We start from the raw sequence: 144,179 nt of genomic DNA, 5'->3' as shown, positions 1-144,179 counted from the left end.
ATGCAATCCATGTAAGAGAGTTCAGGGCAATGCTTGTGAAGATTATCAGAGAACTTGGGAGGGGAATGGATGCACAGAGTAAGAAGTTGGAAGTTTTTAGCAAAGAGATAGAAAGTATAAAGAACAACCAAATAGAGTTAAAAAGCACAATAGCTGAAATGAATAATACACTAGAAGGAACCAAGAGTAGACTAAAAAAGGCAGAAGAAAGGATCAATGAGCTAGAAGACAGAGTAGTGGAAATCACTACCACAGAACAGAAAAAAGAAAAAAAATGAAAAGAAATGAGAATAGTTTGAGAACTCTGGGACAACATGAAGCACACTAATATTTGTATTATAGTGGGTCCCAGAAAGAGAAGAGAGAGAAAGGACCTGAGGGAAAAAAAAAAAAAAAAAACTCCCTTTATAACCCCAACAATCATTTTATCCCTCATGCTGTTTTTCCCAGGAAGAATGACCTGAGCTTCCCCAGGCTCTGTATTTAGCCTATATTCAGGTTCTTATACCTTGCTGAAGTAATATTATAAATTTCAGTCATGATGCTACTTTCATCAAAGATTAAAATGGACCAAGCTAACTCCAACATAGCTCTTCTTTAACCACAGAAGGATTCCTCATTCCTTTTATAACTTTATAGTACTTATTTTGAAGGTATGCCATAGTTTATTTAACAAGTGTTTTACAATTACAAAGAATAGTTTTATGCAAATGTCTTTTTATATTTTTGCCAGTTTATCTGACATGTGGAAATCTAGAAATTAGATTCACTGGGCAAAAGGTAAATAAATATATAATGTTGTTCTATTGGCAAATTTTCCTCCAAACTGCTTGCACCATTTTACACTTCTACTAGCAATTTATGAGGGTTTTTTGTTTCCCCACAACCACATCAGTAATATTTGTCATCAATCATTTGGAATTTTGCTTACATAATAGGTTAAAAATCATAGTTAAATTTTATTTGAGTGAAATAAAATTTGAAGATTATGGAAAAAATGGGTTAGTAAATCAAAGAAAAGGCGTGCATTAGACTTCTGAGTTCATAGTTCAGATGATTAACATTTGGTGGTTTCTTGGGATCCTATTTTCTCTGCTTAAAATGTTCTTTTGACCTTCATCTTAACCAAATCCATCTCATCTTTCATAGTCCCACTCCAATCCCTCAGGCAGTATAAATTACTCTCTCCTACATGCATCTATTCCAAGTTTGTCAACAGATAAGTTAAATTCTGTATATACTATATTGTACTTATTTTTACATGTTTGCCTTTCCCCAATGTACCTGTAACTCTGAAAATGAGACTGGCGCAAGTGTTTCTGTCTTAATAGAACACAGGCATTCCTGAAAACCTCACGTTTTGCAAAATTCACACTAAAAATACTGTGGGGAAGTAGGGTTAGGGAAGACCACTCAAAATATATGCAACTTTGAAGGCGGAACATTAGCTGAAACAATAGTTGGTACGTAGAGAGACAATACAGACTGTCCAGGCACACAGCTCAGTGAGGCTGGAGATTGCCGCGGTAGACAGTCAACATGCATGGTAACAGTAGAATGAAATTGCCAACAACAGTTTATTTAGAAGAAGGATATTGGGTGCTGAGACTGTGCATATGGATGTGATGCTCTGAACCAGTGGGACAGCCCTTAAATGGCTATGGGAGTCAGTACCACTCTTCAGGAGCCTCACACTGCACAAAGTTAAGGGGTGCCCCTTTCTGCAGATGGAGCCTAAGGTACAAGCACACTTTTAAATTTTTCTTAAAAGCAGCTAGGAGAGCTCCTGATGCCAAGGCCTCAGGACATTTACTTCAATGTTGAACGTTATCACTTTACTCCATTTATTCTGATTTGCTTTGCCCAACAAAAATGTTACATTACAATGAAATCATCCTCTAATTTTTCTATAGTATATGAAAAATAAATAAATGAATGGGTAATCTAGCTGAGAAATGATGGTGACTGGGAGTAGAGTGGTATTAGTAGAAATTACTTCCAAGTATTTTTTATAGGAAGAATTGATAGGACTACATGGTAGCTTGCACATGGAGAGATACACTACTGGAGGCAGAAGGGTTGCATCTAGAGCAAGACCAGTTCCTATAACAGAGTACAAGTGTTCTGAAAATCTGGAAAAGATCCCCCCCAAAAAAAAAGTATAGAAGAGTTTTTTTCCCCAGAGAAGTCAGGCTTAGAGTATTTTCCTTTATATCCCTCTTAAAAATCCTCTTTCACCTTTTAGGAACATCCACCCAAACATGCAGTAACTGATCTTGCCTTGGGACCAAATACTTTCATCATAGGACAAGTTATCCCAGAATTAGACATGGAGCCAAGGAGTCAAGTGCAAGCAAGTTATTAAGGAGAAACCATAAAATGAATGGGAAAGTAGAGTGGGAATGGAGGAGCAGCTAAGCAAAACACAATTCCAGGTGACACCCTAGTTCCCTGCTGGATCACCAGAGCATAAATAAATCTCAGAATTTGTTCTGCTTCAGGTCATAGAAAGTAGGATTTTTGTACTTCCACTTGTAGGGAAGAAGAATTAAAACTCTCAGGCAGTTCTGTCTCCTGGAGAGCTTCCCCAGTGCCCAGAGGCATTCTTCTGACGGTCTCAGGCACCAGCTATTAGAAGTAAAGCTTGCAGAAGCTGACAAAGGGTGCACGGAGCTGGGCAGAATGACTCAAGAGGATTAAGGAGGAACTCCAATAGAGTCCATTACAGCCTGCCCTTCAGAAGTGCTTTCCGTCATCTGAGTGTTTGAGTCAACAAAAAACTCCAAGACTAATCAGAACATTAAAAATGACCATTAAACACTTGACCACTGAAACCCCAAATCTAGAACTCAACTCAATGTATGGTGACCTCTCCAAGTTCAACATCGACCCACCAGTGTGAGTTCTGATACATCTGTTTTTGTCCAGATAAGTAATTTGAATCAAGCACACAAATTCAAACTCATCTCCTAAGGATATGCATTAATTATCAGAAACATATAGTCAAACACATAAATACAAAATAATTTTAAAATTCATCAGTTTCAAAGTATCTTTTTTTTCCACAGTGGACTTCTAACCACACATCATTATATACAGTGATGATAGTTTTTTTTCTTCATCTCCCACTTTTACAGGGAATCCCTTTGAGATGAATGGGACTGAGAAAGTAGCTCATGAAGATTATTTTACCTTTTAAAGGCTTTTCTCTTAGCCATCCAAAGACATGGCTAAAGGTGTGCTGCTCACAACTTTATTAAATTATAATCCAAGTCCCTCATAGCCATAGTTACATCCTGGGCAATGGGAAGTGGCGGCGCTCTTTTTGCAGCTGTATCACTTTCTTCTAGTTACATATTCATCACAGTTGTGAATTCACGTTTTTATATGATTTTTTGATGTTAGTCTTCCCCTCTAAACTGTATGTTCCACAAGGCCGAGGACAATGTCTGTAAAACTTACTACTGAAAACCACAATGCCTGGTTCATGTTAGGAAATCAATAAATATTTGCTGGATGAATGAAAAAACATACAAGTTGGATCTTGTGCATGTGTTCGTTGGTCATTGGAGCCTGAAATACAATTGCTCCTCCTCCAAATGCTAGTAAGGAGGACTGAAGAGAGAGAGGATGAGAGGAAGAATGGCAGAGAGAAGTCATGAAGCCATTTCTACTCTCTCACCACCTTTGGTTGTATCCCAAGTGCACACGGGGGCTAACAGAGATTTATATTGTATGTTGGACAGTGAGACGGGCTCTCAGGGGGAACAATAAGCAGTTATCCTTTTTCATCCACTGAGTCACCTCTGTTCTCACTTTTGTTGGAAATCACTTCCCTAGAGCAAACTTCAAGATGAACATGCCATCCTACTCAATCAAAATGGAAAATCTCGTTATATGGGTGGAGGAAGAGGCAGAATGCGAGTGTTTTAAGTATGCCTTGTGGAAAAAGTAAAGATCGTATGTGCAGGCACTGTGCCAGGTACTAAGCAAATAATAATGAGCAAGTCAGATATGGTTACTGCTTTCAGTAAGAAACAAAATACCTATTTCAGAAGCACTGTAAGAAATGCTCAAAAATGCATGAGAGTCTTTGGATGAAGCCCTAACTGGCTGGAGGAAACTTTATATCAAAGCATGGACACCATCTTACTCTCTCAACTTCAATTGCTATTCCAGAGGAGTTAGGATTTTGAGATTGTTAGTCAGACTTTTTTCATCTTAACCAGGAGTTAAGAGCCTCCCCATTGGAAAGAATCATCAACCAACTGAATATGGTTTTCATTAAAATTCTCTACTTGGCTTAGATAATAATTATTGAGTTGTCCTTTTCCTTCCTAAAAAAACCTCTCCTGAGTCCAGGTCAGAAACAGTCCTAAGAACCAATCCAATGAGAATCAGAAGTGAAGGGAGATGTAAAAGGCTACTGGCACGAGAAATGAAATCACTCTCCTGAAGATACCTGCACCCCCATATTCACTGTAGCATTTTTCACAATAGCCAAGGCATGGAAACCACCTAAGTGTCCATCAGCGATGCATGGGTAAAGAAGATGTGACATACACACACGTGTATACAATGCAACATTAATCAGCCATAAGAAAGAAGGAAATCCTGCCACTTGCAGCAACAAGGATGGAGCCTGAGGGCATTATACTGAGTGAGATAAGTCAGACAGAGAAGGACAAATACTGTATTGATCTCACTTATATATGGAATCTGAAAAAAAACAAACTCAAAGAAACAGGTGGTTGCCAGGGCCTGCGGTGGGTTGATGTTAGTCAAAGGGTACAAACTGAGTTTTAAATAAATATGTTCTGGGAATCAAATGTACAGCATGATGATAATATCCTTGAAAGTTGATAAGAGAGTAGATCTTAAATGTTTTCACCTCAAACACACACAAAAGCTAATTATGTGAGGTGATGGACATGTTGGCGAACCCTACTGTGGTGTTCATTTCACAGTACATGCAGGAATCAAATCATCATGTTGTACATAAACTTATGCAATGTTACATGTCAATTATATCTCAACAAAGCTGGAAAAAAAAATAAAGAATAGTGGCACACTCCTCTAATTTCTCTCTGCTGAAAGCCTTGGAGAATAGAGAGGCCACTGAGGTTTCTCCTTTTGCTCTTGTAGCCTCACAAGTGCAGGAAACATTGGAGCTGCAGTCAAGGTCTTCCTCCAGTTATGGGACTACAACATCTTCATGAATTTTTGCATTCCTGGGAATCCCTCAAAACTCACACCTGTCAGAAGAAGAACCTATGACTTCACTTGAGGGAGAGGAAGCAATGGAGGAAATCACTTCCCTACAGTAAACAGCAGGGACCAAAAGAGTCCTGAGACCCAGCCTGGAATCCTCCAGGGTGGCTGACACAGGCCAAGCCCAGAGCTTCTCTGGAGTGACTAATGCAGCACAGCTCCGAGCTCCCTCACAGGGACTGGCCCTGCCATAGCAGCCTAGGGTTGACCTGGGGTGCCTGACACAGCCCCAGACAAAGCTTCTTTAAGAATGTGACAAGGCACAACCCCAGAGTTCACCAGCAACGTGGACCAAGACAAGCACAGCCGAGTGTCTTTGGAATGACTGGCACAGACGCCATCCAGGACTTTCCTGAAATGTCTGGCACAGACATAGCCATAATTGAGGACTCCCCTGGAGTCACTCATTCAGACATGGTTTAAAGCTACTCTAGAGCAGCTGACGCCAACCAGGGCTTGTCTGGAACGTGACAGAGACAGGTCTCACACACGAGGTAAGTGAAGGGGGAGAGGGCAGGGCACAGACTTGAAATCTCTCGTGAAGAGGATGATGGCTCACCACCTAAAAAAAAGTATGTCTTCGTCGACACATTTCTGGGAGATAAGAAAGGAGATCAGAGTTCTCAAGTTTAAAAAAATGGAGTTTTATAGGACTTCTCAAATTAGGGAACTTGGGAAAGGATAGAAAACAATGATCCTATATGTATTGTCTTTCAGAATGTTCAGTGTTTGCACGTATATTATCTCATTTCACACCTTCCAGGTGAGTGAGGCTTTCATAAAAACCATCATTTTACAGTTGAGAAAATCATTACTCAGGAAATGTCACATCCGTAGCTCTATGTCTCACAGCTAAAACAAATAACCAGAACTTTAACTGCAAATTTATGACTTCAGAGCCCTTTGCCATTATGACCGTGTGATCTCAAACCATCATTTATGTGGCTTCACAATGTTCTCTTCAGTATGTTACCTGGTCTTCTTTGTTGAAACAAAGCAGAGAATGTCCGAGATGTCATCCCTGAAAGGAGACCCTCCAGGTAGAGACGGAGCTGCCCAGGCGACCTCAGCCAAGTGTCCGCATAACTTCTCCTCCCCTCTAGCGTTCTCTTTTCCTCTCCACCACCCCCGCTATGTCGCAGGGGAAAACAGAAAATTAAAAACAGAAAAGAAAGGTAAAAGATCTGAATAAGAAAGAGAGGGAAGGCCAGATCAAAAGAAAGTATTAGAGAGAGATGGCGCTAGACAAATGAAGGAAAATATAGAATTACAGCTACAGGAGAGGGGCCAACTGTCACTTTGTGTTCTGTGCAGCCGTAGGGCCTTAAGAAGATGCCCAAGGGGTCACTTCATGGGACAGGAGGAAAGTGAAAGCCAAGTGGGGCTCTGAGCCCCTGTCCCTGCCCTTGTTCATCCTCATTGCACTGAAGTATTGAGAGTTCCTGAAAGATTTGGTTCGAAAGAAACAGGAAGGGGCACCTCTGCTTTAAAAGTCAGAAAAACTACTGTTATGTGGATGCAAGTTCCCTCAGCTGCATTAACTGGATATTCAGAGATTCTCTTTGATAACTTCTCAGCTGGGGACTTGAGAACCTTTTCTTTCCTAACCTTTTGTCACCACATACTGTCTAGTGTGTAAGTAGTGTCATCTGGTTGTGTGTCAGTAGGAAATTCTCCAACTATGTTTGCTGTAGTTTTCCTCTGGTTTCAGCTGTCACAGGTCTCGGCGACACTTCATTGGACTGCTTTCTCTGTGCCCAACACTGCTTTACCGAAAGATTGGATTCAGAGGCTTCTTGAAACTACGGAAACTATAATATATATTTATATATAATCATATTTATGAATTATACATATTATATAATATCAAGAACAATTATAGTGACAGGAAGAATTCAAATGCATGTCATGTTTTATAATTCTACATTTATTTTCATATCTCTCACCAGACAATAATTTTAAAACATTGGTAAAAGGATTTTTACAAATACTGAAAAAATAATAGTGATTATGTTAATCCATCATGGAAATCCTAAGAGTTTCATGACAAAGAACTTCATTAACTTTTTAAGATATTAGTATGTTAAGCCAATTAACTGATGACAGTAAGGCAAATGTTAATTAGTGGTTGAACAAACATTTATTGTTACTTTGTGGGTACCAGGCAATGTAGTGTGGATACAGAGATGGATACCATTTAGTTTGTGGCTTCAAAAAGTGCTCCATTTGCAGGAGAGGACACATATAAAGTCACTATGACATAAAATCATTGTTATAATAAGGGCATTTTGAATTCCTGGAGGAACACAAAGGAGAGAGTAGTTAGCTATACCCAGGTGGGGAATGGGGATAGTCAGAAGGGGTTTTATAAGCTGACATTAGCTCTTGGATTAGAAAATAAGTATCAATGTGGTTTATCTGCATGTCACTAAGGCATTTGATGAGCTCTTTCATGAGATCTTTGTTACTACATTAAAGGGATCTATTCCAGGTGACAGTACATATAACTGTGTTTATTTATACCCAACCCATGTCTGAAATGATTTAACATCGCTGATAGAAAAAAAAAGAGATATCTTTGCTATTTGCCCAAAGAGTAGAGATTAAAAATTGGTGTCAAGCCACTTGGGGATATGGCATAAGTGATACACCCCAGAGTCTTGGCTCTGTCCTAGAAATATTTTAAACATTTGAGGGAAGTGGCCATTCATGGAATACCGAGTGATGCAAAGCTGGTGTGATAGAGCAAAGCTTTAAAAATATCTTCTCAGCCCATAGTAGACAAATTAAACAAAATAATCTTGGAAGATAAAACCTAACGTACCACCTGTGAAACACACACACATGCACATACACACCCACAGGTCTGTTGGCTCAGCTGGAGATCCAATTGTGTTATCAGACTGCTTTGAAAATAGTTCAACTACATTGATTACTAAGCACTTGGAGTTAAGTACTCTGCTAAGTGCAAAAGATACAATGATGAATGAATGCGTTTGTACTCATGGCATTAGTAATTATTTAAGATAAATAGATTCCCACATACACAATTATAAAAATACTCTAATAGACGTTTACACAAAGTGTGATAAGAAAGTAAAAGAATTATTCCTTGATTAGTCAAGGGAAGACAGGGATACTTCCCAAAGAAAATGTTTCAGTGGAGACTTTCAAGATGAGCAAAAGTTATACATAATTCCAGGAGGGGTTTCCAAGAGTAGAGAGCCACATGCACACATGCAGGGAGTGGGGAGAGAGCAGGATGTTTGCACAGAACAGGAAGTATTTTGGTGTTGATCAGAGCATCAGCTATGTAGAGGATTTCAAACTGGAAAAATAAGCAGTTATTAGAGAACAAGATTTTCTTAAAGAGTTTGAGTTATCCCAGGGACAGTAGAGAGTGATTGATGGTGAGCAGGTAATCCGATCAGAGTTGCTTTCAGATCACACACAACTCAAGGATGGTTTGAAGAGAATGAGCTGGAATTGGGCTCCTACAATATTCCAGGTCAGGGAAAATAAGAACCAGAACCTAAAGGCAGTAGTGATGGCGATGGAGACGGTGACACTGTATCAGTGTTAGGGAAGAAAAATAACCAAGTTTGGGGGATGAATTAAAGGACTTCTTCCCCCAGTTCCTGGGTTATACAGTCAGGCAGTATCATTTCCTGAAATAAGGTAGATAAAAGGAGGGGAATTGGGGTGGAGGAAGATGATGAGTGTAATTTATAACTCTTACCACTCTTTGAATCTAAGGCTGTATTGTTGATGTATGTAGACTTTTGTGTCTAAATTTCTTATGAATGAGACTTACTGTGCCTACACACTGTCTATACAGATATTTTCCTGATTATTTTCCATATCTTCATTCTTCATTCATCATTAAGTAACAATTTATTGGGCATCTACCTTGCAAGGCATTGGGATACAAAGCTGAATAACACAAGTTCTCTCAAGGAGTGTACCACCGAGATTATGTGGTGGAGACATAAATCAACGATTATTCTAAGATGAGGACTATGAAATCGGTATTTCCAATCTCCAGTGGTGCTAACACCTTGAAACAGTCTGCCCCTCTAGAAATTGTCTTGCTTGTTTCTCCCTGGCTACCTTCCTATGCCAGACACAACACCTGTGAGCTCGGGCTCACCCCCGTCCTCAGGGAGTGGGTGAAAGTACCGCCTGATGGGCACACCCGGGACTTGCAGTCAGACCACCCAGGGTGCATATCCTGATGCCAAAGCTTGCCTGATGCCTGACTTTGGGGAGGTTACTCAACTTGTCTGTGCCTCAGATTCCTTGGCTGTAAAGTGAAGCTAATAATAGTTCCTGTATCTCCAGGTTGTTGTGAGACATAGTGTAACATGCAAAACACTTATTGTCTAAACTTACTTGGTGCTCAATAAATTTTATTTCTCACTATGAAAATAAATAAGGTATCAAAAAGTTGTTACTAGGAAAATAAAAAAAGGTATCAAAAAAGTTTCATAAAGGAAATGATGCCCAGCTTGATTTTTTTAATGAATCAGCAAAAAATTTAAATAAATCTTTCTCACTGATTTTGCTTTTTTCCTCCCTCTTTCCTTCATCATCCTTCACGTCTTGCACCTGCTCAGGACTTTACTTAAATATCATCTAAGTGAAACTGTCTTTGACATTCCCCACACCCTAAATCCTATCTTCTCCCCTGCTTTCTTCTTCTTCCTTATTCTTATCACCATGTAACATACTATACATTTTACTTACATAATTTGTTTGTGATGTATTTTCCCTACTAGAAGGTGAGTTCTATGAGGGCAGAGATTTTGTTTGTTTTATTTACTGATATATCATCTTTAGTACCTAGAACAGTGTCTGGCACACAAAAGACAATATGTATTGAATAAATTATTTTTTTTCCTTGGGATTGAAAAGCAAGGGCTACAGTAAGTCTGGGCGATGGGTGAGAAAAGTGGATTTTAGAAGGCAGATCTAGGATTAGGTCATAATAATTCTATCGGTTAGCATTTATTGAGCACGTATTATATACCAGCCACCATGCTAAGTTATTTAGGTTTTCTTCTTCAGTTTATCGTCATCAGAAGGACTCTCAGCGTCCAATTTTGAAGCTTTGTTGTTGATGCAATGATGAAAACTTCTCAATCTTTTTCACAGGATTTAATATTATTAGTCACATGCTTGCATACCAGAGTCGTTCTTTGCTGATGCGTAAAATCTGAGTTTTGTATTTCTTGAGAGTCGAGACACAAGTCAAACAGTTGGAGCTGATGAAAGGGTTTACACAAGAGACATCTAGATTCTCCCTTTGATCTGACTCTGTCTTGAGTCCACGGTCCCTTTGTCTGGCCACATACAGCCACATGGAGAATATTTAGCCCAGAGATCAAGGTAAACCACAGTTTCTACATTATGTGTCTTCTTGTTTAAACTGCAGTCGTCTGAGTTTAGAAATGAAGATTTCTCCAATATACTGACATCTTCCCAAGTATGCACTGCTCCAGACCGGGGGACACATTCATGTCTCCTCTTTGGGGATCCTGGGTAATCGTTGGTTCAGTTTCTTTGACGTTTTCCTTCCCACCCTTTCATTTTGCAGAAAGCATGCCCTGGCCCACCTCATCATCCTCCTTTTGTGTTAAGACCCCTCTCTTCAGAAATGCTGGCCTGACTTCGTTTTTAGCACCACTGAGAGAGACAGGATAGAAGCCCACAAATGAAGCCGTGGCTCTGACTATCCTTTTAGAGCAGAGGAAAGTCAGGACACGTATAGACATATGCAGTGCGCCTCAGTTCAGTCTGAAAAAAAATTTAGCATTCTTCAAAAAATGGGAATCCCATTGTCAGATTGGTTTTTTACATTTTGGAAAGTATAGCTGCTTGGTCTTGACAACTGTAAGAAGCAAGGTGGAGAGTGAGGCCCCGGGGAGCTCCCCTAGCGAAGGGTGTAACAGAAGTCTACGTAACATATGGGGCTTCTGCCCTCCCGCAGCGTGAGTGCCCAGTGAAATCCTGGGCAGAAGAAGGATGTGGGGAAACTGGACAATTGTCAGCGAGTTCATTCTTGTGAGCTTCTCAGCCCTGTCCTCTGACCTACGAGTTCTGTTGTTTCTCCTTTTTCTGGCCATTTACCTGGTTACCCTAATGGGCAATGTCCTCATCATCCTGGTCGCTACAGCTGACTCTGCCCTACAAAGCCCCATGTACTTCTTCCTCAGGAACTTGTCTCTCCTGGAGATAGGTTTCAACTTGGTCATTGTGCCCAAGATGCTGGAGACCCTGATCGCCCAGGACATGACCATCTCCTTCCTCGGCTGTGCTGCTCAGATGTATTTCTTCTTCTTCTTCGGGGCTGCGGAGTGCTGCCTCCTGGCCACCATGGCCTATGACCGCTATGTGGCCATCTGTGACCCTCTGCGCTACCCAGTCATCATGGGTCGCCGGGCCTGTGGCCAGCTGGCAGCTGCCTCTTGGTTCTCAGGGTTGCCGGTGGCCATTGTGCAAACCACATGGATTTTTAGCTTCCCCTTTTGTGGCCCCAACAGGGTGAACCACTTCTTCTGTGACAGCCCCCCTGTCATCGCACTGGTGTGTGCTGATACCTCGCTGTTTGAACTGGAGGCTCTGACAGCCACCGTCCTGTTCATCCTCTTCCCTTTCTTGTTGATCCTGGGGTCCTATGTCCGCATCCTCTCCACTATCTTCAGGATGCCCTCAGCCGAGGGGAAGCACAAGGCCTTCTCCACCTGTTCCTCCCACCTCTTGGTCGTCTCCCTCTTCTACAGCACTGCCATCCTCACGTACTTCCGGCCCCGGTCCAGCACCTCTCCTGAAAGCAAGAAGCTGTTGTCTCTCTCCTACACGGTGGTGACCCCCATGTTGAACCCCATCATCTACAGCTTAAGGAACAGTGAAGTCAAGGCTGCCCTGAGGCGGGTCGTCCGCCGGACCCTGGGCCCTCAGAAAGGATGACTGACTTCGGTGGAAACTGAAGGGGTAGAATGCAAGGACAAAGGGAAAAAAGCAAGTTCCTCAAATAAGTCTTTGGTCTCTACTCTTGCCAGGAGCCACAGTGCACCCACTGGGACTTTGGACTTTCCATTAGGATGCATTTATGAATGAAAGAATGTGAGTGATGGAAGAAAGAACTTCCATGGCTCCAGTGTTCTCCAGGATCCCAGTGGTACCAATGTCTCTGAGGATGCCACTAGGATGCCACACAGATTAGCAGCCTGTCTGAAAGCTGACAACTTCACTACAATTTTTCACTTCTTATTTGTTTAAACTTTTCTTAAACTTTTTCATCCATGTATTTACCTTCTCCTACTTGTCCAAAAGTTCTACCTGGGACTTTGAAAGTCCTTTTTGTTCACAAGATAAGTAATGATAATAAATAGTAAAGTTTGTTTCATTCTTTCAGTCTTTTTTTTCAACAAATGTTGAGTTTTAGCTCAAACTTTCAAATTTTCAAAACTTTCAAAACTTTCAAAACTCAAATTCAAAATTTCAACAAATTTTTATTCAGCATTCAGTGTGTGTCATATTATTAAGAACCTGAAGACACATTAGTGAATAAAACAAATTTCTTGCCTCATAGAATTTATATTATGGTGAGAAAGAGATGAAATAAAGAGATACTTTTTATTGAAGTATAATCAGTTTACAGTGCTGCATTAATTTCTGTACAGCATAGCAATTCAGTTATACACACATATATATTCCTTTTCATATTCTTTATCACTATAGGTTGTTACAAGATATTGAATATAGTTCCCTGTGCTATACGGTAGGAGCTTGTTGTTTATCTATTTTATACAAAGTAGTTAGTATCTGCAAATTCTGAACTTCCAATTCATCCTTTCATCCCCCTCTTTCCCCCCCACCAGTAACCTTAAGTCTGCTTTCTATGTCTGTGAGTCTGTTTCTGTAATAAAAAGATAGTTTAAATTTTCCGCTGGCTTGGAAAGTACACATGTTTAGAGGGCTATCAGTTGGGGACTTCCTCTGCTACCATAATTGGTCTGTGCCTCACAGGGAGAAAGAGTACTGCACACTGACGACTGCCTCAATTGCAAATTATCCACCTTGGATATGGAAGTTGCTCGGCAGAAAGAGTGTAGAGGCATTCCAGGTTAAGGAGAAGTGGGCAAATTGTGGGAAACTGCTGTGAATAGCCCAAAGATCGTTTTCTAGATTTTTCTGGTAATGTTACTGTGTTTGGGTGAAATCAGCTGTCCTTTTCAGCTTGCATATCCTTCAACCAATTTAGCAGTCCCTCTCCAGGATTCTGTCAGTGATAGTCCAACCCCTGATTCTTGGTGAAGAGCAGACTTGGGACAAGGGCATCATACTTTGTGTAAATTATTGATGACAGTTTATTGATAATTAACAGAGTAAACTAGCACTTACTGCATGGGCACATCCTTTCCTCAGACTCTATAAGCAGCTCTAGCTCTGGGTGCCGGGGAGGTACCAGGACAGGTTCAATCTCCCACTCAGAGTATCCTCCAGCTCTCCTGCAGCAAGGGTTCGGGAAGGGCAGCACATTCTGAAGTATCGCCATAAGACTTTACAAGTGAAAAGGCAGATCATGGGTTTCTATTTGCATGATGGCAATCACACAACTAAACAGATTGGCACTATTATAAAAATTTTTAGCAAGCTTTAATGGCTCTTCCACTTTTATCTTACTTGGCCTTGGGATGGTAGGCAGAATAATGGTCCCCCCCAGAAGTTCACATCCTAGTCCCCAGGATCTGTTAAGTATGTTGCCTTACATGGTAAAAAGGACTTTGTAGGTGTGATTGAATTAAGAATCTTCAGATGGGGAGATTATCCTGTTTGTTTGTTTTTTTAATACAGTAACAGGAAATCAGAAGGTAGGTAGAAAATGAGCTTGAAATATTTATTCCCGTGGCCTCCTCACCTTCATACACCTACACCCACAGCACTGGTAACAGCTTCTCACGCTCCCCAGGATGTCACTATATCTTCTTGGTTTCCAAAGCCCTGTGTTTACCTTTATAAAAGTGTGTCCCGATAGAAACTCACATCTTTAATAACAGCATGAGTAGAAGGACAACAGAGATCATATGTTCTGCTTCTTCCTTCCTACCTGTGCTCGTCACTCTCTACCTCAAACACACATGAAGGTGCGTGTACACACACACATACATGTAGCACCTAGCTTGTAGGAAGTGATTAAGTACTGTTTGTCAATTCATGATTATTTGATGATGCAAAGAGATTCAGAAATATCAAAAGATAAAGGATTTGGGGTGGGATCTGGGATAGATAATAATATACAGTATGATTTTAAAAGATAGATTTTACAGGTTCCAGGGTTTATAAAATGTGTGTGTTCCTCAGGATTTTCTAAAATCCCCTGGTGCTAAAAGACTAACCAGAAGAAAGCAGACCCTCTGTGCTAATGCTCCATGAATTATTGTCCTCTTCTTCTACAAAGGAAGTGCTGGATGAAGGATGGAGAATGGGTCCACAAGCAAGTCCCAGGGGTGAAAGTTGTAGCATATTCCGGTCTTTCAGAGGGACCTACTCAGCATTTCTTACTAGTAGGCAGCCAGGAGGGTCTCACTGTCAGTGGAAAATTCCAAGCCTGCATGGGAAGTTCCTGGGGGCCACTTTCCTCAGAGCTCCCCTCACATCCTTGTTTCTCAGACTGTAGATGACAGGATTAAGCATGGGGGTCACCATCGCGTAGAACACAGATACCAGCTCTTTCTGTTCTTTGGAAGACTTTGGTGTCATGTAAGTGACAATTGCTGACCCATAAAAAATGATGACTACAATGAGGTGGGAGCCACAGGTTGAGAATGCCTTGAGCCTTCCTGCAGCTGACTTCATCCTGACCACAGTTACGATGATGCGGCCATAGGAGACCAGAATTAAGGAAACAGGGATGAGGAGAATCACAACTCCCATGAAGAAAATGGCTAATTCTGAAGTGCGGGTGTCTGTGGAGGCCAGGATCAGCAGTGCGGGGGCCTCACAGAAGAAATGAGCAATGTGACTGCTGCCTCGGTAGGGTAGCCTCAGTGTGAAGGTGGCGTCCACCACAGATACCAGAATGCCGCTGGTCCACGATCCTGTGGCCAGCTGAATGCACACCCTCCAAGTCATGATGCTGGGGTAATGCAAAGGGTTGCAGATAGCCACGTACCGATCATAGGACATCACTGCCAAAAGGGCACACTGTGTGCACCCAAAAATGAGGACGAGCAGAAGCTGTATTGCACAGCGTGTGAATGAAATGACTTTCTTCCTAGAGAACAGGTGGACTAGGGCCTGAGGAATGATGTTGGTAGAGAAAAAGAGGTCAGCCAGAGATAAATTGTAGAGGAAAAAATACATAGGTGTGTGAAGCTGGAAGTCAACATGAACAAGGAATATGAGAAGCAGATTTCCAAGTACAGTGACCAGGTAGACACCCAGGAATAAGATAAAGAGCAGTTGCTGGGTGTGTTGGTCATCAGAGAGTCCCAGAAGGAGGAACTCTGTCACCCGTGTCTGATTCGTCTGTCTCATAGTTTGTCTCTTTTTTCAGTACGAAGTCACTACACACTGAACATAGGTGTATATAGCCTGTAAATTGTACAGTTCAGAGTTGGAGGGCTTAGGAATTTCCCTCCATCACTACCAGTTGTTTCAAGAATCCCCTTATGAGGTTTTTAGAAGATGATTGTGTGGCTTTAGTTGGAATGTTTTCAATGTTGCAAAACTAGCATCGTCGACAAGTATACAGTAGATCAAAAGAATCATCTTCTTTATCTTAATATCATGCTTCTAAGAATAAAACAGTAGACTGAAATCTCCTGTACAGGCATGCCATTTAATTTCACTTTATTATCAACAAAACCCTCGAGTCTTATGCAGCCTTGGCCACACATGCCCCATCTCACGATGCTGTAGATTTTTAAAAAATTCATTGGACGTACACTTACTGTTGTTTCTTCCCTGAAAAAAATAGCCATTGAGGTATAAGAAATTAAAAAGAGCCAAAATACCTTGCAGAACTGACTTTTTTTCTTGGACGACAAGACCTATCTTGAAAGGGCTAGGAAACGTAGGGATGGTGCCTCTGGATGGTGTGCCTGGACCTCTTGGACAGTCCTGTCCCCAGCTTCACCTGGAGCTCCGAATAGAAGTCTCAACCATGGGTGAACTTCCAAAATAGCAGACACACCATTACAACATAGTTTCCATTTTAAGCCAGCACCTTGTCTGGTTTTGTTTAGGATGAAGTAGCACTAATCCATCACTTCCAGCCCATCATACCTCACTGTCTTGAGTTATCTGTCTACTCCTCCTAGAGACTAAAAATCGTTTAAAATTGTGTCTATGTCTTTTTTCATTTTTGTGTTCTTTATTAGACATAGCATAGAACTTTCTTCATGGGGGGAGGGTACAGCTCAAGTGGTAGAGCACGTGCTTAGCATGCACGAGGTCCTGGTTCAATCCCCAGTACCTCCTCTAAAAATAAGTATATAAATTAAATAGATTACCTCCCCTGACAAAGAAAAACAAAACTTTCTTCAATAAATTATCAGTAGTAAAGAAAAATAATTTGATCACATAGTTTTCAGTAGAGTTGTTTAAAAAGCCTGCCAGTATCCTTAGAGCGATTTGAAAGAATGTGGGAGCAATAATAAAATTCTGTGGAGCTGATATAGCCAATATTTTATAATAACTCTAAGTGGAGTATAATCTTTAAAAATTTGTGAATCACTACTTTCACACCTGTAACATACAATATTGTACATCATCAACTGTATTTCAATTTTTTAAATATGATATTGTAAAATAAATGCATAAATAAATTTTTAAAACATTTCATGGGGCCATTCCAAAAAAAAAAAAAGAAGAAAGAAATTACTTTAAAATCTGAAGTTTAAGACCCAATGCAAATTTTGGACTACAATCCTTTATCTGTCTGGTAAAGGTGCTTGAAAATACTTTTTACAATACATCAAATTAAAAATAAATTAATAAGTACATACATCATACAGAGTATACAGGATTACCAAGGAAACCATTTATTTAAATACACTTCCCAAAATAGTTTTAAAAAACAGATATGTGCTATAATAATACATGTGCTTCTTAAAGACATTAAAATTTTTAATGTCTCAAGTCTAATAACCACCTTAATTTCAAAATGATGAGCTTAAATTATATTTTGAGATCTCTTCAACAACTACAATGTTATTTTAAAATACCTCTGATTTCTGTTGGTGATGAAGTCATAGATGCTACTAGAGATGGTTTGGGTACTTACCTTCAAAGAAGAAAGAAATTTTGAATTTCAGTTACAGTAGACAGAAAGAAGTAGCATTTACATCTATATTGAAAAACCCCCTGAATTTCAAGTTAAGAATTCCTGGGCTAAAGGAATTCCCAGGAGTTTTCTCAAAAAGGCATACTTACACTCTATGCGTCTGATAATGGAGTCTTAGGCATCTGGATGGGTCTGTGAGTCAAAATGGTGAAAGATTTCAGTTCATCATTGAAATAATAAGTGAATAGTTATAATAAGCATTAATTAACGTGAACAATCACATTCCTGCTTATGATTATTTACGGCTTCTTTATCTGACCACAGATCACCTTTCCAGCCGTTTTCCCTGCCACACACCAAGGACAAAATGCATTTTTATATTTCACTGCTTTTTGCTCAGCATACCCTCTCTATTCTGAAGTAAGCCCACTACATAGAGCTCTCACCGACCCTGGGAGCGCAGCATTAGAAGGCTACAGCCTGACCTTTCCTGGTCTGTTTTTAAAAGCGTTTTATTTTCCCATGTAAGTGTAGAGGAGAAAATGCTCCCCCAGGTGACCGTGAATCTGCCCCCAGTGTCAGGAAGCTTCTGTAAGAAAGCCATGTTTATTGTCAGTCTTTCTCTTCTGTTGTAGGAGAAGGATACTGAGGAAATCCGTAGGAACCAAGAGAAAATACTAAATTTCTATTCTGAGTCTGAGACCTTTTGTGCTTGAAATCACCCATCCTCTACTCCCCATACCCATGTACTGTCTTCCAAGACCAGCTCAACAGAGGCGTGAGGATCGCCTCCCCCACCCAAGGGATCAACACTGGCCCATGGAAGTTCTACTTATGTCTCCATCAGGGGGAACCACAATTCTTCTTCACAAAGAATTTGATGTCAGAATTGTAGTTTGTTAAGGTAGATCCACAGTGGGGAAAAAAACCCTTGGCTAGACCTATGACAGAAGATTTAGTAATAAGAATCAGATTGGACAAAATTAGTTGACTTTTAAAAATCAAAAATATGCAGAGATTGAAACCATATCACTCCCAGTATATGCCAGGTTATCCCCTTTGTTCAAAGCATGACTTCTCTTTTCCTCCCTCTAATGATCTTACCAGCATTTTCTCATCTGGTGGAGAAAAAAGATCACATTAGCATGGTAAAGCCAGTAAGACACCTCAGTGCTGAGGGGGAAACTGCTGCTGGTGTGCTGGCTGCAGAATGAGGAGAGGGATGCTGAGGTATCTTGTCCTCAAGTCAGATTGCTCAGTGAAGTCTCCAAAGTCAAGACCAAGGACAAGGCAGGAAGGGGCACCCCCGCAACTCCTGTGTCCTCCCGCTCCATCCAAAGGTCTTATGGACTTTGGGCTATATCGTGCAACAACAGGTCCGTTTAAACGAGGTAAATGCAGGGATACCGGGAGCAGTCTCTAGAGCGCTGAAGGGCTCAGGAGAATTCTGAATCATTAGGGGGGAGCCCGAGTGGCATTTCCCCTCAGAAGGTTCCCACATGGTAATGAGGAAGACAGAAAATAACATGTAATAAGCACTCACAGCGCCATTTATGAGCCCCATCACCAGATTTCACATGTCTTCTCTTTGGAGATGTGCTATATTTTTGCAATTAAGTATTTGTTTTCCAGAGGAGAAGGTACTAAGTTGCAACCTAGGTCTATAACATACATACTCTATGTATGATTTTGAGGAATTTTATAATTTATAGAATGCAAATATTGTGTGCCTCAAATAATAATTAGATCCTGTAATTGTTAACATTTGACCACATTTTCTTTATTATTTGTCTTTACTTACAGAGATATTGTTATTTTAATAACTTAATGGTGAGCTGCAGACATGCTGCCCAGAATGTATAAGGAACTCCCACAAATCTCTAATTAATTAATTAGAAAAGCCAGAAAATTCCAGTTTTTAAAATGGGCAAAAGACTTGAACATGCCCTTACAATATGGAAAATACAAATAGATAATAAGAGCATGAAAAGTTGTACAGCATAATTAGCCACCAGAGTATGTAAATTTAAACCACAGTGAATACTACTAACCTTAATAAAAATGGATAAAATTATTTTGGATGTGGGGTAGTTGACATGGGAGCAAAATTTTATAAAAAATTTATAGAATGAATTTTAAAAGTCCATTTGGAAGTGTCTGAAACTTACCTAAACATATGCCTTCCCTCCTACAACTCAGTAGTTGTTTTCTGAATATATGCCATAGAGATGAGCGTTTAGATCCAGCACAATATATGTACAAGGATGTTACAACAGCTTTATTCATAATAACCAAAGGTGGAAGCAGTATACATTTCTATGGGCAACAGAGAGGATAAATTGTGGTATGATCAAGCAATGGTATACTATTAAATAATTTTAAAAGAATGAGCTATTGCCACATAAAAACACATAGACAAAACTCATAGAACAATGTTTCGTGAAAGAAGCCAGATACCCAAAGAGGTATACAATGTGTGATTTCATTAATTTGAAGCACAAGAACAGGCAAAACTAATTTATTTAAAATTCCAAGTCATGGTTACCTTTTAGGGAGTGTTAACTTGCAACTGAGTAGATGCCTTTTGATGTGCTGTGAATGTTCCACATTCTGATCTATATAATGGCTACATAAGTGTACACATATGTAAAAACTTCTTGTTCATTGTGGTACATCTTGGTTTTAATGTGGTTCATTGTGGTTTTAATATCTAAAGATTGGAAATAACCCCAATGTCCGTTAATATGAATACGGTGAAATAAATCATGGTACGTTTATACCACAGAAAATAATCCGTTTATTTTTAATGCGTTACATTTATATGTTCTGTGAAACCTCAGGTAAATGACAAATATGCCAAACCACAAAGCCAGTAACACTATAGAATTCAAATTAATAGCATTTCCTTAATGTGATAGACGATGTTTTACTGAACCTAAACTTGAAATATGATTGGAGGGCTAACAGCTTCAGGGCATTTCCTTGAATCTTTTTTTTTTTTTTTTGTATCTGTCTGTTTGACTATCTAACTGTCTACCTATCTACCTATCTATCTATAGATATAATTGAAGTATAGTCAGTTTACAGTGTTGTGTCAATTTCTGGTGCACAGCAGTCATACGTGAAATACATACATTCGTTTTCTTGAGCTGTACCTAAGATTGGTGCATATTACTGTGTGTAACAAGCCCTTCAACCAAACTGCATTACTCAGTAAGAAAGTTGGTATCTGCAAAATCCAATAACTGCTCATTTTCATTTCTATTTAATTGTATAAGTGAAAACAAAAGTTTCAATGATTTGTGACCCTCTGAGAATATACCTGCTGATGTCATCTGAGTGACTTTGGTATAAGGTTTGAAAGAGAGGTGAGTATGATTTGGAGGCTTTAGTCTATGATTTCATTTTTTGAGGGGGTAATTAGGGTTTGTTTGTTCAGTGGAGGTGCTGAGGATCAAACCCAGGAACTTGTGTATGCTAGGTACGCACTCTACCACTAAGCTATACCCTCCCCCTCAGTCTGTGATCTCAAATAAAACACAAAGTGCCCGAGGGTGTCTCAGAGGATGGAAAGGTACCAAAGTTGAGGGCTTTCAGAGCTCTAGGGAATGCCCTGTTTACATCACTCTCAGAGCCTCTCTTTTAAATATTCCCTGGAAGGAAAGTCCTGTTTAGATCTGGGCCCTAGGAGAACTGGAGTTTGCACCTCAATTCAGCTATGGCAGAAAGGCTTGAGATGGAGTCAAACTCTTAGGATGACTCTAGTGCAGGTCTGGGGAGGCACTGCTCAGAAGCCACAACTGGTGACGTCCTTCAGGAGTGGATCTGCAGGCTACAGAAATCCAGCCCTTGCTCCTCGATTCCTTCACCAGTGACTCCTCAGTCCTTTTTCAGCTTTATGTCTGCCCTCAGGTGAGAGTGGGAAATCTCCGTCTGTAGGATTCTGCAAAACTGGTTGGGGATTGGGAGGTGAGCACAGTGTTGGGAAAGATGAGCTTTGTCATTCACTCTCTTACCCATCAATTTTGTCTTTGTTAGATTCCCAGAGACAACGATCCCATTCCCACTCTTCTCCAAATCCCAGCTCCCAAATCCTCTTCCAGACTTTTTCCCTTAGGGATGAGGCTGTTTCCAGAGAGGTCACATGACTTTCCTCTAGCTGTTGAAAAGCAACTCTGCCTGGGTCTCCCCACCCTCTGCTGTCAGCCGGTCAGTCTTCACTGTGTCCCCAGCTTGAATCTGTTCCACCATCTCCCAGTGAACAGGCAGGGAGCTAGAACAATACTAGAAATCTTGCTTTGAGGAACCTCATCTGGAGCTTCTTGCTGGTGATTATACTTTGGGTCTAGGAGATGTGAAGCCACCCGGAGTGTGTGGTACACTGTTCGAGAATGCTGACACTGCCCCTCCAATCTCCTTGGTGGGTTGGAGCAGATGGAGGAGAGAGGGTCCAGTTACAGTTAGTGCTGTCTTTCTAGTCCAGAGGAGGATACTAGCCCCACTGCTGGTGTCATCACAGGAATACCCCATTCTCTGACATCCTTCCCATATAAGTCAGATGTGGAGGCGTCCCCTATGACCCAGCCTTGGTCAGTACCCAGCAGGCTCAGTACCTCCTCTGTGACTCCTTCTTTATGGTAAAAATGTGGAGGCCATGAGAGTTATATACTTAAGTACATGAAATAGTCACGTGAGTATATCTGCAACGTGTGTGTGTCTGTGTGAGATACAGCTTGTAAAGCTGAGTAGGTATATGCAGCCTGTGTAGTGTGTGAATGACCAGGAATAATTCCCATGTATACAGTTGGGTGCATGTGAGACAAAGTCATTAAGAGAAGATATCTGCAAAGGCCCTATTGCTTACAATGTTCTTAGGGCCTCAGAGGGATAAAAGATTCATTGTCTGCCCTTTTAGTTTGGGGAAAAAACCAGGTCCTGTAGCCACTTCCTTCTCTGCTTTTCTCCACATCTCTGGAGCCCAGTCCGTTATGCTCAGTTTCTCCTCCCCACTTTCTTCTAGCTTTTATTCTCATTATTTTGTTTTTCCCACCCATTTTTTCTTCCTCATTTTCTCTCTGTATTAAAGGGACATTGTTGCTGAATTAATTAGTAAGGTTGACAAAGTTATATGAAATCTTTAGAGTGGAAAGAATGCTTATCCCTGGCCTTCCTCTGAGTATAAATGATACTATATTTCATCTCATTTGGCTCCTTTTTCACTCACTTACCATTCTCCTTTCCTGTGTAGAGATTAAACCACATTCTTCCCCAGGCCACATTTAAACACACATGTTCATTAAACGTGCAAGTCCTACCTTTGACAGACAGAGCAATAACCGTTCTTTATATGGACTGTATAGTTTCTACCTGGATTCTTAGTTTTGTTGTTTATCAGTTCTTAGTTTATCAGTGTGGTAAGCGTATTATTTAAAGGAATCATTGAGAGAGACACTCACACGCATATACACACAGAAACACCTCACATGTTATTTTGCAACCCCCTTTTAAAACTCAGCAGTGTGTCAGACATCTTTCTGTAGGAAATATAGATCTACTCACGTTTTAATGGCCCAGGGTTATGGCATCATCCTCATCATCACCATCACCATAGCAGGCATTTCTTTAATGTAGTTGCCAGACGTTGAGCAAACTGTTTTCCATTAAGTTCTTAATTCAGTCTTTCCATTCGTACAATGAAGTTGTGGTGTTAGATCCATTTTACATTAAGAGACTGAGGCATGCAGGAGCTGAATAATTTGTCCAGGGTCACAGAGCTAAGAAATGGGGGAAGATGGATCCAATCCATGTCTGTGTGACTCAGACATCATCACTCTTACCCAGTTCTCTCTGCTCTATAACTTACGTTATGCAGGAAATCTATAATTTATTTCACATATCATCTATTGTTAGACTTTAACGGTTTTTTTTTTTTTTTGGAAAAAAAATCTCTATGTGAAACAAAGCTTTTTGCATATCTGTAATTAATTCCAAAATATAAAGTCCTGAAAGTAGCATTATTCAAGAAAAAAAAGATAAGCTCATTTTGGAATTTTGTAATATTTTCAGACTACTTTCCAAAGAGATTTTGTAAATGCACATGCCTACATATTTCATATCTGCTTGCCCCACTCTCCAATATACAGCAGGTGATTTCAGTTGATTTTCACTTTGGCTAATCTCCTTATAGAGGACTATGTTTTGAGCTGGCCGTTGTCCAATGTCTGAAAATGACTGTTGTCTATTTTGTTTTATATTTGCCTCTGGCAAGATGGCTAGTCTTGTTCCACTTACTTTATCAAGGCTGAAAGTAGAAGCAATCAAGTGACTTTAGTTTAGAGCATCCTCCAGGAAATACCCTTGAGATTTTCCTATTTTTATATTTTTCCTATACTGGAAATATATGGCCTTTAAAACAACAACTTTAAAGCACCAAAAACATTAGAAAAGAAGAAAAATAAGCTTCTGTAATTCCAGTACCCAGAATAAACCACTCTCAACATTTTAGGAATTTTTTTGTTCAGGATTTTCTGTACATTTTGAAAATATATATTACCATTGGTCCCTAAGGCAGTAGTGAAACCACTTTTGGTGAGCACCAATGGAAGATTATTGTCATTATTATTATTACTGCTATTAATAATCATTATTTGTAGGGTACAGAGGAAACAGTAGTGCTCAGATAACACCTAGACAGCAAGAGAAGGGAAAAAAGAAAATGACAGGTGTTACTTCGAAGCTGACAGTGCTGAGAACAGGTTAAGTTATTCCCTGTGGAATTTCAGAAATAATTATGGCAGAGGAGATGGTTCTGTGAATAACTACAGGACTATGCTGTACAGCACATCTCTGGGACTTACTCATCTTGTGCAACTGAAACCTAGCGCCTTTGACTAATAGCCCCTCATTTCCTCCTCCCGACAGCCCCTGGCAACCACCACGCCACTCTCTGCTTCTATGAGTGTGACTGTTTTAGATTCCTCACAGAAGTGATACCATGTAGTACTTGTGCTTCTGTATCTGGCTTATTTCACTTAGTATAATATCCTCCAACTTCACCCATGTTGTGATAAATAGCATTAAGGGTGAATAATGTTTCACTGTATGTGTATTCAACGTGTTCTTTATTCACTTTTTATTGAAGTATAGTTGATTTACAACATTATATTAGTTTCAGGTGTACAACATAGTGATTCAGTATTTTTATAGATTATAGTCTATTTAAATTTACTATAAAACATTGGCTATATTTCATGTGCTGTACAATATATCCTTGTTGCTTATTTATTTTATACAAAAGTAGTTGATACCTCTTAATCTTCTACCCCTGTCTTGCCCCTTCCCTCTCTCCCCTTTGGTAACCACTAGTTTGTTCTCTATATCTGTGAGTCTGTTTCTGTTTTATTATATCCATTAATTTATTTTATTTTTAGATTCCACAAATAGGTGATATCATACAGTGTTTGCCTTTCTCTGTCGGACTTATTTCACTAAGCATAATACAATCTAGGTCCATGTATGTTGTTGTAAATGGCAGAATGTTGTTCTTTTTTATGGCCAAGTAATATTCCTTTGTGTATATATCACATCTTCTGTCAGACCAATCCCGGGAAGAGGAGAAGAAATAGAAAGCACAGGAACCCTACCCAGTAGTAAACATGGACCAATCAACATCCTAGAATGTTACAAATCAGATTTTACTCCTTATGAGGAAGAAAACACTAGTGAAAAAGGAAAATTTTCCCTTCCCCATACTATTGAAAACTGGATCAAAGCATATGAATATTTGAGTCATTTAATGTATTTGACAAAATTGTTTTCCAGAAATATTGTACTAACTTTTCTATTCACTTGCCTTGTACAAAAAATGTCTTATTCTCTACACTGTCTTTATATATTATACAGCTAATGAATTCTGCCATTTATTAATTGTGTGATTTAACTTCTCTGTGCCTCAGTTTTCTCATGTGCAAAATAAGTTAACTAGTGTCTACCTTGTAATGTTATCAGGACAATATAATCATATAAAACTCTTAAAGTAATGCCTGACATGTGTTAAACCCAAGAAAAGTTTGTTGTTTTTTAAGAGGTCAAATTAAATTTGATGCCTGAAAACTGTTTCACATTTTTCAAGCATCTGTTATAGTTAAATATGTAGTATTTTGAACAGTTAGTGGTGCAGTTTCATGCAAGGTGATAGTCCTAACAGTATACATGGTCACTTCCTAACAACAATGTGTATAGCCACTTAGTCCAATCCACATGAACTCTAAAATCCTCATATCAGAACTTGCCAAGAAGGCTTTAACGTCATATTCTGTCTGTAAATAAGTGGCACTATGAGAGAAGATTTGGAAAAAAATTAAGTGGAGTTAAACTACAACCAACTAATAAGAATAAATATATTCTATTTAGTATCCATTGGAACAAGTTGTGTTGCAAAAAGCTAGAAATATCCAACTGGGCTTTAAAATGAAGCTTTAAATGAACCTCTTCTACAGGGCTTGCTGTCATAAACCCAAAGTTTGTTCCTTTTGTTTGTGCCAGAAGGTTAACGAGCATAAATGTCAATGGGAGAAGAAAACCACACCTTTGTGGCTGAGTTTATCTTCCTCGGCCTTTCACAGGACTTGCAGACCCAGATCCTGCTGTTCATTCTTTTCCTCATCATTTATCTGTTGACGGTGCTTGGAAACCTGTTCATCATCATTCTCATCTTCATGGATTCTCGACTTCACACCCCCATGTACTTTTTTCTTAGAAACCTATCTTTCACAGATCTCTGTTTCTCTACTAGCATTGTCCCGCAAGTGTTGGTCCACTTCCTGGTAAAGAGGAAAACTATCTCTTTTTTGGGGTGTATGACACAGATAATTGTCTTTCTTCTGGTTGGGTGTACTGAGTGTGCCCTGCTGGCAGTGATGTCCTATGACCGGTATGTGGCCATCTGCAAGCCCCTGCACTACTACACCATCATGACCCAACAGGTATATCTTCAGTTGGCCCTAGGGTCCTGGGCCAGTGGCGCACTAGTGTCTCTGGTAGATACCACCGTTACTTTCCAACTTCCCTATCAAGGACAGAACATTATCAATCACTACTTTTGTGAACTCCCTGCCCTCCTGAAGCTGGCTTCTGCAGATACTCACAGGACAGAAATGGCCATCTTTGCAATGGGTGTGGTCATCCTCTTAGCTCCTGTCTCCCTGATTCTTGTCTCCTACTGGAATATCATCTCTACTGTGATCCGGATGCAGTCTGGGGAGGGGAGGCTCAAGGCTTTCTCTACCTGTGGCTCCCATTTCACTGTTGTTGTCCTCTTTTATGGGTCAGGAATATTCACCTACATGCGGCCAAACTCCAAGACCACAAAAGTGCAGGATAAGGTGATATCTGTGTTCTATACAGTAGTGACTCCAATGTTGAACCCCATAATTTATAGCCTGAGAAACAAGGATGTCAAAGGAGCTCTCAGGAGGCTAACTGGAAGAAAGTCCTTTTCTCTGGGGTGGTGACCTTGGGTCTGACTTTTAGAGCAATGGTGACATCCTTCAAAGAGAAACAGGATTTCAGTAGGTGGTTATGAATTAGGTCATTTCAGGAAGAAGCATAAAAGTAAGGGACATGTTCCAGAAACTGTGACTACACATACTAAACATAGAGGAGAAGTAAAAGGATGAAACATGTGGTTATTTCTAGATTATGAAAAGCATTAAGTACTATTTTGAAGGAGTTTTTGGTTAATTCAGCTAAAGTGGACATGTTTTAAGCACAATCACTCTTGAATCTAAGTGGCTTAAAGTAGATTATCCTGAGATAACATCTAATGTGAATTGCAGGCATGATTCTAACATCACAGACATTTCAAGTTTGGATGTCCCAGTCCTACAAACCCAGGAATAGCCTCTGATTAAAGCAATCAACATAGTTGGCAGAGTCTTTAATACTAGGATCGTTCACGGTCCAGAGCATTTCAGCTTGTAAAAAGGTACCAGAGGCAACACTACTTCCTAGCTCATGATGTTCTCTCCTGAAAGCTCCAGAAAATGAGTTTTTTTTATATCTTCAAAGTCCATATAAGCACAGACTATCAGAGTAAAAAGGGAATTCAACAGTCATCTAATCCAAACATACGTCTGAGGCTTAAACCCCTTCACAATATTTCTATTGAGTAATTGTCCAGCATTTGCCTAAACAAGAACAGTATAGCTAGCTCCCTATGCTCTAGGGCCATTTCCTTTTGTATATAGATTTTTTTTTCACTATTAGAAAGATCTTCCTTATGATAAATCAAAATCAATTTTCCTATGTCTTCAACCCACCTTTCCCACAACCCAATTCTCACAGCTAACCACCTGCTTGTTCCTTTAAAATTCCTTTATCTAACATGCTTTGGTGTCCAATAGTCATTCTCGTCATCCTCCTCCGAATGAGTCCAGTTCACCCAATGACTATCTCTTCTGGAAGCACAATAGAAATTAGAATTTTAGAAAGTGGAGTTTACCAATCCTAGGCTGACCCCTCCTTAGGCTTAGATGCCTCTAACCACATCTCAGTGTGGCTCAACTTCTCTAGAATGGTCAATTCTGCAGTCCATTGCAGGTTCCTACAAACTCTTAGTTCAAATAAACTGACTGACAGCCACTTGGCTTTTTTACCCAAACTTTAACCAATCACACATTTACAAGGGATTCTATGGTAACCATTCTATAGTTACCATGAAGACAGGCCCAGGAACAGCAGATCTCAAATTGACTTTACAGTAGAAAACCTCCCCGGTGAAGAGACACCTAGTAGCTAAACCTCCTATTTCTTTCCTGTGTGCGTTTGTGCATCAATGAAATCATTTAAAAACCATTGTTTAAGCTCTTACTTCGTTTTACCTTATCCAGCTCTGGGTGGATCCAACGCACCCACAGCAATGACTGATACATCATGTATTTTTACACATGTTTTGCATGTTTCTGTCCTTTTAAAATTACTGCAAGTGCACTACAATAGACAAACTGTAATTCTGGGATGTGAAAATCAGAGAAAAATCCTCATTCAAACAACAGGTGCTAGTTGAAGTGATATAGACAAGGAAAAAAATTTATAGTTGAAATCGGTGACTTGGCTGCCAGTGATGATCTAGGTGAGAGCTACTTCAGTAACAGCAGAAAAAATAAGAAAATGTAAGCAGAAAGTACAGAAACTAATTTGGAGAAGTTTCACCATCAGGAAGAAGGGAGAAATAGAGTACAGCTGGGAAAGTGGGACTGCGGTCTTTAAATTTTTTTTTAATTTTATTTTAGATTTCTAGGTCTCTCCCCCCTTTTCCTAAAGACTTTAACCCCTGGTTCACTGCCACATTCCCCAACACACTGCTTCTGTTATGAATAATGGCTATTTTTAATTTCACATAGAATGAAATATTCAAATATTTTGCATTCTCAGAATTTCTTGATCTTCATTCTGTAATAGGGAAGAACAAATCTGACTCCATATTAGGTATGTTCCTTTAGCTCTAACCCTGTGCTGTTTCCTGTGCTGAGTCATGCTGTTCTGCACCTTTTGTAAAAGAATATTGCCTACAGCCTAAAATATACAGGAAAGCCCATTCTCAAGGCTCTGATCTTTAAGGCTATAAAACTTTTCCATTCATATAGACATAAAAAGTTGCAGAACAGAGGATAACATTTGTCTTGTTGGAGGTTTACAGGAACATCATGACCTGACCTACTTGGACAGCTGCAAGAACAAAGGATTCTGACACCAAGAAGTTTGCAACAACAAAACATACCCCCTCCCCTTTTTAGTATAAAAGGATCCTAAATTCTGACTTCGGTAAGATGATTCTTAGGACATTAGTCTGCCATCTTCTAGGTCTGCCAGCTTTCTGAATAAAGTCATTCTTCCTTGCCCCAACACCTCGTCTCCCAATTTATTGCCCTGTTGCGCAGTGAGCAGAATGAATTTGGAGTCAGTAACACTTCCTCCAATGACCTTAACCATTCATTCCCATGGTTGTATCTTAAATATCGCCTTTACCAATAGTTGCCATCCTCATCTTCCAAATTCTGAACCCACAAAATTATAAGCAAAATAAAACGATTGCTGTTTTAAGGCACTAAGTTTTGAGATGGTTTGTTATGCAGCAATGGGTAAGTGAAAAGCTGAGAGAATCATGTTCCATCTCATTCAAATAGATGCCTATGGGGTGTTTTCACGTTACCAATAAAAACTACTACCTCTCCTGCTATGGAGGTAGAGGGGAAATAAAGGGCCAAAAAGCTTCTAAAGAAAAAATTTAGTACATAAATTAATAATAAGGTATCAGTCCTATTAAATGTGTCATAATAATGTAAGATGTCAATAGTAAGGAAAAGTCAGGGGGGGCGTTTATGGGAACTTGTTGAACTGTATCTTCTCAGTTTTTCTGTAACTCTAAAACTGACCTAAATAGTCTATTTTAAAAAAAAATAAAAGGAAAGAAACTGTTTGGTGTCCTTGCTTTTTCATATCACTAGATCTTAATGCAAAGTCTACACTGGCTGTGTTTAATTGATCAAGGCCAAGTTACAGGCTGTGCCCTAGCTGCAGTGAAGACAAAAAAAGTGAATACAGGTGTATTCAGTTTCTATGAAGGGAGACATTCTAACTCCCCACCAGACTCACAGAAGACTATAATTATAGAAAGAGTATTGAAATGATCAGAAGTCAAAAATTGACAAATGTTTATAATACATGGCCCATGAAGCCAAATCACCCCTACTCCTATCTGGACTATCTACAAATCCCAAACTGACCATTCAATTCACAATCTGCACAACACAGTATTCTGAGGATGTGTAGAACACAGAATGTTGGCTGAAGAAATACAGTAGCTTAGCATATGGAATGCTTCTGTTAGTCCTTATGACAGTCTTCATTTGATTGTATTTACTAATATATTTTCAATTGCTAGTGCAGTATTTGCCACAAATTAAATTCTTAACAAAAATTTGCTGAATGAATATATAAGTGGTCAGGGGAAGTGTTGGCCTAAATTCAGATCAAGTTTCTCTATATTTTTTCTTAAATATGGAGATGAGGTTTTCATGATGACAGAAGGGAGTGGAGTTCTTAGCAAATAATTCTTTGCATCTTAAGGAACTAGTTCAGAAGACAGGTTCTCATTTAGATGATCTATATTTCATGATCATAGAAAGAAATATGTAACAAACAATTCGAAGCAGCTTAAGGATCTAGGGCCTTCCTTACACTAGATGGCTTTATAATGAAAGTCATATATTGAGAGAAACCTTATAAAGTTATAACATTAAAAAAATAGCTGGATCTTTACTTGAGGTGACTGCAAACTGAAAATGACCCTTGTTCAGTTAAAGAGCACCGTCCATGCGGATCTTTGAAGACACATGGTCAGAAACCTCCTATCTATAAGAGGTATGACAGGAAGGCTGGTCATTCTAACCCTTACTTGTCACCTTTTCCATTTTTCTGCACTCTTTTTTTTAAAATCCAAGTATAGTCATTTACAATGTTGCATGTTTCTGGTGTACGCCATAGTGATTCAGTAATACATATATATTCATATAATCTTTTTCATTATAGGTTATTACAAGATAGTGAATGTAGTTCCCTGTGCTATACATTAGGACCTTGCTGTTTATTTATTTTATAAACAGTTGTTCGTATCTGCTAATCCCAGATTCCTAATTTATTCCTCCCCACTTCACCTTTGGTTTGTTTTTTATATCTGTGAGTCTTCTGTTTTGTAAATAAATTCATGTATATCATTTTTCTTTATATTCCACATGCACTCTTTTTTTTGAGTTATAGTCGGTTTACAATGCTGTGTCAATTTCTGGTGTACAGCACAATTTTTCAGTCACATATGAATATACGTATATTCATACATGCACTCTCAATTGAAGTCTATGATTGAGCCTGTTTACTGGCAATACTTACACGTCAAAATTTTTATTTTGCCTATCTGGTTAAATATGACATTATAAAGGTCAATCCCATCACAAACAATTCATGGCACACACCATACCCCTAATCTTGGAAAATATCATTCCATACTTTGGTCATATCTTACTAATGGCCCTCTAGATCTTGAAGCATTGAGGGAATATGTATGAAGTGATGTGAGCTTGAAGCTCAGCTTTGCTATCTTTTAGTTTCTATAAATTTGGGGCTGATAATGCCTTCCTAGTGTTGTGGTGATAAGTGAGATGATATTTAAAATTCGCTTGTGATAGTAATGAGTACAGAGGAGGTTGGCCAACACACACACACACACACACACACACACACACACACACACACACAGAGTTCTGGTTCCTGTCTTGTTTTACATTGGTTAACTCATGGCCTAGATTTAAAGCTTCCTCCCTGGGAGACTTTCCCTGATTTACTAGTTTGAATTCTTCCTCTGGGGCTCAATCCTAGACTCCGTCCTTCTACTGTTTTCTCTCTTTCTGAAGTCTCATCCCTCCCCTCCCCATCCCCATAGTATTGACTACCAACTACCCAGAATTGACACAAATTTTACATCTGGTCCCAGACACCTCTAAACTCCAGATACTTGGATATTCAATTGCCTATTTTAAATGATTCTTGGATGTCACCAAGTATCTCTCAGGCAATAAGCCAAAAATGAACTCAATGATCTTCTGCAACATTATTCACCGCGATACAAAACTGAGTGAATGTGTGCATCAATGAGCGAATCAGTAAACCAGAAAAAAAAAAAGTTAAACCATGTTATACACAAGACGATATCATTTCTAAATTATTTCTAAATTATTTCACTGTTTTTTTATTCCAGGAAAATGGTGGAGGCGGGTGGGTGGCGGGGAGAAGGTAAGAAAGATTTGGGCCAGTTTTCCTAGATGGGGATGGAGGAAGCGCCAGAAGCTTGGCAGCCCGCCTCCCACCTAACCTAAGCACAGCCGGCCCTTCTCGGCCCTAGCGTCGGACGCTGGACTATGAGGTGGGCGGGGCCTGGGAAGGGGCGGGGCCGGGAGCCCCCGCCCCCGGGTCTACTTTACAAACTTGGGCCGCGGGGGCTTCTGGGGGCTCCGTCTAAGGCTGGTACGCGTGCGCGGGAGTGCGCCGGCGTGCGCCTTGGCATTTAGAAGACGTACAGCGAGTCTGTGTGTGTAGGGGCCGAGGGTAGCGCCAAGTTCTAGGTTCTGGCGTGATTTCCGACGCAAGCTCCTTTCTTCGGCAGGGTCCGCGACTTCGGCGCCTCCTCTGAACCGGCTCCTGGGTGTGACAGAACCGAGCCCTGGGAGCCAAGCTTGCAGGTATCACGCTGGACCGCGGGCGGCGAGGACGCGGATGCGTGGAACTGCAAGTCCCGCTTGAGGGCGTCCACCCCGACCGCGCAGGTCTCCTCCGCGTGTTCGCAGTTCCCTGGATCCCGGCTCTGCGCTCCGCAGGCTCTGCGCTCCGCAGGCTCCGCGGGAGAACCTGGAGAAGGGCGCGGGCTGTGTAGCGGTGGAAATGTAGGCTGGGGAAAGAAGTGAGTGTATGAGAGAGGAGAGATACGGAGGATTAGGCATGGGAAACCGGACGGCTGTGTTCTAGATCCAGTTCTGCCGTCCTCTCGTCCATTCTGTCGTGGGGGCAATCTCCAGGAGCTTAACTTGGTGAGTGTATCTTGCTCAGCTGGTTTGGGAAGGACTGGTGTGGATTCCATACCAGAGGTGACTGGAACAACTGGAAAAGGGAATGGAGAAAAGGTCATTCCAACTTGCCTTCGTCTCCCGGTCATTCCTGGCCACTCCCCAGACATTAAAACTTCCAGGCACCTCTTTTTCAGTCACACATTTGCACACTGCTTTCTGTTCCTCCGTACCCGAGCTAATCTGAAAAGGTGAAGGATTCTCCCTACCTCAAGCTGCTGCTTTGCCTATTACCTATTCGATTAAAAACAACCCTCTTCACAGACAGATGCTACCCTTTCCCTATAATTATCACCTGTTCAAGTTCCTTGACGCTGTAAAATCCTATGAACTTGTGTCAGCTGGTTCTTTTAACTCTCCAGATTGCTGTCTATTGAGCCCTCCCTCCCTCCCAGTGGTTCTGGCTCAGTGTCTTTTAAGTCTTCATCCTGAGTCTCACCATCTTCCTCAAAGGGGTCTAGTCAGTACTTGAGAGTTTAAACCTTAATGGTTCTTGACTTTATTCCAGTAGTTGTCACTTACAGACTACTTAAGCTTCTTGCAGTCACGGCCATACCTTGGACATTCTGTCATCCAGACTGTTGCTCCTTTGAAACTGTAAATGTGAGCATGTCATCCTGAACATCTCTAATCTGTCCTCCTGGCTTTATAATTACTTATACTGAGTGATTTATTAATTTTTTAACCTTTAACCCCCTAGTATATTTTGTTGCTTTTTCTCACTTTGAGTTGAATGTTTAATTCATCTCATTCTCCTTGAATTATACATGTATGGGTTTGCCATTGCCTAACAGTAGAGTTTGGGCTGTGCTCTATAGATTTGAAATGCAGTGTTTGGAGTGTTTTTAATTTGAGTTGTTTTTAGAAGCAAAAGTTAAATTTCAAAGTAGTTGAAATTGTTTTTTTCTATTTGGTGTTAAACTTTAGTGTTCATTCTGGTAATAAATGTGGTTTGCACCGCTTGTGTTTACTTCTTTATTGAGGAGTTCTTTGGTAGCTTAATAAATAGCAGATTTTATAAGCATTTTCACAAGTGTTTGAATTGAAACTGCATTCTGTCTGGTTTTATGTGTTGGACTAAGCATGTTATTCGTGTCGGCTCTGCTATTAATTTTAGCTTAATTAGTTAAGGACTGAGAGAGTTGCCGTAGTCTCCTGTTTCTGTTGTGTTACTGTTGATTGCATCTCTTGTTTTCTGAAAGTTTTGCTGTAAATCTGTTTCAGTTGTGTTATTTGGTTCACTTAATAACAGTCATAGATCATTGAATTGGACCTTCAGTCATTGAAAGTTTCCTCTTTGTCTAATTTTATTCACTGGCGCTGTTAATTCAATACATCCTGTGTATTTTGTTGTTGTTTACATTTGCTTGTTATTTTTTTAATCATCCCTTTACCTTCAGCTTTGGATTTTTTTTAGTTTTGGATGTCTATTGTGTTTTTACAAAGTGGAGTTGAAGTTTTTACTCAGTACATTTATTGTTACAATGGATATTGTTGTTGTTAAACCTGCTTTTTTTTCACACTTACTTGGTTTTTCATTTTATTTTTAACATGTGATGTGAACCTTTTTTTCTTTCTTCCTGTATGTTAATTCTTAAAGTATCTGGGCCCATAGTTCATTCTTTGCTGAGACTCAGTGATACCTCTTCAGCACTTTGGAAAACCTCTTTTTTTTTTTTTTTTAATGAAACTGTACTTTCCTTAAGCTTTGGAGAAGTTTTGTATCGTGATCTATTTACTTATTATTCATTTCTAGCATATGTCTATAGCAGTATCAGAATTATTGACCTCTACCTTCGTGTAAATTACCTATCAGCTGGATCACTTTTTCTTTTTTTTCCTTTAGTCTTACGGATTCTGCTCATTTCCAAACTTCTTTTTTTTTCCTTGCCCTAACTCTTTAGCATTGTGCATTTTTTCTTCTACCACAGTGCCTTTTCAGAGGTCTTTATATATCCTTCCTCCGCTCTGCTTACTAATCCTTATTTGAATGTTGAATGATCTGTTTGGGTGGACATTGCCAATAGATGAGGTCAGGAAATACTTTTGTGCACAAACTTTTGGCCAGTTTGTAAGACACATACAAGCGGTCACACCTGTGTGTATGTAATAATCTGTTGAGTGCTTATTGTCTGCCAAGAAGTGAGATGAGTGTTCTTTTAATCGCTGTATTTCAATCAGGTAGGTATTGTTATATTCATTTTAAAGTTGAGAAAACTCAAGCTTTTGTTAAATAATTTGCTCAAGTTCGTACATGTAGTAACTAATACAGCTGGGATTTAAACTCACGTTAGTACAACTCCAAAGGATATACTCTTAGCCACTATGTACTGACTACAGCAGAGTTTCTTAACCTCAGAATTATGGACATTTGGGACTGGATAATTATTTGTTATAAAGGAGTGTCCTGTGCACTGCAGGACATTTAGCAGCATCCCTGGCCTCTACCCACTAGATGCCAGTAATGTCCCGAGTTGTGACAACCAAAGCTGCCTCCAGGCATTGCCAAATTTTCCATGTTGGCAAAATTGCCCCTGAGAACCACTGGCCTTGAGGGTTATAATGAAAACGGCTCCTGAATGATAAATTGCATCTGGGCTGGAAGAACTGTAAGTCAGACAGAAAGCTGTATCTCAGTGTACTTCCCTGAATGTCGTGACTCTTACATAATCAGTCACGCTCTCCGGGGAACCCTGAGAGCTGCACTTGGAGTTGTTAGGTACCGGCTCCTGTGGAAGGCTTTTCAGTCAGGACGCCTTCTGCCCGACCTACATGGGCCACCTCTCCTTTCACTGGAGCTGTACTCTGTGAGAATGCCTACTGAAGAGTGTGTTGGTTACTCCTGTGCTCACGAGCAAGCTGTGCTTTCTGCCCAGGAGCCTTCACAGCAGCCTGGCGGGTGCCGGGTTGACCTATGGTAGTCTCGAGAGTCTGAAGTGTTTAGTTGAGCCTAAGCCCGCCCTGGTGGGCATTGCAGACTGGCTCACAGTGAATCCTAACAAATGGAAACTTTTAATTATTATAGTCTGGGAATGTACTTTTTGACTTATCCATGTTCATTATCTGTAGGTCATATTTGTATCTTTTTTTTCCCTGTTCTGTCAGGTACCTGAAGATTGGCTCTGAAGCCTCTAGAACTTTCCTTTTACTGAGATATAACTTAGTTCAAATCACACTGCATATATATAGTACATAAGTGCTTAGCTCAAGCCTGAGAATTATTGGAATCCTCTGGCAAGACAAATTTGAACAGCACTGGGAGTTCTATCTGGGAAGATGCAGCCTCTGAACAAGTTGATGGCTATCCCAAAACCTCAGAGCCTGGCTCCTCATGAACAAAGTGAGGTCCTGAGAGCCGATGTGTCTTGGCAGCAGGAAACCATCCCAGGCGTGGGGACAGATGACTGTGAGGCCTCTCGTCAGAAGTTCAGGCGTTTCCAATATATGGAAGTGTCTGGGCCCCATGAAGCCCTGAGCCAACTGTGGGAGCTCTGTCTTCAGTGGCTGAGACCAGAGATTCATACAAAGAAGCAGATCGTAGAGCTGTTGGTGCTGGAACAGTTCCTGACAGTTCTCCCTGAAGAAGTCAGGACTTGGGTGAATTTACAGCATCCAAAGAACAGCAAAGAAGTGGTGAGCCTCATAGAAGATGTGTTTGATATGCTTAAAGATGAAGGTGAGAATATAGACAATTGGAGGTTGAATAGTTGACCTTTCTTATATGAAGAAAAATTATCTTTAAAAAAAAGTTTTTGTTGACAGATAGTTGATGTACAATATTATGTAAGTTACAGATATATAATATAGTGATTCACAATTTTTAAAGGTTATACTATATTCATAGTTATAAAATATTGGCAATGTGCCCTGTGTTGTACTGTATCCTTGTAGCTTATTTTATATATAATAGTTTGCACTTCCTAGTCTCCTGCCCCTATATTGCCCTTCCCCCACTTCCCTCTTCCCACTGGTAACCACTTTGTTCTCTATATTTGTCTTTCTGTTTTGTTATATTTACTAGTTTGTTTTATTTTTTTAGATTCCACATGTAGGTGATACCATACTGTATTTGTCTTTGTCTGACTTATTACACTTAGCATAATAACTTTTTCTGAAGCTGGAGGGTGTCAGGGGCAGATCATGAAGAACTTTACCGTGTTAGGAGGGCTGACCTGAAATTTCAGAGACTGAGGAGGGCAGTATAACAATTTTATTTAACTTTCAAAAATACCGTGTTGGTTTCAGCCTAGAGCAGGGGCCAGCAAACTATGACCACAGGTCAAATAATTTTGGAAATAAAGTTTTATTGGAACCACAGCCACACCCAGTCCTGTAAGTTTTGTCTATAGCTGCTTTCATAGTATGACTAGAGTTGATTAGTTGCAGCAGAGATGGTACTCCCTACGAAGCCTAAATAAAATGTTTACAATCTGGATCTTTACAGAAAAAAACTTATCAACTTCTGGTGTAAAGGATAGCACTGAGGGCCCTGAAAATAGTAAACCCAGTTAGGAACTATTGTAAAAATCAGGTGTTAGAGAATGAGGAAGCATTGGGAAACCAGAGGAATTTGAACCTAAAGGATTTATTGACTACATGTTAGGTGTGAATGGGATAAATGTTCTGGCTTACGTGAATGAAGCATAGGTAACAGATTTTGTTGGAGGCGAGATTAATGTATTAATTATGTGGCATGTTGAATTTGAAGTCTTTGTGGGACAGCCACAATGAAAAATTAATATATAGTTAACAGTAGGGCTTTAGTGTTGAGAAGTATAGCAGTTTCTGTTGCTGCTGTAACCATAAACTTGGTTGTAACCATAAACTTGGTTGCTTCAAACAGTGTGAATGTTTAGTCCTACAGGTCTGTAGATCAGCGAGTCTCTGGGCTAAAATCAAGAAAGAAAAATGTAGAAAATCATAGATATAAACAGAAGTAGGAGAAATACAAATCCTTAGGGAGAAGCTAACTACCAGTTATAGAAAATGTGTAGGCTAGAGGGACGTGTTAAACCATACCCTGGGAATGCCATTAGTAAAACCCAACCTGTGGGAAACGAGACAATTCAGTTTCTAAAACAAAATAATTCTAAGGGAGCAGGGAGGGATATGGAGGGAGGGATTTAGAGATTAAAAGAAACATGGATGTGTAATGATCATGTGAATGTGTGGACCTTTTAAGACATGAGGCAACTGACTGGATATTTGATGAGGCATTACTGATTAGAGACAGTGATGATATTGGTATTGGGGTTATATTTAGTCCTTGTCTAAAAAATAAATGAAAAACTGAGCAAAATAAGAAAACTCAGGTAAGCAGGCTAGAAAGAAGTAATCCAGGAAGTCAAAGAGCCAGGATAGATTGGGGAGTGTTCAACAGTGTTGCAATAAAAAGGTCCTGTTAAGACATATATTGAAAATAATTTATTGAAATTGTTGATTAGGTCATTGGTCCAACATGGGTCTCCCAGGGCTAAAATCAAGGCATCAGTAGGACTGCATTCCTTTTTGGGCCTCGTAATCCCTTTCCCCCATCTTCAAAGCTGGTAACAGTGAGCTAAGTCCTTTTCACACTGCCATCTCTGACTCTTCTTTCTGTTTTCACCGTGTGGGCGCTGGCACACCTGCACACACTCACACCCTTTAGCATGTGCTCGCTCTGTCTCTGTCTCTCTCTCTCCCTCCCCCTCTCTCTCTCACTGCCCACAGCTGGGAAAGGTTCTCTGCTTTTCAGGACTCATATATGATTAGTTCGGGACCATCCAAACTAGATAGTCCAGGATGATTTTTTTCATCTCAAGTTTTGCCATGTATCAAAGTAATCCATGGACATCTCAGGGGGGCTATAATTCTGTCTATCCCATGGGTCAAAAAAATGTGAAGTATGAGGTGGGAATGTAATAATGATTTTATTTATTTATTTATTTATTTATTTATTTATTTATTTATTTATAATGATTTTAGACAATTTTTGAGATGTTTAGTTGGGAAGGAAATGAGAGGTTGCAGGGTAATCCAGGACTGAGAAAGGCTTTTGGTTTCTTATAACGTGCCATGTCTCCCTGAAGAACCATCTTAAAAGATTTGCCCTTATTTTACCTAACTCAAAACTCACAGGGCTGAGGTGACTACCTGGGTAGTATTTGTTGAAAACATTTAATGAAAAATGTATTAGCCAGTGCCACTTGGGACAGCAAACTAACATTTGGAACAAACAGACTAAGCAAAAAATTGAGAGGAAAGGTGCTTCAGGGAGTGAGGGATTTAAAAAGCTCTTACACATTCCTAGAGATCTAGAAGGCTGGATACCTGTTCAGAAAGACCTGAGTCACCTGGTTCTCACCTCTGGCCAGCCCTGAGGCCCTGCTGAAGCAGGAAGCGATGACTAAGGTAGAAGAGAAAACTGTCTGGCTAAGTGTGGAAGGCATTCCTTAACTCAGAAAGCCCATCTGCAAAGGCTAGGAAATGGTTTTTGTTTTTGCTTTTCTGGTTTTAAGGACATCCATGGAATCACTAGCTAACTATTAAGTGGGCACGCACGACAAAGAATATTGACTTCGTAAATTCAAAAAAGAGGTTGAAAAGACCAACAACACAGATAAAAGTTTTGCTACAATGTCCAGGAAAAAAGAGAAGACTAAAATTACTGAAATCAGGAATAAAGGTAGGAACATTACTACTGATCTTCCATAAATCGAAAGGATTATAAGAGATACTATGAACAGTTATATGCCAACAAATTAGATAACTTAGATGAAATAGAACAATTCCAAAAACTACCAAAACTCTCTGAACTCATAACAACTAAAGAGATTGAATCAGTAATTTTTAAAATTTCAACAAAGTAAACCCAAGGACAAGATGGCTTCACTGGTGAATTCTCCCAAACATTAAAAGAAGAATTAACAGCAAATTTTCTCAAACTCTTCTAAAAAAAAATAGAGGAGGAGGGAATACTTCTTGACTTAGGCCATTTTTCCTCTCTTGGATCAGCCTGCTCCCAATTCTTGGGAGTGTACTATCTTTCATGACCTTTTTACTTCACTAATAAAAATCTTGCTTACAAAAAAGAAAAACAAAAACAAAATTTCTTATCTTATTCTATGATGGGAGTTTTAACCTGATGCCAAAGCTAGAGACACACATCACAGGAAAAGAAAACTGGTGAACTAAACCCCGCAGCATATTAAGAGGATTATACACCATGACGACGTAGAATGAAGGGGAAAATCACATGATCAATTGATGCAGAAAAAGCATTTGACAGAATTCAGTGCCCTTTCATGATAAAAACACTCAGCAGAGTAGAAATTAAAAGGGAATTTGTTGAACCTGAAAAAGGGTATCTGTAAAAACCTCCAGCAAACATCATACTTGACTGTGCAATACGGAAAGCTTTGCCTTTAGGATTAAGAACAAGACAAGCATGCCCCCTTGTGCCACTTCTAGTCAGCACTATACTACAGGCCAGCCAAGAAAAAGATATAAAAGTCATCCTGATTGGGAAGGAGGAAGTAAAACTCTCCTGGCAGATGACTTATATAGAGCACATTCTAAAGAGTCCAGTAAAAACTATTAGACCTGAGAAACAAATTGAACAAAATTTCAAGATACAACTTTAACATACAAAAATCAGTTGTCTTCCTACACACTAGCAATGATCAGTCATAACTTGAAATTAAAATAAGTTCATTTATAATAGCATCAAAAAGAATAAAATACTTAACTATAAATTTAACCAAGGAGGCATAAGATTGAGCCACTGGAAACCACAAAACGTTGTTGAAAGAAGACCTGAATAAGTGGAAAGACATCCTGTGTTCATAGATTGGATGATTTGATATTGTTACAACAATACTCCCCAAAGCAATCTGTATACATTCAAATGCAATTCACAATTCACATCAAAATTCCAGCTACCTTTTTGAAGAAATGGACAAGCTGATCCTAAAATTTACATGGAATTACAAAGGACCCAAATAGCCAAAACAGCCTTGATAAAGAAGAACAAAGTTTGAGGATACGCACTTCCCAATTTCAAAATTTAAGTCAAAGCTACAGTAATTAAAGCCATGAGGTACTGGAATAGGTTAGACATCTAGATCAGTGGAATAGAACTGAGTTCAGAAATAAACTCATGTATCTGTGGTCGACTGATTTTCAGCAAGGGTGCTAAGACCATTAAATAGGAAAACAGTTCTTCAGCAAGTGGTGCTGGAACAACTTGATATTCAGAGGCAAAAGATTTAAGTAAGACTTGATACAATATGCAAAAATTAACTGAAAATGGGTCAACAAATCTAAATATAAGAGCTAAAACTATAAAACTCATACAAGAAAACAAATAACTATCACTTGAATTTGGTAATTGATGCTTAGATACGGCACCAAAAATACAAGCAACAAAAGAAAAATTGGGCTTCATCAAAACGAAAAACTTCTGTGCATCAAAAGATACTATCAAGAAAGTGAAAAGGAAACCTGCAGAATGAGAGAAAGTATTTGAAAATCATATCTGGTATAAGCCTAGTATTGGAAAAATGTAAAGAACTTTTATAACTCAACAACAAATAGACAAGCAACACAATTTTAAAAATGGTAAAAGACTTGAATAGATATTTCTCCTACAAAGATATACAAATGGTTGATAAGCATAGGAATAATTGTTCCTGATTATTAAGGAATTTTATATCAAACTTAGTGAGATACCACTTGACATCCACTAGGATGGCTACACTAATTAAAAAAAAATAATAAGTGTTGGTGAGGATGTGGAGAGATTGGAACCTTCATATTTTGCCTTTAGGAATGTAAAATGGTACAGTCACTGTGGAAGACAGTTTGGTAGTTTCTTAGAAAGTTGAATACAGAATTATTATATACACAAGAGAGTTGAAAACATGTATTTACACACAAGTTGGTACATGAGTGTTCATAGCATTATTCATAATAGCCAAAAAACCAATCCAAAAGTTCATCAGCTGATAAAAGACTAAATATTTATATTCATCGAATGGAATATTACTCAGCCATTAAAAGGAATGAAGTACTGAAACATGCTGCGACATGAATGAACCTTCAAAATATTACGCTAATTTAAAGAAGTGAGATGCAGAAGATCACGTACCATATAACTGAATTTATATGAAATGCCCAGAATAGGCAAATCCAAAGAGACAGCATGGGAGGGAGGGGGAAAAGGAAGTGACTCCTTAATGGCTATGGGGTTACTTTGGGGGGTAATGAAAATGTTCTGGAATTATATAGTTGTGATGGTTGCACAGCATTGTGAATATACTAAAAACCATGAATTGTGTACTTTAAAATGGTTAATGTAGTGAATTTTGTGTTATGTGAATTTTACCTCAATTTTTTAAAAGGTAAGGTAAAAGATTATTGGATCAAGCTAAGATTGGATGTTAGATGTAAAACATCAATGTTCCAGGAATCTGAAGTCTGAAAAGAGTAAATCTGGAAGTGGTTTACCATGAAGTTTAAGCTGCATAGAAAAGAAAGTGACTTCACAGGAGGGGTGATAGCTTGGGAGAAAATTAAAGAAGCAATGTACAATGGTGGAACCTTGATGAAAGCTGGAGACTACACCAGGTAGGACAAGAAAGTGAAAATTGAAAGGATAGGAAAATGTCATTAGGATCATTTAAGTTTGTTCTTGGAGCAGAACAGTTCTAAGTATATAAGGACCCAAGTGTGAACAAGGAAGTTGCTTGATTGCTGATGGTTATTAGAAATAAGGTTGTCAAGGGTCTTCAGGCTGGGTTGTGGAAAAGGTTACCTATGCGATTGTTGAAATAAGCTATCATAAGAATGCAGGGTTTGAGGTGGAAAGCGACAATGTGAGCTAAGTAACTGAAGTTTTTTATTGACCTCGTACAATTACTTATTTGATGTCTGTCGTTCACAACAGACTGTAGGCTCTCTGAGGGCGGGCATTTGTGTGCCTCCTGCGTAGGAACTTCTTGGTGAATATGGGCTGAGTAAGTGAATTTGCAATAGCTTACTGTATTGCAACATCAAGAAGGCTGCAGCTAAATGGCATGAACCCCTAAGAAAACATTATTCTATGAGAGCAGAAAAATCTTTGTGAGAAAGTGGGAGTGGAGAAATATGAATATATCAAGACAACTTCCAAGACCGCAGCTGTGGAGGATGAGAAGAGGAGGCTTTGATGATGGCCAAGATCCATTTTAGATTAGCAGGAAGAATGCTTTGTAAAGAGCTTTAGAATGTATATGAATTTTTCTTTGAATGACAGGAGAGTTTTGGAGAACACAATTCTGAAGGTTCAAGGAGGAGGTCAGCAGGGGAGGAGAATGAAGGGAATGAAACAATATTCCATGAGAGCAGTAAAAGGGATGGCTGATTGAAGTTTTATGCATCTTCTCAAGATGTCTTGCACATTTGCAAGAGTGACAAGAATAAGAAACAATGTGGTATTTACTGTCCTAAGGATTACAGGACCAAGCCAACTGAAGTTTCACAGTTATATGTCTGAATAAGGTTAACAGACTGTCATCTTGTGGCAGCATTCAAGTGGCACGTTGCTGAGAAATTTAGGGGGTTTTTTTCTTCAAATTTGACTTTCTTTACAAAATGGTCTCAAATATCTCCTACATTGTTTCTATTTTTTCTTATTTCACCCTGAATCAGTGAAAACTTCTTCACAGACCAGTATTAGCCCATAGTCTGGCCTTTGAGGATTAGTGGTGTAATTTAAAGAATCTTGGAGAAACATTAGGAAGTGGTCCTTGGGTATTACTTCTCACCAAAGGGCTGAAGAAAATTTGTTGCTGCTCAGATTTTTATGTCCTGAAAGAGTCAGTAGTTCACGGTGACCAGACTGCCTAAGTCTGTGTGTGGTATACACAGAGCAAGGTAGAGGGAAGGAACCCTCGAGTAGAGTAATCCCTAGTGTCTTTGAAGAAGGGTTTGGTTGGGTAAAATATTCTTAGCTCCCAGTGGAATTGCAGCCTGTGGTGGCTAAGCCTTAGTTAGGCTTCCGTTTTGACAAGATTAAAGTTATTTTTTTGGATCTGCTGTAACTACAGATGAGGCCTCAAAATGCTATTTTGGCTCTCTTCTCTGTGATCCAGTAATTCTTGACCCCCGGTAGAACATCAGAATCACTTTGAGCTTTTTAAAAATAAAAGATCAGGACCCCACTGTTGGAGAACTCTGATTGCTGATGGAGCCCGACGTCATTTTTTCAAAGTTCTGAAGATGATTCCTATGAGTAGCATGTTTGAAACTACTAACTACTATATATAAATATAAAATAGATAAACAACAAGTTTCTACTGTACAGCACAGGGAACTGTATTCAATATCTTGTAATTACCTATAATGAAAAAGAATATGAAAAAGAATAATGTATGTATATGTGTGACAAACATGCTGTACACCAGAAATTGACACATTGTAAACCGACTATACTTCAATAAAAAAAATAAATAATGGGAAGAAAAATCCACTACTATAATCATTAAAAGTTTCCCCGGGGCAAAACTTGTCTCCCTAATGTTTTTCTTCATCCTCCTCAGCTATGACCTGCAAGGATTCTGCCCTCCTCCAGAAGTGGGGCGTCAGGAAGGAGAACATGGACACTCACTCACTAACAGGCACATCCCAGGTAAACTAGGGTTCCACTCTTGATGGAAATGTTCTGCCTTTGTCCTTCGAACTTTTCCCAAACATAGTTCCATCTAAGGACATGACTGTTAGTCTGCCACAGGATGCTGGACCTGTTTCAGTTGACGACACACTTTTTGGAAAATATTTAATCTTTGTATGTTCTCTGTGCATCTGTTCTCTCAAGACTGTAGATGATAATTGGAGCTATCAAAATAGGGTTGGCCCAGGGAATGTTTAGAAGTGAAGGGAGCCAAGGGCAGAATCCTGACTAGTGTCATCTAATAGTCAGGAGCAGAAGAAACTTCAAGGGATACTGAAATGAAAGGACCATGGTAGTAGAGGTTAACCAGGAAAATACCATATCACCTTGAGGCAAAGGATGAGCATATTTCTAGGGGAACTCAAACATTCAGAAAAACACAGCCTAAGTAGTGTCTGTTCACTTAACATCATGGAGATACAAGCATGCATGGGAATAGAAGCCAGATTGCAGAGGACTGAGGAAGAAGGGAAAGGTGAGGACGTAGGCAAAACAAAGGCAGCTTACAAAGCCTGGCTCTGAGGTGTTGGAAGGATTTGTTTATTTCGGTGTGATTGAAGGTGCCAGTAAGGACCAGGTTGAGGATGCTGGAGAGAGAGGTGCAATAACCGATGGGCTGAGGGCTCCTGAAACAAGTATTTATGCAGTGCCAACGTGCCAGAGAGCCTGCCAAGGGCTGGGAATCTAAGGAAACAGAACAAAATGCCTGCCTTTACGGAGATTACATTCTAGTAGAAGTAGACAGGAAAACTCACGCAAATAAGATAATTGCAGATAATAATTGTTACAGAGAAAATAAACATAATGCAGTAGACTGATTAGGAGGATGGCTACTTTGTTGGGTAATCAGGAAAGACCGATGTGACAGAACAACACTGGGCTCTGAGACCTGAAGGATTAGGCATGAGAAAGAGATGCTACCTCTTCTGCTAGCAGAGCCTACGTCTTCATACAGATTTCCTTCAAGTCTACTTAATAAACTCTTCCTGATCTAAACTCCTTTCATGTGAATTACTTGTACTCTATAGTATTTTTTACAGTTTCATAGTTATTCCAACTGTTTTTTTTCCTCCTTAATTAAAATGTAAGCTAATCTAGAGTTAGGATGGCCCTTCATTTTCCTTTTGGCAGCCCTCATGGAGTACCAAGAGGATAGGCCCCTAATGTAACTTGATTTTTATCACTTAGAACCCCAAACATTGTCCTATCAATTTCTTGTATATTCTGGCCACCTACCCTGTTCTTTCCAAATTCATTTCTCCTCTGTAATATTTTTGGGACCTTTGATTAAAAAGGAACTTAATGTTTTAGGAACCAGTGACATTCAAAGATGTGGTTGTGGAATTCAGCGAGGAAGAGTGGGGGCAGCTGGACCCTGCTGTAAAGAACCTGTACAGGGATGTGATGCTGGACAACTATAGGAACCTGAATTCGTTGCATAAAGGTGGCATCTGCGTACTTACCTCATCTGCCTCTAGTAGTCTCCTCACCTCCTGTTGAGAACTACAGGACTGCTGCAGTGGTTAAGGGCATCTGGGTTTAGCTTCAGGTTTCTTAATAACTTTTGGGCACAGTAGCAGATTTTCCTGCCGTGTGGGTTTGAAAGTCCTTTCTGATGCAATGCTAGAAATACACAGGTCCATGGTGATCTCTGGCCTTATCTTTTAGCAGCTCTTAGACTACTGCATTGGGGTGGAATTCTCTTCCCTGTAAAAATGCCTGAAATGTCATGTTTGTTTGTTTCTTTTTATTTTCCCCATGAACAGAGCATCTGCTTTCCAAACCAGCTGAGATCGCCAAGTTGGAGAGTAAGGAAAAAAGTTGGATAATGGAACAAGAAATCCCGAGAGCAACTGTTTTGGGTAAGAATGGGGCAGATCTAAGTCATTAGTAAGAAGCTTCTGTTTGGTAAATACACAGACAGATAAAACCCAGGCTTTGAGTTCATAGCTGAGAGGTGACAACAAACCAGCTAAACCTTGAAGAAAAAAGTCATTGCTTTTCATTCACAGATTCTTTTTTTTCATGTGGACAGGCTGTGTGGGTTAGGAACACAGACTCTAACACAGGCAGAGTGGCCTGGGGTGAGCTTGCTGCTAGTTTCCTCATCTGTAACATAGACTTAGTAACAGTGTTTCCCTCCACCTTACTGTGAGGATTAAATGAGATGATACGTGTAGCACACTTAGAATAGCACCTGGTAAGTGCTTTATAAACATTAGCCAACCTAACATTGAATCATATTCTTCCTTTTAAAGAGAAGCAAAGAACTGCTTTATACTAGAGCGACTTCAGTAGTCTTCCATGTTTCTCCCTTTTACTGTAGGACTCCTTAACTTGGGCCTTAACTCCCTACCTTCCTCATAATCTCCTTATTCTTAACATTTTCTTTGTAAGAGATTAGAAATTACTGTGTGCTTGATATAAATTTTAATGAGTATAGAAAAGTATGAAGAGGAGTATAACTCACTCCATCACCCCAGGGCTTTGCAGAATTAACATTGTGGTTTGTTTTTCTTAAGCCGTTTTCTTTGTTGGGGATGATATGCACCTGTATCTTGTAAAGATTTCTTTTTTCCAAAATCAGGATCATCAGTAATATGTCATTATATTTTCTGCTCTTCTCCCCTCATATGATATCATGAGCAAGCACCTATTAAATAGTCTATGAAAATGTGTTTTCTAACTCACATATGACAGTCCATCACATACATGTATAACAGTGTATTTAACCATTCCCCACCCCAGCTGTTGGGCATTTCATTTGTTGTCAGTTTTTCAGGCTTATCTGATGCCTTCCGCAGGATGCCTGCTTAGAAGAGGAACTTCAGCATCAAAGGGTGTAAATATATTGACTGTCTTGCTGCATTAGGCTGTATTGTCTACAGAAAGGTTATACCAACCCATACTCTTATAATATTAGTATTATTGTCACTCTGTTTACTGTCTCTGTTATCACCCTGGAAAACACTGAGTGTTGTTTACCTGAAATCTTTGTTCATTTGTTAGGCAGTTTCCTCCATTTCTTCCTTTGTAAGATAGATCCTCTCCCAAATTATCCTCTGGACCCCATTTCGTCCTGCCTTTTTTAACTTAAATTTTCAGCATTTCTGCCTCATCCTTCCATTAACTTTTTAACACTTCCAGTTCATTATTAATTTTTAAATTTTTTTCTCTCAACTGTATATCCTCTTCTGTTACTCTGTTTCTCACCTCTTTGTAGCCAGACTTGCCTGGGTTTTTTATACTTGGCTTTTCTCATTTCCTCACCTTTTATTCCTCCACCCATTCCTCTTTAGTTCTTACTCCAAATATTAATCTGAAACAGTTCTTGCTAAGGTCGTTAATGACCTTATAGTAGCTAACTCCAGTGGACATTTTATCTTCCCTTATCTCACTTGACTTCTCAACAGTAGGTGACACTGCTAACTGCTCCTCCTTCTTAAAACACTCCTAGGTTCTTGTGACACTTCTGATTTTCCTCTTCTGTTTCTGTCTATTCTGTCTCTGTCTATTGCAGACTTGTCCTTCTATACCTGTCTAATAAATTTCAGTTTTTCAGCATTTGATCTCATTTTGTCTGCTCTTCTTACTCTGTGTTTTCTTCCCTAGGTTATCACATCTGTAGCTACACTTCAGTTAGCACACATTTATAGTGGCTTCCAGATTTGTATCCCCAGTTCAGGCTTATTCTCTGAACTGATAATTCATATACATATGACATTTCTCTTGAATATCTCAAAGATGCCTTAATTCCATAAGTCTCTTTCTGCCCTACCTTTGCATCTCCAGTCCTTTGTACCTACATAGGAACCAAAGGGAAAAAAATAGATAGATGGATAGATACTGGATTAGGAGAAAGGTAAAAATTGTTTTGGTCATTTGTGATTCAATAAATGGTTGTTTTATGTCCTTTATCTATTAAAACTATCAGAGGTTTTTAATTAATATATTAAGAACTTATGTAAGATTCTCACTATTGACCATATTTGTGGCAAATGAGATATATCTGAAGAAATTTTTATTATTTTATTCATGATGTCTGCCAGACTTTTTTTATGTTATCAGATATCTTCCCCCCCTTGTTTTATACCTGTTAATTTTATATGTAAGAATTTTTCCATCTCAAAGCTAAGAAACATAGTTTTTCATTTTATTCTAACTTCATCTATTTCATCATTTAAATATATACCTTAATCAGTCTGGAATTTACTTTAGTAAATGTAATTTATTTTCCCAAACAGTTAATGGATTTTGGTGGGTTAAAGATGTCACACACTGTCACTCCCTCCATCAAGGCGTAGATGTTGTCTCCCCTCCCCTTGAATGTGAGCTGGCACTAACTGTTTAGTCAGTAAAATGTAGCATAAGTGGAACGGTATCAATTCCAGCCTGTAACAGGACCTGCAGTTTCCACTCTTTCTCTTAGAAATCGACTCCTCTGACATCACTGTGCTCCTGAGAAGCCTGGTCTAGGCACATGGAATGTGTGCACACAGACACACGTATAACTGTAAGGCTCACCAAATGATTCAGATGCACATCTAGATTTAAGAGCCAATGATCCAAGTGTATTAGAGACACTATAAGGTAAATTTGGATAGAGAATATAAAGCCAAATTTTATATGGAGAGCTTAATTAACTAGTTGAAACCTATGGATTTTCATCTATAAGAACACATAAGCCACTGGAGTGATCGAGACGTTGTGGAAAATTGTCGGGTAGGTCAAAGAAAGGCAAAGGTGGTTTGGCATGGGCTGGCCTCCAGCAGGGATGTAGACAGAGGCCTAGAATTAAGATTATAGGCCAAGGTTTAAAGTGTTTATTTTTGTTTTAGGTTAGAGACAGGAACAAAGTCTTAAAGATAAAGCACAGTTTATGAGTTTGGAATTTGTGGTCAGACATAAGCCAGTGATTTGAAATCTACTTAGTTAGAGCAAAAAGAGAACAAATCATGGGTTAATATCACATGTAAAGGCAAACAATGGTGTTACCACCAAAATCAACAGATAAGAATGCCTATTACCATAATTAACATTTACCTGAAAGACTTAACTAATGAAAGAAAAATAAATGAAACAAAGGAGAAATTTAATTAATAGAAAAGAGAAAAGGCTGTTTGTGTATGATAACTTTCTACTTAGAAAATGTAAGAGACTTAGTATCAAAATTATTATATCTGTTAAGAATTTTGTAAGGCGGCCAGACAAAATTAAAATATTAGTAGCTTTTCTACATATTAGAACTAAGTGACTTGAAGATAGTAAAAAAACATGAAAGAGATTTTTAAAATAGGAGTAAGGAAGTTGCATGAAAAATGAGCTGTACAAATATGAGGGGAACAAAGATTTATTTAGGGAAATACAACTAGGAATTCTGCTGTTCGATAAATACTGCTAGAACAATTATGGTTTTGGTCATCAATTACTTCCAACAAATTACCCTAAAACTTAGTGACTTAAAACAGTTATTTTATTAATTCTCACAATTTTGTGAGGTGAATTAGGGATTCTTACACTCCATATGATGTTGGCTGAGGATGCAGTGTTCCAGGAGCTTGACTGGGATGGCATGGCCAGGATGACTCATCCCATAGCTGGAAGATGATGCTGGCTGTCCCTGGGAACATAGCTGGTCCTGTGGACCAGAACACCTACTCATGACCTCTCCTGGAGGCATGGACTTCTCACTGCATGGCAACCAGCTTCTGAGAGGGAACATCCTGAGAGAAATTGGAAGCTGTCAGTCTTTTAAAGGCTAGGAGTAAAACAGGCAACAAGCAAAACCTGGTAATACCAAAAAATAAAGAAAGAAAGGCTAGACCCAGAAGCAGCATAGCATCACTTGTACCACATTCTGTGGGCTAAGCAGACACAAGATCAGCCCAGATTTAAGGGGAAGAAAAGCAAACTCCACTTCTCTACGGGGAGAGTGTCAAAGCATGTCCCACTATTTTGACCTGCTATAGTCTGTCCTCTGGCCACAAATTAACTTCATTTTACCCCCTTGTTAAATACTTTTCTCCTAAGACAGCTCATTATGGCATCAAGCTTGAAGTCCAGGAATTTATCGTCTAAATTAAGTCCAGGTTTGGAAGAGGTTACCCTCTCCCTGGAGACCTATATGAGTTAAAGGGGCAGGTTGTCTGCCCCACACACCCAGTACACACTGGGGAGGAAAACTGCCATCGATATTCCCATTATGTTCCTGGGCTCCACCTCAGGAGATTCTGACTTAATAGTCTAGTTTCCAGCTTGAGTATTGTAGAGACAAATGATGATTTGTCCTAGAAATTAGACTAACGAAGGCTGAATTGCTATCTACTTGACAAAGCTGTGTGTATCAGTGGGAGCTGCTTTGAGGTAAAAATCATTTCATTAAATAAAATAATAGTACCTAAGGACAGATGAGGTATGAGAGATAGAACTTGAATGACCACTGTTCTTTGTGAACTCTCATGAAAGTGTTAGAAGAGCAATGTCCTCAAAAATGACATCGAGGGAAGTTCTTTCATGTGGAAGATGATAGTCTCTCATTTGTTGAGGTGGAGGAGAGTGGGGACAGTTGTGTGAAGATGTCCTAGAGACTGGGAGAAGTGGGTCATTATATATATGTGAATCTGCAAAGCTGAAGATTAATTTGGCTACAATAAAGTGTGGAAGGTAAAATCATTAGACATACCTCAGGTTATGTGGAAAAAGAGAGAAGTCAGTTCAATTTAATTTTTAAAATTTGTTGGAAGATACAGTATACTGGGTGTATTTATACAGAAACTAAGTAAAAAAAAAGGAATTTTGAGAAGGGAAGTGAAACTTTAAAGGAATAGAGAAGCTGAACACAGGTGAAAAGAACCCAGCCTTGATCAGAACAGGTAAGGTTTTGAGTTCTAGGAAATACACAGAAAAGTGTCCTAGCACTTTTAGAATCAGGAGTGATTTTGAGGCCAGAAAAATGATGGTTTCCCTGCTGTCATGTATTACAGTTCTCTCTGCCTTTGTTAAATACAGGAAATAATGGCTGCTTTACAGAAAATAGGGGCACTGTGATTGCAAGTTTGCTTTTAACCAGTTAAGGTATCGGACCTGTAAATGTAGACACATTTCTAAAGATATGATTAAACTGGTGTTTTGGAAGGGCTTATTATTTAGAACAGCTTGGGTTAAAAGAGACAAGATGCCACAGAAAGGAAGATTAGGTGTAACTTTGACAGACTAGTCGGGAACGAGTGACGGCTTGAGCTGTGGTATGCCGCCGCATCCCAGGTCACATGCTGATATTCTACCCGGGTTCCGTGTATTCTTCTAGTATTCCTGAATAGCTCTCCTCAGATTTTATGATCTCTTGAACCTGCTTTTAAATATTTTTATCCATTTATTTCTTCTGTAATCCTCATTTTCTAACCTCACCTCACATTTCCTTTCTGTATTTAAAAACCCAGAAAATATGCAAACACCCTTATGTGGTGTAGCATCCCTTTCCTAATTAAGCAATTTCCCTTCTTCTAGTTCATGGAATTTTTAATTCATTTTTAGACAGTAAGATAATTTCAGAAAAGGAGGATCCAGTTCCAGAGCAGAGAGTCTCTGGAGAGGAACTGTCTCATGGAGTGATTATGGCAGGGCTGACCGACAGTGGACATCCTCCTGCAGATGCCTGGAAATATGATGATTGGTTGTATAGGAACCAGGAACACTGGGACATAAATTTGCCACAAGAAGGTTTCATCCGTAAGACAGTCTGCACTGAGGAGGGAGACTTTGAATATGGTGAAAATAAGGACTGCTTAGATGTTAAGTCAGTTAACTCAATTTTTGATACACCACAGAGCATTCCTATGAAGAAGGAATCCCCAAAGTGTGATCAGCTTAAAACTAATTTTGAATTTAATTTAGACTCAGTAGGTAAGCAGCATTCAGAATATGATGAATGTGGGAAAGCCCTGAGCCTGCGTACAGACACTCAGCACCTGAAAAGTCATACCACAGTGAATTCCTATGAGTGTTTTCAATGTGGGAAGGCCTTCAGCCGCAGTTCATCCCTTGTTCGACATCAGATCATTCACACAGGAGAGAAACCCTATAAGTGCAGTGAATGTGGAAGATTCTTCAACCGACGTACAAACCTTACTAAGCATCAGAAAATTCACACTGAAGCAAAGGCCTGCGAAGGCAATAAATATGGAAAAGCCTTCAGTATGCTTGAAGACAGTAATAAAAATCGAGGACTCCGTTCTGCAGATAATTCCTATGAATGTGTTAACTGTGGACAATCCTTCACCCGTAGCTCCTCACTTATTCGACATCAAGTGATTCATACAGGAGAGAAACCATTCAAATGTAGGGAATGTAAGAAAACCTTCAACAGGAGTTCAAATCTTATTAAACACCAAAAACGTCATACTTGACAGAAGTCCGGTCAAAGGAAGAATGCAGAATTACCTTAATTCTTCTTAATTACGTTCTGCACCAGAGTGCAGAACTCATTCAACATCCATGAATTTATCCTGGAAGGAATCCTGTGAATATAGTAAATGAAAGAAAATGTTTGTCCGATTATTCTTTAATTGATAACGACTGAATTAAAATTGGAGACAAATCTGTTATTGGATAGAAATCTGAAGGGGCTTTTCCAGACTCCAAATGAAACCATAAGGGTTTAGAGATAAACACATCACCATACAAGTGTTTGTCTTTTTCCAATATCCATGACCATCGTTTTTCCCTAGTTCATAAATGGAACCTGTGGCATACCTATGTTCACCTGATCTATTGATGAAGTAGATATTAGGGAGGAGCCGAGCAGTACTCTTGGAGTTGATATTTAATAAAATTTTCAGTCCTTCTAAGAAGGTCACAAGAAACCAGGAGCTCATGAGAATGCAGAAGGACTCTTCTAAGGACTGACTCTGAATCGATGGCGAAGACCACAGTGAAGCTAATTACTCCACCCCTGTTACTATCTGTGGCTGTCCTGGTGCTGAGTGGGGACTGGAATTGGAAGAGGGTTATCATCTTCGATGGGAGGTAGATGTGTCGTTGCTAATCTACATATTCTCAATATCTGTATTTTTTAAAGTATTCTTTAAAGAAAAACATTCCAAACTTAAGAAATTCTTGATGTATATAGTTCAGTCATTCAGAGCAATTGCATGTTTAATAAAATGGATTATGACATTCTCATCTTAGGCATTCTGACCTAATAGTTCACCGTTTTATAAGCTGTGGTTTTCTTTTGGGTGGTTGAAATATAAGAGTGCTATTTTAATTTATTATGTATTTTCTCAACAGCTAGCTATTTGGGTGTAAGTAAAATGCTTATTTTTTTTCTCCTAAATCCATGCTTTCTAAAAAATAAAAGATCTGTATACTATTTATTAATTAAACATTCTTAGGTTCAAAGAATACCTCTTTTTTTTTTCAAATAATACCTCTTCAGAGTACACTTGCCATTTAATTTTTGCAGAACTAACAGCCAGTTAACATCTTACAGCCTTTTAAAAATAAACTTGCTTACTTAATAGATATTTGGATTTTACTGCATGCATTCAAAGGCAGGTATCTAAGCCGAAATGAAGAGCGAGCAGAAATTAGACTGCATGTGGTGGAGGGTGGGAATATTAGAAGAGATGATAAAGGAAAAACATGGAGTACAAAGCTACAGAGGGATGAAGGTGTGACATCAGGAAACAGATGTTCACTGACCGGAATAGGGCACTGGAAAGGAATGGAGCAGGAGGACATAGAAGTGAAGGTAGAGAGATACTCAAAGGCCAGATTGTGAAAGACTTTGTAAGCCACCTTTGAAGTTTGGACTTTATCCTAAGGGTAATGGCAAAAAGTAAAATTCTGGCTATAATTATTCAGCACTCTGAAAGTACTACTTGACATAATGAGAGAAGGAAAATAAGTGAAAGTTGGAAAGGAGAAAGCATTTGCTGGTAATATGGCAGACCATTAGGACAACCTAAAAAAAATCAATCGGAAACTTAAATTTAGTAAGTGAATTCAGCTATATCACATACACCCTTCAAAAAATACTTTGAATAAATGGAAAGTGTTTCTGAATGAGATTATTGTAGAGATGTTGAATCTCCCCACGTTAAACTATTTTAAAAATATAATCAAATATTTCGTTGGGAAGAGTATTTCACAAAGTTGATTATAGTTTATTTTGTAGAAGTAAGTTAAAATAGCTATAAGCCTTTTTATTAAAGGAGGGTAATAATAGGAATCTTACTATACCAGTAACATAGTGTGGTACTAACCTTGGAATTGACATCTCTGGGACAGAATTGATTGTAACTAGAGCTAGATGTTTATAAGAAGTTAGCATATCATAAATTATCACTTCAAATTGGTGTGGAAAAAAGAATAGTTAATATTACATTTATAAGCAGATATATTAGGTGAATATACGTGAATATATAATATAGGTTGATATTTATTAAAAGCAAGAATTAATAGTTGAACAGCAATGAAGATTTGTCTAAAAATTAACACAGTTCATGAAAAAAGGATAACTAATAAGCATGGGGGAGAATACTGTTTTCACTCAATAAAAACAACATTTGGTGCTAATAACATGTGAAAGGAATAATAAAGCTCAGTTTAGCAGGACTGTCAAGAAATGGCAACTCATAGCCACTAAAGGGAGTGTAAATGATTACTACCTTTCTGGAGAGTCAGTTTGACAGCATGTATGAAGAACCTTTAAAAAGTCAATACTCAGAAGGGAGTTAAGGATTCAAAAACCTCAAGAGTGCATGAGCACCCCCAGAGGGCAGTATGGGATGCAGGGTCTACTATAGGAAAGTGCAAAGAGAGTTGCCAAAGGAGCCAGGCATCCAACCTGCAAAGAGGGAGGGAGTCACTGCAGAGCTCAACCCGAGGGAGCAAAAAAGAACAAAGATGATTCAAGAACAAGCAGACTCAGCAGCAGCAGCAGCAGCAGCAGCAGCCACAAGAACAGTCACCGAGGGACCAGGTCGGGGTGAGGAGCTGGAGGCAGAGCAAGCGCATCACCCAGGCTCCCTTACATCTGCTTGAATATGTCCGTAAGCACTTACATGGGTTGTCCATCCGTTTCATGTCTAGGGAGCTGTGATCAAGTTGTCATTGGCAGATTCCTCTGGATCAAAGCACTGATAACGACTACACTTCTGTAACTTAGCAGTGATTATAACCATTTATCTCTAACACATGCTAACCACCTGGCCTCCGCCACTTGTGAATTATATGATTACCATTAAGATCAGAAACCCATTTCCATTGCAGCAGTTTTCACCATCATCTCCAGCCTACACAAAACAGACACAGCAGAGCTGTTCAAGATCATCTCTGCTCCTCTTTCAAAACATCTGTCAACTCTGAAGAAGAGAGTAATAGTGAATCCATTCCAATATTCCATCACCCTGCACCTCTGAATACTGTTCTCTATGGTATTCGAGAAGTTATGTTATTAGAAGTTGGCCAAGTTTGATTCCAGGTTTTAATTAGTTTAACAGAATAGGTTGTTCTTTCTAGTGTTTAAAGCAACGCATTAAACTATAGGTCCCAGATGTTTGCACCCATGACAATAAATTCAACCCAAACGTAACTTATATTTGGTCCATCTTAGAATCTACTTCCACATTTGCTCTCCATCATTAGTAACTGGTAACACAATTACTGAGGTCTTGTAATTCTTACAGTTAATAGGTATCTCCTCTAGGAGCAGGGAGTGCTTGCATTTTTTTTTTTTTTTCTGTCAGGGCTCAGTTGGGATCTAAGTCTCATTATGGGCCAGGAGCCAGTGACCGTGGTGGGGATGAGTACTGAAGAGATTTGGTACCAGCTTGTGAGGCAGATGCTCCGGGTGGAGTCAAGAGTAAGCTTGAATGGAGAAGAGGTCTGACACCCTCAAATAAGTAGACATGGGATACTGTTTTCACTGACGAGAGGTTCAGAGGAATGGGGTGGCTGTGTTCTTAGCATCTTTGATGTCCACCCAAATGCCTGTCCATTGTTCTTCGCCAGTTCTCTTACCATCTCTCTCACCAGGTTGTGAATTTAATTGGTGCTCAAATTCTGCAGCCATTTCAGAGTGAGGCTTGGTCCTCAGCTGTATTTGCCTTGTAGCCATTGAAAATGAGAAACGACTTCAAAACTGCCATAGGGGCCTTCTCGTGATCCTCTTCTGGTTCTTGTATGTGCACAGCTCTGGGCTGCTCTTGTTCTCTGTGTTCATTCTCTAAGGGGACAGAGAATCCAGATGGCTCCAGATCTGTAAAATCATTATTTTCACCATAGCAACTGAATGCCATAGCCACTTGATTTCTCAACACCTGGCCCTCTACTTGCACTTTTATTGAGTTCTACCACTAGTGATGATTTGAGAAATCTCAATGCCCTCAGATTCTTTTTCCTCCTAGCAATGAAGTTATTTCTGCTCCTCCCAGCAACCCAATCCTGAAACCCATTTAGAGAGTCTATTTTCTAGGACCACTTTGGTCCCAATAAGTATTTCAGTCTGGGTCCCAGCAGGAAACATTTCATACCTAATTTTAGAATAATTTGACAATGGCTTAATAATACAAGACTACTTAAAGAGGTGTAGGCAGAGTTTAGGGAAACCACAAGAAATAGGGAAGTACTCCAGTGGTAGTAACAAGGGGATGTTTTACCCCTGGGCCTGAAGGGTCAAGAGAAAGGAGCCATCTCCAGAAACTAGAAGGAGAAAGTCATATAAAGAAGGCAGTTTGGTAAGAGCTGTGACTTCAGATCTAAAAAAGCAGCCAGTCAAAATCAACCCTCAAGTTCTGCCAGGGCTACCCATTGGCAAAATCTAGTCAAAGCCAAAGGGCTAGGGAGCTATTGATATAATCCATTTGGGTAAGTCTCCCAGTGTTGGAGAAGGATGGAGAGTGGATCTACAAAGGCAAATGGAAGATACCTGATACAGGATCCAAAATAATCTGATGAGGGACTTTAAGGGAATCTCAGTCTTCCTGGATATATCTATGATTCACATCCTTGGGAGTCCAACTCTCCTTGGACTGGTTTCTATACCTTAACAGATTATGTATATAGCACAAGTAGAAGTGGTTTTTTGTTTGTTTTTGATTGACATATAACATTAGCTTCAGATGTGTAACATAATTCAATATTTGTATATACTTGTAAAATGATCACCACATTGTCTAACATCTGTCGCCAGAGTTAACAAATATTTTTTTCTTATGAGAACTTTTAAAATTTACTCTCAGCAATTTTGAAATATACAATACAGTATTATTAACTGTAGTCACCAGACTGTACATTACATCTCCAGGACTTACTTATGTTAAACTGGAAGTTTGTACCTTTTAACCACATTCATCCATTTCACCCCTCTCCCCTTTTGACAACCACCAGTCTATTCTCTATGAGTTTAGGGGATTTTTGTTTTTGTTTTTGTTTTTAAGATTCCACATATAAGTGAGATGATAACAGTATTTGACCTGGAGAAGAAATGCCTACTGACCTGAGCCCTGGGCTGTGAAGGGCCGCATCGCTTCTTTTCCGTGCTCTCCTCCTAGGGAAGGGCAGAATGGTGAGAAGGCGGCGGGAGGAGGAGTGTGGGGACAGTCCCTTTTGTAGAGATCAGCTTCTCCAGGATAGAGCACTATACACCGGCCCGAGTCCCCACCCCCAAGAAATCAGACGGATCAAACCATTTCCCCCAGCATAAAACCGGCCCAGCTCAGCCCGGGGTGGTCTGAGCGCACAAGCGGTAGGGGTTCCGTCTGAGCGCCATGGGATCCTCACTAAGTGCGTTTACAGTTGGTAGCGTCAGCAAAAAAAAAACCAAGAAATCAGGTCTGAACCTCTGCTCGCCCTGAGGAGCCCCTCCAGTCTGAGAGCTGGGCAGGTCTGACGGCTCCAACCGCCTGCCGAGACAGTAACCGTAGTGGAGTCCTTGCCTAAGAACAGCCCAGAGCTGTAGCCTCGGGGGCGTGGCCCGGCCTGGAGGCCCCGCCCTCTGGGGCGGGGCGGCCGGAAGTGGAGCCGGCTTGTCTGCAGCTGCGTTCCTCCTCCTGCTCTGATGTGGTGGGGTTATCCTGGCTGGTCGACTAGTGAATTGCACGCTCCTGTCTGTCCGTTCTGCGGATCCCGGAATCCACAAAATTTCCCAGGAAAACTGGGTAACCGTTGTGTCTTTTGGCCTTATCAGTTGCTATTGGAAGTGTATGATGACGTCTAGTCCCCAGTTCTATGAAACGGGCCGCGAAGACTTCGTGAGATTTCCCGCTGGGCCTCTCCACTGGGTTTCTTCGGGCTAATCGTGAAACTTTCCGAGTCACGATTTTTCTTAACTATAGAGTGCACTTAGCAGGACCTTCCTTGAAGTGTTTGTGAAATCTAAATGACATTAAGCTTTTCAGAAGACTTCCCAGAATCGGTGTACCATGAAAATCTGTACTTTATGTGGTATGCACTATTATAGACATTAGGTAGAAATATACCTCTGGAAAGCCTCCCCTGACTCTTTCCCAAGATTGGGTTTGACTATCCCTGTGGCACAATCTGAGCTTTATATTATCCAGATGAAAAAACCCTAGACCTTTAGGAATAGCTCAACCCCCAGCATGAAATCATTAATCTGGATAGACTGATTTCACTGTCCCTAGAACATTGTGTACTCAACTACAAGTTTTTGTAAGCAATTCCTCCTGTCAACTGTTTCAGCCGTTTTACCTATTGAAATAGCATCTGAAGTTTAGTTTTAAAACCACCTTCTGATATATTCATTATACTCAAAGTATATCCATAATGTGATTATTTCTCTCGCCTCCACTGTTAACATTATGATAACACTTTATCTTTCTTAGGCATTTCTGCAGTACCTTCTAATTGGAATCCCTGTTTGGCTCTAGCTGCTACCTTCAGTTAATTCTTAACACAGCATTCAGAGTGAGCCAGTTAGACCATGTCTCTTAAAATCTTCTAATGGCTTTTCATACTACCTTTAACCTCAATTTTTTAGTGAATATGTTTTCCATATTTACTCTAATGAACTCTTTAATGAAGGGAAAAATAAATCCAATGATTAAAAAAGGAAACTGCCTCCTACTGTCCAAACTCATTGACACCACCTAGTTGTCTACTCTGTGGTCCTGTGACCTCCATTCTTGCTCATACTTGTTGCTATTAATGGATCAATGACCATGTCAAATTCATATTTTGTCCTTTACAAGTCTTATAGTCTCACTCTACAACATGTCCAGTCTCCATACTGTTGTTAAAGTCATCTTTTCAAAATGACATTGTTGTTCCTTCATTCAAGATTCTTTAATGCTTCTCCATGACCAGTAGAAACTTTTTAGCTTGGCACAGTAAGACCTTCATGATCTGACCATTTTCTAACCTCACCTTTCTGCTCTAACAATGTGAGGCTCCTTGCAGCTGGTTATATACATTGTAATTTCATTATTCCATTTCTTTGCACAGCTTGTACCTTCTGCCTCCTATCTTTTAACCCAATAATTGAATATAGAAAATTGTAAAAATTACCTAAAATAGAAAACTTCATACATGATCACATTTATGGCAGTTTAATTCATAATATAAAAATTAAAAGTCTAAGTCCCTGATAACATAGAGATAATTAAGTATTATGGTACAGCCACACAATGGAATATCATGTACCATTAACATTTTTAAAAAGTTGTATATAAAAAAGTGATTTTTATTTTTTATGAAAAGACACCAGTAAAAATAGAAAACAATACAGAAAAGTATGAAGTACATAAAGATAACTACAATCCATCCTATCAAAGAAACCCACTAATAACATTTTTGTATATATTCAATAGTTTCCCCATGGAAATACCTGTATAAATATATAAATAGAATTTTACCCCATATAGAGTTCTATATCTTGTACTTTTCTCTTAACACCGTAAGTATAGTCTTATCGTTACAACGTTCTTGGAAAATATAAGTTTTAGTGACTGCATAACATAAAATCATATAGGTGCATCATAATTTATTTGACCTTTCCCCTATTTTAGGGGAAGGCAGCATAAAAATACTTCAATAAATATCTCAAACATTTATCTATGTATGTGTTCTAATGTAGTTCAGAATACTTGGTCCAGACCCACCACTTTCTAGAGAAATTTATTTGAACATCAGCCCTAACAACCATGTTACATGCCTGTCATCCCATCCCTGGGCATGTCTGAAAACACCAGAGTGAACATCTGATACGAAGCTAACCAGTCTGAAGCTTACTAGTAGCCTATGGTTTGGACTGGCCTAAAAGAGTTGTCTAGAGGTAGTAATTATAAACTGAGCCAATCATTTTCCCTCATTCAGAAATCTGAATCTCAGACTCAGAAAGAAGTTACATGTTAGTGGTGGGCAATAAAATCAAAAAAACTTAATCAGGGATGTGGTGGTAATTTGATAAGCATGCGCAGAGTGAGTAAACAGGAGGTCAGTCTGTAGAAAGAAAAGAGGATAACCAAAGAAACAAAAATAAGTTCTTGAAAAAGTAGTCTCATTGTCTAATGGCTTTCTGGAGCAAGTTCTCCTGTTGAAGCTTCTGTCCTTGGATTTGTGTGTGTGTGTGATTTTAAAACATAATTTTATATAACTTTATTTAAATGAGGTAAGTTAAGTGGATCTCTGTTCTTTGCAAACAGAAGTTCCCTAATAGAGTGCAACTCTATTTCCACAGGATATATGCCTAGATAGGAAATCAAGGAAAGAGTAGTAACAATTTTGAGGGTCACGATTGGCCAAATTGTTTTCCCAAAAAGTCTATTTACCTTCAACATAAGTAGTAAGTATCCATCTGTACTCTCACTGAAAATAGCTATTATAATTTTTGTTAATAAAAGTTGTATTTCATTGCTTTAATCTGTTGATGTCCTTTGCCATTTTAACTAGGTGTCCATCTTATTAATTTATAAAAGTTCCTATCATAATCATGGAAAATATTTTCCCTATTGTTGTCTTGACTTCCATATGTTCTTAACCTACAGTTTAAAATTTTTTACTGTGGTCCAATTCTTAGGCATTTTTTCTGAGTTCTTCCAGTTCATCAAACTCTCAAAAAATGCACACGTGTGTTATGTTTTCAACTATATAAAAACCATACATAACTATATGTAAAATTGGGTAAATGTTTAAAATTTTATGTTTCAGAGAGTAGCACCTCCTCTTAAAAAATATCTTGTGCTAATCTTGAATGTGAATCACTTAAAAAATGGGGTTAGCTTGTGTTTTTTTTATTTTTGATGACAGCTTTCATGAAAACATATAGGGGTTTGTGGAACACAGGCTGAAAATTTGTGCTTTAATCAATATATATTAGTAGGTCAAAATATATAAGATGTCAGTCATGAGATGAAAGTCTAATTTTATTTTTCACCAAAGAGTTAAATAATTTTCTCAGCACAATTTCCTGAATAATCCTTCTATTCATAAGTCTTTGTCATATGTATTTAAGCATATTTACTTAATGTTATATATACATATGTAATCCATACACTGATTTATTTCTGAGTTATTCAGTAACTGAGCATTCTGAACATTTTTTAAAATGTATGATCAAGTTCTCAACATTTTAATTTCAATATATCATTTATTATATATGAGGGTAATATCATTAATCTTTCTTATAATTATCTCTGCTCTTTTCCAATGTTTCTTTTTCTTAAAAGACTTTATAATATTTTTTAATTTCAGATCTCATTGGGATTTTGATCAGATTTGAAATAAATCTATAAATTAAGGAACTTTCCCTCTGAAAAAATTATAGGACTTCTCTATTCAAGTCCTCTTTTATTTACAATTAAATGTTTTGCTTTTCATTATTTTCATTCTACATTTTTGCTATTTGTTCCTATTTAAGAAATTTTAGTATTAAAAACTCTTTTTTGCACCCACTGTATTCTGATTATTGCAAGTATTTAGGATACTATTGGTTTTTATATTTTTATCCACCTTAATGGGTTTAATTAGTTTATTTTTAAATTAACTTTTAAAAACATATTTTGGGATACCTTTATGTTTGCCAAATATTTGTGTATTCTTTTAAATCAATAAAATTAATAGCTCAGTATTGAGCAACTGATCAGTTGAAAATTGATCAGTATTTTGCTTTAATCTTTTCTGTTGTAGAGCATATAGGTAAAATTCTAACTCAATCTAGGGTTTTCAGACTTTTTAAGGGGAGATTTAACTTATTTTGATAAATTTGATTTGCTTTCATCTTGATCCATATTCTCTAATTTTTTAGATCATCTTGTTCTTTCTGTCTTTTGCTATAGGGACTGAATATTCTTTATTTTTATCTTCTGTTTTGAAAGAAATATGTGCTTTTGTTAGTAGTTAGTTGTAATTTCTAACTTTGTAAAAAAAAAAAATTAAGACCTTTATTTCTAGAACTGTTAAAGTCAGGAACAAAATGTAGTGAATCCACGCTATTTAAGATCAGAAATGTAGCACACTTTCTTTTGCTGTCCTTCCCTCATTTAGTTGCCGGATTTAACAAATAAAAACACAAAATGCTATTAAATTCAAAGTTCATATAAACAAACAATTTCTTAGTATAAGTTCCATGCAATATTTGGGACATACTTAATACTAAAAAATTATCATTGTATATCTGAAATTCAAATTTAACTGAGTGTCTGAAAACTCTATTTTCCTACCCAGACTTTAACATATAATCTGTTTTTATACTCAGCATTTGTATATTATTTTCTTGCACAACTATTTAAAATTTTTAAAGCTTTGTAAACAAATTAATTATTCCAGACTTAACTGCATGTTTAACTGATTTTAGTGTTTGTCACCAGTTCTTTTATACTGTGACTTCCACATTCTTGAGCTCTCTTTAAGAAAGGTACACATATGATATATTTTGTTTTCTTATCTAATTTGTCACCTACACATGTAAAGGACAATTCAGCTGATTAAAAAAAAAAACTATAGGCGATAAAAGAGATTTTCAATCTCACAATTCTGAAGATGTTATTCTGTTGTCTTTTGACATTTACTGTTGCAGAGGTCTTTATCCATTCTCCCTCTTTGGTTTTGAGAATAACCAGAATTTTCACACACCTACGAAGAGAAACTAAATCATACTTCTTGTTACTTGGTGTCTGAACCTATGAATAAATGTGGAAAACTGGGGAGGGGAATGGGTGAGTGTATTATGGTAACCTCAGAGTGCAGCACTTCTGTGACAAAAGGACAGTTCTTGAGTTTTCTGGTTGGCAGAAATAACATCTCTAAGATAATCCTATCTTGGATAACGGGTCATACAACGTTTTCCTGTCTTTTGTCATAAGCAACTGAAATCTACTGGCCCTGTAATTCACTTCTTCCGCAGTTGAGCAACAGGTTGTCTACCAGTTAGAATTTCAAGTTTTGTGTTTTCATTTTTTTCTGTAGCTTCCTAGGGACTTTACAGGGGAGTCAAGATGCTGTTTCATTGGTAGCTAACCAATTTCAATTCAAACCAAAATATAGTAAATGTTATGAAGTCAGTGGAAATACAAAGTTGAACATACAGTATAATTGCATACACATAAAAAAGACCAAAATGAAATAGGATGAAAAGTTTTCTTCTTGACTTACATTTTTTTTTAGTGACTATGTATAATATTTATAATAGAAAAAATACTTTAATTTAAAATATTAGGCCCTCCTCTTGAAGCAAATGATTCCTAGTATGAATTAGGGCAAATATAAATATTGCTTGAGATTATTTGGGTTATTTATAGAATTTCCTTCCCATCAGCATTTACTGGGCTTAAGGTGAAGCTTTGATTAAAGCTGTTAACTAAATGAACAGAATTATAAGGTTTCTCTTCTGCAATTACTGTGAAGATGTGAATTCTGATCAAATCCCTTATAATACTCATGGCATTTATGAGTTTTCTCTCCTGTGTGGACTCTTTGATGAATTCGAAGAGCTGAGCTATGGCTGAAACCCTTACCACACTTAGCACATTGGTAAGGCTTCTCCCCGGTGTGGACCCTCTGATGAATGTGAAGGTTAGAGCTGTGACTAAAGCCTTTTCCACAGTCATCACATGTATAGGGTTTTTCTCCTGTATGGACTCTCTGATGAATGAGGAGATGTGAACGCTGACTGAATCCCTTACCACACTGTTCACATTTATAGGGTTTCTCTCCAGTATGTACTCTCTGATGAGTGTGGAGTTTGGAACTCTTGCTGAAGCCCTTCCCACACTCATGACACGTATAGGGTTTCTCCCCAGTATGGACCCTCTGGTGAATGCGAAGATCTGAGCTGTGACTGAAGTCCTTCCCACAGTGCTCACATTTATAAGGCTTCTCTCCTGTATGCACTCTCTGATGAATTTGAAGATTTGAGCGCTGGGTAAAGCCCTTCCCACAGTCGTCACATTTATAGGACTTTTCTCCGGTGTGGACTAACTGATGAATTCGAAGATTTGAGCTCTGACTGAAGCCCTTACCACACTCATCACACTTATATGGCTTCTCTCCGGTGTGGACTCTCTGATGAACATGAAGTACTGAACTCCGACTAAAACTCTTACCACACTGACCACACTTAAAAGGCTTCTCTCCAATGTGAAGTCTCTGGTGAATGTGAAACAATGAGTTTCTACTGAGGTCCTTGTCACATTGCAGTCTATAGCATTTCTCTTCAGCGTGGACTCTTTGATGATGGTGAAGACTAGGGAACTGACTGAAGCTCTTACCACGCACATTATATATATAAGGCACCTCCCCTGGGTAGACTCTCTGATGAAAGCGAACACCTAAGCTCTGGCTAAGGTTACTGGCAGCTTCTTCACATCTGTACAGCTTGCTACCCATGTGGATTCTTGGATGTCTGTATAGGTCTGACCTCTGGGGGAAGCACGCTGTGCTGATGGAGCATTGATAGAACTTTCCTCCAAGTTGGTTTCTCTTGTGGAGAACACATGGTGAGTTCCAAAAATACATTTCTTTACATTTATCACATCCACAGTATTTCTCTTCTATAGAGCCATTTAGCAGGTCATTTTGGCATATCTCCCCAGCATACTCTGGAAGGTCTTCCACTATTGGAAGGTAAGAATGCTGACCTATGAACTTCTGTTCTTTTTCCATACAGAGATTTTTCCTGGATATGTCAACATGGCATCTACTTTGAAGACCACGTGAATCACACACATAGATTCCTCTACCATCGTCTTCAGTGTGTTTTGTTTCTAAGGACTGACCAGGTATAAACTTTGTATATTTTAAGTTCCTGGGACCTTTGCCTTCAGAAGTCAGTTCATGGTTGCCATACTCTGGTACTTGTGTGGAGAGTAGTGACCATTCCTGATAGTGGGAAAGGTGTTGCTGCTTTAGGTCTTTGGAATCTCTACCTTGAACACTTTCCTCATAGTTTCGATTCTCATATATCTGAGTGCTGGCATTCCTCCAGCCATGCCAGCAAGAAAGATTGTCATGTGTTAAATATCTGAATCTTTTTTCTTGGGGTTTGTACCTCTCTCTCCAGTTTCCTAGAAAAATAAGCAGATAATCCAGTGGTAAAATGAAAGCTGTGTTTAAAAAATCTGCAACAACCTTTAGAATCACAGGAATATATATGTGTGTGCAAGAGGGGAAGAAGGTTGTGACTTAGGCTGCTCCATATTTGGGTGTGAAATCCATTTGTTTGTATATTCACTCATTCATTCAAAAAACATATCTTGAGCATTTATTACCACGTACTGTTAGAAATAAAAGAGAAAGCTTTCAGGGAAATAGTCTTAAAGACTAAGATTTAATTAGATTATTCTATTCGGGGCATTATTATGAGAAAAAATATGGTTTCTGTTTTTTTGTTCTAGAATAGTGTGGTAGGTTGTACAAACAACTCTTTACTTTTTCTACATCTTTGGGTGTTTTCTTTCCACACTGACTCTACGCTTGGTTATGTAAAATGCTTTTGTCACCGAGACAAAAGTGATACAAGGAGAGACTTGAAAAGTGCTTATGCATTGGGGCTTGGCCTTTCTTGATGGTTTTGAGAGTCCTGTGACCACCACCCTGTAAATGAGCCTGGACTAGCCTCCCTGAAGAGAGACATATGGTCAACATATGCCTGTTATAACACTGATACTGACCAACTGCCAGACATGTGAGTCAGGCTGTCCAGCCTTATCTTAGACCATCCAGCCCCAGTCAAGTCACTCCATGATAGGAGATCCATCTAACCAACCAGAATCATGAAAAATAATAAGGTTTATTTTAAGTCACTAAGTTAGGGGTAGTTTGTATATTATACAGAAAGAGCTAACTTGCACAAATAGTACATGGAGAAAAAATTTAATACTAAACAAAATTATGTGTGAAAATCTGTGCTTTAAGTGTAATCTGGAAAATAATTAATAATAATAATCACAAATACCTATTAATTACATAGCTTGTTTGGAAGATATATCTTTGTCATCTATTTGTCATGTGATTTAAGACCCATTTTTTAGAATAATTTCTTCCACCTCAATATAACACCCAGATAAATAACCAGAATATTCAATGAAACTGGTCCCTGAAGAGACTAACCCTATTTCCTAATAGCTGGGTAACTTTACCTACTGACATGACATTTGTGTAGTTCTCCCACATGACCTCTCTGTAGAGCTTTTTTTGAGAAGAATCCAGGAATCTCCATTCCTCCCAAGTAAAAATAACAGTCACATCTTCAAATGTTACTGCCATCTGTTCAAAGATCAGGCTTTCCAGAAAGAAGAAATCTAAGTGGGAAGATGGACAAAGAAAAAGACATCAGCAAGTAACAGAAGTGGCAAACCAAAAAGAGAAAGAACTCCAATAATGAAGAAAATCAAGAAACGCAAGAGGAGACACAATAATATAGATCAAGTCGTGAAATAATGTATCCAAATCATTGAACACCATCACCACCATCATAAGAGACATTTATATAAGCATTTGTCTGCTAACTACTGGGCTAAGTACTTCATGTACATTGCACATAATCCTCACCGCAATCCTAAATTGTAGATACTACTATCCCCATTTTACAGCTAGAGCCACTTTGTTTTTTTCCAAAGTCTACATACATTGGACCAAAACTGTTTCCCAACTGTACCAATATAGCTTCATGTTGCTTATATTATTGCTTCATGATTGATCATCTTAGATATTATCTATTTACTTCCTACTATGAAATGAGGAATCAGATGCGACCACCCATACCTCCACTCCTCATCCTCATGTAGCATTATCACTAATTTTCTGGTTAAATCAATAAGTAGTGCTTATATGATTTTGAATATGATTATATACTGTTTGGGAGAATTACTTGTTTAATTTTTACTTAATAAATTTACTGTCCTCAAAGTCTTATTACTTTGAAAGGCTCTATATAATCTATTTTATGTAGTGTCTCATCCCCTCACCCACTCCTTTTATCTTGGAAATGTCCATCTTCCTGCTCAAGTTAGGGCTGGCTACTCTTTAGTGCTCCATTTTCAAGATCATATGACTCTTCCTCTTTTGTGATTCACTCCATTAACTGGGAGGCACATAACCAAGTGAGTTCAGTCAGGCCTATGAATGCTAAGCCTGTGGCCACTGAAAAAAGCAAAGGTGAGAAACAGGTGACGTTTTCTTTAAAGGAGAATCTCCAAGCATGTGTACTAGGAAGAATTCCCAAGAATCATATGAATCACTCAAATCATATGAATCACTCTATGCCTGAAGTCTTTATTACTATCCTTCACAAATGGCTGGGTATAGAATTCTAGAGTGAAAAGAATTTTTCTCAGAACTGCTTCACTGTTTATAAGCTTTCAGTGTTGCTAAGAGTGATTAAAAAAAAAAACTGTAATTCCTTTGTAGGCAACTTTTTCTTTCCCCTTGGGAAATATTTTAGGATCTTCTTTTTTGTCTGGCCCTCTGCCCCAGATGGTATGGATGTGAGCCTCTCTGAAGTTCACAGGGCTCATCAGTTCCTTTCTTGTCTGTACTGCCCTAGGGAGTATTCTGGGATGTAATGTCTTTAGCCCTATGTGGCTCTTACCACTCCTCCTCTTGTTGCCTTCCAAGTTTGTGTTGCAATTTCTCATTTGCTGATGGCTCTTCAACTTCACCACTGTAAGTTCATAAATTTCTTAGTTTTTTATTATTATGCAGTTTTAGAGAAAAAGAAGAGATAAATGCATGTATTCTAACTACCTAAAAACAATTCTTTTAGTGGAAATAACATCATAAGTTGGTTAGGTGACAAATTCATTTTATTTCTTTGATGACACATTCTCAACTGTAAAGTTCAATTTATAATGCTCAGTAAATACCAAGAATAAAATAAATAGATACTTTTAAGGAATTTACAATAAAATGTAAGGAAACTAGACTGTCATCATCATCATCATCATCATATCATTATAATCATCGCAGCAGCTAAATACTATCTAGCAGTTATATGAAGAAGGTTATGTTATCTCATTTATCATTACAACAATCCAGTAAGGTATCATTATCAACATTCCTCTTCATTGAAGGAATGAGGAAATTAACATTTAGCAAGATTAAGTACAAGGTCATGTAGTTACAAAGTGGTGGTTTTTAAACCCAGGCATACCTACTAAGCGAAAGTGAGAGAAGTTTTAAAAACAACTTGGGAAGGTTTGTAAATCAGTATTTCCAAGTACAGCCATATTGTGTTAACGTAGAAAGGCAAAAGGAAGATATACTGAAATATTCAAGGATTTAAAATATACCACCCAAGTACTATTTTCCAAATAAACTAAATGATAATCCATGCCTAAAAAAATGAAACATTAATCACAAATCAGAATTCAAGAATGAGAAAATTCAGTGCTGTTTATTTTTAAATGTTTATAAAATAAATGTTAAAAAATTTTAAAGGCAGTAAGTCTACTTTAACACAAACAAATGAGTATATAAATAAGAAACCTGGGATCCTCAGAAGATGAAAATTTGGTGTCATTGTGATAAATGAATTCACTGGTCCTACATTCTGTAAAATGTACAGTAAACAAAACCCAGTCTGTTGTTATTGGCTTTGTTATTTTAACAAAGATTTAAGAATTTATTTAAAAAATATACTAGAGGGGAGGGTACAGCTCAACTGGTAGAGTGCATGCTTAGCATGCACGAGGTCCTGGATTTGATCCCAGGTATGTCCTCTGAAAAATAAATAAATAAGTAAACCTAGTTACCTACCCCGCCCCCAAAATAAATTAAAAATATACTAGAGATTAAGAGTCTATTTTCTTTTACTGAAAATAAGTTCATAAAAATTATAACAATGCTGAAGTAATACAAATTAAAATTGAAAGCCAACCCTCCCCAAATAACTTAAAAATAACAACTAGAGTTTTCACTGTATCCTTTCTGACGCTTTTCATACATACATAGCCTGCTAATGTTTTTCTGTAACAAAGACATGATCATTCTGCAGTTTGCTTTTTTCATATAACATGTAGTGTACAACTTCCCATTACAGTACATATAGACCTATCTTATTTGTGGTGATTTTAAAATATGCCCACAAATTATTTGGTACCCTTCCCTTCAAAAAGTGGAGCCTAATTCCCCACCCCTTGAACGTGAGCCGATGATGAATAGAAGAAAAAGCAAAAGGGGAAGCAATGGTGTGCAACTTTCGAGACTAGCTCATAAAAGATTCCTCCTTGCTCTTTTTGTCGGATCAGTCACTCTGGGAGAAGCTACCTCTCATGTTGTGAGAATACTTAGGCAGTCCTGTGGAGAGGCCCACGTGGTGAGGAACTGAGGCTATCTGTCCTCAATGAGAAATGAGGCATCTGCCAATAGTCATGTGAGTGACTTAGCATCTTAGCAGTGGATCCTCCAGCCCCAGTGAAGCCTTCCAGTGACAAAGGCCTGCTGACAGCTTGACTGCAACCTCATGAGAAGCCCTGAGCCAGAACCCCACTGCTATGTTGCTCCAGATTCCTGACCCTTAGAAACTGAGTGAGATAACAAATGTTTGTTAATTTAAGCTGCTAAGTATAATTTATTATGCAGCAATAGATGACTAAGATATTGTACATGTTGCATGGCATTTCACTTTATGATGTTCCAGGATTTAACTGTTCCCAAACTGATGCACACTATTTCTAGTTTCCTGGCTATCTCAATAGAGCAGTGATCAACTCTCTCAAATGTATCATTGAACAACACTCACTTGTAATAACATATCTAGATGATACATTTCCAGAATTAGAACCTTTAGGCATGTGCATTTCAGTTTACTAAAAAACACTATAAAACTTCCCTTGAAAATATTTTTTAAAATATGTTGCAAATGATTTCCCCCACTAGAAAAGTTAAAAGCAGGACACCTACATTCAAAATTAGTAGGTACAAAATCTAGGGATGGAAAAAGAAGGAAGTTACATAAAGAATAAATTAAGATGGCAACTAAATTTATTAATAGACAAAAGGATATTAAAACAGTTTTAAAGTATAGAGGCATACTGCTTAGAAGAGACACACTGAACTACTGAATTCTAAAAGATTAAAATTAAGATAGGCTAATCTATAACAAAAATGTGGACAAAAATGAAGTCGCTTTTGCATTATTAATATTACATAAGGTAAAATGAAAGGAAACAGTATTACACTAGATTAGCAGTGATTTTATGAGAAATGAAATTATAGCCCTTTGTGTACCACCAACCAGAACTGATTAAGCTTCTGTCATAATTGCTACAAGACTTTGCATCATCGACAGAGTATGGAAAATTTCAAACATTCACAAGAGTAATAAAGAGGACAATATAGTGAGGTCCCATATAACAACTCAATAATTATCATTTATATATATAAATATATCAATATATATTATATTATTTTGTCAAATTTATTTCAATCCTCTGCTTCCCCTATTATTAATATTATTGTTATTATTATTTGCTGGAGTATTTGAAAGCAAATCCCAAGCCTAAATCATTTCACATATAATTATTTCAGAAATAGTTCAATATATATCTTTCACTAACTAATAGGGACTTTAAAAAACCTAACTGCCTAACAAAATTAATAGTACTTAATATCTAACATTCACTTCAAATTAATACTTGTTACAGCTGAATTGTCTGAATCAGGATCCAAAAAAGATCTACAACTTATATTTGGTTACTGTATATTTCTTAAATCTCTCTTGTCTGTAACAGTATCCTTCTACCTTTTAATTTTTTTAATTTATCATGCCATTGATTTGTTAAAGAAACCCAGACATTTATTGTGTAGAAAACTGGTTCTCAAAATTCATTAAGTATCAGAATCACCTGGAGAACTTGTTAAAGCACAGTTTCCTGGGCCCCATCTCCAGAGACTCTGATTCATTAGGTCCTAGGTAGGACCCAAGATTCATTTATAATAAGCTCTCATGTGATGCTAATGCTGCTGGACCAGGGACTGGACTTTGAATAGCACTTTTACAGAACATCCCTCATCAATTATTTGGCTAACTGTTTCCTTGTGGTGTTTTTACTTGTTCTTTATTCCATTCCTGTTACTTGGTCCTTTTATTCCCGAAGCCTCTGAAGACTAAAGTTCATTTTTTTTTCTGACAAGAATACCTGCTATATACTTCCTGTTATGGTACTTTAGGGTTGCTAAATTTACTAAGCGGTGGGTTCAAGCGCTGTCAGTGCAGTCCTTCGATTCTAATGTTTCCCATAAATCTTTCACTCAAAGTTTTAGCAGTAAATGATGACTATTTCTTAGATCTGTTATTTCATTAAGAATTGCAATTTGGTTTTCTAATTCTGCTATTCCTTGTGCATATATGAGCTGTAATCCTATAATGAAGAACTCCCCATCACAAATTTTCTGGTTACCCTGAAATGTTGTCCAATCAAAAAAGGATAAATGCTTGATTACTTCCCAAAGTACCCCATTTAAAAAATCAATTTGCAGAGTAATGAGATGGGACAAAGTAACCACCAACTACAACTCATACGATTTGTATTATTTTGCTTTTCAGCATTTTTATGAATTCATTGATTTTTACATATTTGATGTGTTTTGATCAAATTGCAGTACTTTTTCTTTTAGATGTTCAACACCCCCCCCCCTTATCTTAGATTAGTGGGATTTCTTTCAGGCTGGCTCTGGGCTCTTGTGACATGATCCCTTTCAGTGTTTGAGAACATCCTTACTTTACCACAACAAATGTCATAGGTTCAGTTTTGTTGCCTTTTCTATACTGACCAAGATTCACCATTTCTCCAGGGAGCTTGATAATTTCCCACTCTCTTCTCTTTCTATATAAATAAACCTCCCCCAGAACATTATGTAAACTTGACATCCCTCTTGTCTTCCTATCCATAAACACAGTTATCTTTCCAACTATTAAAGTCTTATTTAAAAAGTCCTTTTCAAGAAAGGTCTGTTAAAATAATTCTTTATGTATTTGAAATTTTGATTCATTCTTATTATTTTGTCAGGTTTTGCTATATACAAATTTGAAACTCATTCTTAACTATATATTAGTTCATGATTAATAAATCTAATTTTTGTGGCATTATTTTAGGTAGGTCTCTTGCAAATAGCATAGAGCAAGACTTTGTTTTTCATCAAATCTGTATGGCTAATTTTTTTATAGGTAAGTTTTATCCATGTTCATTTACTGTGATTGCTAATATATTTGGACTTATTTCTAAAATCTTACTTATTATTTTTAAAAATTCTTCCTCCATCTTTTCCTGTCTTCTCTTTGAGTTTTATTTTTTATTGCCTCCTATTTTTTCCTCTATGATTTTGATTTCATACATAAAACTTCTGTTTTTTAATAGTTAACCTATATATGCTTTAAACATATACACTTACCTCTCTATATTTTTAACAAATCATTTAAGAAGAGAAACAAATCCAAGAAAGGCTGCATAAGATATAATAAGGAAAGGTGATCAAGTACCTTAATAAAGTGTATTGTGATCATAAAACAAATGAAAACAAATGAAATCAGATAAACAAAACCTGGAACAAAAAAAGAAAAGAAAAAGAGAGAGCATATCTACACCTACCCTGAACTACGGCTGTTGACAATACAAACAGCTGATAAGGGAGGGATGGAGAAAAGGGACATGAGCATAGGCTAAAGTACTTGTCTTTGTAGAAAAACTTCTTAGATATTAATAAGTTTGAGAAGTCAGTGGGCATAAATCAAAATTAACATGGGTTTCAAGTTAAGGGCAACCACCATAAGAACCAAAGTAGGATCTATAAAGAACAAAACAAAATAAAAACAGAAGACATCCTGTTTCAAAGAAAGAAAGTATATGATGGCAAAAATAGCAGTAATTATAATAAATGTAAAAATACATATTTTTTTCATGAACCCACAGTACTGTTACAGGATTGGCCATGTATTGGTCTATAATGCAGAATACATTCTCTAGCTACAATGTAATAAACTTAGGAACTATCAACAATGGAATTAAAAAACCTACACTTCTGGAATCCAAGTAACATATTAAATATCCCTTGGATTTAAAGGACAATATAATGATAATAAAGAAAAATTTGAATTGAATAATAATAATTACACATCAAAAATTTCAAGACTCAAATAAATAAATACTTAAAGGAAATAAGAATGGCTAGAGATAAAAAACCTAAGCATTCAACTCAGAAACTTAGAAAAGAGAAATCCTCACCCCCCTCAAAAAGGAGCAGACTTCAAAAAAGAAGGATAAAGCTGAAAGTCAAAGATGTAACAAACAGATGATTGAGAAAACGCATAAAGCCAAAAGATGCTCTTAAAAATTTAATAAGTCAGATCTCTGCAAGTCTGATTTTTTAAAAGTATGATTATAAACAAAACACAGGGATATACTTTTTCTCTAAAATTTATAAGTAGGGAAAAGAAGTCCACAAAGACTTAGTTGGAATGCAGTTTGGTGCAGCCATTGTGCAAAACAGTATGGAGATTCACAAAAAAACTAAAAATAGATTTGCCACATGATCCAGCCATCCCACTCCTGGGCATGTATCCAGAGGGACACCTGCACCCCAATGTTCATAGCAGCACTATTTACAATAGCCAAGACTTGGAAACAACCTAAATGTCCATCAACAGATGACTGGATAAAGAAGTTGTGGTATATTTATACAATGGAATACTACTCAGCCATAAAAAGTAATAAAATAATGCCATTTTCAGCAACATGGATGGCCTTGGAGAATGTCATTCTAAGTGAAGTAAGCCAGAAAGAGAAAGAAAAATACCATATGATATCATTTATAAGTGGAATCTAAAAAAAAAAAAAGACAAATGAACTTATATATAATGCAGAAACAGACTCACAAACATAGAAAACAAACTTATGGTTACCAGAGGGGGAGGGGGTGGGAAGGGATAAACTGGAAGTTCGAGATTTGCAGATACTGACTGATATAATATAAAGTAGGTAAACAAGTTTATACTGTATAGCATAGGGAACTATATTTGATATCTAGTAGTAGCTTATGGTGAAAAAGAATATGAAAACAAATATATGTATACTCATGTATGATTGAAACATTGTGCTATACATGAGAAACTGACACAACATTGTAAACTGACTATACTTCAAAAAAAAAAAAACTTAGTTCAACCAAGCAGGAAGACTTGTCCTACCAGATAGTGACATATCACCAAACTACAGTAGTAAAATCAGAACAGCCCAGTGGAACAGAACTGAGGACTCAACGACTAAGCAATATTCTTGTTCATATATGAAAACCTATTAACAAGAAAGATGGCATTAAAAATCAAAGAGGAAAGAATGAATTATTTATACTAGATGGTGTTGTGAAACTGATTAAGTATATGAGAAAAAATAAAACTGGGCTCCAACATATCATATACATGGGAATACTAGATGGATTAAAAACTTGAATGTTAAAGGGAAAGTTACAGAGTTAGTGAAATAAAATGTTGGAATTGAAAAACATTTACCATTGCTAAATGAATCCAAAAGCCAGTTCTTCAGGGGGAAAATATTAACAATAAAATAGATTAATCCCCAACAAGCTACCAAAGGAGACAAAAAGGGATGAGCACAAATAGAAAAAAGTTAAAAATGAGATTAGGGAAATAGCAAAGATTAGTTGAATCTTGGGTAGGCACTTTCCACATTCTTTACAACATAAATCTGAAAATCTGAATGGGAAATATATTTTTTCCTAGAAAACCACTCAGTATGGCCCTGAGAAGAAGGAAAACAAACCTGAGCAGATCAGATATTGTGAAAGAAATTAGTCAAGTTATCAAAGAAATATGAAATATTATCTTCACACAACCCAAAAGTTTCCTCAGATGAAGTCTTTCAAATTTTCAAAGAACAGATTATTTGATTATATTAAATTATTCCAAGGTATACAATAATTGTCAAAAATTTTAAGAAATTTAGGAAAACACTAAGACAGCAAATGTTAGAAAACTATAGCTCTATATTAGTAATGAATCTTGATAGAAACTTCAGAAATAAAGTAAAATATAAGGTTGATAAACTGCAGCAACACCTGTATTTATAATCTACTGATGCATAACTAGTTATTTCAAAACTTAGTGGCTTAAAACAATAATTATTATCTTTCACGGTTTCTCTGGGTCAGAAATTCAGGGGTGGCTTGGCTGGGCAGTTCTGACTTGGATTTCTCATGGGATTGTTGTTGAGTTGCCATCTAAAAGCTTGACTGGGTTGGAGGATTCACTTCTAGGGTGGCTCACTCACATGGCTGGCAGGTTGACTGTGATTGTTGATGGAAGGTCTCAGTTTCTTTTTAATTGGTCCTTTCATGTGGCCTGGGATGCCCCTCAACATGGTGACAAGTTTCTTGAGAAAGAAAGGCAAGCAAAACCTGCATCCTTTTTAATGAATTAGCCTGGGAAGTCACATATCATCACTTCCGCTGTGCTCCACTGGCTGAGGCAAACACATGCCCCAGCCAAATTTGACAGGAGGGGACACAATCCCACCTATTGGTGGAAAGAATGAAAGTCACATTGTAAGAAGAGCGTGAAGGATAGGGTAAATTATAGTTATGGCCATCTTTGGAAAATGCAATCTACAGGGGGTAGGGTATAGCTCAGTAGTAGAGCACCTGCTTAGCATGCATGAGGTCCTGGGTTCAATCCCCAGTAATTCCATTTTAATTAAATAAATAAATAAACCTAATTCTCCGCACCCAAAGAATTAAATTAATCTGCTACAATACCAAAGTATATTATAGCATGATGAACTAGTAGCTTATTCCAAAAGGTAAAGGAAGGTTCAAAGGGGAACTCTATTAACTATAAGCCATCATAATAATGTCAAATAAGAAAAGCCATATAATTATTTTAATCAATGCCAAAAGTTATCTCTTAAAATTCACCACTGATCCTTTCTTTAAAACTACAAACAAAGCAAGTTAGCTACAGAAAAATAAAGAAATGCAAATATATCTCAAATCCAAAGGTAAATCATTAAAAGCATTCTCATTAAAATTGGAAACAAGGATACCACAAATTCACTATTTTAAAATCATTAATATGAAAGCACTTGCCAAAGCAAGCAGACAAAATTATCGTAGAGGGTCTGATTGTTTTTCTGGGAAAACCAACTGAAAATTATTAGCAATTATAAGGGAATTCAGTGTCCCAGAAATTCCAGGACTAGGTTTGTACCATAGAGAAACTTACACATTTATACCAGAAGATATGTACAAGCGCATTTAGAGTATCACTGCTCACCAGCAAAAAACTAGAAATAATCCAAAAAGCCCAACAACACCAAGTTGGATATATAAGCTGTTTTTCATACTGTGAAATAGTACACAGCAGTGAAAATAAACTGCATCTACATCAACATGGCTGCATTGTAAAAATCTAACACTATGTTAAAGTAGCCATTCACAGAAGAATATATGCAGTGATTCCATTTATATAATGTTCAAAAATAGGCAAAACTACACAGTTTTGTTTAGAAATGTAGACATAGGTAGTTAAAACTCAGAAAAAAAAAAGGTAGGGAATACAAAATGCAATATTGAAGATAATAGTTTAATAGTTGTCTCTCTAGCAGAAGGAGGAATGAAGATGTGGGCTTATCAGGGGGCTTTTAAAACTATTTGCTGGTCTACATGGTGGCTATCCATGTTGTTATTGTATTTTAAATTGTACATATATGTTTTCATATATTTTTGCATGTATGTAGTATATCCCAATAAATGTTCAAATTAACATATAAAATCCAATTACATAGCTTAGAGTTCAGACATAGAAATAATAATTAAGTTATTTTTAAATGACATTTATAATAGCAATTAAAAAATACAAATTCCTGAAAATAAGTTTAACAAAACTACTTGGAACCTTTATAAAGACAATTTTAGAATTCTGAGGGATTGAAAAAAATAGGAAGATATTCTTCAATCTTAGGTGGGAGAAATAAATATAACTTTGTTCTTATTAAACTTATCAAAATTTTCAGTGGGCTCCCAATCAAAATACTAACAACTTGGGGGTGGGGGGCATGAACTGATTTTCAAGTGCTTTTGTGAGATAAAAGAAAATTAGGAAAAAGGAATAATGAGGGGAGACTAACCCAATGGCATATTAAAACTTTAATAAGGCCTCTATAATTTTAACACTGTGTGGTAGACACAGGAAAAAAGATGATTAATGGAAAAGACTAGAAATCTGGAAATGGACCCAACTATTGTAGTGAATTCTAAACATGACAAAGGTGACATTAAACTTGTGGGGAAAAGATGGCTTATTTAATTAATGATACTGGGACAGCTGACTCACTATTTGGAAAAAAAATTTAAGCTAGATTCCATGCCTCAGTTCTTTTGTCTTAGTGACTAGAAAGAGTTATACCAGATACGCATTATAGCTTAAATATTAACTAATATAATAGCAACCAATTATTAGTTCTATTTGTCAATCACTTACATGTATGACTTTATTTAATCTTTGCAATAACCCTATATAGTAGGTTTTATTTCTCCACTTCATAGATGTGAATCTGGTTAAGTAACTCTGATTTATAGAACCAGAAAGTGGTAGAGACATGAAACAAGCTTAGGTAGTGGGTCCAGGGCTTGTATTTTGATATGCTATAGTAATAAAACATACTAACAGGCTAATATATCCAATATCTAAAAGTTACCATATGTAACTTTTACTTCCTTTTCTCCAAAATGAAAATCATCATAATATTATTCTGTGGAATGTTCCCAATATATGAGCTATTTCCTTCCTTTTCCTTATCCTCATTGAGTGAAAATGAAAGGGGAAATTCCTCTTCATTGCCGATTAAATGCACTACATATAAAGGAATAAAATTAAATACATTCTTCTACCTGTCTAAGAAGTGAGAAATGGACCCATGAAACAGGACAGCCCCAAAAGTGATCTGGGTGCATGAGGGCATGTGTGTGTTAATAATATAGTAATTTAGTATATGAAAAGTTAGCACCACAGTCAGTGGAGAAAGCAGATGTTACTAGGAAAGTAAGTGGGAAAAACACAGAATGTTTTATGTTCTCCCATCATTTCTCACACCAAAATAAATACCTGATAGGTTTAAGAGTTAAACTTTTAAAATACGTGAAGCTATAAAAAATAATTGAGGAAAATAAAAGTAATTACATATTAGATTTGGGAATGGAGAAGAGCTTTCAAAGCATAAAACTATACATAAAAAGAAAAAGAAAAAGAAAAAAGATTTCACTTGATGTAAATTCAAGTTATATCAACAAAGAAGTCCTTAAAAGTAAAAGGGAAATGATAAACTAGGAGAAATACTTACAGCATATAACAAATAGTTTATATATTTTATATACAAAGAGTACATTTTATCAAATGGAAACAAAAACTCAGTAGGAAAAAAAGTAATGTATGTTGAGTCAATTTATCAGAGAAGGAATGAAATGACCAATACGTATATGTTTAAAATAGTCGCTCTTAATAAAGACTGAAAGGGTGCAATTCAAGGCTAAATTTTAAAAGTAATATTCAGTGCTGGTAAAGGTTCAACAACACAGGAACTTTCATCAAAAGGTTGTAGTAGTTAGTTCATGCAGTATTTCTACAAAAGAGCTTAAGTTTTCAAAAGCCTAAAACATGTTTATATCCTTTGAATCTGTTATCCTATTTCCCAGAGCATATCTTGAGGAAATAGAGATACACTTAATAAGTTATGTATAAGAATATTTATTATTAGTTGTTTACAATAGTAAAATATTGGGAAAAACTTAAGTTTTTTAAAAGGAAATTTAAATAACGCATGGCACATACCTGGAATGAAAAACTATATAATCTTTAAAACTCATGCTACCAAAACATACTTGGATAAAAGTTCACTGCATATGTTAAATGAAAAGAATTACACATATAACAGCCATTCATACATTCAACAAATATTAATTGAGTGCTTACTATCTGCTAGGCAGAGTTCTATATACCGGGAACATTCCCTACCCTAATGGAGCCTATTTGTCATGATTCAAATTTTTTTATATATACTAATTTCTCTATATTCATGTATCTTAAATTATGTTTGTATGTTTGTGTATGGATACATATGCACACATACTAGTATTTGTACCGATTAGTGATTATGTATGTATATTAAGTACTGGATAAAAGACTGTAAATAAATACATCCAAATGTCAATAATGGCAGTGGACTCTGAGTGGTGCACAAGGATGAGTAATCGATTAAACATTACCAGCCCTCCACAATATGCCCTCACCTTATACATTCACACTTACACTCTACTGCAACTAGACCAGTTTCCTTATTTGTCCCCTCATATTCTGCCTGAGACTGACAATCTTCATGTCTGGAATGATACCTTCCAATTTATAACAATTATTTAAATTTGAGTCCCTGTTCCTGTCTTTTGCTTAGAAGTGCTACTCATTGCAGCATTATTTACTGTGTGATAACTTTAGAAATTCTTATTAACCTCAGGTGCCTTATTTCCCCAAGGTTAAGGAAAGACATTCTTTATCTCAGGCTATCAAAACCAGTTTGAATTATATAGTAGACTTGAATGACTGGCTGAATAAATGAGTAAATGTTGGGAAAAGAAACTGGGTGGGAGGCAGGGACTTGCTGCATAGGAGGCTTGAAAGCTTCCCAGCCCAGTGAGGAACATTTTCTATTTAGTCTGGCCCATCCATTCCCTTAGCTACTTCCACTACTCCCACTATCCATGGAGAATTCAGGGGCATTTTATAAGAGGAGAGACAATCCCACTCACCTGGGATCAGACTGTGAGGAAAATAATGAACATTCCTTCCTCCTCTATATTCCTTTTTTGGGGAAGGATGGAGTGTTGAAAAGGCTGAGCTGAGGGAAAAAGAAGGAGACATGAAAGACAGCATGATGTAAAATTCCCAGACTCACCACAATCCCCACATACTAACTGTACGTGATCCCTCAAGTCTCCTAGAAAGAGGTCAGAAGGAACCCAAGAACATTTCTGTTCCTTTTCAAGGGAGGAGAGCTATAAGAATTGGCACCCAAGATCTTATTTCTAACCGTTTAAAAAACGTACAATTCTAGTTTGGGCATGAAAACCCAGAATCTGATTGCACAGTTTAGTCTCTCCAGGGATGCAGATATTTTCTATATAATTTAACCTCTCTGAGCCTCAAGGATTTCCTAGTTCATTATGAATAGCAAGAACAATAAAAAATAATCGGAATAATAGCAGCACACTTAGTTTCCTCCTAAAAGTATTTTTCTTATTTTGTTCAATCAGTTAAGTAAAAAGATAATCCCACCACCCTCCCCTACTTCTTACAACATAAATAAAAGTACAGAGCCTTAGCGAAGGATCCCAGATTTAGACTCCCAGGATCTGATCATAGTCTCAACTCTATAACCAACAACTTGTAGAACTTGGAAAAAGACCAGACTCCTAGACCTCCCAGTGCCTCACTTTCCTCACCTGTAAAACGGGGGCATGAGCCTCTGCCGTCCCGGTCCTCCCTTGCTGATCACGGGTACCTGGGGAAAATGATAAACAGTTAAGAGCCTTCTTTCTCTAGAGAGAAAAATGATTCATGGTGTCCCAGGAGCAGGACAGATTTGGGCTCCTCCTATGCAGCAAGGGCCTCCAGAATTCTTACATCTCAAGCCCGGGATTCAGACGTACAAACGGTTCTCACGGAGCGGGACCCGCGCGGCCTCTGCTCCTGCAGCAAAGACACGCCCGGCTTCCGCTGCGCATCCAGACGCCCGGCCCGAACTCCGCCCCAACACCTCCCGGCACCTAGCACTCCGGCCCCAGGGCGCAAGCCGCCTGTGCCTCTCCGTTCCCGTCCCTCACTCCGTTTTAACGTGGGGAGGGCGGCTGTGTAGGACCCCCCCTACGCTGGTATCTCCTAGATTTCTAAGGCGGAGCGGCCTCTCGGCCTCCTGGCTGTCCTTCTGCCACTCAATCTTCAGTCACAGCTCTCCCCGCCCATGTTCGCTTCTAGCTTGATGCTCCCGGGAGTCTGCCTCACTTCCAGAGCCTCTGGGGAGGGACGGGGACCAGCCAAAATTCTCCGTCTAGACAAACAATGGCCGCAGCCCGCTAGTCAGAAACCGAAGCCCCAGGCCTTGGAGTAGACACTCGGGGCGTTCCCATGGAGACAGGAGGGGCGGGGCGGGAAAGAAGAGCGACGGAGGACGTGGCTCCTGATTGGCCAGAAGGATCGGGGCGCAGCCCAGACTTAAACCACCCGCGTTCCTGGAAGGAGGGTGGTGGATCACTGCACTCTACCGAGGAGGTGCTGAGCCACCCAAGATACTAACGTTAATGGGACGATTATAGGTGTTTTTAGGGCCCCTGGAAGGGAGGCAGGGCTGGAGACTCAGGGAAACAGCTACCTTTGGGGGCGAGGGGTGGTTGCGCACATTGTCCCGCGCCCTCGGCGGAATAGGCACCCCACTAGTTCTGGTCGTTGAGTCGTCCCTACATTCGAAGTTGGAGCCACACATCCGCGAAGAGAGCTTTTCAAATTTCGTATTATCATTGCGGAGGACCCGCTTCTCCTGCTAAGGCTCTGGTCGTGTCGGGCTTTCCTCCCGCCTCTCTTCCTGACAAGTCCTGGGCTTCTCTGCTACCATCAGTTTCTCTCACCTGGATTATTATAATAGGCTCTTAATTGGTCCCTTGCTTTTGCTATTGCCACTCCACTTCTCTTCATGAGGATCCTGGATGATTCTTTCAAAGCATAATTGTGACTATACGCTTTGCTCAAAACCCTCCGTTGGCTCTGTAGTTTATTCCTAGTGAAAGCCAAAGTTCTTACAGTGATCTCTATGGCTCTATATGATGTTTCTCTCCTTACCTTTTCATCTTTCCTACCTCTCCGACTCCATATTTCATTATTCTGTTCCCTCTCCCCCTATTAGCCATTCTGGCTTAATTGTTTTTCCTTCAACTTGTCATGTTTGTTTCCACTTTAGTCCCTTTTTACATCCATAAGGTGTTGTGTTGATTGACTCATTCACTGTTGTAGGTGCTGGGGATGCAACGGTAAACTAAGTGGATAAAAATCTTTATCCATTATGGAGCCATTCTATTTGGTGGGACAGAGTGCGATGGGGAAGGGCATCAATAGTCAATGAACAAAATTGTTTGTTGGGTGAGGAATTTAAGATGCAAAAAAGCCAGGATAATGTAATTCCAACTTTGTAACTCAGTGTGTGTGTTTGGTATGTTATTGTGAGTATAATTATACAAGCATGGAGAAAAAAATACAAAATGATACATTCCAGTTAGTTGATGTACTTAATGTGGTTTATTTATTGGGAAAGATTGATGTGAGTTAAGAGAGGGAGAAAATTGAGGGCCTATAAGTCTCTCAAACTCTTAGTAAAAAGCAAATTCTACGACTTTTATTTTACCTCTGTGCTTGTGGGAAATAAGGAAAATGACTAGTTTTCTTATTTGAGAAATCTCCTTGCATTACCTTTTAGTAACACAGAGATGTCATTTATGATATTATTATCAGATGAGCAAGGACTACAATCACTCAGCATTCATACCTTTTAGATGTTAAAGATATTTTCACAGGGCATTACAATAGTTTCAAAAGTCCAAGTATCTTATAAGAGTACTCTGTACAAATAACACTTTCAAATATAAACATAAATAGAACAAGGTGGTAGGTTTATGAATATTTATGCAGGTCTCCTTATTGGACAGCAAAATAAGATGGATATTTTATTACTGTTTTCCACTTTGCACCATATTAGATTAGTTTTATGAAGAAGAATGGCATCTCTCCTTCCAGCCGCAGGGGCTTGTGGAAATACCTATAAAAATTTTCAGAGATGCCTTTTTGCTGGTAGTTATTAATTAGAAGACTTACGTTTTAATTTTATTATTCAGCCTTTTAAGAAAAGACATGGGAGAGGGATAAATTAGGGGTTAGGGATTAACAGACACACAACACTATGTATAAAATAAACAACAAGGACCTACTGTATAGTACAAGGAACTAGATTCAGTTTCTTGTAATAACAAATAATGGGAAAAAATCTGAAAAGAAAAAATATATATCTATGCATATGTATAACTGAAACACCTTACTGTACACCTGAAACTAACAATGCAAATCAACTACACTTGAATAAAAAATTTTTTAAAAGAAAAGAAGTTATGGAAAATTAAATTTTACCAAAAGTAATAGAGAAAAGACAGAACAGAATAATAATGCAATTAAAGGCAAGCATATTCTTCCCAGGGGTTCCTTTTAGAGGAAGAGCTAAATCAAAAGGGAAAAGAAACAAAAAAAGATTACACTAAAATACATGATATTATAAATCTTAAGCATTTACATAAAATGAAACGTGGTCAGGTATATATAAATTAAATAAAAATGAAAAATGTCTAATTCATTTTTACTAAGGTACAGTCCTGGGACACTTGGTTTCTAAAACTTTGTTTAACAGATTCCTCAGTTTTTAATTTTTCCATGAAATAAATGTGTTCTATTTCATGGTGTTATGAGCATCTTAGAAATGGTTTCAGAACCAAAACCCCTAACATTCATAGCTTCTCTTAAGATGTATGTACTTGTGAATATAACATTTAGCATGATACTCAAATGACTATTATATTCATATAGTAGGCTGGAGCCAAACCAAGAGAGTTTATCCTGTTTTCTCTCATTCTCACACCATTCATTGTCATTGTCCTTTTGAGTTTGTATAAATCTTTATGATCTAGGGCTCTGATTTCTGATAGTGATTAAGATTGTTGGATCCATGTTGCCAACTAGCCTGCCTGAGCCCTTAGTATCAGTTGCCCAGAGAGTACATTTGCTTAAAGCCAATGAATACTGGCTCCTACTTTGCCAATAAGATTTAAAGATCTCCCTGAAGATTCCAGCTAGAGAAATGCTACTTTAAATGAGGTTACAGGCAACTCTAGAATCTCCCAAGTCTTGCTGTTATGTCAATAGGAAAAGGTTTTCAGGATGGGTAATTGGGACAAAAAGGAAGCCATTCTAAGGGGACACACCTTTTGCCTATTTGATCCGAATTCTCTCATCAGAGAGTTAGATGATTCTAATTCCTGAAGATGCTAGAGTTATTAGGGTCTGAGCCAATTTTGAAAGCCCTGTCTTCAGGGGCCAAGACCATAAATTCACAGAAGAGAGTTCTAATCCTGTGGGATTTGGATGAAATTGCATTATCCATATATCAACCCAGAGTCATGGTGACCATGATGCTTGATTTGACTCCAATGTTCCTCAATCTATCAGGCAGGCTCTTGCCTGAGGGCCTCTGCATTTGCTATTTCCTCCCCCTGGAATGCTCCATTTCCAGGATATCTGCATGGCTCATGCCCTCACTTTCTGCAAATGTCACCTTAGCAGTGTCTTCCCTTTCCACCCAGAGAGAAATAGGACCCACTCCCTGGTCCTTACCCTCCAGCACTAGGCCATTACCCAACTCTGTTTTTCTCCTTAGCAGTGATCACTATCTGATATACTACAGTTCATTATCTGTACTCCTTCAGTAGAATGTAAGCTCCATGGGAGGCGTGGAGGTCGGGGATGAGTAGCCAAATGTTGGGTGTTTCCTTCCCTGCTAGAGAAGGCCGAGAAAATTGTCAGGCATGAAGTAGGTGCTCAACAATTATAGAGATTATGGGAGGGATGAATAAAGGCTTGCTGCTTATTAGGAGTCAGCCCGTCTAGGAAAGGTCATCAGAAGCCAGGGTCCAACTCCCAGGCTCCCTCTTCTCCACGTTACTGGTTATCAGAAAAGGAAGGAGATTGTGTGCCCCCAGATGTGCTGCACATGGAGGATCCTGTATAGAACAATGTATCTTCTCCCAGGAGCAGTGCGTGGTAAAGAGGATCCGAGACCCAGGCGGGGAGCGGGAGCGTGGGAGCAGCCCCTTGCCGGGCGAGCCAATGGGAAGAGAGACTGGGCCGGGCGGCGAGGGTCGAACGGCTCCTGGCGGCCTAAGCAGCCCTCCGCGCGCTTGCTCGGCTCCCAGCGGAGGCGGGAGATTTGGCGTAAAGGGTCAGAGTTCCCACTTCGCATCAGACAACAGGTACCTGTTGAGCCCTTCCTTTCCCTTTTCCTCCTTGGCTCGTGGCTTTCAGCGCTGGAATTGCACCTTCCCCACGAATGCCTACTGTGTGACCCGAGGTATGGAATGGGCCTCTTCTGTGCATGTGTTTTGCCGGCTCTGAAGTACAGAGTTAGAGTCCGTAAGTCTTTCCAGCGCCCTCATTCTGGTGGAAGACCAGGAAGGGCAAGCAGACCCCAGCTTGAAGCCCAAGAGGAGAGCTGCCAGGATCCCCCTGGGTGGAGAAGGCAGCAGCCTGGAGGGCGCAGGCCATGACCTCGGGCAGGAGAGGTCACTTTCCACGTTAAAGTCCGCGGTCACGTGGGGGAGGCGGAGAGCTCAAGACGCGGGTGCGCACGTGGGCAAGGAGTCCAGTTTGGGTGGACCTAGAGTGGCCTTTAACTCGGGTGCAATGCTCCGTTTCTTAACTCTCCTGATGTCAGGTGGTAAGATTATCCCCACTTTGATGAATTCAGGCAGGTCTCTCTCTTCTCTGCCCTGGAGCAGGTGTTTAACCTTCACTCCGAGAATCTTCCCTCCACCTGTGCTCCGCGGTGATTTCTCCAGCCTGTGCCGCCTCCAAGCCCCTCTCCAGACCGAAGACAAAACCGCCAGCCTTAAACTTTGTAGTTTCTGTGCTCCCTGATACCAGTTTTCCTCTCTCCCCTTCTTCCTAGCAAAGTTCTAGAAAGAGTATCGCATGTTTGCTCCCTCCACCCATAATAGCGAGGCTTTATCACTCCTACACCCTCCTCCCCAGCAGTGACCTAAAATTGCTCTCTTCACAGAGGTTACCAGTGAGGTCCCACGCGCCAAATTCAAGTACAGTGGGCGGGGCATTCATTTCTTTATCTCTTTGAGATTTGACAAATTGATAATACCTCTGTCACCTTTTTATTTTCCCGCTTATTTAAGTAATATATTCTGATTAAAGAAAGTTGCCACGCGTTGTCCTAAACCCAAAACACAACTGTGGTTAATACTTCAATATATTTTGTCTCGTCTTTAATGCAGAGGTTTTAATTCCTTGGTTATCCTTATATTCCTACCATATGCTTTTAACCATACACATGTTGCATATCGCTGTATGAAGAAATCATTTTAATGACTGAAAAATCAAGTGTGGGCTGTATCTTTGCATTTATTTCATTAATCATAATTAAATTTTAATTTGTTGACAATTATTTACTATTATGCACAAAACTTTCTTTCCTGTATTTGGGAAACTTTCCGTTGCATAATTTCCCAGAGAGAGTTTAATAATTGAAAAGTCATGCATGTTTTACTCCATAGTTGTGGACATGCAGCTTTCCAAGAGTGTAGCAATTAATATTTACGCTAACAAAATCTGCACCATTCCATTCTCATCATCATATAGTATTCTTTAAAGCTCATTTTTGCAGTTTTAATAAGTGTGGAGTGATATCACCTGGTTTGTATTAGTTTTGGTATCTGCTTAAGTTTGAACATTTTCTGAAATACTTGTTAGCAATTTTCCTCCCTCTATGAAAAGGTTATTTACAATAGTTTGCTTTTGGTGCGTTTCTAATATATTCGTATTATGTCTTTCTGGTGATATTAACCTTTTTAAAACCATATTTTAGCATGGACTATAACTCACGTAGAAAATTGCATTAAACTTAGGTGTGCATCTTAGTCAACGATTACCCAGTGATCATTCATGTAAACCATCACCATTTCAAGGAATAGAGTGTTACTAATACTATTTGCATTACTTCAGAGTGCCCCAGAGCCCCGGGAAACTTCCTGACTACAAATTCCTCCCTCCCTGCAGATGTGACCCTAAACTGACTTTTATGGTAGTGACTTCCTTACCCCTACCCCATTTAAAGAATACGACTTTAGAGGGAAGGGTATATAGCTCAGTGGTAGAGTATGCACTTAGTATGCACAAGGCCCTGGGTTCAACCCCTGATATCTCCATTAAAATAAATAAACTTAATTACCCCCTCAAAAAAAAAAAAGAAAGAATATGGCTCTAACACTTATGCCTGCAACCATAAACAGTATACTAGTTCAGTTTTCTACTTTTTTAGCTTTGATTTTTTATAAATGGAATTATATGGTATATGATCTTTTGGGGTTTGGCTTTCACGGATTATCTTTGTGTGATTCATGCTAGGGGCATGTATCTGCAGATCATGTTTTTTCATGGCTGTGTAGGATTTCATTCTATGAATTAATCACAGTTTATTTATTGGTTCTACTACAGGTTTATTCTTGGATCTTTTCCAGTGCTTAGGAATTATAAACAATGCTGCTATGGCTATTTCTGTTATGTCTCTTGGTATATACCTGCACATTTATTTCTGTTAGGTATATTCTAAGGACTGTAACTGCTAGGCCATAGGGTATGCATAATCCAATTTTTAAAAACCATTTTATTTCAGAATAGTTTTCATTTTACAGAAAATTCTTGTGTACCCATCACCCAGTTTCCCCTGTTTTAACATCGTGTATTCCTGTAGCATATTTGTAACAACTAAGGCAATAAATTAAGACTATTTATTCATACTTAGTTCAGATTTCACTTTTTTTTCCTAGTACTCTTTTCTACTCTTGGATCCTTTCCAGGATACCATATTAAAATTAGTGATCTTGTCTTCTTAGTTGCCTCTGGTCCGTGACAGTTTCTCAGTCTTTCCTTGTTTTTGATGACCTTGACAGTTTTGAGAAGTACTGGTCAGGTATTTTGTAGCATTTCATTTTGGGTTTGTCTGATATTTTCCTCATAGTTAGACTGGGATTATGGATTTGGGGGAAGAATATCATAGTGTTTATGTGTCATCTCATCAGATCACATCAGTGGTACATCATGTCAACAATGGCTTATGATTGATGATATTAACCTTGATCGCCAGGCTAGGGTGGTGTTTGTCAGGTTTCTCTGCTTAGTAAACCACTAAGCACTGTCCACACTCCTGGGTGGGGGTGGGCTGGGGTTAAGATCCACCTCCTGGAGGAGAGAATATCTATGTAAAGTATCTGGAATTCTTCTCTAAGTAAAATTTGTCTCTCTCCCCCTGTTAATTTTTGCATTCAGTTGTTTGTCTGCATCAGTATCGACCTATGGACATTTGCTTTATACTTTAGATTATAATCCAATACTACATTATTTAATTTGGCCATTGGGAGCTGTTTTGGGTTGGTTTTTTTGCCATACTTCATCCTTTTATTTTCCTTACTTTCTGGCACAACAAGAAGGTCTAGGCTCAGTTTGTATACTCCTAGCCCAGCCCCTGAATCAGCAGTGTCTCCAAGGAGCCCTCGTTGCTCCTGTTGGAGAAGGGTGTTAGAAACCGGCATCTGGGTCTGGGAGCATAGCTCCTGTTTTAGTAGTTAATGCCTACAGTTCTAAAGTGGTTTTACCAATTTACACTTCAACTCTTTACTTGTCAGATTTCCTGTAAACATTTGCTGGTTTTGGCTTCCCTTTTGTGTTTGAATTCTTCTGGACAGGAGGTTTTAATTTCAACATAGTTAACGATGTATCTTCTAACATTCATACTGTTCTTGATCATTTCCTTTATTGTGCCCAAGCTTTTAAGTTCTTCCTCTGGTAAGGTGTGATGAATATGTTCTGCTTTTTCACCCCTCTGGTTTGAAGTATTAACAATTTGCTTATTTGTTATATCTGAAATTTATTCTGTGAGGATCCTAATTTTTGTCTGAATGGTTTACCAGTTGTCCTAATAATCTACACTGAATGTTTCTCTTCCCAATTATGACATTTTTTCTATCATACATTAAAATCTCATGGGAGTGCCTTTTCCTGAGCTATCTACTCTTGTTTCTTTGATTTGTTACAGTTATATCACCGAGAAGGGGTGATGAGTTGTATACACAGAAGGCTTTGGAATTGGTTTCAACCAGGGCAGTTTGCTGCCCAGGGGACATGTGACATTTTGTTTGTCACAACTGTGGGAGATTGAGGGTTCTAATGGCATGTACTGGATAGAGGCCAGGAATGCTGCTAAACATCATATAGTGTACTTACAGTGTCCCCCAAATAAAGAATTACCTGAAAAAAAATGTTAATAGTGGTGAGGTTGACAAACTGCTATAGGAGATCCCATTTGGTGCAAGAAAGGAAACCAGGCAGGGATGTATGAAAAGGGGAGAATAGCCTGTTTCCTAGATAAAATGTAACTTCTTCAAGACCTCGTCATCTCTACCCTCTTTGGAAAAGAACCCCTCCTTCCTTCGTGTTCTCCTGGAACTAGAAGATTGCCATTCTCTTCCCCTAGCACAAGGGCAGCTATCAGAGCATAGCCACACAGATTTCATATCACTCTGAATTCCCAGTGCCTGGGAAGATCAAGTGAAATGAAAAGGCAGGTGGCACCTGGTAGAAAGAAAATGAACTTTGCAGTCTGATAAGCTACCTGTCAACTCTGTAACCTGGGCAAGCTTCTTAATTTCTGAGTCCCAGTGTCTATAAAATTGTAGTTAAAACCAAACTTTTGGGACTAGAGAAAATTCTCATAAAGAACCTATCACAGTAGATCCTCAACAAATGTGGTGATTATTAAAACAGCTGGTATCTCACTAATTACTGTAGGATAAAATCCTGATTTACTATGTAATTTTGAGATAATTCACTTTTTGTTTAAGAAGTAAAATCTCCTTTCTGAACATTTTAATATTATTATTGAGGTATAGTCAGTTTACAGTGTGTCCATTTCTGGTGAATAGTATGTTTCAGTCATATATGTATATATAAATTTGTTCCTTTTCATATTCTTTCTCATTATAGGTTACTACAATGTATTGAATATAGTTGCCTCCCTTCTGTACATTTTAATTTCTCCATTCCATCTTCTCCAATCCCATTGGCAAGAGTAGGGGATGGCGTTTTGAAAGACTGGAAAGGAGAGGGGGCTTAGAGAAAGATCTAGGTCGAGTTCCAGCTGTACTACTTACTATCCCTGTCTCTTTAGGCAAATCACCGAAGAGGGGGTGAGTAACTTGAAGATACAACTTAAATTATGAACTGGAGTGCCCGTGCTAAATAAGAAATTCAATAAGGCTTTTAAGACAGGTGATAAATAAGAGGAAAACACAGGGCTCAAAGGACTAGGATTTGATAACATTTGAAGAACTGTCACCATGGGAGTGAGGACATGAAACTGCTCAATTAACTGGAAGGTATTAATTTAAGAGTTTAATTAATTTAAGGGACTTGGCAGTTTAACAGTTCGTGTGGTCATTGCTGATAAATTCTGAGCGAGAACATCAGAGTGAAATGCTGGAGTGGAACAAGGTCATGGGAGTTGAGGTCAGGGATGGGAGAGAATGCTGTCTGGGATGGGTTTTAACTTTGCACTCACCCAGAATAATTGTGGTGTTGGGAAACAGATGTGAAAGGAGCTTGTGAACTAGGAACACAGACCTTCAGGGACTTGGTATGGATTTGTGACCAGAGATGACATGACAAGAAGACATGAAAGGTGACATATGCCAATTGCATGTGCTTCAAGAGTAATGATGGGGGCACAATAACATTTTATAGGCTGAGATATATGTTGGGTGTTGGTGGGGGAGAGAGGGAATGAGGAAACTTGCCAGTACTTAGGAGGAGTCTGTTCTGAGCCAGGCGACACGTGAACTCTACCTCCTTTAATCCATACTGTAGTCCTCTGAGATTGGCTCTGATATCCTCGCTTGGCAGAAGAGTAATGAAAGATGAATTGCTGTTTTTTTCTTTCTTACAGCTCATAAGTATGGGACTGGGAGTAACTCTTGGAAAGGTGGAAGAAAGGTGAAGTGGTTTGTATCAGAGGAATATTTTTATGATAGAACATGTATTACAGCGGACACTAGGTCAATCCTGAACCCTCATACAGTGGACTTCAACACACGTTTGTTGAATTAATCTAGGTTTTTAGAGGTATTTCATTTTCTAATCTTACTTTTCCATAGGTCCTGTTTATTCCATCTTTTGATTATTTTTCCACACTGAAGCTTGAATATTGATTCATGGACAAGATGACAGATGTGTCTTCTTCCTCCTACTTTTCTGATTTTGGGCTGCTCCTATATTTGGAGGAGCTAAACAAAGAGGAATTAAATATATTCAAGTCATTCCTGAAGAACGAGACCGTGGGACCTGGGTCCCGCAGGATACCCTGGTCTGACGTGAAGAAGGCCAAGCGGGAGGATCTGGCTAACTTGATGAGCCAGTATTACCCGGGAGGGCAGGCCTGGGATGTGGCTCTCAAAATCTTTGGCAAGATGAACCTGAAGGGCCTGTGCCAGAGAGCAAAAGCAGAGATCAGCTGTGAGTGATGCTGGAGACACATCCCGGGGTGGGGAGGAGGAAGTGCTTCCTGGAGCCCATTGATTCTATGAAAGGGACATGGGTGTTAAACTATTCTGTGGATACACACTCCATGATGCTCAAGTACAGTGGGAGCTTGTTGGGTCATTTGAGGAACACCAAAGAGGCCATAGGGTTTTGAGTACTGTTACTCAGCCTGGCTCCTTCACTGGGAGAGATCCATCCATCTTGTACCAGTTAGAATGATTAAAGGAATGGAGTGATAAGAATTGTCCCATCTAATGTTCCTTGGCCTAAACTACAAATAAAGTGACAGGTTAGGCTAAATTTTAAGGACTCACAAATATGATTTTAAATCTTTGCTGAAGGATAAGAAGTGGGCAAAAAATTATTAAGGGACGTAAGCCAAAATGATATTTTTAGTCATTCCCAGCTGTGAAATCCTGTAGTCATCTAAGTTCCTTACACATATACAAGGCTTTATAGCTGCAAAATGTGTATACATTGATGTTGTGTATCTTCTGAGCCTCCCCTTCTCTCTGTGAGGTCAGTATAGACGAGGAAGCTTAGGCTTAGACGAGCCCACTTGCCTTAGAGTTACAGGGTGGGAGGCATGGCAAGAGGTGTCCTGCTTCAGTGCTGTTCACACCACTTCACATCTCCCTCAGCTAAGCTGGTCCAGTCTGAGGCTCTGTTGGCTCTAGTTTTCTTAAACCCAAATGATCAGAGAATTGGACCACTGAGGAAAATTGTGTTCTGGTCATCACCAAATTCTCCTTATTTTTGGTAAATCTCATGATCCTGTTGGAATCTGTTGCAGGGATAGCCAAGACGGTGAGACCAGAGGACACCGGGGCCAGAGAGGTACAAGGTCATCAAGAAGCTGTGCTGGGTAAGTTTGAGTCAGCTTTGGGAGGTTGGAGCTTCTGAAGCATGATGAAGGAGGGCTATCTCCCAGGGGACCTTTGTGCAACACTTGTTGACTTCTGGTAATATCCTACCTGTTCAGTGGTTATCTTTGAAAAAGCCATAAAAAAAGAATAACATAATGCCATTTGCAGCAACAGGGATGGACCTGGAGACCGTCATTCTAAGTGAAGTAAGCCAGAAAGAGAAAGAACAATACTATGTGACATCACTTATATGTGGAATCTTTTTTAAAAAATGAGACAAATGAACTTACTTATAAAACAGAAACAGACTCACAGACATAGAAAACAAACTTGTGGTTACCAGAGTGGGAGAAAGGGGGTGGAGGGATAAATTGGGAGTTTGAGATTTGCAGATACTAAGTACTATATATAAAATAGGTAAACAACAAGGTCCTACTGTATAGCACAGGGAACTATATTCACTTCCTTGTAATAGCCTATAATGAAAGAGAATATGAAAAGGAATATATATATTGTATAACTGAGTCACTGTGCCATACACCAGAAATTAACACAACATGGTAAACTGACTATACTTCAATTTAAAAAAAATGAGTTGGCAAAACTGGCTCTCTGGACAAAGTCAGAAACAGGGCTCTGTTAATTCAGAGCCTCAAGAGAGCTGTATTTGGAAATGGCCAGTCAAAAGTTGACAGTCTGAAGAGCAAAGGTATGTTGATCTTGTTTTATGGACTGAAGAGTCCCTGAGTTGGTGGGGACTGTTTGGCTTATTGAATCTCTTTACTTCCATTAGAAATAATGCTGTAATTGAGTTCTGGGACAGTGACCAGCTAGTCTATGTAAAATGTAGTTTCTAGGTCTTCTCAGTCTTAGTTCAGTACCATTTCCATTTCCCCTACTTTGTTTTGAATTCTGTACAACTGAATTCCAGTTTATATAAATGGAATTACATTACAAAGAAAACTCAACCAAGTGAGAAACCTTCATTCTTAACTCAGCTATGCTGCATTCTAACGGGCCACCTAATTTCATTCAAGAAATAACTGAGAACCTACTTCATTCCGAGCACTAGTAAATAGAACTTTCTTACTGTATTAAATGATTTTGAAGATAACTTCCTGCTTGGACTTTAATTTCTAATACAATATAAGCAAGTTTATTTTTGTGGCGTAACTGGCCATAAATTTAGGAAACCAAGGTTCCATCTCCATAGAAATTTACTCTGGAAAATTCGGTAGATAAATGTATAATGAAGAAACTAAAAATCATCCTTATAATCTCAATTTTTAAAAATACAGCACTTCACTAGGTATTATACCATTCAAAGACAGAGTCCCTGCCTTCTAATACCATCCCTTCCACTGGGGGAGAACAAAGCATAATTTAGTGGGAAATGAACTATGTTAGATGTTTGTACCGAATGCCTCAGAGCGGGTGAGACTTGGTGTGTGCCCTTTAAGAGCAGTCTGTTTCCCACAGCCCCCCAGCTCACCTGCAAGTGAGCCCTGCTGCCTTCAAAGTCAAACGTTCTGGGGGCTCAGCCCATCTTCCCAGGGCAGGACCCCAGGGCTGGGAAGCTTGATGTGGGACTCAGCCCTCTCGCTCCTCAGGGAGGATCCTGTAACTGTTCATTTCCGTTAATGTTTTATCTGTATAAAGTGGATTCTTTTGATCTGTAGATTCAGGTCCTCTCTGGCAATTATTGTTAATTGTTGCCTAGGTCCTCTTTTTATCTGGATGATGGCTCTGTTCCCCACACATGCCATCCTTTTTCTCTGTAGAGTAGAAGTACAAAGGAGATAAAAAATATTTCTAGAACGAATCTAATTTTTTTTTCCACCCTAAATGTCCGCATTATCAGTTCTATTTTTACACAGCTTCTAATGTAGGTTTTAAATCTGCAGGAATGTTTTTGTTTTATTTCCATTCTTTTCTCATGTAAACTGCTGTAGGTTGATTTCAGCCTGTATCTTGTTCCTGCTCTAAGTCCTCCAGTATTCTTAACATTGCAAACCATAGAGTTTATTTTAATCTTGTGTATCTTTTCCCCCCATCTCCTTTCTAACTGACTTAGGTGATGGAACAAAATACAGAATTCAAATAGAGGAAAAATTTCGCATCATGTCGAATAAGAACTGTTTGCTTGGAGAATCTGGAAATTTCTGTCATGAAATCACTCAGGAGAGCCGAGAACTGTTGGAACGTTTGTTTGGTGAGGATGTCAGAACCGGTGTGCAGCCACAGACAGTGGTCCTTCAGGGGCCTGCTGGAGTCGGGAAGACAACCTTGGTGAGAAAGATGATGTTAGACTGGGCACAGGGCAATCTCTACCAGCAGAAATTTGCCTATGTTTTTTATCTCAATGCAAGAGAAATTAACCCATTGAGAGAGAAAAGCTTTGCTGAAATGCTGTCAGATGACTGGCCCAGCACAGAAGGGCCCATCGAAAGAATTATGTCCCAGCCGAGTAGTCTCCTTTTTATTATTGATAGTTTTGATGAACTGCACTTCGCCTTTGAGGAACCCGAGTTTGTACTGTGTGGCGACTGGACCCAGGTACACCCTGTGTCCTTCCTCGTGAGTAGTTTGCTGAGAAAAGTGATGCTCCCCCAGTCGTCCTTATTGGTGACGACAAAACTCACAGCTTTTAAGAAACTAAAGCCTTTATTGAAGAGTCCGCGTTCTATACAGCTACTAGGTATGTCTGAGAATGCAAGAGAGGAGTATATTTGCCAGTTTTTTGAAGATGAGAGGTGGGCCCTGCAAGTGTCCAGTTCCCTAAGAAACAATGAGATGCTTTTCAGCATGTGCAAAGTCCCCCTGGTGTGCTGGGTCATTTGTAATTGTCTGGAGCAGCAGATGGAGAAGGGTGGTGATATCACGTTGACCTGCAGGACAACCACAGCTCTGTTTACCTGCTGTATCTCTAGCTTGTTCACACGTGTAGATGGAAGCTTTCCTAGTCTACCCAGCGAAACCCAACTGAGGAGCCTGTGTCACTTGGCTGCCAGAGGAGTATGGACTATGACTTATGTGTTTTACAAGGAGAATCTCAGAAAGCATGGGTTAGTTAAATCTGATGTCTCAATTTTCCTGGACATGAATATTCTTCAAAGGGATGCAGAGTATGAAAACTGCTATGTGTTCCCCCACCTCCACATTCAGGAGTTTTTTGCAGCTATGTTTTATATGTTGCAAGACAGTTGGGACACCGGGGACAGTTCCTTCCAGTCTTTTGAAGACCCAGAGCTGTTACTTGAAAGCAGCAGTTGTAATGACCCCCACTTGCTGCAGATGAAATGCTTTCTGTTTGGCCTTTTGAATGAAGATCTAGTAAAACAACTGGAGGAAACTTTCAACTGTAGAATGTCCCTGGAGATGAAATGGAAGACACTTCAGTGGATGGAAACACTAGGAAACAGTGACCCTTTTCCATCACACCTGGTTTTTCTGGAGTTGTTTCACATTCTATATGAAACTCAAGATGAAGCCTTTATAAACCAGGCAATGAGATACTTCCCAAAGGTTGTCATTAATATTTGTGAGGAAATCCATTTGCTCGTGTCTTCATTCTGCCTGAAGCATTGCCAGTACTTACGGACCATTAAACTGTCTGTAACCGTGGTATTTGACAAGAAGGAGTTAAACTCCAGCCCCCAAGCTGAAACTTGGTAAGTGTGTCAGGTCAGTTCCCTGGAAGTGCCCTGCGAGGGAGTGAAGGGAATAGATTTTGTCCGAGGGCAGGGAGGAGTTGTTCGAGGTCCCAGAGCCAGGATAACCTTTCACAGTTGTCCCACCCTGATGCAAGGAGGCCAGGCACTGAAACCCCTTATTGACCAGGCACGGCTCCTGGTGAGGAATGGGCGGAACCCTCCCTGAGGAATGGGCGGAAGCTCTCTTGGCCTGGGGGCTATCCCAAGGGAGGGAGGGGGCTGAGAGCGGTCAGCTGTCAACACCCCCAACAACTGGGGAATGAATGCTTCAGTCCTCAAGGCGGGATGCGGCACGGGGCTACCTTCCATCCACTGCAACACAGTGTTTAACTTTTACGATGATGTCCTCCTGAAGAACAGGGACGAGGAATTTCTCACTGAACCTAGTGTACACGGGTCCTCTCTCTGGGCTGTTTCACTGTACTCGCCTTCCCTGTCACCTAGACAGAGCTAGGGCTTGTATGAAAGGTCTCAGCCCTCTAACAGCTAAATGGAGAGAGTCAGATGTGGGGCAAGAGATAGTAGGTTTTGAAGTGTTTTGAAAGCATAAATGAAGCTTCAGCATTTTAGGCATATTATTTTACCCTCTGCCTTTCCTCAAGTTGCCTTTTTTGACTCTACCCATCTGAGTCTGGGGGAGGAATTGAACTCATAAGTTCCAGATTTAATTCATTGAGGGCTTACTATGTGGTATACAGTTACATAATACAGGGGCTATTTAGCATGTTACCCAGCTTAACGCTGGTCAAAACCATATTTCAGTTTATTTTTAAGATTATAAAAGTGAGATTCAGAGAAATAAGTGTATAATGATTAATTCAAGCACACACCAAATAATAGCTAACATTTGCTTAACACATACCTGACAGTCTTCTAAGTCCCAGCTCAGTCTCCCAACAATCCTAGGTACATACTGTTATTTCCATTTTACTTATTTAAAAAACCGAGGTACCAAGAAGATACATAACTTGACGGATGTCACACGTCTGATTATAAGTCCTTGGTTGTCCCATTTTGCCCAAGCTCTCATTGCCATTACATACAATTGTATTCGTCTTATAAGAACATGTATTTCATTCTTCTCTGAACTGTGGGAGTAGGAGTTTTAGGCTGGGATGTTATGACCTTTATTGTCCTTGAGGAGTTGTGATTAGTCACCTTCAGTGAATTTTCTTAATTCTGACTTCATAGTTCTATTTACAGAAGATGTGAGTGAACCCAGGACATTGGAATGTATTTTATGCTTAATAATAAGTGTTAGGAAGGCTTTCTGGCCACTGTCTTGCTAGTCTTTGCGTTACCTTTCCCTCACCTGTGTAATCCTAGAGTTGGCATTGTTGCGAAAATAAAAGAGGATGAGAACTCAGTGTTTTAAAAGGGACATTATCGGTGACCTCAGTCTTTTTCTACAACATAAGTATACTGTAAACGTCATCAGAGCAGGATCTCTGTCTTGTTCACTGTTCTATCTGTAGTATCCGTACATAGTGAGCACTTGAATGTTTGCCTAGTTTTCTCAAATTTAAGACCCCCAGTGATGTAGAGACCACCATTCTGCAGTGTCATTCATTTCACTTTAAGTAAGTCATGGGAGAACCAGTATTTATTGAGTAGTAGAGAGGATCAGTACACGCCACTTCAAAATATACAGCTTTTACTGAAGAATTATCTTACACTGAAGGCATTTAATTTCCTGAAATCCCTTGTCTGCCTAAAAGCAGTCCTCCCAAAAGAACTCAGTTGTCATAAATCCCCTCCCCAGAGCAGTTCTAATCTTGTCTTCTTGGAGACAGAAGTTGGCACCACACCCCGATAGACATTGTCAACAATGACCATACCTCCCATCTATTCTCCTAGGGGCCCGTTTATCTTCCTAAAAAGTCATTTGTTTCTCTATAAGTGCCCTTTCTCCCCATGCCTTTCCCATAGTAATTTAGGCCTATGGACCCCAAACTCTAACCACTCGTTTGAGTTACTCAGAACTGAGTTTCTCCCACGTGAAGCTGCAGTGCACATGCTAATACAATTTGTACGCTTTTCTCTTACGATATCTTTTGTCAGTCTCATTTACAGGGCCCCATTCACAGAACCCAGGGGAACAGAGGGGAAAAGATACTTTTCCTCCCCTACAGTAGCTATAATATATAAGGCAGCATGCTAGACTTTTATGTGTTTTAATATAAATAATAGGAGCTCTCAAATTGTTAGGATTTATAACATTTATAACATGAAACATTCACTAAACATTCTCTATAGATTGTCTTACTTATTCTTTACAGTAATCCTAAGAAATGGAGGCTATTACCTTTATTTTTTAAGATGAAGATAGGTTAGTAATATGGCCAAAATCACCCAGTTTAGTGAACGGTGGAGCTGGGATTCTGGACTGTCCCATTCTAGAGCTTATGCTTAAAATCACTAGGCTATCTTCTATTTTATTCCTTATTACTCTTTAACTGTTTAAATGAGCCTATTGATGATAAGCCCAGGAATTAAATTGGACACCACTTCAAAATTTACACAGTGCTTTTGTGTACCCACTGAAATTGACTATTAAACCCTTACAGCCCAGTGAAGGGAGATGGCATTTGCATTTTGTAGATGAAGAAAATGTGGAGCTCAGAGAACTGATGGAACTTGCTTAAAGTGACACAGCTAGTAAGTGGCAGAACTGGAGCTCACAGCCGGTGCTTCTTAATCTACGCCAGTCTCCTAATGTCTACCCGCTTTTTCTAATCTTACTCCTTGTGCTTATATATTATTTTTCTTCTTGATACTGGCTCTTCAGGTATTTGGAGAGTTCTCTCTTGTCCTTCTTGAATCTCTTCTTTTAATGTGAATTCACCCTAGTTTTTAATTCTGTGTGTGTTGCAGGGATGGCGGGAGCGTTCTATTGGGCCAATAAAACCCCTGGAGTGCCAAGAGGAAGACTTCCTGGGGATGGTGTTCAAGCCAGAGCTGCACTGGGTGGTCTTACCACTTCCAAATACACTTACTTTCATCCTATACCATCTTCGGAGAGCTGCCTAGGCTGAAATAGATTTGTTGGTCTCTTTTTCCAATCATTTAGGCAAAGGGATGGTGGTCGCATTACTCGTTGGTGGCAAGATCTCTGTTCTGTGCTTCATACAAATGAACATTTGAGAGAACTGGACCTGTGTCATAGCAACCTTGATAAATTAGCAATGAAGACTTTTAATCAAGAACTAAGGCATCCAGACTGTAAACTACAAAAACTACTGTAAGTCTGACATGAGAAAACATAATGGAGCCATTGTACTTTCTTTCTTTATCCCACCTCCCAGTCCTATTAAAGGGAACCAACAGTAAACAGATAATTAAAGTCTACTGGGTAAAATACTCTAAGAACATGAATTGCGGAAAGCTCTGGGGACGGGGGAGCATAGCTAACTTGTTCTGAGAAAGATTACACAGAACATAGTAGCAGTTGACCTGGGTCTTTGAGGCTTGGTTAGGAATTTTCTACATGGAGAGGAGCACAGAGCTAAGGCATTCTAGGGAAGTCAACAAGGCATTGTCTAAACAAATTCTGGAATATACTATTTTTTTTTCCATTCAATACAGTGCACAGATATGAAGTGTCCAGTTCATTGAGTTTTGACAGTTGCATACACCTGTGTAACCAGTACCCCAAACAAGCAAGAAAGTAATTACATCTACTCGTGAAGTTTCCCTGTAGTCCTTTCTGTATTCACTCCTCTCACCCTGCCCAGTCCCAAAGGCAACCACTTGCTAACCTCTATCACTTTAGATTAGTTTTGTCTGTTCTTGGAAATCTTTTAAATGGATTCATACAGTATATATATTTTTCTGTCCATTTTTTTTGCTCAACAAAATATTTTTAAAAATTTATTCATGTCACTGCTATTTCAATTGTTTCTTTCTTCTCATTCTGATTAGCATTCCATAGTATGCTATACTACAGCTTGCTTATTCATTCTCTTGTTAATGGCCCCTGGGTTGTTTCCAGTTTGGGGCAATTATGAATAAGGCTTCCTTGAATATTCTTGTACAAATCTATTGTGTGTGATAGATGTTTTCATCTCTTGGTCTAATACTTAGGAATGGAATTGTTAGCTCATAGATGTATGTTTAACTGTTTAAGAAATTGCCAACCAATTCTTCAAAGTGATTTTACCATTGTATAGTCCCACCAGCAGTATATGACAGTTCCAGCTGCTCCTCATCCTCGCCAACATTTGCTATGTCCTTTTAAAAATTTTTATTATATCTTAATTTGATTCTAGATACCCTACTACCTTCTTACACTTGGTCATTTACAGGTCTCCCTCTCTTTGTCTATTGGCTCTGCTAAGAGCTGGAACTGATCCTATTCTCTTTTGTGTTCTGTGCTCATCGACGTGCTCAGGGCTCAGCAGTATGTACCAAATGCTGAACAATCGATAAGATACTTGTTTCCATTAGCACTGTTGATTAATGTTATTTTATGGGGAACAGGCTTCCCCCTAAATACTGCCCATAAAATCTCAGTGTTTTTCGTGAGATCTGACCTTAGATTTTAAGCGACTAGATTAGGTCAGGTCTTGCATGTAGGTATGGGAGGCAGTTACACACACGTTACAATGAAGGCGTTCCTGGAATCCTTTTCACTCACCCCCCATTCATCTCCCGCACAGTGTCCCTTCACTGAATGCCCCCAACCCAGATCCTAACAGTAGCTAGTGCTTCTTTCGGGTTAAATGGCTTCCTCTTTTAGAATGCAAGGGTCTCTCGGGGGACGGCTCCATGAGGGCAGCTCTCAGTCTTTCCCACCTTAGTCTGGCCTGCCTTACTCAAATCACTCTTCCTTAACAAGTGACACTGTACTTTCAACTTAGGTTTAGTGAGTGCATTGGGAACTTTTACTAGAGATGATGGTGAGCACTCTAAATGGGTAAAAGCTTTATTTTCTTGATGTGCTTGGCTGGATGGAGGGTGAGGGCAAAGGGTGAGTGATCTTCAGAAGTGAGGGGAGGTGAGATCACAAAGGGAAGTTTTTGAAAAGTTAGCAGTAGGAACACACTGGGCATCTGGAGCCAGCAGAGGCACTATAGAAGAATCAGATATAGCTAACAATGACTAAGAGATGGAAAACAGGAAGAAAAATTGGCAGATTTAACTTCCTTCATATTTTGCTTTGGGTTGTCTCTACACCTAACAAAGTCCACGAGATGACAGGGAATATTTTGCAATAATGTATTTTGCTAATGATGCACATCAAATAGTTGATATTAACTGTGAACTCATGTTGGGTTATTTAAAGGATTAATATATGGATTAATGTTGTGATTGCAGTATTAGGAATGGCCTCGATAATTTTCGGTCCTCATTCCTGGGACTAAGAGTTCAAAAACTTCTCTTCTGCTTTTCCTGATGCCACACTTTCTTTGCCTTTAGAGTCAAAAGAAAAAAAAAAGTTGAGAGTATCAGTTGTCAGGATATAATGGACATTTAAGTTGTAACCCATTTTTTTCCTAAGCAACATCCTGAAGCTTGAATTTACGACCTTGACCTGAAACAGGAGTAACCCAGTGTAAGATAAGAGATGGCAGGAATATTTAGATAGTATCTTGGAGCTGTGCTGGAAAGGAAAGGGATGTTGGAACCAGGGACAGAGATGATTTTGTAATCCCTCTTGTGTGTTTTCCTTCTGAAGGTTGAGATTTATTTCTTTCCCTGACGCTTGTCAGGATATCTCTAGTTCTTTGACTCACAACCAGAACCTGATGCATCTTGACCTGAAAGGGAGCGATATAGGGGATAATGGAGTAAAGTCACTATGTGATGCCTTGAAACACCCGGAGTGTAAACTACAGAACCTGAGGTAAGTCATGAGTTTGTGCGTGTGTGTGCGTGTGTTTATAATTGAGACTTTCGTCTGCCAAATAGATTCTTACAGCCTGGACTTGCCGTTCACAGGGCTAGCTTAGATCTACTTTCTTGGTATGAAAGAGTGGGGATTCGTAGATTCAGGCTTATTTCCTCCTGATAGGACTTCTAACTCCCCCCGCCCCCCACTGAAGGCCCCTCATTGTATAGTTCTCTGTGTCTCCATCTCCTAAATCTGGGGGGAAAAAAAGGGAGAGGAGACCCAGAATTTATAAATTTTTCATATTTTTTCATATTTAGATGCTGGAACAGCTATAGTCATTATATCTTTGAACTCTCACAGAAAAGGCTGCACAAGCAGTAGCTGAGGGCAGTGCTGAGGCAGGCTCAGTTTTACTTGATTTTTGACACTGAATCTCCCTCACCCATCACTGCAACTCAGTGAGCAGCACAGAAAGTTGAGGAAGAACAGTGTGGCAACTGTCCAGGTGCCTGCTCCCTACCACACACTAGTGATGGGCCTGATTTCCTTTCTCTACGAAAGTGAAAAGATTAGCAATCATGCTTGGTCTCCACATCGTGTGACAGGTTTCGAGAAAAATCTTATTTTCCAATGAAAGACATTTAAATCAGTTTCTGACAAAATAAAACCAACCCAAAAAAAGCAAAACAAAAAAAAAATCATTATAGTAAGTTTTACCTTAGAAATTTTGGAATCCCTAGATCCAGTTCAGGGGGCACAAGACTGAACCTTGATGCAGGAAGGACCAAAGTAGGTCTGTATTTGTGGGAAGCAAATTATAATGTATGTGTAGAAAAAGATGCCAAGAAAAATCTGAACCAAGACCTTCTTTTTGACAATAGGCAGATGAATTCTGTTACCATTGGGGAATTTTTTTTTTTAAGAGTTTCACTAGTTTTTACAGGATGCAACTCACAGTGTGCCTGGAAAGGTGCTGGGTAATTCTTGACCATGTGTTCAGTTGTCAGCAAGCCAGGTTGGGGTGTGGGTTTTACCAACTATGAAGCAGGTTTAGGACATTTTGAGAGATTTTCTGTAACCTGCAGCCTCTGGTCTGGAACCCCAGTGAGAAGTAGGTCATGGGTTCCTCTGTCTAATCATAAACATGTTAGCAGCAAAGATGTGTTAAACAGAGGGAAAGATGTTCTCCTCCAGTGAGAGCCACGGATCCAAGACAGAATGCCGTGGCACTTGCCAGATAGGCAGGACTTGCTATTATCCCTTTCATCAGCTGGGACTTGAACAATGTATTCCAGTGATGACCCTTCATGTAGACCCAGTTACCAGGCTTTCAGATAGGAAACCATCTCTCCGAGCCAACTAGTAGGGCTCTTGCACCAGTGAATAGAATGTTTTGGTGGCAGAAGTCATGAGAGATTTGTAATAATCTAACACTGCGTTATGTAGGACTAGATGTTTTCCCAGTGTGGGTGGTCACTGGGGCGCAATCAATAATCTCATAAGGTCTAGGTATCTTATAAGATTCCCTTGTTATGATAAAACAATAAAAGAAAGCAAAACTATTTTAAAAAATATTTTCTGACTTGTGATACCATCTCTGCTTTTCTTTGCAGTTGCAAAGGAAAGAGGGAATATTTTCTTTTTATGGGGCTCAGATTCCATTTGTCAGACATTAGGAGGTCCATAGCTGAAATTCTATTAATTGGCACTAAGAAAAGGAGAGAGTTCGAGAAACTCAAATTTATAATACAGAAAGGATAAGAGCAAAACAGATTATTGAACAAAAGGACTCTAGGACATCTACTATTTATATCTCCAGTTAGAAGCATTTTTTAATGTTTTCAGTGCCATTTTCTATTTTTTGCTTCACAGATGAGCTACGTTTTGTTTCATTTTTGGTTTGTGTCCAGCTATGTCCAGAAATTTGCAGGTTATATTGCCTGATTTTAATTTAATTGGTGATTATTAGTTACCGCCCTTCAGGGTTTTCTTCCCCAAATAAATACTTGATCAAATTCAAAAGGATCACAACATTTAAAATACCCTTATGTAAGGCAAAACATTTAGTATACCTCTGTGGTACAATTTCCGGTAAGTTAATTTAATCTAGGATTACAAGGGCTAGACATTTTACACTTTGAACTCTTCCAAAACTTCTGACTTTTTATCATGGCAATGCACCTGAATACAACAGTTACTTAGATTAATTCTATGCACATAGTTTTAAATCAATGTATACTGCTAGCTTTTTGGTTTTGTTTTCTTAAATTCACCTTTCCCACTGTACAAACTCTTAATTTTGATTCAGTGCATCATTGGCTGATACAGTTTTAAATTAACATTTTCATGCAGCATGTGAAGGATGCATTTTATGACTTTCTTTACACCCTTTGATCCCCTTTGTAGATGAATGACAACGTGTCTGGGTCTCAGGCCTCCACTTTGTTCTTAACACTGACTTTGCTACGGTAATTTCCAGCATTTAGTGTTCTAGAGAGAAGTCTGAGGATAACCTGACACTTCAACCCCTTAACTCCCTCCCACCTTCCCAACTGTAGTGTTTACTTTCTCATTTGTGTCCTCAGGATTTTTTAAATTACTTTCACATTTTATTACTTTTGATCTGCTCATAAGGTTTTTTTTCCCCCCTTCTCAGAAATAATTTCTTTAAATGGGAGTTTTAAAATGGTTTCAGGGCTCACTCTCTTGCACATGCTGTCACCATTTCTGTTTCTCTGTTTTTCAAGAGCATTTAATCGTCATTAGTTGTAGCTCTTTTCGTATATAACTCTTTTTTTTTTGTCCTCATCTTTTTCTCCCTTCCTTCTTGCAGAGTCTCTCAGATTTATTCATAATGATTTTGCTCTTTATTGCCTCAAATGCAGATCTCAGTGTTGTTGCTTCTAATTTCGTTGCACTCTTTTATCTTAAACCTGCTCCCTTTCTCACTGTCGTCTCCACTCACGAAGTGCTCTTCTCATTTCACAGAGTCGTCATCTTCCTGTACATTTAAAATGTAAAGCAGACCTTTCTAAACACTTTCTTCCATTTCCTAGTTTTTGGGTTTTATATGTGTGTTTATTTTCTGTTCCTTAGTGTAATACTCTCTTTCTGTAAACTTTAACATTTTATCCACAGGTCCCATAATATTGGAATCTCTTTTCTGTCTAAAAGAGCTCTATCCAAACACAGTGTATAAGTTTCCCTAACTGCCTGATGCTGATATAATAAATACCCTTTTGTATGAGTTTGCTCTGGCTGCCGTAACAAAATACCCCACAGACTTGGTGAATTAAAGAATATAAATTTATTTCTCACAGTTCTGGAGGCTGGAAGTTCATGATCAGGGTGCTGGCAGGGTCAGTTTCTGGTAAGGCCCCTCTCCTTGCCTGTGGACAGCTGCCTCATCATTGGGTCCTCACATGGCCTTTCTGTGCGTGTGCTCACCCCTGATGTCTCTTCCTCTTCTTATGAGGACATCAAGTACTACTGGGTTAGGGGTCCATTCTTAAGACCTCATTAGCCTTAATTACCTCCTGAGAGGCCCTCTCTCCATATACAGTCACATTGGTGGGGGGTGGGGGTTAGGGCTTCAACATGCAAATCAGGGGGAAGACAATTCGGTCCATAACACCTCTTCAGAGCAAGCTGAGGCTTTCAGCCTTAAGCCATGTTCTAGGTCGTCCAATAAGGTCTAATTCTGGATTGAGGTGGGAGCTTCCCCTGTTCTGACCTCTCTATGCTCTGATTTTGATGAAGGGAAACAATTCTGAAGGCACTCAAGTTGATAAGTCCTCAAAATCAATAAATGGAACAAGTCCAAGTCCAAGTTCCAGGAGTGCCGCTGCCTGAGTCTTCTTACAAGCAGCTGACATTATGCCCAGCCACTCCCAGACCCAAGTTGTTGCTAAATATGAGTCTGTAAAAACAGGGGCTCTCCATGTACTTCTTCTTTTCTCTTTCTGCTTCCCTTCCTCTTTTACTTTATTTTTAGAAACCATTTTATTAATTTCTTGTTTTCACTGTTAAGGATGGGGTTCCTCAGAAAACGCAGGTTGGCTCCCATGAAGAAATGAGCTCTGGGCAGAGAGTTCTGTGGGAGTCCCCACTTTTGCCCCTGCTTTCCAGCCCAACTCTGTTCTGCCTCAAAGTCAAAGAGTGAAGGGGTACACTCCTTCAGTCCATCTTCTTCCATGATGCGGTTAAAGGAAATTCCTCCCAGATTCAAAAAAATGACCATTTAAAAATATTTTTTAATGTTTTCATACATATTTTGTAGGGAGTTAGGGAGGTGGAGATGGAAGAGGGAAGCTCCCTACCCTCCCCCCTACCCTTCCTAACTCTAGCAGAGCCCCGGGCTTTAGGTAAATCATTCTCATTTGATGTAGAGAAGCCAGATTTTCAGAACAGGTCCCAACAACTGAGAAATCACACCCTCTGGCTAAGTGAGTGGGTGTTATAATAATTCTCTGTGGAGTGGTCATTTCTAATTTTCTGTATTGTTTTCCAGCTTGGAATCCTGCAGCCTAACTACGGTTTGTTGTCTAAATATCTCTAAGGCTCTCATCAGAAGCCAGAGCCTGAGATCTCTGAATCTATCGACTAATAACCTACTGGATGACGGAGTGATGCTGTTGTGCGAGGCCTTGATGCATCCAAAGTGTTACCTGGAGAGACTGTCGTGAGTCTTTCTCTACTGTTTTCTGTAGAGTCATTCTGTGCAGTCTTGTATACTTCCGTTATGATCTGAACGGGGAAGCTGCTTGGGGCTTGACACTAACTGGCTGATCCGTCAGTCCTGGATGACTGCCTCCTTTTCTTTGTCTACCTGCATTCCTCTTTGACTTGACTCTTAAGAGACACTTTTTTTAATGACAGACTTCTTACTTTCATTCCTTTCCAGGCTTCTCTTTTCTCCTTCTCTGTTTATCTCATCAGACCCTGTCCATAGCTGCAATGGAATTCAAAATTAAAGTAGGTCTGCCGAGGCTGCTTCTGGAGTAGAGATGGAGGGGTTGTAAGTACCAGCTAGCTTCCCTGTGAAGGAGAAGAGAAGCATGAACCTTCTCTTCCCTCCCCATCTGTATTTCTCCTTCAGCTTAGAACACTGTGGCCTCACGGCAGCTGGCTGTGAGGATCTGTCTTTGGCTCTCATCAGCAATGAACGGCTGACACATTTATGCTTGGCGGACAACGTCTTGGGAGATGGTGGAGTCAAGCTTATTAGCCATGCCTTGAAACATCCACAGTGCACTCTACAGAGCCTTGTGTAAGCTACTAGTTTTCATCCTTCCAATATAACAGACCTTCTGACATACATTTAAAATGGAAAAATATTATGAACATATTCTGTCCCTTGCTTTTTTCTCTCCTGTTATCCCTAACGACAGTGAAGATGATGAAGATGATATTAATCATTGCCATTTATTATGTCCTTACTCTGTGCTGAGCCCTGTGCAAAATTTAATCGGCACAAAAGCACCTGTTGGTGTCAGATTAGCCACTTGAGTTTGAAATGCCTCACTGAACAATGAGGAATGTGAGGCATAGAAAGATTATGCAGCTTGCATGATGCTTCCAAGAAAATGATGGATTCAGGCCTAAAGTCCACCCATCCCAGATCGCTTGTGTGCATTCCCTCTGCAGTTCAGGGGCCTGCATTGTTTAATATCTTCACTATGTCTCTCTAATCCTTTTGGTCAATATTAATTAGATAGTTTAAAATAACTTTTGAAATCATTTGATGTTGAACATCTTTTCAAATGTTAACCTTTAATATTCTAGGAATTGCCTCTTCATAAGGTGTTTTCTCCTGGATATTTTCTGTTTTATAGGCTATGTTATTAATTATATTATATATTAATATATATATTATTACTATTACATTATTGCTATTTTTTTATATATTATAAGTAACTTACCTGGCATGTTGCTGTATTTCTTTTATGGTCATTTTTAGACTACAGACATTCAAAACTTCTGTGAGGTCAAATTACCTCCCCCCTGCATGACTTCTAGAAGTTTTTTCATAATTGGAAATCTTTTTTTTTAATCCACTTCTATCATCTTTTTCCTACTCTTTGCGGATGAATTTTTAACATTTAAATGTTAAATTATTCCAAATGTATTGTGTTATAACTTAAACTTTCTTTCCCCCGTACATCAGGCCTATCATCTGCACTTCATTTACATCCGAATACATCTTTTCCCTTCTGGTGGGAAGTGCCACTTTTCCCATGCACAGAAAGTCCTTATTGTATTACGATTGCGCCCATCCTACTTCGCGTGCCTGCGCCTCCGCTCCAGGCAGCTGCTTCTGCAGTAGAACACTGTATTTATGAGTGATGTAAAGATGTTAATGTGTTATTTATAATTCTGAAGAATGTGATTCCAGTTTTGTAGCCAAATCTGGTACCAACCTAAGTACCCAAGTGAGACAGCCAAAGAGGCAGCGAGGGAGGAGGGCCTTAGGTCTGAGATGCAGTGCTGGCAAGTGGATACAGGACGGTAATGTGAAACCTTCCTAAAGATACAGGGCTCTGAGCAGTGACCCCGTCTTCCCTCGCCATCCTCTCCACAGGCTGAGGCGCTGCCACTTCTCGTCACTCAGCAGTGAGTGTCTCTCTGCCTCGCTCCTGCGCAACAGGAGCCTGACGCACCTGGACCTGGGGTCAAACTGCCTGCGAGACGACGGAGTGAAGCTTCTGTGCGAAGTCTTCCGGCGTCCAGGCTGCCATCTCCAGGCCCTGGAGTAGGTTTTCCGTGGCCTCCCGTCTGCGTCGCTTTAAGTACTGTGAGGGCAGGGGGGATGCAGCAGGAAAGGCAGGGAGCCGATTAGCTGTCAGAGAATAGAATCCACAGCCGATTCCCTCTCCCCCTCATTCTGTGAGACAGGCTGGGGAAGTCTGTGGGTCCGATTTTCCTTAAACAATTACTGCAGTGACGACAGTCGGCTTCCCTCAGGTAAGGAGCACCGGGGACACCAGGCCGAGCTTTAGCCGTTTTTTTTTTCCCCTTAGTCATGCTCCAGGGAGTCTACTCTGTGTCTTCTGCCGCACATCCATGAAGCTGAAACTGTGCTCACTGGTTTTTCTCTCTTAAACTCAGGCTTGTAATTCGGTCAGCGTCTAAAGAAGCTGGGAAGGGAAGTTTTTTAAAATATGCAGCAATCCAGTCATTCTCAAACAGCAAAGAGTTTTGCTCTCCTCACGTTCTCTCTTCCTCTGGTAGTGGGCGCACGTCCATGTGCGCGATGTGCGTCTGTGTAGTTGTGACCACTGTGCAGACTTAGAAGTTTCCTTTTTACATGATAGACTTCAGAAGCACATTTAAGTACTTACATACAATTATTATTTTAATGGCTACACGATGTTTAATGTTTCACTAGGTAAATATTGTGGCTAGTGTGAAGCAAGAGAGAGATGTCACTTAGAGATCTTAGCTCATTTCCCACCAGGGCCTCCCGTGGGACTAGCAGCCTGGGTGAGTCACTAAGGGTCCAACCCCAGCATTGCTTTGCTAGAACTCTAAACTGAAGATCGTTGGTATACCCAGAGGTGCTTGGGCTGACGACTGACTCATGAGAATCAGATTTCCAAATGAGTTTAGTAGTTGATTGTAAACATTGTGGTAAACACTACGGTGTAACACATCCGTAAACACTACGGTGATTCAACTCTTCGGCCCAATAAGCATCTGTACTTCCTTTTGGAAATGTATGGGGTATGGGTTATGATGTGATTCTTTGGTTTCCTTGATGATTATTCAACTGGAAGACAAAATTATACTTAATGGAGTTTATCACTTAATCCAGTGCCATCATGTAATTTACAGAGACATACTTTCTAAGTGACCTATGCATGTAAGCATTGCTGTAACGCCTGGACACACTGCTTTCTTAGCTGCCTTCGCAGCCTCTGTGGGCACATGCCAGTTCTCTCAGCCAGTATTTAAGCCAAATATGAGCTACATGCTCAGAGGACTAAAGGTTATTTCTCAGGTGATGCTTTTGTCCTTGGGTAACTCACAAAATGCCGATGGCAGGGAAAAAAATACAAAGCCAACTATACTACATTCCATCTGTTGTTACAAGGATATGGCAGAAGTCCCAGGGAGCAAGGAATGGGATGGAAGAAACTGAGTTTCTTTAGGCTTAAAAGATAAAGAAGATTTTGTTATGTGCAGATTTCCTAGGCAGAAGGAAAGGAGTGAAAAGAAGGGAAATGCAGATAGATGTGGTATATTTGGGAGAAACTGGACGTGTATGGTGGGAAAATGGGTGAGACAAAGTATGGAAAGAGAACACAAGGCCAGATCGTGAATGCTCTTAAATACCCTACAAAGGACCTGAAAGAAATATCTTTTTGTGTGTAGCTATCTTCCTTGGAGATAACACTTTGAGACAGATTCCTGGAAAGCATTTTTATGTCAAAAATACATTAGAAATTGAAAGCCTAGAGATCTGCGGGTTCCTTGGGAAAGCTTATGTCCATTGGTAGAAATAAGTGTTTATGCCCTAGATTTGGGAAGTTTGTTAGAAAGCAACCTGTTTGTGGGAGAAAGCAGTTTCACTTGCGTTTTTTTTGTTCTGTTCATTAAGAAATCCCATCTGTTTCTACTGTTAATGTTAGATCTTCCTGTGGGCATCCTAGATTGTAGATAGAAAAGGCTCAGAAAAAAAGGCTCAAATACCTGGGCCTCTCTCCTGGGAATAAGCAAATTAAGCCTCACAACTGAGGGTCTCACTTCCCTCTGTGCTTCTCGCAGACTGATGGGCTGTGTTCTCACCAGTGCATGTTGTCTGGATCTGGCCTCTGCTATTCTGAACAACCCAAACCTGCGGAGCCTGGACCTTGGGAACAATGACTTGAAGGATGATGGAGTCAAAATTCTGTTTGAGGCTTTGAGACATCCAGACTGTAATATTCAGAGGCTTGGGTGAGTTCAGTTTTCTATTATGATAATGCTACCTGTTTGATGGCTTGTGTAGCTAGAAGAGATTTAGTATATGGAGAGAGGACAGAAAATAAATGGGGCTAGAAGGTAAGTTACTCTCAGAAATGAGAATGTGAATTTCAAATATATGGATCAATGCAGTGCATGTTGTTAGTACAGAAGCCACATTTCACGTTTGTTTCTTTGTGTCCTTGGTGCCTTGGCCAGAGTATGTATTAAGTAAGTCGTCTTTGATTTAGGTCTGTGTTCTATTATCCTTCCATCTGTCCTTGAATTAATTTTCTTATTAAATCAAAGATTCTACTAATCATCTTCCATCTGGAAAAATGCTATTGATGCTCTCAAGGAGGCTGCAACCTAATAAAATCTCACTCTGTGTGCTGAGTACTTTTTATGTCCAATCATATATTGTTTAGATTTTTATTTTCTTTTTAAATCTTGAACTGATATTGGCTAGTACATTTTTACTTACACGGCATGAATTACTGACATCTGGGTCAAGAATTTTGCTCAGAATGTGGGAAGCCCAGGCACTGTGATATGTCTTCATGATTCTCCCAAGAAAGTGCTCTTTTTTCTGGTTGCATTGACTGTTTATATATGGTTTTTTTGCCCCACAACAATGATGATGTTGTAACTGTTGGGTCTGAATTTTAATTTTATAATCTAATAAGTCAGCCTATTACTGTTTTGTGGATGCTGGCAGGAGACACAGAATCCTATCAGAGTCAGAGGACTTTATTACTTACTCATAGCATAGCCCCCATTAGCTCTGGGCACTTTGGTGTGCTCTTCCCTTGTGCCCCAAGGCCCCCAGGGTGGATGTGGGGGATGAGGATGGATGCCTGCACATGCAGTGGGCTGCATTCCAGGAGAGGAGCATTGAGTTTGGTGGACTCACCATTTTACAGCAAGCAGTGAGCAAGCCTGATCTTTGTCCTGGAGGGAGACATTACCTCAAACCTCAAGGCTGCTCATTGCTCAAACATCCTAGGAAATGGCCCAGGTAAAGAGTTGTCAGGGCCTGGCATTTCTGTCAGCAGTACATATAGGAGTTCCATCCATGGAAGAAGGTCTCCCAACAATATCCAACCCTTTTTTCTACACAGTAATACAGTCTTGGCTTCTGATTATTCCCAAGGATATGCCACTCCATTGGCCACTCTGATTAATCTGACCAGCAGAGGCTGGGACCACCTTTGTTCAGTGTCTCTCATACAATATTTAATTAAGGCCCCTATCAACAAGACTCCAAGCACAGGAAGAGGCCAAATTTGCAGTACTGATTTAAACTATGCCCCCAGGGTCCTGGACTCAGCCAACTGAGTAACAACAGGAGGAACAATAGTGCTTGTTTTCCATTACAATTCCTTGAAAGGAAGTTTAGAAGGACCTGCTGCTCCTGGTGTCACTGGCAGTAAATTAAGGAGGCAAAAGATGGGCCAAAAGCAACCCCTTCCCCATTAAAGAGACATGCAGTGGTCCACACTTCCCCACGTGCAGACAGACATACGACCTGAAGGAGCACAGGCTGCACCAGCGTGGGGTTCGCTGTTATATTTGATCTGGGTCATTGTTACATTGATTTGGTTATGTCAGGTGGGCATCGTCACCAAGTAGTTACAGCTGCTTTGTTTGCCACATGAGGCATAAACCCAAGGCTGTTCCAGCGTCAAGAGAATCTTAGGAATTTGTATCAGACTGAAACAAGGTCCTACCGGTTGTCATGTTTGTACCCAGATGAGAGGGATCCACATTTGGGGTCTGCCATCTATGGCCTCAGGTACAACAGAATCGTTCAGAGCCTGCCATGTCCACATGAGCTTTTCTGTTTTCATAGCACGTGGACAGCATGACAACGGGGCAGTGGGTCAGGCCACCGGCTGCAGCTCCTGCTTGACTAAGCAGATCACAGAATCATTTTGCCAGGTGGCAGTGTTGGATCTGGGGGGAAAAAGAGCCTTAACTGTTCTACCCACTTCCTACACCTTCCAGCTTCTAAGGTGGCCCTTCCCTGGGTCTTAGTGTTGCTAGTCTTCCCCCCCATGAAGTCAGTGCATCCCATCCCGGTGCCTGTGACTTCACTTTTTCTCTAATCATCCCCTGCTTGCACCCAGGCCTTCAGGCCAGAGGGATCAGATGGAAGAGAGACATAAGTAGTTTTACAGTATCTACAGAAACCCATTATCTCCCACTCCTTGGTCCCTAAGGAGATTTATCCAGCATTGTCTTCAACCAGATGATCACTGTCCTCATGATCTAGGGCCTTGTCAATCCAAAAGAGAACCCAGTTGTCTAAACAGATTTAGGTTTGAATCCCAAAGGCCTTTTTGGGTAGCCTACCACCTACCAATCTGGCTGGCCTGGAGCTGCTGTCAGGGAAAGAAAAGAAGCATGCCCAGGAATGGTCAGGATACAATCGTGAAACTTCAAAATAGGTTTTTGGGGTTTTTTAAATATATATAACCTGCTATCCCTTTCATCTTAACCGTTACCCTGGAGGTGGCCAAAAAGAGTCAAGCCATTTCAGGGGACAGCCACGTTTAGTGACCAAACTGCCCCACTAAGCTATGTAGACCGGGAGTTGTTGAGGGAGGTAGGGTCAGTAATCTTTTTGATTTAATTTCAAGGGGCTATTCCAGGGTTTTTTTTTGCATATATGAAAATGTCTTAGTTTTCTATGAACTTGAATAGCAGCCTGGTTGTGTTCATAATATTTTGGTCATCCTCTGAGAGTTTTACGAGTCCGCTGCCTGCTAGCATTGAATCTGGTTGTAGGAAAGTCTGAAACCAGCTGATTCTTCCCCTTCAATGTCCTTATTGGTTTTTAAAAGAAATTTTTTTCCCCTGGATGTCCTTAGAATTTCTCCTTTAGCCCAATAATTTGTCCTGTGTTGAATTTTCTTTATTAATATTTTTCTGGGGACATGATGTTCCATTTAAGCCTGTAGATTGTGCTTTTTAGGGGTAAGGTTTCCTATCTTTAATTTCTTTATATTTGTCAATTTTTTTGCAAGGTCGCCAGTTATGCTTATGTTGGATCTCTTTTGTTTGTATTCCTTATCGATAATTTTCTTTAATCTTTTAAAGACTTTTCTAACTCATCCTACATATTCCTAAGTGTTTTGTTAGCAGTTGTGACTTTTTTGCTCCTTTTAATGAGAACTTCATTCTGTCATTTTAATTTTTCTGTTCTGTTATGTTTAAGCTCTGCCAAATCATATTTTAAACATTTTTAAATAAAATACAGAAAAATAGATTAAACTAGTATTTTAAAAAATCAAGCGTGTATGTAATCACACTCAGGCCAGGAAATTTTCCCAGTGAATTTCCCTCAGTCCCTCCCAAATCACAACAACTTCTGTCTTCTTCAAGAAGTAAACATTATCCTGACTTTGATAGCAGTCACTTATGTGTTTTCTTGTACAGTGAGCCATGATGTACATAATCATAAACAATGGACTTGAATTTTGCTTGATTTTGAATTTTATATTGAGGGAATCATACTTTATATATTCTTTTGTGTTATGATTTTATTTTATGATTGTAAGAGTTATCTGGTTGTTTCCAGTGGCTGTTTTTATTCATTTTTTATTGCTATAAAAGATGAATGAATGACCATACCACAGACTATTGCTAACCTGAAACCAATAGATTGCCAGATATTTCTCTGGCAATAATGGGTTTATTCAGGATCAACAGAGAATTATAATTCAGCATCTGTAACCATGATGAGCTATGTGCAGTCTCCACATGGCAAGGGAAGGAGAATGCTTTTATACAGGGGAAAGGAAGTTGGGAGGGCTACAGTAAACTAAGAGTCCAGGGCTTTTCATCGGCTGAGTCCTTGCCAGAAATAGAAGTCCTTTTTCTTCCAGTGGGGTTCTATCTTTGCAGGGTGTGAGAGCTCCCCCTGCTGGTCTCCCAGTTCTATTTAATTGAGGTTTCTGTTTAGTAGTTTTCCTAGGCTATATAAACCATTCTATTGGTGGACTTTTGGGTTGTTTTCATTTCTTTTCTTTAATGATTAGTGCTGCTATGGGCATTTTAATACATTAACTGTGAGACACCCATGTACACATTTATCTAGGGTAAATAATTAAGAGTGGAATTTAATATCTTGGGGAATATTCCCCAGGGATTAGACTAATTTATTCTACCACTGGCAATGTACAAGAGTTCCTGTTGCTCTCTGTTCTTGTCAATTTTATCAGACTTAATTTTTAAAAGTTTAGCCAGTCATGTGTGGTTTTAGCATATGATTGTGTAAGACTGGAATTATTTCTTCCTTGTACTTTGTAGAAATTTCTGGTGAAGTCATGTGATCTGGAGTTCATTTTTGTGGAGAGTTTTTTGACTTCTGCCTCAATTTTTAAATAATTATATACTTACATAGATTTTCTCTTATTGAGTAATTTTTGGTAAGTGATAATATTCCTGTAATTTTATCCATTTTCAATTTTAAAACTTATTGGCAAGTGTCTAATAATACTGTATTATTATCTGTTTAATGTCTCAATCATCTCTAGTGATTTAGATATCAGTCATGTTTCATTAATATTTTATCTTATTATTTCTTCTACTTTTGTTGAGTTTATTTTACCATTCTTTTTCTAAATTCTTGAGTTGGATGAGTTAGCTCATACATATTTCCTTCTTTTCCTACAGACTTTATGATTTTCCTTCAAATCACTGCATTAACTTCACCCTACAAGATTTTATACTATATGTAGTGTTTTTGTTATTTTTGAGTCTAAAATATTTAACTTCCTGAAGATTTTTTTCTTCAACTCATGGATTATTCTAAAGTGTACTCCTTACTTTTCAAACATAAGAGGAGTTTCTTGTTATCTTTTTACATTTAATCTCTAGCACTGTAGTCTGAGAACACTTCTGTGCATGATTTCAGCTCCTTAAAATTTGTTAACATTTGTTTCACGGCCCATGTATAGTCAGTTTTGTATGTGTCCATAGTGCACTTGAGAAGAACACGAAGAGTTCTGGGCTGCAGTTTTCATATCAGTTAAGATTGTTAATTCTGTTGTTCAAATCATCTGGTATTTTTAGTGATTTTTTTTCCAGATAATTCAATTACTGTGAAAAATAGGTTAAAATTTCTGTTATAATTACAGATGTGTGTATTTCATTTTGTAGTCCTGTTAGTTTTTATTTTCTATATCTTGAGACTTTTATTAGTGACTGCAAATTCAGAATGATTGTTTCCTGATGAATTCTTGATGACCTTTTCTCTTACAATGCTTTTAACCCTAACGTTTACTTTGTATGACATTTATGTAACTTGTGTCAAAATTGGACTATTGCCCCCACCAATTTATGTGTGTTCCATGTGGGTAGCAACTGGAAAATATTTTTACATACTCAGCACCTATATAGACACTTAAATGTTGATAGGCTAGATAAACAGAAGATGAAAATTAAAATTAATGGGTTGGGGGCGAATCATCAGGTCCAGAAGGTTGAGTTGAATATGATTCATCAGTTCGTGATATTATATTATCTTTGGTTTATGCAAGGGCCCTCTGTTGCCTGTTGGTTGGTTGGTTAGTTAATGTATCTCCATTAACCATATCTCCTTCTCACCTGTAGGCAACTTACCTAATGTGTTTGAAATACACCATAGAATTGTGTGTCCTTATAAAAGATGTAATATTGTTTCTAGGTGTATGCATTTTTATTTGCATAAATGGCATGGTGCTAGAGACCTCATTATATACCTTGCCCTTTTACACTCAACACCGTATTTCTAAAATCTACTTATGTTGCTATACTTTTAATCCTGTTCAAGGATTCAGTTGCTTCATAGTTTTCCTTTGTGTGTTTCCACATTTTATTTACTCCCTGGACCATAATTATGACTTTGTAATTCATGATATGATATAGGAGTGGATATCTTCAACCCATAAATAGCTAGAAGTAATGAACATTATACTTATATTCCTTGACTTTACCCATGTTGTGTTCATTTTTTAAGCTTCTGGGGTCCTCCTACATGCCCCGCTCTCAGATCTCGTGTGTGTGTGCTGTCATGGGAGATAGTTCATTTCATCTTTAGTCTCTCCTCCCTGCAGGTTGGAATACTGTGGTTTGACCGCCCTCTGTTGTCAGGATCTCTCCTCTACCCTGAGCAGCAACCAAAGACTGATAAAAATAAACCTGACCTTGAATACCTTAGGGCATGAAGGAATTAAGAAGTTATGTGAAGTCTTGAGGTCTCCTGAATGTAAACTGCAGGTTCTAGGGTAAGTCGTCACTGGCTTCTCAGGGGGAAAGGTTCCTGGAATGAGGGGTTTGGGGAGCCACTCGTTCAGGGCTAGCCTCAGCCTCAGCCTGACTGTGGGTCCTCTGGTGTTGTCCAGGCCCTTATTTGTTTTTCTCCCATCGAACACTGAATTCCAAGAGATATGATGTAGCATAGGAGTTAGGAACCAAGAACTCTGGAGCCAGACTACCTGAGTTTAAATTCCGGCCCTGCCACTTACTAGATACTTGAACTCGCGCTAGTCCCCAGTCTCTGTGTTTCTGTTTCCTTATCTGTAAACTGGATGAAATGCTAACATCTGCCCACAGGGTTTCTGTGAGGCTGGACCACCTGAGTCAACACAGGCAGTATTTAGAGCAGTGCCTAGCATATAATGCGTTTGTGTTGGCTGTTTTCATAGTCATGATTAGTAGAACTATCTTGCTTGAATAGGAAAAGGCTCTCGGCAGATCCTTTAAAATCTTAACCTATTTTCTCTTTCTCTCTATACTCTGTTGTCCTTCAGCTGCTGTATCTCCCTCAGTGGATCGGTCAGTTTCCTTGCCCGCTGCCCAGCCATGTTCATATTCTCTTTCAGGTCTCCCCCGCTCAAATAAATCCCCAGAGAAAGTAAAGGGCTGTGGGGAAACCGGGAGGTGCTTTCGTGGCAAGTAGAGATGTTCCCTTGTTTTCTCAGGCTGTGCAAAGAGGCATTTGACGAGGAAGCCCAGGAGCTGCTAGAAGCGGTGTGCAGCAGCAACCCACACCTTGCCATTCAGCAGGACTGTGATGACCTTGACGAAGAGGATGGCTCCTGGTGGCGGTGTCTCTGACTCAAAAAACCTGGTAGTCTTGAACAGAGCCAAATAAAGACCCCGGCAAGACAAGGCCGGGGGGCTTCATGTCCAGATGTCCCGCATTTGACGTCTGCCAGGTATAGGTTAGTCACTTCTCTGTAAAATGCTCTAGTTCACACGGGGGTTAAGAGGCAAAAATAAAATGGAAGACTTAAAGCTCTGTGCAAGTGTAACATGTTTTTCACTGAACTTGGAATTGAAGAATTCAGAGAAGCCTAGAAGTGAGACTAGAGGAGGGGGGCTGGGGAAGATTACGTTCAAGCACCTGGCTTGCCTTTCTCTCCATTTCCACCGCCAGGGCTTTCTTCACAGCCTCGCCATCTGCGGCACATTTTACTGAATGCTTCCCCGTTGAGTGCCTGGGGCCACTCGGGTCAAAATCATTTGGGTGTTTTTTTAAAATGGAGATTCCTAAGCCCCCACACCAGACTTACTGAATCAAGGTATCTGGGTGAGGGCCCTAGAAACAGGCATTTTTGATAATTTTCCAGGCAATTCTTTGATACATTAATATTTAAGACTCACTAATCTCAGTAGAAACAGGAGTCCACTTCTGCAATCAATCTTTTCCGTAGCTGATTGTGAAGATACAAGGAGATATAAAGGTTATTGGGGTTGGAACTTAAAAACGGATTCTTCCATTTGGCAGAAACACGGCACAATGACATTTTCTGGGAAGGAATGTTTTGGTTATTTATCGCTATGTAACAAACTATTCCAAAACACAGGGGCTAAAAACATGAGTCACTTTGTTATATTTCATGATGTGATGGATTAGAACCAGAAGGGGCTCAGCTAAGCATTTCTTACGCTCCACAGGACATCCCCCTGTGTCCCTTGGTGGTGTTCAGCTGACAGCCGGGTTGCTGTAGAAGCCTGAGGATGACTTTAGTCACATGCCTGGTGCCTTGGACAGGATGGGTGACTGGCAGGCTGAGTTGGGCTGGGCCCCTCTTCCCTCTAGGCTTAGGGCCTCTCCAGCAGGGAGGAAGGACTACTTTGTTAGAGATTCAGGGCTTGAAAAAGTCAAGTGGAAGTTGCCAATGCTCTTAAAAGCTAGGCCCAGAACTGGCATAAGGTCACTTTTCTTTCACTTCCTTGGTCAGAACTATCGAGGCCACCCCAGATTCAAGGGCCATCACTTGTTGATGGCAATAGCGTCAAAGAATTTGTGGCATTCCTTAGTCCACCACCAACTCTTACCAGTTTTTTCTCCCTGTCTGTAGGGGATAAGAAAGCCTCTTAGCTGGGATAACAGCTCCTGGGTCACTGTAGCAGGGCTGGAGACAAGAGTGAACCAAGGCAGTTAGAAAGGGGCAGATGGCAATCATGGGACAACTTGCAGGTAATGTAACTGGAGCTGATAGCTGCACAGAACAGTGATACGCTGACATATGGCAGAGATGATACCTAGAGAGGGGTCAGTATTGAGGTTGACTCCCTGTGATGACAATCATGCTGGTTAGAGAAAGCTAGCCTCGGGCTGTTGTAACAAACACAGAAAAGGAAGTACATGTCAGAGAAGGGGTGTTCCTTTCCCACAGCAGCTTTGGGCTGCAGTGAGCATCTTATCTTTCAAAGACAACAGGATTTCCAAGCTGCCCAAGTAAAACTCCAGCCAAGGTGTTGATAAATGCTTCTCATCAAGGTGATTTTTTTTTTTTACCAAATTTTCAGAGAAAAGAAAATTCTTTTGTTTTTTAAACCCAATTTCAGAGCACTGAAGATAACAGAGGAAGATAACTTTCTCATTTCATTTTATACAGTGAGAACTTTGATGATAGAACTTACAAAGGTAGCACTAAAGAGAAAGCTGAATATTGCTTATGAATATATATGCAAAGACCAAATGTATTTGAAAATTAATTTAACAATTAATTAAAATATACCATGACTATTATGATTTATAACAAGTGCAAGAGAGGACAAGTACTAGGAGGAATGTTATAATTTACGACATTAGCTACTTGGTGGAGAAAGACCAAGGAATCCCCTTTATATTGTCAACTACTTCTGTAGCACGACAAGGACTGTTTCCCTTGTGCTGACAACAGTACACTAGAAGCACCGCCATTTAAATGTTGAAAACATGCCTGGTATCACTGCTGTCAGGGAACCTATGGGCCGGGATTAGGGTGTGGCAAGTGAGGCATTTATTCTCAGGGTTTCAAGTACAGGGTCAGACACTGTCTTTCTTTAAATGTTTAATATTTGGTTACCATGAATATTTTTGCATTGATTTTGACTTTTACAAATATTCCCCTAAAATGTTGTTTATCTTGATTACTGAGGTTCTTTTTTGTTTGTTTTGTTGTTGTTGTTTTTGGTGGGGGAGGTAATTAGGTTTGTTTATTTATTTATTTATTTATTTATTTAGAGGAGTAATTGGGGATTGAACCCAGGACCCTGTGCATGCCAAGTATGCACTCTACCATTTAAGCTATACCCTCCTCCCCTACTGAGATTCTTTGTTTTTTGGCATCTCCTTAAATTTCATGCATCAGGCAAACCATTCCCCTTATCCTAAACACAGCTCTGTGTTAGGGATGGTTTGTAATTTTAAATGGTGTAGTTAAGGAGTCAAAGAGGATAGTCAAAAAATCAAACATCAGCTTTGTTGATTCTTTATATTTTGTCTGTTTTCTTTTTTATAAGCTTATTTTGTAAATTCTTGTTTCATATTTTCTGTTATCGTTGAATTTGTTTTGTCAGTATGCTTACTTCTTAAGTTAGAGTCTTACCTTATTGATTTCCAGCCTTTTATTTTAAGCATTAAGGTTTTAATTCCCTTCTTATTTACATTTTAGCTGAATTCTCATGCTTTGAACATGGAGTCTTTTTTTTTTGAGGTATAATTGATTTACAATATTATATAAGTTTCAAGTATACAACGTAGTGATTCAGAATTTTTAAACATATTCCGTTTATAGTTATTATAAAATGTTGGCTATATTCCCTGTGCTGTACAATATATCCCTGTAGCTTACTTATTTTATATATAGTAGCTTGTACATCTTAATCTCCTACCCCTATTTTGCTCCTTCTCACTGGTAATCATTAGTTTGTTCTTTCTCTGTTGATCTGAGTCTCTTTCTTTTTCGTTACATTCACTAGTTTGTTTTACTTTTTAGATTCCACATATATGTGGTATCATACAGTGTTTGTTTGACTTTTTTCACTAAGCATAATACCCTCCAATTCATCCAGAATATGGAGTATTTTCACTAACATTCAGGTCCAAATATTTTCTGATTTACACAATTCTTTTTCTGTGACCCATATGTCACAAAGAAGCATGCTTATAAATTTCCAAACAGGCATTTTAAAAGTTATCATCTTGCTATTGGTTTTTAACGTAACAGAGTTCAGATAATGTGTTCTGTATGAAAATCATTTTTGAAATTAGTTAAAATAGAATTTCTGGCCTCATATATAATCAACTTTCTATGTGTACTTGAAAATAATATGCATTTTCCCATGAGTGAAAATGTGTATGTGTATATGTAGCCGTTAAGTCAAGGTTTTTAATGATGCAGTTCAAATTTTCCTGTACTAATTTTCTCAGTCTATAAATTATTAAGAATATTTTCTTTAAATCTTTTAATAGGATGGACAGATTTCCTATTTGTATAGTTCTTTAAAATTTTCCTTTAGATATTTTGAGGCTATGGTATTGGGTAAATGTGGTAGAAACATGTTACAGGCAGCTTGGAGCTCACATGCTTTCAGCTTGGCAACCAAGGAGAAAAGATCTCTTCTTTCCCCTGCTTTGGTTTAAAATGTTTTCCAAAGACTAATTGGTCCATTGTAGATCCAGAGAAGCAGTAAAATAATTTTCAAAGATTTTAAATCATGACTCTTATAGAGATGCAGAGTGAATTCTTGTGAAAGAATATTATCAATTCATTAGTAAGGGAGCTAGTGAGATGCTGATTTACAAAGCATTTGAGGAACAAGAGTTTATATATCCATCATGAAAGGCATTTTTAGAAGTTAGAATAACATAGTAAGGTAGATACAAAACTGATTAATGTCCTACTAGGCAATAAATGATAACCTTTGGGATTATCTTTTCAACCATATAGAGAAAATTTACACTGGTAAGAATTATTTGCACTGCTATTAGGTTTCTACAAGATAACCTTTACCCTTACAAAGTTGTGAATGTTCTGATCAATAGAACTAAGAGTCAGAGAACTGTTAAAATATAAAATGAGGCACATCAAAAATTTTAAGAGTTTATTTAAACAAAAAACTATTTAAATAGGGGAATGCCAAACCAGAAATGGTTAGGCGCACTCCACCCGACAGGAGCTAGGGGAAAGACTTTAATAGAGAAGATGCAAAAAGCAAAGCAAGGAAATTACTTGATTGGCCAAAGCTGAAGTATTTTCCTTATTTGGAAAAGCCTAGCTGGCTGTAATTGGTTGTCCTTAGGTTTCGATTTCTTAACCTTGAGGCATTTATAACCTTTTGGTTTGCTTAGTAGCAAGGTAATACTAAAGTTTTAGAACCACCTCAGTCTAATGGCCTCCTTGTTTAGCTAATTGAACATAAAGAGACACACCCATAGGAAATCAGACAACCCCCAGTCTGCTAGACAATATGCCTCAAACTACAATTAAAAGGACACTTAGTAACACCAGTAATACCTTTTGCCTAATTTTGTTTTGGATAATTTTTCTTAACAGTGCTCACCTCTTAGAACAAGTAGATCTCTGTTGGCGATGTGGCCACCAAGATTATTGTTGGTTGTCACAACTGAGGGTTTCTACTGGCATCAGATGATGTTTCACACATCAAGTGAATCTGGAATCAAAGGATTTGGGATTTAGTCCTTTTACTATCAGTTACAAGTTCTGTAATATTGGCAAATATTTCGTATTTTCATACTTCAATTATCTATACAATGGAGGCTAAAAAAATATGTCTCACTAACTTTCTTGATTCTTAGCCCAGGAGAAAGTGAACTTTGGGTTGAAGGAGGAGGGAGATTGTCTGAAGGACAACTGTCTATACCCTCCTAGGGTGTTGTGATTTATAATAAAATAAATTTTGTTCCTGGCTCGCCACACAAAAACCCTTGGGATTTCCTAATAAGAGCAATGGTAGCATCTTTTGTTCTAATATTTTAATTTTGTCCTCAGTTTCTGAAATTGCTTCAGAGCCATACAGGTGAAATGGGTAACTCATAACAACCCCCTCTCAACCACACTTGAGTTAATGTTATTGCGGTGACTGTTGGAAATCCCTTAAGGATGGGGGGCTGGTTACCAGGGAAACCAACCAATTAAAGAGTTGGAACTTTCAGTCATACCTCCTAACGCCAGGGATGGGGTGCGGCTGGAGGTTGAGTCAATCACCAATGGCCCGTGATTTAATCAATCATGCCTGTGTGCTGCGGCCTCCATTAAAACCCAAACGGAGGGGTCTGGAGAGCTTCCAGAATGGTAAACCAGAACATATCCACCTGCCAGGCTCCAAACTCCTTGGGGACAGAAGCTCTTGCTGTTCAGGACGTTGCCATATGTATCTCTTCGTCTGGCTGTTCATTCGTATCCTTTATTGTCATTTGTAATAAATCGGTAACCTAGTAAGTAAAGTAAACTACCTTCCTGAGTCCTGTGAGCCGCTCTAGCAAATTAATTGAACCTCAGGAGGGGGTCTTGGAAACCTCAGATTTATAGTCAGTTGATCAGATGCACAGTTAACAACTTGGACTTGTGACTAGCATCTGAAGTGGGAGCACTTTAACCTACAGGATCCGATGCTATCTCCAGGCAGACAGTGTCGGAACTGAGTTAAATCTGTGCGACAGCTGGTCTCATCTGAGGAGAATGGAGTTAATTGCTTGGTGGTGTGGGGAGAAAACACGTATCATACCTTCTATCATCAATACGACATAGAATGCAAGAGAAAATTATAATGAAAAACTAGGTTGAAAAGACTTCTTTTCAGTCTCCTACTACAGCTTCTTTAAATCATCATTTCCTGTCTGGTCTCCTGGCTTCTCTTACTGAATTCTACTGTATTTTCCACACCACTTTCAATGTAATTTTCTTTAAAAACAAAACACAAAAAATGCTCAAGTCTGTTTTCCCCCTCCTTCCACCTCTAATGCTTACATTCAGCCTCATCTTTTGACCCCTAAACACAGTGTAAACCTTTATACATATTCTTTTTCATTATAGGTTATTACAAGCTATTGAATATAGTTCCCCATGCTATGCTATTTTTGTTTATCTATTTTATATATAGTAGTTAGTATCTGCAAATCCTGAACTCCCAATTTATCCCTCCCCACCCTCTCTGTTTCCCCCTGGTAACCATAAGCTTATTTTCTGTGTCTGTGAGTCTGTCTGTGTTTTGTAAATATGTTCATTTGTGTCTTTATTTTTAAAGATTCCACATATGAGTGATATCATATAGTATTTTTCTTTCTCTTTCTGGCTTACTTAGCACGCCAGTCTCCAGGTCGACAACAGTACTTTCAAACAGAAAAACACTGATTAGCTTATCATTGTGTCTGTTTTCCTTTGCATATATTGTTCCCTCTGTAATATTTTTCTCTTCCTGCCTTAGTCTTCATTACTTTATCATCACAAATCTTCTCTCAGCAAATATTGATACTTCTTTAAGAACAGAGGACAGGGTGAAAACTAATGGGTTCCTTTATAGCAACAAGGGGAAAGAAAGACTATGAGCTCACATGTTAGTACTTTTGTCTTTCAGATGTGATTAGTCGTTTAACAGCCCCCTTTACTATTTGTCATCACCTTCAGAATCTCCTTCACCTACAGTGCCTGCCATAGAGCAGGTGCTCACTGCCTGCTCTGCTCGTCCACTCTTCACAGAGCCAGCTCTGGATCATCTACAGACTGCAGTTTCACTATCACATCCTCCCCGATGCTGAGCACTCTAAGTACCAGCACCTTCTCCCCATTTCCTAATGAAGCACCACCGTGTTTCCTTCCTACCACTAACAGATTTCTCAGTAAATGAATGAAAGCAAAAATATCCTACTCCTCCTGGGAACATCTGCATTACTTTCCAGCTTCCCAGCAACTCAATGAAGCAGGTGATCTTTTTAGCACAGGAAAACCCACTGACTCCCACAGTTTGGGAGACTGCTCCAGGAACAGCCAGCTCTCCGGAGGCTTCTGGAATCGCAGCATCCACATCCAGTGGGAGTCCCTGGATCCTAGGTAGTTGAGGAAAGGAGCTCAGCAGGCTTTAGCCGCCCCACGGGAGCAGGTTGGTGCTAGCTGTAGGTAGGGAGGGGCGGGCACCACTGGCCGGGCTGGCGTCTCAGTGGGTGCCGGTCTTTGTCCCTAAGACAGGTGCGGTCAGAACTTGGCTTAGGGCGCCAGGTAGGAGCGTGGGCATGCCTGGAAAGGAGGCGACCCCAACCCTGGTCTCCATACCAGAGAAAGCAGAACCCCAGACAGAGCTTTGAGGCTGCGACTGCTCTCGTTACTTGCTGTCCTGGGTTCTCCTTTCTCTTGTAGTTCCCAGATCTTTGCTGCTTGGTCAGTTTCACGACTCATAATAATCACCAGTGTCCCAATCTGTGAAGGCCCTTCCCTAAAAAGGGCCAGAAATGAATTTCTCCAAAGTGGGCACTTGCTATAAATCATTGTAAGAAATGAATGATAGATACATATTTCATCACATGTAAGAAAAAGAAAGGTGAGGTGATGTGGGAAAGAAAGAAAAAATTATAGTCATCAGTCATCCCCCCTGTGGGAAAAACTGCATAGTCTTACTAGCATCCTCCTCCATCCCAGATCCACCAGTAAAAAGACAAGGACTCTAGTGAGGACACTCCTTAGCCCCACTCGTGTGTGTGTGTGCACACTCATGAAGATGTGCAAGCCAGCCCTTCGTAACTATATCTAGCCCTTTAGACAACCGATGTTTTAACTGTCCATTCCAACTCTCTACCAGACTATTATCTAAGCAGGAGAGCTCCCTGTCCATCTCTTTACAATAGGGGCTGTAAAGGATGTTCCTTGGTCTGAAGAAATGTCACCTGGTGATCCAAATTAGTGCAATACGTACTATAATGGTTCTTTTTTAGAACTGAAGTATAGTTGATTTAAATGCTGTGTTAATATCTGATGTACAACAAGTGATTCAGTTATACATATATAGATATATACTCTTTTGCATTATAGGTTATTACAAGCTATTGAATGTAGTTCCCTGCGCTGTACAGTAGGACCTGTTGTTTGTCTATTCTAGTTTGTATCTAATCTCAAACTCCTAATTTATGTCCTCCCTTCCCCTTTAGTACCCATAAGTTTGTCTTCTATGTCTCTTTCTATTTTTGTAAATAAGTTCATTTGTGTCATTGTTTTAGATTCCACATGTAAGTGATGTATTTGTCTTTCTGTCTGATTTACTTTACTTATATGATAATCTCTAGGTCCATCCATGTTGCTGCAAATGGCATATAAATATGTATGATAAATATATGTGTGTATGTGTGTGTATATGTTTGTATCTCACAACTTCTTTATCCAATCATCTGTCTATGGACATTTAAATTGCTTCCATGTCTTGGCTATTGTAAGTAGTGCTGCTATGAACATGGATGTAAAATATCTGAGACTCAATTCTTTTGTAGATATACCCAAAAGTAGATTGCTGAATCATATGGTAATTCTATTTTTATTTTTTTTGAAGAACCACTGTGCTGTTTCCCATAGTAGCTGCACCATTTTACATTCCCACCAATAATGCACAAGTGTTCCAGTTTCTCCACATCCTGCTCAACATTTGTTCTTCTGGTCTTTCTTTCTTTCTTCCTTTCTTTTTTTGATAGTAACCATACTAATGGGTATGAGGTGATAAGATTATTTTATGTCCTTCAGTCATAGGGACAGTGTCCAACAGCAAGCTAGTAACTGCCCCTCAAATGGAAATTCTCCAGTCAGTTCTGTGGGGCGTTCACAGGCTTCTGCTATTAGCCCCAGTATACATTCCAGATAGGTCTATGGTAGAGAGAATTCACTCGATACCAGCACTCAAGGTTTTATCCTGTACTGTGTGGGCTCAGGCGATCTTGTTTGTTCCCATTGACCATGTCCAACTAATATTGCCTGAAAGGTGAATTTACATGCCTTGTGTTTTACAATGCAATGTCCATCCACATAATTCATTCAAGTAAAAGAGACAGACCCAATCACATCATGTAAAGCATTACATGTTTAAACATTCTCAACTTCCACTTAAATCCTATCAATCCTTACATTTCTATATTCTCTCAATCTAATTGCAGCTCTAGTTTTGATACCATAATGCATGAGCCTCCCTTGTCAAGGAGTCCCAGACCCTTGGGACCACTGGCCATTTTACCCACTCATAAGACTGTGTCCGCATTATTAGAGAAATGAATGAAGACAAACCCTGTGATACAAGAGAAAGCAAGAAAGACGGGAAAAAGGCAAGAAAGGCATAGTTAACAGGCAGCGTACACTAAGCTGGCAGAAAAAAATCTGAAAAATACTGAGCTATATAAGTATTGGACAAAACAAATTAAGGTAAAAATATTATGAATAATGAGAATCATTACATAATAAAGGCATTCACATAGCAATTCTTAATTTTTACATATCTAACAATATAATCTTAAATTACATGAAGCAAAAATGGACATAAAAATAAAGAGAAATTGACAAATCCACAATTAGGGGATTTTAAAACAGTTCTCAGTGACAACTCTATCAAATAAAAAATAAGTTAGGATAAGGAAGACTTGAACATCACTATGTAAGGAAAGAATTCTACCCAAATATTTAGAGAACACACTTCTCAAGCATCTATGGAACATCAGACACACATAAAAAAAATACACATACAAACACACATGTGTGTTAGGTCACAAAGCAAGTCTCAGCAGACACCAATGAATGGATCGTATAGAGCAAGTTAAAGAAAAATCAGAAATACATGTTTGAAAATTTTAAAAATTCTTCGTGAGTCAAGAAAACGAAAAATGAGAAAATGTTAGGAACTAAACAACAATGAAAACACCATGTACCAGCTCAGGACATGCTGTTAACTAGTAAGTACATTGAGAATAAATTTTAAACTTAGATACAAGTAGAAGAAATGTTTTTTTTTAAAAACTCTTAATGCACTGTGTCTCACCTAACCAGGACAAAAATAACACAAATTCTAAATCAAAAGAATATGGAAAGAAGGGGGAAAAAAGACAATAGCAGCAAATAAAATACAGAGGATCAGCAAAGAAAAAGGCTTGTATTTTGAAAATATAAACAAATTCTGGTAACACTGGTCACAAAAAAGAGAAAGCAAAACAGGACATGGCTATTGATAAAATTTGAAGTTAAAGTAAAAAGGATAACTCCCAGAAAAAAGTATATCTTCCAAAGACCAAGTCAAGAAGAAATTTTTAAAACTCTGAATAGACTGAAACTAGAAGAAATTTAGGAGAAATCTCCACTCAGTATGGGGGAAAAAAAGTATTGGCTGATACCTTTTACGCTCAGAAATGTAAAATTTCTAAGTATGAGCAAACAAAAATCGTTAATATAATTAAGAATGAATACATCCCAAACAAGTTTACCTTAGAAATATAGTAATTATTTAATAATAAAAATCTGTTACTGCAGTTCATCACATGAACTGATGCATTTAAACTTTACTTCCATTCATGCATGCTAAAAATCTCAAAACCTTAAAAGATTCGCTATTAAAATCAAAACGTAAAAACACCTGCTTTCACTACCTTTTTCAATGTTATATGGTTATTGCAGCAAACAATATAACATAAGTAAATATATACATGCACAAACAGCACTGAGTAAAGATAGTTTTTTAAAAAGATGTCTTTAGACATTACAATCTCAGGGAAAGATGGTTCACCCATTTACTCGTCACACTTACTTCCATTCAGAAAATATCGTGAGGAACAAATCTGAATTGTGTAATTTGCCTGAATGACCCCCAAATGTTTTGTTTTTCTGAGGTATGCCTGTTTCCAGAGGGTCCAAGTGCTTTTACATTTCGTCTTTATTTTGTCCCTCAAGTGACTTTCTGTTTCAATGTTTAGCTTAAAGGGCAGTTCCAACACTACATAACCATGAGGCCTTTGAAAGTTGAAAAATGGAAGAAAACGATGCAGAAGGGAAAGATGGTACAAAGAATGACTCCCTCATCTTCCTGTTCCACACTTACCAAGTTCTCTCTCCCCGTTCGGCAATGCAAAAAATCTTATTCTTAATACACTACATACAAACTGCATTTTAAAACTTTTAAATTGCCATTATTTCATTTTTCAGTTAATTTTTCCGTCTGAATGTGGTTTCGGTAACTTGGATTGTAATGTATTAAAATTCCTCTCAGGAAGAACAATGGGGGGGAATTTTTTTTTAACCTAACGACTTCTCATTTTGCATCTGTGCTTTCAGGAGTGAACTGAAGAACTTAAGCCAAGGGTAGGTTAATCGGTCGAAGTCGAACGAATGGAAAGAAAGCCGCAAAACCGCCAACCTTCCTGGACGGCGGGACTGCCCTCCCCACACCACCAACCAATCACAACCTGCAAGAGCGGGCCTGGCTGCGAGGACCCGACCCCAGAGGGCACAACCCGGAGCGTTCTGCCCGCGCAGCGGGGGCGGCGACCGCGGTTCCGGGGACGACGCGACGACGCGCCGCCCGACCGGTAGGAGTCGCCCTCGGCGAGCGGGCTCGAAGGCCACGACGTGTGCCGCGCCTCCGCCTCACGCTGCCACTGACCGCTCGACCCGCAGACATGGTGGAAGCGGATCGCCCGGGGAAGCTTTTCATCGGCGGGCTCAACCCCGAAACCGACGAGAAAGCCCTCGAGACCGCGTTTGGCAAGTATGGCCGCATCACCGAGGTGCTCCTGATGAAGGATCGAGAAACCAGCAAGTCCAGGGGCTTCGCGTTCGTCACCTTCGAAAACCCGGCAGACGCCAAGGCCGCCGCCAGAGACATGAACGGCAAGTCCCTGGATGGTAAGGCCATCAAGGTGGCGCAGGCCACCAAGCCGGCGTTCGAGAGCGGCCGGCGGGGCCTGCTGCCCGCCCGCAGCCGCGGCCGCCCGAGGGGCCTGCGCGGGGCCCGCGGCGGCGGCCCGCGGCGACCCCCATCCCGGGGTGGGCCCGGGGACGACGGCAGCTACGCGGGCGATTTCGACCTGCGGCCCTCCAGGGCCCCGATGCCCATGAAGCGCGGGCCTCCGCCACCGCCCCGCAGGGCCGGCCCGCCCCCGAAGAGAGCCGCGCCGTCGGGCCCGGCTCGCAGCGGCGGCGGCGGAATGCGCGGGCGGGCCCCGGCCGCGCGGGGGCGAGACGGCTACGCAGGCCCGCCGCGCCGGGAGCCGCCGCCCCCGCGCCGGGACCCCTACCTGGGCCCCCGGGAGGAGGGTTACTCGCCCCGAGACGGCTACTCGAGCCGCGACTACCCGAGCGCCCGCGACCCCCGGGATTTCGCCCCCTCGCCGCGAGAGTACACCTACCGCGACTACGGCCACTCCAGCGCCCGGGACGACTGTCCATCGAGAGGCTACGGCGACCGAGACGGCTACGGGGGCCGCGACCGCGACTACGCCGACCATCCGAGCGGAGGCTCCTACCGAGACACCTTCGAGAGCTACGGGGACCCGCGCAGCGCCGCCCCCGCGCGGGGGCCCCCGCCATCCTACGGCGGCGGCGGCCGCTACGACGAGTACCGCGGCTGCTCCCCCGACGCCTACGGCGGAGGCCGCGACGGTTACGCCGGTGGCCGGAGCGAGCGCTACTCGAGGGGCCGCGACCGGGTAGGCCGAGCGGATCGCGGGCTCCCGCCGTCCATGGAGAGGGGCTGCCCTCCCCCGCGCGATTCCTACAGCCGTTCGGGCCGCAGGGTCCCCCGAGGCGGAGGCCGCCTGGGAAGCCGCTCGGAGAGAGGGGGAGGCCGGAGCCGATACTGAGCCCGAACAGACCTGGGGCCGAAATCCGTTCTCAGAAGCGCCCGAAAAGAAGAGCCGGTTCTGTGGTAACTACCAGAGGACTAGTACAAGGAAGAGTTGTTTTTACCTTTTAAGAATGTCCTGTTAACTTCCTCTCCACAATTTTTTGTGCTTTTGCGAGGAAAAAGTTAAAACTCGTTTCATTTCGTTTTGGAATTGTTAACGTTTCTTTCAACAAGCTCATTTAAAAGCATACGACTTGAACCTGCGTACTCGTCTTCTTGTGTTTCCAAGTAGAGTCTCCTAAAGGCTTCCTTCCTTGTAAATTTTCCTGATCAGTGAGGCCAAAAGGTCTCAGATCTTTTACAAACATCTGACCACCTAAAGTGGACAATTGGATCATTCTGTCCATTCAAACCAACCAGATTTTGGGGGGAGAGTGGGAGGGATTGGTGTATGCTACTCCTATAAGATTTCAAGGTGTCTTTCAACTGAATCTTAGTGTTGCCCATGTTAAAAAAACAACGGACAGAAATACCAACAAAAACCACTTAGATCAGATGCATATATAAAGAAAATTCTATTCCTTCAGTAGATCTAAAAAAAGCAAATGGAGAATCCTGGCCATATTTTGCCTTTTGCCATTTTCTTTGGAAATCTGCAGAATCTCCTGTTCCCTTGCTCCCAAAAATACCATTCGTGTGTTGAATAAGGATGGAATACTAAATTAAAGATTTGGCTGGCCAACTGCAAAGCTGCAAAACTCCCCCTTCTCCAACATTAATACCACTTATTTTCACCACCTAAAAAGTATTAAGAAACAAGTAGAAAATATATCAATGGTGGATTTGGGGATCAAATGGCTTCCATTCCTAACTCCAAACTCCTTGCCCTTGGCTCTAGAGCCAGCTGCTGGCTCCTGTGGAGAACTGGGCTTCTTCCCTTAGGAGTGGAGAAATCAGAAGTGAGCATCATTAGAGCTCAGAAACTCAGAGAATCCACTCTGAGAGCTTTTCAGCATCTGAGGATCTCAACCTGGTATGACATCCTGGGTCTTCCTGTCCACAAAAGGCAAGAACGTGCGTTAAGTGGTCCATACTCTTAGGGAGAAGGGCTTGAGCAAAGATCATAGAGGCTTCCTTCAGAGTGCCTCAGGAAGGATATGAGAGTCTCCTCTCTTCATCCCAAACTCAGGGCAAGAGACATCTTTTCCATTCAGCACCTGTGGACTCCCCCCTGTTTATCTGAAAGGAAGGTAACTGTACAGTCAGGGGTCTCAAAACAACCAAAGAAAGAAGGATCAGGTAAAAAAAAAAAAATTAGGACTCATGTTTGGTGTATAAACTGCTGGAGGAAACAGATGAACACCTGAACAACAACAAAAATTACCTAAAGAAAGTCTTAAGTGTAACGCACATACATGACTCTAAAAACATGATTTCTTTTACAAAATTATTAGTAGGTGATTTACAGGAGAGGCTGCATTAGTGGCCGAGAAGACCAAATGCAAGAAATAGCTCAAAAAAAAAAAAAAATCTAGGAATTACTCTAGCAAATATGTGTAAGACCTTTATGGAAAAATTATTAACCATTATTAAAGGACATAAAAGAAGCCTAAATAAATGGAGACTTGTCATGTTATGGTTGGGAAGACTTTATCATAACTGTTCTCAACCTTAGCAAATTAATTTGGAAAATCAGTACAACTTCAAATGAAGTTACAACATGATTTTTTTCCACAGATCTCCCTCCTCTCTTTCCCAGTAACACCATATATTGTATTGATCAGCGATGGAATGCTAAATAAAAGATTTGGCCAATCAACCACAAAGCTGAAAAAAGAAATATCAATAGCTTCCTTTCAATACCAACAAATTATTAAGAAACAGATTTTTTAAAAAGACACTAATGGGAGGTTTAGCTAATCCTAAAACTTACATGGTGGAATAAAGAGCAAGAAGAGCCAAAGCAATTTAAAAAAAAGAGAGAGAAAAATTAGAAAGGACTTAACCCTACCAGATATCAAGATTTACTAGAAAATTCAAGCAATTTAAGCTGTGGGACATCGACCAAGATAGACCAGTAGTCACAATAGTGAGCCTAGAAAGAGGCTGACTTGTATGTGAAAAATTATGTTGACAGCTTTAGAAGTAATTGGTAAAAGGATGGATTTCCTTTAATGGCTATCTTTGCAAAACAATAAAATGAGATTCCCTGACTCACAGCATAAACAAAAATACATTCTAGTTGGTTTGAAGATAAAAATGTGAAGAGGAAAAAAATTTCAAACACTTAGAGGAAAATAAAGTAATATATCACACTGAGGTAGAGAGTTTCTTTTTAAGATAAAAAGTACAAACCTAGGAGGAAAATGATAATAGTTTTCCACATTATTATTAAGAATTTTTGTGTGTGATAAAAGACATTGGTAAAGTGAACTATCAACCATAGATTGGAAGAATTTATTTTCATTGAAATAATTTTCAAAGAATACTTAGAAATCAATAAGAAAGAAAAAAACACAAAAAAAAAGTGGGCAAAAGAACTCATACCTTTCTGATATATGTATAAAATGGCAATCACTTTGGAAGTAATTTTGGCAATGCCTGGTAAAGTTGGAGGGTGTATACCTTCGACCCAGAAAATCTGCTTCAAGGAGAGGACCTAGAGAAATTTGCACATGTACACACGGAGATATGCACAAGATTGGTCCTTACAGCACTCTTTGAACATTAGAAAGTAGAAACAGCCTGCTGGAGTGGATCAACTGAGGTGCATTCAGTGAAATTCAATGTAGAAGCTAATGTGAATCAACCAGATCCACATGTATCGACATAGGTAAATACCAAAATATTTGTTGGGTGAAAAAAGGGCAAATTGCATAAATACAGGTGTAACAAAAAGAACAAAAATATGATTGGATAGAGCACACAACAATAAGGATATTTAGTGTAAGGAAGAGAGGAAGATGGGATGAGGTGTGGGCTTCAGCTGAATTTGTAATGTTTTATCTCTTAAAAAGATGGATTTTAAGCAACAGGCTTTGTTCTCTCTTTGTGGGTGATGCCTTATTCTGTTGGACTCAGTTCATAGACCATTCCTATTCTAGACTGTGTTCATAGCTAGCTCTCGGTAACTGCAAGCATAAAACTGTTATATCTGAGAACTATATCTCAGATGAAAATACAGTTTTCCCTTTGATACTCTTTTTGAAGTACTATAGCGATGAAAACCTTTTCCCGGTTAACAGAGTAGTTATTTCTAAAGAGTAGTCTCATGGCTATGGAAACTATTAGTAACTTTTTAAAAAAGTAAGATGCAAACATTTGGAAATAAAGCTTAAATGAGCTCAAGAGATCATAGCTTACAAAGGCTGTGGATTTCTCATGTACATCTATAACAGACTAGATATTTCCTTAGTGGAAATTAATGTATTAGAGCTATCTTTGTAGGAAAATATGCAAGAGAGCTAGTCAAATGAGAACTCGTTTATAATCACCTACATGAGAAACAGAATTATCCTCGTTTCACAGGACTTACTCACTGGGTATAATTTAAGGGATGTGCATCTCATAGCCAAATCCTTTTATCTCCGTCCTTGTCTCAACCTATTCCTGAGACCCCCTTCTCCACATTCCTTCTATCCGAAACAGGGTTCCAGGAGCATCCAAACTGTCCACGTGGCAACTGACAGCATTGCTGAGTTTTTCTCCACCAGGTGAGGCCTGAACGTCTTCCATCTCTGATTGCATCTTGAATCCTGGGGTTCTCTTAGATGCTGGAGGTAGACTTATTTCCTGTAGGTGAATAGCTCAGGGCTATTCCCCTTGCCTGGGGACAGTTACTACGTTCTCTTTGGGGCATATTCACGAACTCACCAGACAGAATCAGACTGTGTTGCTTTGGCTGTGCCCATGTGAAATCCAGTGGTGGTGGGAATTCCTCTCAGAATCTCTATGTTTGCAATGATGTTTCTGAAGCAGTTTCTTTCACAGAACTCTTTCAAGGTGATTCTGAGTCCACATATTTTGTGTGTGACATTGAACATGGGTATCGAGTACCAAAAATAAACTAAGTCTTGAGGAACTACAGAGCGATGTTGATCCACTCTCATACTTACTAAAATATTCAAGGAGAACGAAAAAGCTGAGGATGTGTTATGAAAGTTTTAGGGAAGAAATTAGGAAAAAAATACTCTCACTTCCCCATTAATGTTTGGAGGCTCCTTGCTACAGTAGAGAGGTAATCTTTTGGTCATATATATGAGTCCTCATTTCTGTTATTTATGTGGCCTGGGCAATTTTCTTAAAAATTTTTTTTTGACCTTTAGTTTTTTTCCCATGTGCAAATGGCAACAATCATCTCATAAGATTTTTGAAAGTTTAAAGTAAGATAAGGCATATAAAGCACACAGCACAGTGCCTGGGATGAGTAGGGATCATTAAGCGGTTGTCCCACAGCGTTCTACGCGCAGCAGTAGCATGGTTTTCCTTTCCAGTTTTATCATTGCCACTGACTGGAAAAATTGCTTATGTACTAGGAGTCTTCAGAAAAGTTCAACGTGAGAGTTTTACTGTATTTATTCAAACTATATTCACCCACCTTGAAGTTTGGGAGATGTATTTGACTCTTTACAGCCCTGATTTATATTCTGCTGCCTCTGCCGTCTCCACTTCTTGATAGCTAAGGTGACGGAGAACTTCCATCAGCAGGTGCAGTGTCCCATTCCTAACTAGTCTGAAGTGAGGCAGATGTATGTTATTATCAGGACCTTGATTCCTTCAGGGAAGTGAGTGGGTAGGGGTGAAACAGCCTAAGAGAATTAAGAGGTACAAGCCTCCAGTAATAAAATAAATAAGCACAGGGATGTAACATGCAGCATAAACAGTGCGGTCAGTAATATAGTACTAATGTTGTAAGGGGACAGATGGCCATTAGACTTATCTTGGTGATCATTTCATAATGTATGCAAGTGTCAAATCACTGTGTAGTACACCTGAAGCTAACATAATATTGTGCATCAGCTGTGTTTCAATTTTTAAGAAGTGAGAGACCAAAAGACAAAAGAAAACCCTGATTCCTTCAAATCTCGTAGAGTTCAGGATGATCACTCTGGTATAATTGGCTTAGACGTCACCTCATGGATAAACTAGCTAGCACAGTGCCTAGATTTTTTAAAGTGTGGATGCCATTATTGTTACTTACAATTGACTTGCTGGGCCTGTGCACCTAGGGAAGTCCCTGGGTTGCAGCAGAGTGTAGTGATTCAGAATAAATGGCATGAAATCTAGTAGACCGGAATTCAGATCCTACACCCATCATTCACTAACTGTGTGTTACTGGTCAGGTTACTTCATCACTCTCTGCTTTGTTTCCCTTACCTCTAGGATAGAGATAAGAGTGCTCACCTCGTGAGGTTGTTTGTACACCCCTCCATTCACGTGTTAGATCCAATGTTGAGCTGATATTTATCGAGTACCTGCTGTATATCAAGCACTGCTGATTTCATGCTAGCAAGGCAAACAGCACAGCAGCACCTGTACTTGGCTGCTGAATTAAGGAGGATTCACAGAGACAGAGCAGGAGCAGTTGGTGGTTACCCAGATGCATTCTAGGGGAATGCACAGAAATTCAGCAGGATTAGACATCAGCTTTGGGAGAGAACTCCTACATTTGGGCTCTGGGGCTTTTGAGTTTTACAGTATAGGAAGTGCCAGCCTCTACCCAGGAATAATTAGGGGTTAGGGTACACTTGCAGTGTGTCATGAAAGAACCTTAGCTTTAACCCTCTTGTCATTCACTGCTCATGGTTGGGGCTTGAAGAAATTGAGGCCTTGATAATAAATCTGCCTTACTTCAGAGTGGTTAAGAGGACACTGAGACCCCTGGTGGAGGTTTTTGGCCAGCCCAGCTGTCAAGGATGGGAGAAAGCAGAGACAGTAGAATATGAGTGGGGCTGCAAAGGTGTTACTGTGACTCACACCTCTTATAAGGTGTTAGGGGGCTGAGGTAAAAGTCTTGCAATTGAAGCTGCATGATGGCAAACTAGTGGCAGAATTTACTACATCAGCTTTCATGACTGGGGAAGCATTAGCTCTTTTCTGTAAAGAGCTACTGTTGTCCAAGCTGTGCAGCTGGCCATGATCGATTGCCTTAAAAACTGGACCTTCACCAGTTTCCATTGAACTTTGCATAAGGCCAGTGTTTTGTGGAAGGCCACTCTGCCGGGGATTAGTTTTAGACAAGTTAATCCTGATGGCTTAGCTAAGCAACAGAGACACTGGTGAACAACAGTAGATAGTATTAATCCTCAAAGGAATTAATGTTCAAAAGGGAAGATAGACTTGGGTGAAAAGTGTAAAATTTTAACTATGGTAACCACTATGAAAGAGATGCATAGTGCTACGAGATGCTATATTTAATAAAGGTTTGGTGTAGTATAGCACATCAGAGAATGCATCCTTAAGGAAGTGATGATTGAGGAGTGAAGGACAAATAAACTAGATTTCTGTGAAAGTTAAGTGAGACAATACATTAAAGCATGTAGCACATAGTAAGTTGTCAGTAAACAGACTGTGTTTTTCTTGTTACTAGTCTTTTTGACATTAACATAGTTTTTGCTGAAAGTTTAAGCTGTCCAAATGAGTGAAGGTACACAGATGAATCACTAACATACTAACTTACAAAGGCACACCTTACAGTTGATTAACAGGAGAGCAGAAATTAGGAATACCAAAATGTGGATCCACAAATAAGGAAGGCAGAGAATATGAGATCAGTTTGAGGTCAAACTAATAAGAAAATGAACAGGTAAAATGTAGAAACTAGGAAACAGGCATGGATTGTCTGGATTAATACTCTGGAATGAGCTGCATATGCCCTGATACCCTCTTTAAAATCTCAGGGTCCCTTTCAACAGAGAAAGTCATTCTTCTTAAAGGTGGCAGGGCTGTCTGAGTCTGAGGTGAACCAGATACTGTCTTTACTCTTAAGGCATTCATGGTCTAAGGTGGGTGACAGGTTGTCCCGCATTAAACTACCTAGAGTGCAAAATGGAGAGAGATGAGTGCTATGAGGTAGGCGTGGTCAGTGTGCTGAGGGAGCAAGTGAATTCTGACTAGAGGAGGGCTTTTTGGAGGATGTGAATTTCAAGGTTTCCCTGAAACAAAGAAGGTCCTCTGTAGTGTGTTATGTTACCCACTTTAGATACAGCTAGATCCATTTGTTTCATCTGTAGTGAATTTGGGGGGTTTCCTCATCTTTGTTGGTTTTTATTTCCCTCTCTACTAATTTACATGTACGTTATTCCATTGCCAATTGGAAGCCGTTGAAACTTCTGAAGATAGGAGTGGTGATGTCAGCTGTTTTATAACATTTGACTGTTGTATCCCTGGCATCTGAAAGATGGACTGCAGGGGAAGGTCGGAGGCAGAGGGCCATCCTGTACATGATGAGGCTTAATTTGTTTTTTATATTTAAATAATTGCCCTAGTGCATTAAGAAGCTGGCTACGAGAAAGTGTTTTCTGACTCTGAACAGAGGATAACCCATGAAGACAGCTCACTAGAGGGCACCAAAAGCTTAAGGATTGTGGCTTCATGTTTCCTTCCTTGTATCTGCCTTGAGCTCCAGGGCCAGTGGCTTCTGGCTGGGTGCTGCCTTTCTTCAGGATATAATGAAAATGAAATAGAGGCAACTGGAAGTCTTCATCCGATCAGATAATGAGCATTATATGCAGTTGGAAAGGCCAAAAGTGTATCCAAATCTATGAAAGTATGCAAATTGGTGGGAAAGAGTGAGTAATTCCATAAGTAGTGGTGACTTAATTGGCTAGGTTGTTTGGAAAAAAAATTTATATATCCTGTCATTATAGTCCAAGATAAGTTCCAGGTGAATTACCTCTTTTTTTTTCTTTAGATAATTTTTTTTTTTAATTTTTGGTAAAATACTCGTTAAATTTACCATTTTGATGTTTTTAAGCACACCATTCATTGGCATGAAGCACATTCACGCGGTTGTGCTGCCATCATTCTCTTCCATCTACAGAACTTTTTTCATCTTCTTAAATGGTGGATTAACATTTTAAATATAAAAAATAGAAACTGCAAAAAGCTTTAAAGAAGATGTAGGTGTGTTTTTTATGTAATCTTGAGTTTGGAAAGATTTTTTTAGGCCCCAAAGTAGAGGTATCAAAAATTATATATTTCTTCATTTGATTGCATAAAGGTAAAACTTTATTTCCTTTTAAATAAATAAATGTATTTATCATATGTATTTATACACATGTATATTCCTTCTATTGGCAGAATTCATCTTCATATGATTAGAGAGCTCTAACACTGAGGTCCCTGTTTCCTTGCTGGCTGTCAGCTGGGGACTGGCAGCAGCTTATTTCTTCAAAGCCTGAAGGAGAGTCTCTTCAATTTGCTAATGCAGACTCTCATATGACAACAGACCAGAACATTAGTCTCATATAACATCTCCATAACGTCTCCATAAGCATGGAGACCCCATATCCCATGATTCAGGACATCCCATCACCTTTGCCATGTAATGTAACACAATACAAGGAATGTCCCCTCCGTATCTGTTTATCATATGGAGGAAACATGAAATGTGAGTTTTAAAAAGATACTAAAAAATTGGATGAGAATAGGAATTTTGTGAGGCTTTGTTAAGTAATGTATAGTCTATAGTTGTATTTTCTTTTTAAAATAAATTTACAGTCTAAAATTCATATTGGAACTTATTACTATAAAGAAAGTATACATTTTTTAAAAAAAAAGGTTTTATATACGTAGGATAATATCAGAATATTGGTGTAAATTATGCTGTTATTTAGTCTGTTTAGCCTAGTATTTTTCAAATTCAAAAATAGAAAATTGAGAGAAGTTAAGATAATTTTGACCTATACAATCTCTAAGTTTCCTTTCTGGCTCTAACAGAAATAACTCATATTTTTGAGTGATTCCTCTGAGTAGGCATTAAGATAATTTATCTCATTTAGTCTTCACAACTACCCTATGAAGTAGATGCCTTTTTTATACCCATATTACAGATGAGGACACTGAGGCATAGAGAAAGTGAGTAATTTGCCCAAGGTTACAGAGATAGAAATTTGGTAAAGTAATAATTTTAATCCAGTTAAGTGGCCTCCTAGAGCCCAAGGTTTTACTTCCTAGGTTATACTGCCTGAAAAACAGTCACTATGCCAGGCAGGCCAGGGCATAAGAGCCCAGGTCTCTGTGATGTCAGTCCAAATGACTCAGTTCTAGGAAAAAATACTAAATGGGGAATATTCTCCCCCTATTTAATAAGCATTCATATTTCAGATTTATAGAAAATGTTTATTGAGAAGAACTGTATTAAAAATTAGGATGTAGATTACTTAACAAAGATGAAGCTTCACACAATCCCTAGTTTCACCCAGTATCCTTTTATAATTCACACGTCACACTCCCCCAGGGAGAAGATAAAAGGATAGTACAGGATTACCTCTTGGGTGGCTGTTGTGGCATTCTGAGGGCTACTGCCTGGTCTGAATTACTTTTATCATTAATTTCTTTACACTTAGCATTTTATCCCTCAATCACGTTCAGTCTTGGTTTTGAACTAAGAAATCTCAGTCTTAAATTGGAATTGATTATGTGTGTTTTTAAAGGTCCTACAGTGATTTTTTTATATAAAATGCAGAGTCAGGCTCAACTTTGTCAGAATCTTGGGGGACACACTACCTTCATTTGACCCCTTTCTGGTGGCAATTGTCTGGATATAATTTGAGATAAATCCTTAGTATTTGATTCCCTGGTCAAGCATGCCCTCACCTGCATCCTCCAACTACCTCACAGGCAGCAACTTGTTGACTCTCGTCTGGTTTGAGATTATAAACTCATAAATGTCCTAATTTTTCCATTGCATTGTAGTACCATATGATTTTATTTTCCCAGTAACATCAAGGTACATAACAGGATTCTGTCGCCAGTCTTGAATTTGTGCCAGAGAACTAGATTGTTACAACATTCTTGTTTTCTTTTGTGTTTTATTTCATTATTGAGGCCACATGTACCAGTGTATGGCTGCAGCCTTCCTTTTAGTCTGGACATTTGTTATGTGTTTTTCTCCAGACCTCATTATGTGTTTGGGTGAGATTCTAAACCTTCTACAGCTGGTACGATGGGTGTTTCCACCGAAATTAGAGACCTGGGAAAACGAACCATTTATGTAATATTTACTTCAGGGGACGTGTTCTCGGGATAGTAATCAATCTGGGCATTTAGGCAGACTGGAAATTCAGTTCCATTCTTCACATGCTCAGTGATTTCCAAGAAGACATCCAACCCACTGGAGAGGAATGCATGGCACGGGGCTTGTGGAAGGGAACCACGTCGTGTTTGCAGCTGTCCTCAGCCTCCCGTCCCCTCATTTTGTAAAGATGAATTCAGTGTTTCTTCTGGCTGAGCAAGCTTCTGAAAGGTGGAAATGCAAACATATGACACTGATTATGGTCTCTAACTTTGAATATTTACCTCTCAGTCCAGTGGGGAAGAAAAGACACAAAGTAGAAATTGTAACCCAGCTCACATATAAGAGTACAAATAAAAGCACTTCACACGAGCAGCGGAAAACAAGCTTTTGCTTTGGCATAGAAGGAAAATTGAAGACCAGAAATGAACCTAAATAAAAGGCTGCAGTGAAGTGGGGTTTTGATAAGCCGTTGTGTGTTTCCTCTTTTATGTCCAGTGAAATGTTTTTGACAGCAGAATTCCAAAAGTACATCACAACAGGGAATTGAAAAATTGCTTTCTAGAAGCTTTGAAGAAGCACCATTTCCCTGATGCAAGGAAATCATAAATATTACGAAGGTTTTGATATACTAAAATAACAAACTAAGAAGATTAGTTTTCACCAAATGGATTTTATGGCCTCAATAATAACACTGCTTTATTTATTTTCATTATTTCCAGTGGAGTAAACACTCCCCATGTAACTAATATATTTGGATTAACTCCTCTGTGCTTTATTTGTTCTGGAAAGGATTAACAGCAAAACTAGATTTATGAACCTTGGGGGAGGGATGTGCTTTGTTGAAACACTCATCTGATTTTAGAGATGTTTCTAAACAACTATATTTATAGATACCTAGAATGACACCCCAGAGAGATGAAATTAACCAGACCTCATCTCCTTAAGGGTATGACTGCTGGCTAAGCAGCACGATAACTACAAAATTAAGAAAAGCAGTGGACTAGTGCTCAGTCTAGGGCTAATTTACTGTGGCGGCAGTCGGCACTTTTCTTGACCCCAGCAGGAGGACCTGGTACTGCTGCATCCTAAGCTGTGTGGATGGTGCTTCCCCCAGCCTCAGATAGTTTCCTGATACATGTGCACTGATCAGTTCTTGACTGGATGCTCTAGGTGGACCTTCTGCAGATGTTCAGGGTTCTCTTTGTGCTGCACTTTTCTCTCTTTAGTACTGTAGTCTGCATATAACTGTGGCCTTGTTCCCCTCCAGACTCTTGTCTCTGTATCCTCCAAAAGGATTCTTAGTTAAGACCAGGCTTGGCCTGGGTTCCCCTTCTCTGCTCTTTGTGAAATAGATGTTTTTATAGAAAAACAAAAATTATGGAAATTATAGGCTGGGTGCCCATGAAGCAAAATGGAATAGGAGGGTGGGTAGGGAATTAACAGAAAAAAACAATAGAATAAACTGTAACAAGGGGAAGGGCCTTGCACAAACTGATAATGACGTGTGGAGCATGGCTGATTCAATTCCCTGCACCTGGGGCTTAATTTTTTTATATTAAAACAAATAAATAAATGATCTTTCCAGGAAAGACAAGGGCAGCTAGTATGATCTGACACTTCAGAATAAAGTCTTCTTTATTCTAATAAGTAAGGCTTCTCCAG

The 144,179-nt window shown here is 39.2% G+C and overlaps 7 protein-coding genes and 1 long non-coding RNA gene across 14 annotated transcripts; 5 read left to right on the top strand and 3 right to left on the bottom strand.

Annotated features, from left to right (window-relative positions):
• Window positions 1-11,295: 11,295 nt before the first annotated feature.
• On the top strand, window positions 11,296-12,240 carry OR10A4 (olfactory receptor family 10 subfamily A member 4). The gene has a single exon (XM_010964940.3). It carries the CDS (start codon window positions 11,296-11,298, stop codon window positions 12,238-12,240), a length of 945 nt encoding a protein of 314 aa, XP_010963242.1.
• Window positions 12,241-14,865: 2,625 nt separating this feature from the next.
• Window positions 14,866-15,813, bottom strand: OR2D2 (olfactory receptor family 2 subfamily D member 2). The gene has a single exon (XM_010965055.1). The coding sequence runs from the start codon at window positions 15,811-15,813 to the stop codon at window positions 14,866-14,868; it is 948 nt and encodes a 315-aa protein (XP_010963357.1).
• A 10,317-nt stretch (window positions 15,814-26,130) lies between these two features.
• OR2D3 (olfactory receptor family 2 subfamily D member 3) lies at window positions 26,131-27,075 on the top strand. Its single transcript, XM_010965054.3, has one exon. The coding sequence runs from the start codon at window positions 26,131-26,133 to the stop codon at window positions 27,073-27,075; it is 945 nt and encodes a 314-aa protein (XP_010963356.2).
• Window positions 27,076-32,605: 5,530 nt separating this feature from the next.
• On the top strand, window positions 32,606-54,106 carry ZNF215 (zinc finger protein 215). 2 transcript variants are annotated; one of them, XM_010964936.3, is made up of 6 exons: window positions 32,606-33,201; window positions 36,343-36,913; window positions 44,796-44,884; window positions 46,238-46,370; window positions 46,693-46,788; window positions 52,460-54,106. In XM_010964936.3, the coding sequence occupies exons 2-6, from the start codon at window positions 36,514-36,516 to the stop codon at window positions 53,329-53,331; spliced, it is 1,590 nt and encodes a 529-aa protein (XP_010963238.2). In that variant the 5' UTR covers window positions 32,606-33,201; window positions 36,343-36,513; the 3' UTR covers window positions 53,332-54,106. The 2 variants fall into 2 exon arrangements, with proteins under 2 accessions (XP_010963238.2, XP_045379742.2); XM_045523786.2 differs by lacking the exons at window positions 32,606-33,201; window positions 36,343-36,913; window positions 46,238-46,370 and having other exon boundaries at window positions 44,802-44,884.
• LOC123619562 (uncharacterized) lies at window positions 53,341-59,365 on the bottom strand. The gene is made up of 3 exons (XR_006728205.2): window positions 58,771-59,365; window positions 58,428-58,478; window positions 53,341-53,442 (listed from the first exon to the last, which is right to left on the bottom strand). It is a non-coding gene; the product is annotated as an uncharacterized LOC123619562 (long non-coding RNA).
• A 1,117-nt stretch (window positions 59,366-60,482) lies between these two features.
• ZNF214 (zinc finger protein 214) lies at window positions 60,483-82,561 on the bottom strand. Of its 5 annotated transcripts, none has more exons than XM_045523783.2 (5): window positions 82,446-82,561; window positions 81,887-81,945; window positions 81,194-81,282; window positions 67,525-67,686; window positions 60,483-66,450 (listed from the first exon to the last, which is right to left on the bottom strand). In XM_045523783.2, the coding sequence occupies exons 2-5, from the start codon at window positions 81,901-81,903 to the stop codon at window positions 64,760-64,762; spliced, it is 1,959 nt and encodes a 652-aa protein (XP_045379739.1). In that variant the 5' UTR covers window positions 81,904-81,945; window positions 82,446-82,561; the 3' UTR covers window positions 60,483-64,759. The 5 variants fall into 5 exon arrangements, with proteins under 5 accessions (XP_045379739.1, XP_045379738.1, XP_045379740.1 ...); XM_045523782.2 differs by having other exon boundaries at window positions 82,068-82,560; XM_045523784.2 differs by lacking the exons at window positions 81,887-81,945; window positions 82,446-82,561 and having other exon boundaries at window positions 67,529-67,686.
• A 416-nt stretch (window positions 82,562-82,977) lies between these two features.
• On the top strand, window positions 82,978-130,902 carry NLRP14 (NLR family pyrin domain containing 14). 2 transcript variants are annotated; one of them, XR_006728267.2, is made up of 11 exons: window positions 82,978-92,819; window positions 93,640-93,711; window positions 95,787-97,383; window positions 100,496-100,666; window positions 103,103-103,270; window positions 107,769-107,939; window positions 109,839-110,009; window positions 112,025-112,195; window positions 118,303-118,473; window positions 119,170-119,412; window positions 130,768-130,902. XR_006728267.2 is itself a non-coding variant. In XM_045523998.2 (11 exons), exons 1-11 carry the CDS (start codon window positions 92,519-92,521, stop codon window positions 119,303-119,305), a joined length of 3,300 nt encoding a protein of 1,099 aa, XP_045379954.2. In that variant the 5' UTR covers window positions 82,978-92,518; the 3' UTR covers window positions 119,306-119,481. The 2 variants fall into 2 exon arrangements, 1 of the variants encoding a protein (XP_045379954.2); XM_045523998.2 differs by lacking the exon at window positions 130,768-130,902 and adding an exon at window positions 108,357-108,527 and having other exon boundaries at window positions 119,170-119,481.
• A 71-nt stretch (window positions 130,903-130,973) lies between these two features.
• On the top strand, window positions 130,974-132,536 carry RBMXL2 (RBMX like 2). Its single transcript, XM_074372470.1, has one exon. It carries the CDS (start codon window positions 131,112-131,114, stop codon window positions 132,291-132,293), a length of 1,182 nt encoding a protein of 393 aa, XP_074228571.1. The 5' UTR covers window positions 130,974-131,111; the 3' UTR covers window positions 132,294-132,536.
• Window positions 132,537-144,179: the final 11,643 nt, after the last annotated feature.

Source organism: Camelus bactrianus, chromosome 10 (assembly GCF_048773025.1).
Source record: "Camelus bactrianus isolate YW-2024 breed Bactrian camel chromosome 10, ASM4877302v1, whole genome shotgun sequence".
Taxonomy (NCBI): domain Eukaryota; kingdom Metazoa; phylum Chordata; class Mammalia; order Artiodactyla; family Camelidae; genus Camelus; species Camelus bactrianus.
Note: the sequence above shows the minus strand (reverse complement) of the source record. Positions and strands in the feature narration are given on the sequence as shown.

Coding starts and splice junctions, on each gene's coding strand:
- ZNF215 (XM_010964936.3), top strand. CDS start 36,514: ATGCAGCCTCTGAACAAGTTGATGGCTATCCCAAAACCTCAGAGCCTG. Junction 44,885..46,237: donor CACTAACAGGCACATCCCAG/GTAAACTAGGGT, acceptor TTAATGTTTTAG/GAACCAGTGACATTCAAAGA. Junction 46,371..46,692: donor CCTGAATTCGTTGCATAAAG/GTGGCATCTGCG, acceptor CCCCATGAACAG/AGCATCTGCTTTCCAAACCA.
- NLRP14 (XM_045523998.2), top strand. CDS start 92,519: ATGGACAAGATGACAGATGTGTCTTCTTCCTCCTACTTTTCTGATTTT. Junction 110,010..112,024: donor TGCCATCTCCAGGCCCTGGA/GTAGGTTTTCCG, acceptor TGCTTCTCGCAG/ACTGATGGGCTGTGTTCTCA. Junction 118,474..119,169: donor TGTAAACTGCAGGTTCTAGG/GTAAGTCGTCAC, acceptor TTGTTTTCTCAG/GCTGTGCAAAGAGGCATTTG.
- ZNF214 (XM_045523783.2), bottom strand. Junction 67,687..81,193: donor TCCTCACAGTCTGATCCCAG/GTGAGTGGGATT, acceptor CTTCCCACTTAG/ATTTCTTCTTTCTGGAAAGC. Junction 66,451..67,524: donor CACAAATGTCATGTCAGTAG/GTAAAGTTACCC, acceptor TTATTTTTCTAG/GAAACTGGAGAGAGAGGTAC.
- OR2D3 (XM_010965054.3), top strand. CDS start 26,131: ATGGGAGAAGAAAACCACACCTTTGTGGCTGAGTTTATCTTCCTCGGC.
- OR2D2 (XM_010965055.1), bottom strand. CDS start 15,813: ATGAGACAGACGAATCAGACACGGGTGACAGAGTTCCTCCTTCTGGGA.
- RBMXL2 (XM_074372470.1), top strand. CDS start 131,112: ATGGTGGAAGCGGATCGCCCGGGGAAGCTTTTCATCGGCGGGCTCAAC.
- OR10A4 (XM_010964940.3), top strand. CDS start 11,296: ATGTGGGGAAACTGGACAATTGTCAGCGAGTTCATTCTTGTGAGCTTC.